The sequence below is a fragment of the Populus trichocarpa genome, chromosome 16 (genome assembly GCF_000002775.5).
Source record: "Populus trichocarpa isolate Nisqually-1 chromosome 16, P.trichocarpa_v4.1, whole genome shotgun sequence".
Classification (NCBI taxonomy): Eukaryota; Viridiplantae; Streptophyta; class Magnoliopsida; order Malpighiales; family Salicaceae; genus Populus; species Populus trichocarpa.
This window is the reverse complement of record NC_037300.2, coordinates 6,151,139-6,289,104: the sequence shown is the minus strand read 5'-3', so window position 1 is coordinate 6,289,104 and position 137,966 is coordinate 6,151,139. Positions and strand designations below refer to the sequence as shown.

General features: G+C 32.7%; 9 protein-coding genes across 20 annotated transcripts in view; 6 read left to right on the top strand and 3 right to left on the bottom strand.

Moving 5' to 3' along the window:
- Positions 1 to 10,586: 10,586 nt before the first annotated feature.
- On the bottom strand, positions 10,587 to 12,371 carry LOC7465277 (protein CANDIDATE G-PROTEIN COUPLED RECEPTOR 7). The gene has a single exon (XM_002322800.4). The coding sequence runs from the start codon at positions 12,192 to 12,194 to the stop codon at positions 10,869 to 10,871; it is 1,326 nt and encodes a 441-aa protein (XP_002322836.2). The 5' UTR covers positions 12,195 to 12,371; the 3' UTR covers positions 10,587 to 10,868.
- Positions 12,372 to 31,736: 19,365 nt separating this feature from the next.
- LOC7467588 (phosphatidate phosphatase PAH1) lies at positions 31,737 to 39,794 on the top strand. 4 transcript variants are annotated; one of them, XM_052448007.1, is made up of 12 exons: positions 31,760 to 31,960; positions 32,415 to 33,911; positions 33,942 to 34,046; positions 34,162 to 34,748; positions 34,853 to 34,926; positions 37,136 to 37,220; positions 37,883 to 37,969; positions 38,155 to 38,227; positions 38,835 to 38,878; positions 38,982 to 39,110; positions 39,210 to 39,308; positions 39,481 to 39,794. In XM_052448007.1, exons 2-12 carry the CDS (start codon positions 32,585 to 32,587, stop codon positions 39,535 to 39,537), a joined length of 2,667 nt encoding a protein of 888 aa, XP_052303967.1. In that variant the 5' UTR covers positions 31,760 to 31,960; positions 32,415 to 32,584; the 3' UTR covers positions 39,538 to 39,794. The 4 variants fall into 4 exon arrangements, 3 of the variants coding, with proteins under 3 accessions (XP_052303967.1, XP_024443564.1, XP_002323437.2); XM_024587796.2 differs by having other exon boundaries at positions 31,762 to 31,960; positions 32,415 to 34,046; XM_002323401.4 differs by having other exon boundaries at positions 31,763 to 31,960; positions 32,458 to 34,046.
- A 1,366-nt stretch (positions 39,795 to 41,160) lies between these two features.
- LOC7467586 (uncharacterized) lies at positions 41,161 to 50,617 on the top strand. 3 transcript variants are annotated; one of them, XM_024587413.2, is made up of 19 exons: positions 41,161 to 41,479; positions 41,561 to 41,776; positions 42,023 to 42,112; positions 42,377 to 42,429; positions 42,660 to 42,756; positions 43,723 to 43,796; positions 44,801 to 44,918; positions 45,274 to 45,384; positions 46,623 to 46,699; positions 47,302 to 47,368; positions 48,156 to 48,221; positions 48,538 to 48,645; positions 48,789 to 48,919; positions 49,115 to 49,181; positions 49,314 to 49,378; positions 49,451 to 49,547; positions 49,796 to 49,866; positions 49,953 to 50,328; positions 50,426 to 50,617. In XM_024587413.2, the coding sequence occupies exons 1-18, from the start codon at positions 41,330 to 41,332 to the stop codon at positions 50,320 to 50,322; spliced, it is 2,028 nt and encodes a 675-aa protein (XP_024443181.1). In that variant the 5' UTR covers positions 41,161 to 41,329; the 3' UTR covers positions 50,323 to 50,328; positions 50,426 to 50,617. The 3 variants fall into 3 exon arrangements, with proteins under 3 accessions (XP_024443181.1, XP_024443182.1, XP_002323435.1); XM_024587414.2 differs by having other exon boundaries at positions 49,454 to 49,547; positions 49,953 to 50,617; XM_002323399.3 differs by having other exon boundaries at positions 49,953 to 50,617.
- Positions 50,618 to 52,228: 1,611 nt separating this feature from the next.
- LOC7465275 (probable membrane-associated kinase regulator 4) lies at positions 52,229 to 53,895 on the top strand. Its single transcript, XM_002323398.3, has one exon. It carries the CDS (start codon positions 52,464 to 52,466, stop codon positions 53,586 to 53,588), a length of 1,125 nt encoding a protein of 374 aa, XP_002323434.2. The 5' UTR covers positions 52,229 to 52,463; the 3' UTR covers positions 53,589 to 53,895.
- Positions 53,896 to 56,454: 2,559 nt separating this feature from the next.
- Positions 56,455 to 59,576, bottom strand: LOC7467585 (ankyrin repeat-containing protein At5g02620). 2 transcript variants are annotated; one of them, XM_024588018.2, is made up of 4 exons: positions 59,203 to 59,576; positions 58,481 to 59,069; positions 57,973 to 58,382; positions 56,455 to 57,556 (listed from the first exon to the last, which is right to left on the bottom strand). In XM_024588018.2, exons 2-4 carry the CDS (start codon positions 58,818 to 58,820, stop codon positions 56,678 to 56,680), a joined length of 1,629 nt encoding a protein of 542 aa, XP_024443786.1. In that variant the 5' UTR covers positions 58,821 to 59,069; positions 59,203 to 59,576; the 3' UTR covers positions 56,455 to 56,677. The 2 variants fall into 2 exon arrangements, with proteins under 2 accessions (XP_024443786.1, XP_024443785.1); XM_024588017.2 differs by having other exon boundaries at positions 59,370 to 59,576.
- Positions 59,577 to 78,676: 19,100 nt separating this feature from the next.
- Positions 78,677 to 82,960, top strand: LOC7467584 (probable pectate lyase 4). The gene is made up of 5 exons (XM_002323397.4): positions 78,677 to 79,129; positions 80,410 to 80,761; positions 80,844 to 81,054; positions 81,148 to 81,216; positions 82,543 to 82,960. Exons 1-5 carry the CDS (start codon positions 78,841 to 78,843, stop codon positions 82,780 to 82,782), a joined length of 1,161 nt encoding a protein of 386 aa, XP_002323433.2. The 5' UTR covers positions 78,677 to 78,840; the 3' UTR covers positions 82,783 to 82,960.
- Positions 82,961 to 91,914: 8,954 nt separating this feature from the next.
- LOC7467583 (UDP-glucuronic acid decarboxylase 1) lies at positions 91,915 to 96,444 on the top strand. Of its 2 annotated transcripts, none has more exons than XM_052448049.1 (7): positions 91,915 to 92,773; positions 92,894 to 93,040; positions 93,129 to 93,208; positions 94,878 to 94,961; positions 95,082 to 95,156; positions 95,483 to 95,575; positions 95,795 to 96,444. In XM_052448049.1, exons 1-7 carry the CDS (start codon positions 92,152 to 92,154, stop codon positions 95,999 to 96,001), a joined length of 1,308 nt encoding a protein of 435 aa, XP_052304009.1. In that variant the 5' UTR covers positions 91,915 to 92,151; the 3' UTR covers positions 96,002 to 96,444. The 2 variants fall into 2 exon arrangements, with proteins under 2 accessions (XP_052304009.1, XP_052304010.1); XM_052448050.1 differs by having other exon boundaries at positions 91,915 to 92,777; positions 92,898 to 93,040.
- Positions 96,445 to 101,686: 5,242 nt separating this feature from the next.
- On the top strand, positions 101,687 to 103,921 carry LOC7465274 (protein SODIUM POTASSIUM ROOT DEFECTIVE 2). The gene is made up of 3 exons (XM_002323395.4): positions 101,687 to 102,779; positions 102,908 to 102,983; positions 103,446 to 103,921. Exons 1-3 carry the CDS (start codon positions 102,156 to 102,158, stop codon positions 103,589 to 103,591), a joined length of 846 nt encoding a protein of 281 aa, XP_002323431.4. The 5' UTR covers positions 101,687 to 102,155; the 3' UTR covers positions 103,592 to 103,921.
- Positions 103,922 to 133,163: 29,242 nt separating this feature from the next.
- Positions 133,164 to 137,966, bottom strand: part of LOC7465272 (uncharacterized) — a 5,538-nt gene continuing 735 nt past the window's right edge. Inside the window, exons 1-4 of one of the 5 annotated variants that reach the window (XM_002322795.4) lie at positions 137,541 to 137,966; positions 135,397 to 137,385; positions 134,406 to 134,592; positions 133,164 to 133,920 (exon numbers count right to left, since the gene is read on the bottom strand). The exon at positions 137,541 to 137,966 is cut by the window's right edge and continues 735 nt beyond it. In XM_002322795.4, the coding sequence (XP_002322831.2) occupies positions 133,310 to 133,920; positions 134,406 to 134,592; positions 135,397 to 137,310 (2,712 nt within the window). In that variant the 5' untranslated portion in view covers positions 137,311 to 137,385; positions 137,541 to 137,966 and the 3' untranslated portion in view covers positions 133,164 to 133,309. The remainder of the gene's footprint in view (positions 133,921 to 134,405; positions 134,593 to 135,396; positions 137,386 to 137,540) is intronic. The other 4 variants (XM_024587122.2, XM_024587119.2, XM_024587120.2 and 1 more) reach the window with 4 other exon arrangements.

Sequence of the window (137,966 nt, the reverse complement as noted above, 5' to 3'; positions counted from 1 at the left end):
CTTATTGGAAGACCAATCTTCTCCGCCATAACCTTGACGTCATGCACATTGAAAAGAACGTGTTTGAGAACATTTTCAACACCGTCATGGATGTGAAGGGGAAGACAAAGGACAACATCAAGGCTAGATTGGATGTAGCGCTGTTCTGTAACCGTAAAAATATGGAGTTGGTTTGTGATGGGTCACGGGTCGCAAAACCAAGAGCAAGCTTCGTGCTAGAGAAAAACGCACAACTACTAGTCTACAAATGGCTTAAGAGTCTGCGTTTCCCCGATGGACATGCCTCGAACATATCAAGGCTGGTTAACACGGAGGAATGCAGATTATATGGAATGAAGAGTCATGACTGCCATGTGTTTATGCAAACACTCATCCCATTAGCTTTTCGTGATTTGTTGCCAAAGGGGATATGGGATGCACTAACGGAGATTAGTCATTTCTTCAGAGATATATGCTCCAGCAAGTTGAATGTTGATCACATTGAGAGGCTTGAAAAGAATATCGTCGAGACAATATGCAAACTTGAGATGATATTCCCTCCATCATTTTTTGACTCAATGGAGCATCTACCCGTACATTTACCGTTTGAGGTAAAAGTTGGAGGACCGGTCCAGTACAGATGGATGTATCCATTCGAGAGGTTAGATATTACAGTTGCTATGACATTTATAATTAAATGTTTTTATTTTAATGTTTTTAATTGATAATATATATATATATATATATATATATATATATATATGCAGGTACTTGTTCAATCTTAAAAAAAAGGTTAAGAACAAGGCGCATGTTGAGGCGTCAATATGTGAGGCGTATATTGTTGAGGAGATCTCAACATTTATCTCATACTATTTCGAACCTCATTTGAGAACGAGGATAAACCGTGTTCCACGGCATGATGATGGTGGTGAAGTGCATTCAAGTGGGAACTTGTCAATATTCTCCAATCCTGGACGACCCACACCTAAAAATGCCGTGAGGGGAAGATATTTGTCTGAAATAGAGTTCAGACAAGCACACAATTATGTCCTATTTAACTGTGATGAGCTGAGACCTTTTATTAAGTAAGTAGATGTTCGACTTAAACTTTGTCAAGAGTGTACTATTTATGTTTTGTGATACCATACACTCATATACTTTGGAACAACCTTGCAGGCAACATCGACGATACTTACTGTCCAATAACTCAAAGCTGACCGAATCCCAGATCTTTCAATTACAAGATGAACAATTTGCCACATGGTTTAGAACACATGTAAGTCCTAGCACAAACTCATTATCTCTTGCAATGTAATTAATTGTAGTCAATGTTACATAATATCCGTTTATTGATTATTGTTGTATTTAATTTACGAGCTAGGTTTATCAAATGGGAGGTAGTGCTGCTATTTCACTGTCTTTACTATGTCTAGGCCCTGAAAGAAAAGTCAAGTGCTATAATGGATATTTTGTCAATGGATATGTCTTTCATACTGAAGAATACGGGCATGGAAGAAAGACATACAACAGCGGTGTTTGTATTAAGGGATCGACTTCTAGTGAGTTTGAAGTTGACTACTACGGTAGATTGGAAGAGGTCATCGAACTGCAATATCATAGCGAGCAAAATAGAGTGTTTTTATTCAAATGTTATTGGTATGACACAACTGACAGAGGAATCAGAGTAGATCCTCACTATGGTCTCGTTGAAATCAATTCAAAAGCTAGACACCGCAACGTAAACGACGTCTTTGTTTTCGCAAAGCAATGCCAACAAGTTTATTACACATACACCCCTTCCTTTAGAAAGGACCGATCAAGAGTTGATTGGTTATCCGTTTTAAAAACAAAACCCAAGGGTCGTGTCGAGGTTGTTCAGGATGAGAACGAAGACACAAGTGTGATAGATGAAGTCTTTCAAGCTAGTGAGTTGGTTGAACCATACCGAGTTGCTCCGTCGATTGACTTAGAAGAAAATTCGAATTTTCGCGTTTTCAACGATAGTCTTGTTGATGTTGACGCAGAGGAGTTGAATGTTGTTCTGAGCTCCACTAGTGGAAAAAAGAATGTTGTTGAAAAAGATGATAATGAAATTGAAGAGTGCGATGAAGCTGATGATAACAATTCAATGGAGGACGAAGATGAAAATTCCGACTAACTAAACATGTTATAAAGTTTTATTTTTATAATGTAATAATTTGAAACATGAAATATTTATTCTTCTTTAAGGGTCAGCCGTTGTTATTATGTTGTGTGTGTTTTTTAGTTAGCAATTCAAGATTTTTTGAGAGGGTTACATATAAAAAATAAGAAAAATTTACCTTTTCACCGACTTATATACCGACGGACTATAACCCGTCGGTATTTCACAGAGAGTTGCAAAAAAATTACGGGATTTTGCCACATTCACCGACGGATATACCGACGGAATATAACCCGTCGGTATTTCACAGAGAGTTGGAAAAAAATTACGGGATTTTGCCACATTCACCGACGGATTTCCGACAGCTTTTCCAACGCCAATACCGACGGATTTGTCCGCACGCATGTCTGACACGTGTCCGTCTGCACCATCACCGACGGCATTTCCGACGGATTACCGACGGATCGAAAAGTTTGGCGGGATTTTCGAACTTTTTTGGTGCGCATTTCAATTAATTTCCGACGGAATTACCGACGGAAATTAATTGCACCGACAGCAATTAAGGGCCGTCGGTAATTCCGTCGGAATTTCCCTATATATACCGTCAGCAATTAAGGGACGACGGCCATACCGACGGCTAATATCCGTCGGTATTAGACAGAGAGTTGCAACAAAATTACAAGCCATGCCATAAATACCGACGGAAACCCCGCCCGTCGGTAATGTTCCCGCGAGGAATTTTTTTTTGGCGCGCGTATTCGTCTGTATTACCGTCGGTGTGTCCGTCGGTGAATGGTTTTTTTTATTTGCGACAGAATTAGCGACAGAAATGGGATTTACCGACGACTGTTTTACCGACGGACGTGATCCGTCGGTGAATCCGTCGGTATTGTTTTCACCGACGGAGTTCATTGCTATCACCGACGGAATTAATCCGTTGGTAAAACTGGATAATGTTGTAGTGAGAGAGAGGAGAGCCACGTAATTTCAGAAGTTTTGGCCGCTAATGCACGATACTCTCTGCCTCGTGACAGGAACGAGCGTTGCTTTCTTGTACTCCAGAATATTGGGTTGGACCCTAAAAATACCATATAAGCACTACCGGAGATTCCGTCTTCCATATTTCCAGTTCAATCCACGTCAAATATGCGGTGACTATTGAGTTTTCTGAAAGCATGTAATCACAGTGAAATCAGTAATTTAATATTTTTTCTTGGGAGTCTAAATAATATCGTTACATAATTTAAAGGTAGGAAGAGTTTAAATAAAGATTATCTAAATATTATATTTTATTTCTTAGGTTATTACAAATTATAAATCATTTAATTATTTAATTTTTAATATTAATTTATATAAATCACTAATGTGAAATCTTCTAAAATTCTTTTTAGAAGAGAGTGATTGTTATGTTTTCAAGTGCTAGATCTCTATAAAATACAACATTATATTTATAGGAAATTCGTAATAATTTTATAAATGGAAAAATACTAATTTTCTCCTTGAATAATATTATATATATTATATCAGGATAATTTTATAAATTTATTCAATCAAATTTCTATTTGATTTTTTTAGGTCTAGGATTGTAATCATTGTACTAATTATATTGTAGCCTTTAATTTCTAAAATTTATTTCCAATCAAGTCACAATTGATTAATCATCCTAATTTAATTTCTGATCAATTGTTCTTATTATGTGTGACCCATTATATTTCTAATATGTTAATCCAAATATAAATTATAATACTAATAAACATAGAATTAAATAATTTAATTTATTATCATCTCAATAATTGATTGATTTATATTTGATAATCAAGTATACTATCTAGCAACGTGTCATGATCCCGCAAATATTATAAAAGTCATACGCGAATTGACTTAAACTTTCAGTGTAATTATTATCCCTTCATCAATAATGTTTCGATTTTGATGTTATAGCATGAAGTGTGTCTGATCTGTCAAATCATGTTTGTTTTCAACACTTGTAGTAACTGATTTTTTATGTAAACAGACCAATCATTACAAACCATGTTATCAACTCCAGTATCATGACCAAATTCCAAAATAGGACGTCATCATCATCTGATTTTTCAATTAAACCTACGACACCTTCGTCTTCATTATCACTAGGATCGGAGGAGTCATACCTACGTTGATTACAATATGCAGTTTTAATTCTATTTTCATCACAAATTCTCATCACCCAATCTTCCAATGTCCTAGATGTACCAGCATTAGCTAAATGTGATAAATGTCTAAGTGGCCGAGCAGATATGGGTATAGATATACTGGTATCTCAGTGATCCATATTATATGAGCTACTAAGTTTAGGTCGGTTTCTCACATACAACTTCATCAAGTTCGTTTCACTTTGGACAAACATTTCCATTGTATTTCTAAAATACACATTATATGAAATCGGTATTGGAAAATACTAATATTTCCCAACAAGACACCTCTAAGAGATATCTATTTCAGCATCATTATAATTCAACTCAAGTCTTCCACATATAACGTTTTTGGTATCTTCAAATGACATGCATCTAGTACCATTTAAGCACATAGTATTCCTGCCAATATAAGTGATAAGTGATATTATTATTTGTATCTTGAACAATAGTACCACCACAATGACACAATATAAATAAGTTTGAACATATATTCTATAAAATAAAAATACTCATTTCATCATAAATAAATTATCTCACAAGTCAACACAAACAATAATTGATTTTACTTTGACCATGATAATAGCAATAAAAAATAATTAATTGCAAAAATTCAATTACAACAATTTTTACAAAATATCAAATGAACAATTTTTACAATTAAAAATACCAATTACAACAATTGAATATCAATTAAAAAGTAAATTATCTTAATTGAACAAAATCTTTAACATAATTGTTTTTACAAAAATTCAACGCAAACTCTAGTTGCTATGATTTCGACCATAACTTTATAAATAACATCAATTGATTAAAATCCTATCTAATTGCATTACTTAAAATAAAATTTATATCAATTCAAACAATATAATTAAATATGACAAGTAATCCAATAATCAATTTAAATCCTAATTTCTCTAATTCAAACCTAATTGATTCTATAAATAACACTAATTATATTAAAAACACATAATTGAAACATTCAAATCTAAAACTATCTAATCATCAAACACAACATAAATACATAATTAAATCAAAACACATAATTTATCAATTTAATAATAAAACTCATCAAACTAAGAGACAATGCAAATGTTTTACCTTGATTTTTTGATGTCTAGGTGGTAGTTCCACCATTTGTGCCAGTGAAGAGGCTATTAATGAAAGCTTGGGCCAACGTTTTGCAACAAAACAAATGGTAGAAAGACTCATGGAGACAAGGGGAAGATGATTCTGATGTTTTAGTAGAGGATTGGACAGTGTTTTGGGAGATTAAAAGTTGGTTTTTCTTGGGTTTATTTGTTTGTAGGGTTTTTTTGTTTTGCAGGAGTGGTGGCCATAAAGAAAAAAGAGAGGGGGTTATATATGCATCATAACCGCAATTCAGAATCACAACTTTATTATGTAACTGCTATTTTGAATTGCAGCTGTTAAATAACCAGTATTATAAATAACAATTTCACTTAAACTGTGATTCATAATCGTGATTTTTGTAATAACGGTTCTTTAACAAATACGATTCAGAACATCGGTGTTTTAGAAACTATACTATTTCCCAAAAACTTTTCAAAATTATGTCATTCCATAATAACTTTTTTTCTAACTATGTCATTTTTCAAAAAAAATCTAATTTAGGAGAGAAGAACATTTATGTTGATTTTCATACAAAACGAGGTGCTAATTAGTCTAGTGCATTTATGCATTTACATCATACTCTTACTGGTTTGTTGTCGTATCTCCTTGGTAATGGTGCTGGATTTTCTTTTACAGAACCTTAGCTTTTTTCTTCTTCCTACTTTGTACGAAAAGGTAAGGATAGAAACCTTTTTTACACAAGGAGAATCAATCCAAGTAGCTTTCACCAACAAGGCAACTATTAAAAACAAACTAAAGGGCTTGTGGTTTTATTTTATGGCCAAACTAAAGCCAATAGTTTCCAATGTCTTGATGAATGGTAGGAAAGAGAGAAAAAGAAATAACAGAGAAACTAGGTGACTTTTTAAAATCAGCGTAAAAAGTTAACTTAATCCTTTTATTTTTTTTATTTATAGATTTCCAGTCTCTATATTTTTTTAAACTTCAATCTTGTTCTAAAAACCCATTTTCTTTACTTTTTATATTCTAGTTTGAGAAGAGATAGAGTCCTCAAATTCTGGTGGTAAAAGATAAAATCTCAAATGACACCAAAATCAACCATTTTGGTGTTACCATGTTCTATTAGATGAGATAAGTTTCATTTGGCTATTATTTCACCTTGAAATTGCCTTAAAAGGTAGATCTAACATCAAGAAATTTTTTAGTTTCGGATTAATTTTTGAGTTATTTGATAGCACAAACGGGTTCACTTAGGTCTTTAGGTCATTTTTAGGTTTTTCTAGGTCACCAAATGGTTAAAAATGTGTTTTTGGGTGTAAACACCTTTGACTTGATTTTTTGGTGACCCTCTGGTTGTTAGAATCTGAGTTACAAATGATGCGTCGTCTGCAAAAAAAATATAAAAAATAATGGGCGGATAATGCATCGCCCACCCCATTACTAAAACAAATTAAGCCCAGGCGCATAGACCTGGGCTAGATGGCCTACACGTCTAGGCTTTTTTTTGTTGAGACCCAAGCACTTGGTATGTTGGTTTTCTTTATTTTCTTATTTAATGCATTTTTTTACCTTGAACTTTAAAAAAATCAATCAGTTTGTCATTTAAGTTAAAAAAAAAAAAATTGAGCATGCTTTTGGTATATCACTATCACGTGCCTAGCATGTCTGTTTGTTTTTTTATGTTATTTTAGTCCTTTAAACTTAAAAAAAAATCCATCCTCTGTTATTCAATTAAATGTTATTCTTATTTAACATTTAAAAATTAAATCTTTTTGTTATTTAATTTAAAAAAATTAAGTTTGCTTCTTTTATTTTAATCCAATGTGGATATCCTGTTTTTTTTTAAGAAAAAAAATTATTTGATACAAAAAAAGCTCCCATGCAGATGATTGTCGTATAATTAAATAAAAAATGATCTTATTGATAAAAACTTATTGAATTCGATGTGGTGTCTAACCTATATTGCAGGTTAACCCGAGTTTACTTGAATTTTTTTTTTGGTCTTATTTTTAATTTTTTTTATTAATTTCATCTTTTAACATTTGATTGGTTGAAAATTAAAATTCATAATCCATTTTGATTTGTTTTTATAGGGTTATCGCACTTTCATGACCTGAGTCGTTAGTTTAATTGGTTAACTAAAGTCGATAAATTATTTTGTCATCTCAATATCTCAAAATGATATATTTTTTTAATTTTTTAACGTTTTAATATTTAAAAAAAATCACCTTCCAATATGCTTTGGATTTTGAATTTATGATTAAATTCTTTGTTTAGAAATCATATTAACAATGTTTGGATTTTTTTTTGTTTGATAATAAATTCATCTACGGCATAGCGCGGGCCAAATTCCAAATTGGATTGGCAGCCAATGTAATCGGGTTGGGCTTTGCTGGAGCAAGGGCTGTTTGGGGTAGTCCAATAAGGTAAATGGTGCCAGGCAGACACAGTCAGGGGCTAAACTGGAATACTGTACTCTTAAATTACAAGGAATTTCAGCGTAGAAAGAAATTAATTCGGGCTGCAATTAAAATACAAAAGTTGGAGACAATGTCTTGAACCATTGCATGAATGCGTCATCGCTTTTTTAAAAAATAAAAAACAATTATGGATAAAATTTTAAGAAAAAAAAAAGAAAAGGATTTTCAGGTGTGCGAGCTTTAGCTTTACAGGTCTACATTTATAGTTTTTTTTTTTAATGGACAATGCATATTTGTCTTCTGAATCTAGGTGTCTACTTTATTTTAGCCTTATGTTTTATATATATATATATATATATATTCTTCAAATTTGATCAAAATCCATTAAAATAAATTTATTAAAAATATATTTGAGGAATTATTTTATTAAATATCATTTAATTTTTACTTTATTTTCCAATAAAATTATAGCATTCTTTTTATAATATTAGCAATAACTCTTGTTATATAACCCTTCATGATGGGTTTTTTCCCTTAAATTTTATTCGGTAGCTTCCCTACACATCTATGTTTTTATTATTGTATAGTTAAATAAAAAATAAATTTTAAAAATAAAGTTATTAAACTCAATCGGGTTTATGATATGAGTTGTGAGTTTGACTAGTTGATCACATCGATTCAAAATATTATTGTTTTAATATTTAAAAATTAAAACATCGTTGTTTTAAAAAAATAATTATAACTAAATCAAATTATAACTAAATTATATTTAACATGTGAAATCAATCAAGTTATACCGAATCAACTGCTATCAAGTTTAATTTAAATTTCAAATAAAACAAGAGGTTGGATTGGTAAATCTACAGGCTAACTTGTCGGAAATGACCATAAGTTTATGGCAGCGACGCACAAGCAATGTATTATTTTTATATTTTTTAATAGGTTCGCTCAAAATATTATTTTTTAATTAAAAGCTTATTTTATGATTATTATAAGATATTATCTAAAAACAATATTCTAGTAAAAAATGGCAACAGATAATGGAGCTTATTAATAAGATAAATGAGTTTTAATTTGAGAAACACATTTTCTATTCATATTTTAAATCATCCGGTTTTTTTATATTTGCTCTTATTGTTTTTTATTTTTATTAAATAAAGAACATAAAACAAAGAAGTTATATTTTTTATAGAAAAGAATTATTAACAAAAAAATAGGAATCATAATAAAAAATTATTTTATTTCAATAAAATTTAAATTATTACTGTTTTTACAAAAAAAAAATATTCCATACAATTAAAAAAAACTTAAGGGCTTCTTGTCACATGAGATAAGATATGTTAATCTATATCTATCCGTTCCGTTTTGAATAAATACAGCTATGAAAATTACAGTTATGGTTGCTTTCCATTAATCTACAACATGAACAGAAAGATCTCAGATAATCCCTTTGGAACTTTAAGAGTGCAGAAATTGTCTTCACATGAACAGCTTGTATGCAAATCTATTGGACATTAGACAAAAGACAAGCTAAGCCATGCACAATGCATTTCACTGTCTACCTCTGTATAGCACTCTCTTTTTTTAACGCACAGCTTATAACCAACACTACACCATCTACTCTGGACATTTCTTGGTGACAGCAAATCATCAATCCAATGGCTATCTGTGTGTCACAGCCTGCTAGACAACCAGGCATGAAAGCCACATCCCATAGCAAGTCAAGAGTTGATGCATGCTTGCCGGGCGCCAGAGCCATTATGCATCACTCGCAATGACTGCTTTCAAACCCCCTTGCTAGGGAATTGACACTGGGAAAGCTTAAAATTCAAGGCATCCTAACAATCAAGAACTAAGGATGATGCAAGCTCGGTAAAGTTAAGCATACAAGCCTAATTGCCCCAGGCAGCTAATAACAGCTGGGAAAGCAAATTCGTAATGAAATTGCTTTTCAAGTATAAAAACTGAAACTAGGAGAGTTGTGATGAAGCATTCTTTTTTCTTTCTTTTTTTGCTTCTTCAGCGCCATAAGTAACTACAGAGGCAGGAACAGGACTTCTCCTAAAGTAAAGACTTCTAATAATGTACTTTGGCTTGGCTCTATACATCAATAAACAACTCTTCAAAACACCAGATAAATAACTTTTTGGAATCCATTAAAGATAATGCTATGATTTGCTTCTTTCAGATAGACAGGGAACAGATTACCAGATGCGACCCATAAAGCTTCTGGTTCCTAGGACACATGTGTGCGAACACAGATACATGTAAATAATAATCTTATTTCAAGAAAACTCATATCATACACATTTCTTTTGTGAGCAGGGAAACCCTGATTCAATCAAACCTAAGTGCTTCAGGGTTTTATAGAACATTGGTGATAGTTTCCAGTTTCAAAGACATGCCAACTTCTTTTCCATTTTTTGAAGGATAATGTTATATGAACCTGATTCACCTACTAGTAAATTTTCATTCAGAACTAGTAACAAAATCCACAATGCTAACAATATCCCCTCCAACTTGGGGGGGGGGGGGGGGGGGGGCATTATCTTCATAATAAAATTCATACCATTGGAAAAGATATGCCAGAAACGTGCAACTACTATGGGAAAACAAAAAAACTGTAAAAACTAAACATGTGGTTTCAGTGCAATCATCCTTATGATGTGAAAAGCAAACATCAAAGTGTGCAGTTTAGGGGCCACAAGAACTCAATAATATGAAATACTAAACAGGAATGGTATCAATTAACAGATCATTTAGAACAAAGCCATTAGCTAGTTCCATAATAACAGAATGCATGACATTTCATTTTGACACAACATATAAAGTGCACAGGTAATTATCAACTTACAACAAGGAAAATCCATTAACCAAAAATACAGCCACTACTCAGTAAATATCAAAGTTTCTATAGCAGGAAAACGAAATTGAAAAAAACTAAAGGTAATATACGAGTAGCAGCTGCAGTGTCAGACCTGTCCCAATCAGCACATCCAGTAAACCACCAACAAAACATTGCATTTGCGGCAGTCAAATCACCATCACTTCCGATCCATTTCAAAGCTCAAATTCTTCATCCCTCAAAGCCAACTCTGCAGCTTCCTCCTCCTCCTCGTCAAGAACAAAGTACTCATTCTTCTCCACGGGCCTGAACATATAAAATATCACCACATAAAACAACAAACTAGCAGTCTCCTCAGCAGCATTACTCACCCACTGATACTTGTAAGCTGCAATCGTCTTCAATGCAAACACCACAATCCTTGTGAAATACAAGTACCCAATAACCACAATATAAAACTGTCTAAATAACTGCAATTTCGCCAGATTCCTAGCAGCCTTCCCATCCGTCTTCGAATTCTCTCTCAACGACCTAATCGACCACACGATTGGGAAAATAATAGCGCAACAACAAATAATATCAACCAATAAAAACACCTGATTCCAAGTTACCCAATCCTTAATAAAGGGACCAGTTTCACCAATCACAACGGAAGCTATATTAGCCAAGACCTGAAGTGGAATCACAACCATCAGCACCTTCTTCTCCTTCTCTTGCAAAAACGGCTTCAAAAATGACCAACCAGTCCCAATCAAAACTATAACAGTGAACAACAAAACCACACGAATAAACTGGAAAATGTAAAACAACACATCCCAACCGTGTGGAGTCCCGGTAACCTTCACATAATGCTTATCCTCAGCGGCACAAATCAAATTAAGAGCCTTCATAAGTAACAACCCACCCATTAATAAATGGATCCGGTGAACAGATCTTTTATTGTTATAACAAACATAAATCCATAACCCTAAAAATGCAGCATAAGCAAGGAAATAAAGAAAGAATAACGAAGGCAATTGCGTTAACCCTGCAGAAAGATAATCCTTAGACCCGTCGCGGTCTAAATTATACACCTGAGTCTTTACGGACATGGACACGCGCGTTTCCGGCGCGCAATTGGCGAAGAAGAGTAAGTACTCATTTGGAGCAGTGACTGGATAAGATTGGTTAAAAGACGAGAGCGGAGGCGGTGAGAGATCACGGAAAGTGAAGAGAGATAGAATGTAGTGAGAATCGAGAACGCAGAAGTTAGGGTTTTCTTGGATCTCGAGGATGACTTGAAGGCGAGATTCTTCGGAAAGGAGAAAAAAACCGAGGCGTGAAGAGACGGGATTTGGAGCGTTGACAGAAGAGGCAACGGAGACGGAGTGTACAGAGATGTTCACGTGTCCAGTTGGCGTGAAGCCGAATTTTTCGAAGAGGATCATGGCGCGTGCGTCGTTGGTGATTGATAGAGTTTTGATCTCGGCGGTGGAGAGGGAGAGGAGGGAGAGGAGGGAGAGGAGGACGAGAGGGAGGAGGAGATGCGGTGGTTTATTCATTTTGAGAGGAGGCTGTTGGTTTGGTGGTGGTGGTGGTGGTGGTGGTGGTGGTCGAGGACGAGGAGGAGGAGGAAAGACTTGAGAGTTTTCTTGAGGATGTGGATTCGATGCTAAACGGTGACAGTTGGTTGAGACAGATCTTGCCGGTTAAGAGGATTCGTGTATTCGACGTCGTAGTGGTGACCTACTTGATGCTGAAAGCCTGAAAGTCGTTTTGATAGTCAGGCCCAATTGTCAACAGTAGTTCCTGGAAAGGCCCTTCCAGGGAAATTATAAATTGTTTTTAGTTTTCAATTAGATTGTTGGCGCGCGGGCAATTATGAAAAAAAAGTATATAACCATGGTGGATGTATTTTTCAATAAAAAATTAATTATGATTTTAAATATCATGGATAATAGATATTTTTTTTGAAAATATTAATATAATGATATATTAAATATATTTTTTTCAAATACGGAGACAATAATATATTGAATCTACTCAAGTTAAATTGTCAAATATATGTCTTAGATTATAAAATTATAATAATCTTATAAAAAAACAAATCCAAAATAAATTATGAAGATCAACTCAATTCATAATCAACTCAATGTTAAAAGATAAAATTGAAAAAAATAAATATTAAATAAAAAAATAAGACAAAAAGAAATAATGCTAGAGTCAACACAAATTAACCCGTCAAACTTGCAATATGGATCATGATATCAGGATAATTCTATAGAAAAAAAAATCATGAAGCTTAATTTCCTACTAATTCAATGTTGAAGGATTAAATAAAAAAACAATTAAAAAGGAAAAAAAAAACCAAATCAACTCAGGCTAATTTGTTAAACTCGCGACTTGGATTATAAAATCAGAAAAAGTTTATAAGAGAAAAAAAAAAATAAAAGCTTTATTTCCAACATATCAAATTTCAAAGGTTGAAATAAAAAAATATCCATGAGATTAGGATAACTCCACATAAAGTAAATTAAAAATAAATCATGAAGTTCAATTCCCAAACAACCTAATATTGAATAATAAAATTGAAAAAATAAATTATATAAAAAAAGTAAAAAGATTAAATTGTTGGAAAAGATTAAATTGTTGGAGGGAGAAACTAGAAAACAATATTCAATTAAAAAATAATCAAAAAAATAAATTGAATCAACCTAAGTCAACATATCAAACTCGTGACTCTCGTCATGAGATTGTGATAACCCAATATAAAATAAATTAAAAAGGAATACAAAACACAATTAAAAAATGACCAAAAAATAAATAGAGGTAACCCTAAATCATCATGTCAAACCCGCAACTTGAGTCATAAAATCAAGATAAAATCATATAAAAAAATTTAAAAAAATGATGAGTTTTATTATTGTTACGTTTAAGGTTTTTTTTGTTTTTTGTTAAATCAAGTATTTCAATACACTTTGGATTCCCACGTATAACCACTACACATAAAATGTTTAAAAATATGAATAATATTTAGGAATTAAAATTATATATCAATTTAATGTGTAATGCATTTTATTACTTACAACAAAATTGATAATTTTTTATTTTTATTTTAATTCATTTATGATTTAATATATATTTTAAAATGGATGCGCAATGATGCACGAACACATTAGGTAGTTATTATGAAGCCAAGCTTCAAACATATACATTAATCATGTGATGACACTATGAATTACTGTTAGTGGATGCATACTACACGATGCTAATGAGATATGTTACCAACTCTTTCACCCGTGATTCATGCGTTGAATAAATTTTTTTTAATAAAAATATATGCAAGTTTTTTTTAATTTATTTTTAACTAAGAAAATCATAAATTTAAATGAAAAAGGTTATTCATGCATTTAATTAAATGAACTAAAAACTATTTGGTGCTAATAAATGAAAAACAAATATTAACTCATCAATTAACTCGCCTCATTACGAGTTAAATAATGTTTTTTCAAACGTAAAAAAGATAAATATGTAGGTGTTGTTAATATATATTTTTTACTTTGAGTAAAAAACATAACTATAAATTCAAAAGTCAATACTTACATAATAAAATAAAACGATGATCATATATGTTAATAAAGATGTATATAATTTCCAGTTAATTTTTAACATAGTAGAAAAAAATGACAAAATTATGAGTGCATTTACTGTATCATGATTCTCTTAATAGAGAAATCTAAAGATGTTATTTATACAAAACAAAATAAAACAATTGCTATTTAAAAAAATGCCAAATAAACAATATAAAAATCAGAGAGAATAAATATTAATTTAAATATAAATTAAAAAATTATTTTAAAAAATACATATTATAAAAGGTATTAATTAAGAAAATGTATTTAAAAAAAAATCAGGGATTATTAGGCTTAGAAAGCCAGGTTCGCACACTTGATTTATTTTCAAAAATGATGAATGACATGTCGTCTATCTCATTAATAAAGAAAAAAACAAGTGCCCAAACACATGGGCTTGCAAGTGTAGATTGTCATTCATCCCATTAACAAAGGAAAAACAACAAGATCCACATATGTGGACTTACAAGTATAAAGCGGTAAATATTTCAAGTATCAAGAATAAGAAATAATAATTTTTTTACAAAAAAAATTAAGGAGAAAATTACAAAAGAATGAAGATAAAAATAAAAAGAAAGACAATGAATAGACTATGTGTAAAATAATAAATATATCAAGTTTCAATAAAAAAAAAGGCCAATTGTTTTTGGTTTTTAATAATATATGTGTGTTTTATATTTAAAGTTAAACTTACCTTTTCAATGTGAATAGTGAAAAAACAAACATATAATTAAATATTTATTTAATAAAAAATAACTAAGGAGTCAATAATGGTTGTTTGAGTGCTATAGAAGACATAAATCTACATGATAGTTCAAACTTTTTTTTTTTTGTGCGCACATTGACAAATTTTAAATGATGAGTTTTATTATTTTAAATTTTATTCTAAATTTATGTAAAACAAAGAATAAAATTAAGTAATGAATTAAAAAATATGGAATCAAACTTTTAAAATATATCAAAGAATTTGGTTAGCATCAAAAGTTGAAAATTATCATAAGCTAAAAAAGGAAAGATTATTAACAATTAAATATTCAATATTAGTACTTTATTAACAAAAAAAGACTAAGTATTAAGTAGGTTTTATTGTACACTTGTGTATTGAGTAGCCTCTCATAAATGACCATAAATTTAAATAGTGCGTTTTATTTTATTTTAGTACTCAAACGTTTTTTCTCTTCAATTGGATCCTTTTATGGCTAAGTTTGTTGCCAATTGCTACAAATTTATTGATAAAGGGAAAGATTAACAGTAAGGGAACTAAAGTGAAAAAAGAAAGAGAAACTAGGTGGTTTTTTAAAAAAATATTAGAGCGAAAAGTTAACTTTCACCCTCCTGCTTTCTAATTGATAGATTTTCAATCTCTATAGTTTTTTAAAATTCAATTTTACTTCAACATTTTATTTTTCTTATTTTTTAATCTTTAGTTTGAGAGAGGAGAGAGAGTCGCTGGATTACGATGATAGAAAAAGAAAATATAAACCCTTGTGTAAGGGTCAAAGATAATAAAGACTTTGACGACAAATGGAAACTCGGGATAAAATAAAATGGATAAATAATGAGAATAATAATAATTTTATGTGTGTTGAAGGAGATAATATCCATAAATGAATTTAAAGGTGTTTTTGAAGTTAAAATGAGGATTAAGAATTTTAGTTAAAAAATCATAAAGTTGGCGAAATCGGTAACGAGTTTTATTGGATGGAAGAATAAATCCAAGAATTATAATAGAAATGAGGAATAAAAAGTTAAGAAAGAAATGCATGAAAAAGTGTTGGTGTAAACAATAGAAATGAGAAATAAAAAGTTAAGAAAGAACTACATGAAAATTGGTGTAAAACCCAATTAAAAATTAGTAACGTTATTATGAAACAATAATAAGTCCATGAATGAAATAATTAGTATATAAATAAATAAATATATATTTAGGGATAAAAAAATGTTCCCAGGGATTCAATAAAAGAATTGATACGATTTATGAAAGAGCTGAATAAGAAAATTCAGATTTCTAATGCAAAATAACAAACTAACTAGTTTTACAATATCAAGTATACTCTCAATCCGACAGTTGGATCGGGTTAGAATTTTATGTGGAGTCTCTTGACTTGATGTCCTACTTAGGGTTGAATTTGCAGGTCAATCGAAGTTTAGAATAAAGACTCATGATTTAGGTAGCAACCAGACAATTTATGCAAAAATACAAGGGACATTAAATGAAGGGCACAACTATAATCAAACATAAAATTAGACTACAAGAGGTTGTTTCCAGCATCCATGGATGTTTTTGGAGAGAGAGGGAGCTTCTCTCTTTTATTTTTGCAAAATTCCTTAGGAAATTCACAAAAAAATAAAGAGATTAAGTGAAATGATGGAAGAAAAAAGTGAAAGGAAGGATCTATCGGCAAGGATTTATAAGAAATAAGAGAGAGAAAATGGCAACTAGAGAGAGAATCAAGAGTTTGAAGAGGGAGAAGAAGAAAAAAGTTGGAAACCTTGGAATCTCTCTTTGTTTGATATAGGTAAGTGATAATAAACCCTTGTTTTTAGCTTTAATAAGTTCTTGCATGATTTTTATGAATGTTAGTTTATGGATTTGTGATTAAACTTAGTTTTTTATTGGATGATGAGTTATTGATGCCAAACTTGTTATAAGTAGTGTTATTTAGCATTGAAAATTAATGGGTAATGTGGAATAAAGAAATTTTTTGAAAATAAAAGCATGTTTCCTTTTGAACACATATTTGATCAACTATAAAATGAAAAGAGTTTGAATTTTGCTTAAATTCTTGATTAAAATGAAGTATTTATGAGTTGGTTTATATAAATTATATATATGATATTTTAATTATATGAAATCCTAAAATAGAACCCTTGACTCTTTAAAGGATAAGCTTTTGCCTTGATTAAGAAAAATAGAGGTTGATTTGGTTAATGTAATTGTTGTAATAATTGTATTGAATTGTGTTAGGTGAAATGTTAATGATTGAGTTTGATAGGATTGTTAACAAATTTAAAAGAAAACTCATGCTTCTCTTTTTGGATAGATTCGACTAAAGTTATAGTTGGAGATTTAAATTGAATTTATGAACTATAAATTGTTAAATTATGATTGAAAGTATATTAACCATAGATTGCATCATGAGTGTTTCAGCCTATTGGTAAAGGTTGTTTTTGTGGTTTACGTGTTTAAATATTGATTATGTGTTATGTAGAAATGGATGGATATGGTTTGAATATGTGAAAGGTTTGGATTTTTCAAGATATGCATTTCTCACATGAATTTCTTTATTATGGTCTTAAAAATATAAATTCAATGGGAAATTGGAATAAAGTTCCTATGATAGTTGATATTTTCATGATAAGTTGTGTCCTTGATGGAATAGAAAAGGTTGTTTGATCAGAACAACAGTTGGGAGTGGCAGGACACACTCAGGACCAAGGTAGGTGTTTGACACCTCAAATTTTAAAATTTTTAACTATTGCTTAGATAGTTATTATTTTTATTATAGAATGAAATAATTGTGTTGTGCAAAAATAATATAATGGATAAAAGAGAAACGCAAAGTTTGTATTGGAGGTTATATGTTTATTTGAAATTCAATATTCATACGAGGGGTCCATCTAAATAGTTGGAATATGATATTGGAGTTGTAATGGAAATTATATGCATACATGAAAAAGTGAGATGTTATATGTTTATTTGAACTACATGCTAGAATGATGAATATAATGGATTAGTGTACGCGGTTATTTTCCATGAAAGGTTGGGATTATAGAATTGGATTAAAAAATCTTGAAGTTCGATTAAGACATAGGATAATAATAATGAACTAGATAAATGATTTCAAATCATGTTTAAAAAATTATCTTAAAGGACATTATTAATAACTTAAAGTCAAAGTTAAAGGTATTGAGTTCGACTAATAAGTATAGTTAAAAGCCATGTTCACTAATTTGGGATAATACATGTATGCAAGAGGTTAATAACTCTTAGTTAGAATTAGTAGGAGTTAAATATATCAAAAAAAAAGGGGGGGGGGGGGTAGCAAACAACATGAACTTTTATTCCTAAAAAGGAGGAACCTAAATAAAATACGAAGTAGACAAATGATTACTCTTGTCTAAACTGCGGAGATTCTGTAATAAATACACACAAGCATAAATATTTAAACTTAAATATATTTTCTTAGCATATTAATAATTTTGTTTTATATTACTTATTACTCATATTCTTTGAAGAAAGTTCATGCAACACATTAGTTATCATAACAGAATAATTTCCCCTTTTGATTTGTATCACCATTTTAGCCTTCATACAATCACACAACTAGATCATTAATATCCTTTCTAGATTTTGCCCTCAAAATCTTTCCACCTATGATTGGTTTACCCTTTTTAATGGTAACACCAACATTTTAGTTCTTACACAATTATATAATTTACTCTACTTTGACAACTTACTACATTCATTTCACACCATTAATGACTACCTTGAAGAATAGACCATGATGTCGATGACTATATGTTCATTATCCATTGAGCATTAACCACCACCCTTATTTTAAGTTAAGTACATTCATTAAATCATTTCAATGCCTCACTCGTGGTTTATGACATTTATATAGGACATGCAACATCACTGATAAATACCATAAATTCTGAATCTGAATACTGACGATTTCTAAAAAGATAAATTCAAAATCAAGCATTTCCACATACATCTGCATACAAGGTATAATGAAAGACTTCAATTTCGATTCATGCTCTAATTAGATGCTACAAAACCAAAGCCATAAATATAAGCACGGGTGGCCTATAATTTGTGGGAGCAAGCCACCCCCCACACACATCAATTTTTTGGAGAAGTGAAACTTCATACCTATATTTAAGGTTTTCATTCAATTAGGCACTTATAGAAAGTTTCATTGTTATTACACTTTGTCCCTAACAAAAATGCAATGTCTCTTCACCTATTTAACTAGCATATCCAGTACCATTCCACTAGTAACTACAAAAATTCAGGGACAGGCAGTCATGCACTGTAACTCCCTCTGACTACCAAGGTATTTAGCTAAACCGAACTACAAACACACAAAAAATATAAATAAATAAACACAGAAATTTCAACCTTGATGTTACCCATAACCTCAATTCATTCAGCAATTATTCTAAATTACAGGGGCCAATTATTCTAAACTACAGTTGCAAGCAAGTTATCAATCAAATATTCCCTATACGGACCAGGAAATAAAATCACTTGAGGAAATCAAAACTTCAATTAAAATTCTACAACATCCATGCAAAGGAAAGGGCAATAAGAAGTGAATCTGTTTTGTAGAAAAAATTATGTACCTAATAAATAGCATCTACCATGAGAATGCACTGCTACAGGAAAATTGAGATACTGATGAATCATTTTACATGAATTAAATAGTTGTTAACAACACAAGCTTGCAGACTACCAATTCAACCATCCCAAAGGCCAGTGGCACATGGAACTGAAATGAATCGCAGGCTCTAAAACTTGAATTCTTTATGGTCATATATTCTCTATAATCATTGGATTAACATGACATTTTAGCTTGACTTTAACCAAATAAAAGATTCTTTCACTAAATGATACTTGTACAATCTGAAATTTCAGTGAGAAAATATATGTAGTTCCTAACAGATACGCTAAGTGGAAAGCACAAGTACAAACCGCCTTGGCAAAGCCTGATCACCCCAAGTTTGCCAAGAATAGTAAAGACACTATAATGCAAACTCCAGCATTTGCCTACCCTATATGTTACAGAGTTCAAATTCACTCGGCCTCATTATTTTTCTTTACAGGGCATTTACAGAGACGGTAGATCCCTTCAACAGCTTAGTACAAGCCTGACATGCATGTTCAGCAATCAAAGAAAAAGCTCATGGCACAAAGCCATTTAAAAGTTCCTCCTTCTGCCAATTTTGTACTTAAGAAATGGCTTTTTCAGTCCTATTTAACAAGTTGATAATACACAGTGCACATAAAGCACCACGGAGTAAAACTAAAACACCACATATCTGTGTGAACAATAATTTAAAGACAATAAATAGCCTGCAGGCAAAATATAGCCTCTAATCCAGGATATTCACCACATCTTCAAAAAGGCACTTTTGATGCCCATTTCCAAGTACCACAAAGGCTAATAGTTTTTGAATTAGCACATAAGAATTGTTAGGTGGATCTAACAACCACTAAGAGGTTTTGGAATTCACTCTGTGTTCTCACCTATGAGGAATTTATTCTTCACTGACAATAGCATGACCTAGAATTTACTGCAGGGGAGAAAAAGAGAAGCAACAAGGAGAGTGTGGTTTTATCTTGGAACATTTATTATGAAGAACTGCTCTTGCTTTTACTTGGCAAGTTGAGAAGAGAATGTCATGTCATGATAATGAAGGTTTTATTTATTTATTTATCTATTTTTTGTTGAATTTGGCTGAGGAATAATTAGGAATTAACAGGTCACATGGAGTAATTTAGCACTTCACAAGCATACAGAAAAGCAAGCAAAGGAAAATGAGAAGCTGGTTTCTGATGATTAACATGGCCATTGTTCTGAATGTTGGCAACACTCAGGTTCAGATAAAATAAGAACTAGCATAAAAAAAAAAGCCTAATTGGCTCAACCAATACAAGGGAAAATGGGTACCTTTTTCTTGCTAATGCAGCTAATGAAGTTCAAAATACACACAACATGAAAGTATTTCATCCTCCTCAACCAAGTAGCAAAGAACTAAATGATTTTGCAATGGTATAATCTTGGCAGAACATACATCAGCAATCAATACCTTGATGCTCGTACAAAATAGTAAAGACTCAACAAGTTAGAAGATAAATTTTCAACTGCACAATGTTCATTTCTACAAAGCCACAAATTCACTATCATGCATTCCCTAAAAAATTTGCATATTAGCTACAGACTTTCATGTCCCCGTCATAAACATTTGAGCTCTAAGTAGATGCTACTTTACCAAAGACATAAATATATGCAATACCATAACAAATAAATAAAAAGCTTCTTCCCCAAATAACTAGCATATGCATTATCATCTTCATTTTTAAAGTAGAAACATTTTGAGACTGATAGTCATTCATGGACACTTCCTCCTATCAGCATGGCAATTAAAATCTTAACTAACCACTATCCAATTCATTTAACAAAATTCAAACCAAAATCAAACTAAAAGCAATAAGAAATAAGTTGCAACCTTGTCATTATCCTCATCCTCATCGCATATAGCCACACCCCTCAACTCCTCTCCCTCTCTACCTTGTCCGAAAAGAACTTAGTAGCAAACATATTATCAACCAAATACTCCCTATAAGGATGATTCTTCGGAACAAGCTTTTTAAACTGCTCAAACTTTTTCTCCGCTTCATCTTTCTTCCTCAACAAAGTATAAATGATCCCTTGACACAAATACAGCCTAAAATCCCTCGGTTCCTCTTTCACCAACTCCTCATAAACCTTCAATGCATCAAGATACTTCTCCTCCATTACTCTAACTTGCGCAACCAACAAGTAATAATTATGAAAATATGTATATAATCCAATAATTTTTCTATTGATTAATTTATGTATAACATTAATTAAACATTCATGTGATTTTGGATATTTATATTTACTAGATAATTAGACTTAACTTATTAAAGGTTTAACAATTAAGTTCTAAGATTGAATTCTATGATTGAACGTTTTACTTATTGGCCATAATATTTAATTCTATTGTTAATGTGATTGTTATAGATTAATGCAAGGTTGTCAAAAATATTTTTTTGACACGACGGGGAATATACAATATAAACTCGAATCGTAAAATAATAAAATCGCAATTAAAATATTTTAACTAATTATATATTAACAATTCCAGTCAAGTAGTAAATAATAATATAACACAATTAAAATAAAAGTAAAATAAACAATACAAATTTTCAAACACCTTAAAATACATAGTTCAAATAACAATTCATACATGGTTTAAATAACTTAAAAATACAATACAATTATGTCCATAGAATTTCATTAACTAAAAATTAACAAACCTAAAATAAATAATCTATCGGTGTGTCATGTAAACTAAAAACAGCCTCATTGCATATATCTTCCTCATTATTCCTAAAACATTCATCAAAATTATTACCATCTAAAGGATTATTACTGCTACTAATAGTACCAGCACCAATATTATGAACATTAGTGCTTCTACTAGTACCAACACCAATAATGTCAACAATATTTGGGAATTTCTTCAAAGTAGAATGGGTGTTCATTGGCTGGCTCTTGTGAGGCTGTCAGGTGGCATTTGGCGGGTTGCTTAGACGTGCATGGCTCATGCATGGTCTCTCGTCCCTGCATTGATGAACCTCTGCGCCTTGGATATTTAGTTTCTTTCGGGTGGGCACCTGGTCGAGTGCTATTGGCTCTTGGCAAGCATTCGGCTTCCCTTTGGCTGGGCATTCTTTGTGAGCTGATGGGCTGTTTTTGTCTCCATCTCTGTATTTGATGCTCTGCATGGTTGCTCTGGATCTGTTCTTGGCTGCTTGTGCAATGTCTTTCTTCGGCTGATCTATGAATGATATGTCCAACATGGTTTGGCTGAGGTGGTGTGTTCCCCTGTTCCTGTGCTGCTGTGCGGCTGTGATAGGCTGAAGCTGCTCCAATGTTTGGGATCAGTTAGCTTGTGTTTTGCTTGGTTCAATGGGCGGCTGCTTTGGCTTTGATAGGCTGAAGCTGCTTTATATGTTTTGGTGGGAGTCAGCTTGTAAATCTGCATGGCTCGGCTCTTCTTGCTGGAAGTGAGTTCCTTTTTTCTTCTTGTCTGCTCGCAATGAAGATCTTGTTTGTCTTGCTGGCTTGTATAATTTTGGTTTTTTTTTCTAGGGAGCCTGTTCCCGGGTTTATTTTGATTTGGGTCCCTGCTGCCCTTTATCTGTATATTTTTTAATTTGTAGTTAGCTATTTTTGTAGCTCGTTACTTTTGATCTTAATCTATTCTTACATTTGATAAAAAAAAAAAAACAATATTTAACTCCAAACTCCTTGAATTATCTGGATTGACATTATTATGAATCTCTAAATCATCTTCTTTTCCATGACACTCTATTTCAACATCATTAAAATTTTCTTCATCATAACTTTCATCTTCTTTACTATTTTTTATTCGTGTTGCACTATCAATAACACCAAACAAATCAAAGTTTGATGAATCATCATGTTTTTCTCCTCTGGTTATCCTATCATCATCAAATGAGAGATCATTTAAAACTTCACCAAAATCATTAGCTTACTTTTGACTTGGTTATCATTTAATTTCAGATTGCACATTACAAATACCAAGTTATTCATTTTTTTCTGGTGCAAATGATTTTTTTGTTTCGTATAAACCTATGTAAGCAATTCAAATTGATAACATATAATATTCTTATCAAATATAAAAACATTAAAATTAAAAAAAAAATCTTACCATCTTAAATGCACTCCAATTTCGCTTACATCCAGATAAACTACAAGCCAAGCTTAGAACTTGAATCGCAAACTTTTATAGCTTTGAACACTCATCCCTATAAGAATCCTGCCATTTAGTTGGAGTTTTTTTTATCCCTTGCTATCTTGGCAGCCTCAATACCAAACAACTCCTTTGCATCCTTGAATGAATTAAGTTGTAAGTCAATTTTAAACCTTTCACTTGCATCAGACACCATCATTTTTAAGCATTGATATAATCCAATTTTAATGTTGGCATTAACTTTAAAATTAGAATTATAATGATAATAAGGATTCAAATAATAAGCTGCTGCATGTAAAGGTCTGTGAAGTTGAAGTTCTCATCTTGCATCAATAATATTCCATACAGGTATATAACTACAAAATAAAAATAAGAATATTATCATTAACATTAAATTAAATAATATAAAAGTGAAATAAATTATGTATCAACTGATAGTAGTAAATAAATAATTAACAAGATAGATAATCGATACCTTTTTTTCCATAGAACTAAAATTCACTTGTATCTCCTCTTTTGTTTGATCCATTGTTTTATATATAAAACCTATAATTGGTTTCTTATATGAATCAATTAATCGAAGAACTTTAATTAAAGGATATGTTGTCTAATATATATAGTGATACAATGCTAAAACTTGTTGTCCAAAACACAACTTTAAATTCACTTCCTTTATTATGTTTTTGAAAACCTACATGACCTCCATTGGATGGAGGTAAACATTGTCATCAACTGTATTTTACAATCACTCAAACATCCAAGAGTAAAAAATGTAGTAGCAGACCTAATCAAATCCTTTTCTTTTGTAAAGTGTCTCAGCATGGAAATAATAATAGTTCTTAAATATATGTACGAGGTGATTCTCCTCCTATTAGCAATAGTTACTTGATGGACCTCTAGTTTTTTCTGAAAATCTTCCAATATCAAGTCAAAATAATGAGCAGCACATGGTGTCCAAAACAATTTTTTTCTCTTTCCCATCAATAATTGTCTTGCTACCTTATAATTTGCAGTATTATCAGTGATTACTTGCACTGTATTTTCTTCTTCAAACCTCTCCACAATAGCATCCAACATCTCAAATACCTTATCAGCAGTCTTGGATATATTAGAGGTATCTACCGATGATAAAAAAAAAATTGTCCCTTTAGGACTATTAACTAAAAGTTTGCAAATAAAATGCATTTTCTTATCAGTCCATCCATCAGACATTATTGAGCAACCTGAATTTTTTTTTTTCATTCTAGCTTGTATTCCTCAAGCAAGTTCATCGTGTGATTTACTTCTTACTTCAAATATTTTTTTTAAATATCATGGTAAGATGGAGGCTTAAAACCTGGCCCATGCTTTGCAACCAATTCAAGTGCCTTAACAAACTCAGAGTTTTTTACAGAGTTAAATAGAATCGCTTTAATGTAGAAAAACCGTGTAATTTATCGACATGCTTATTCTCCAAGATCCTTTTTTAGTAGCTGATTTATGATAGTTTGTGTACTTTCACTCCCACTTGTTGCTCTCTTTTCTTTGTCCACTAAGCTAATTTTATTCCTTTCATCATTATCTTCATCTTTTCCAATATATTAGAAAGCCTTTCTTTTCTTCTTAATTGCTTCTTGATTTTTCACCAAAACATTACTTGCTGGCATGACTCAACATCCTTTCAAGTGCAAGCCAAATGATGCTTGAAACGGTAAATGCCTCCACTAAAATTTTTTTAACAATATTTGCACTGAATTTTTCTTAAATTCTTATCAACATCTATACCATATTGCCATCCTATGTCATATTTATTGCTATTGGTAGTTTTTTTAGATGCCATGTATCTATAGTTCAAGAATCAATATATGCACCAATAAGGATGTAAAGTGCAGAGAATTGGACAAAATACAAAAAAAGAAGAAAAAAAGCATACATGTCTATGGTTAAATTCTATAAAATATTTGCATTATTATTAAATCAAAAATGAAACATATATCTAACAACCAAAGTAAAAGGTATGAAAGCAAAACCTAAAACATGTCAACTTTCAGAATTTTATATCAAATTGTTTGACATTGTAATTAACTTGATTTTTAATATTGTATTATTCCATATGCTTATAGATTATTTATACAGTGACTAGTCATGATCTTCTAGCTCATACGTTGAAGCAACATAGCATCCACCATTACCAAATAGATTTAACTCATCTCATTAATATGCTTTGTTTTGGTCCAAACTCCAAACAAGGTCCCCTATGTCAAGAAAGAAGGAATAAGGTTTACAATCAATGGGAACTCTTACTTTAATTTGGTGTTGATCACAAATGTTGCTGGAGTAAGAGATGTTCATTTATAGTCCCTTTTATTAACACTAGGAAAATTACAATTGAATTCCACAAATGATGGACAATCAAGTTTATATTGTAATAAACTTGTGATTTGTGCCCAACCTTGCCTACCTTTCCTTTTTCTTTCTCATTTCTTTTTTTCTTTCTTTTTATTCTTTTGGTATCCTAGTCCTTTTCATATTTAGGCTGATGCATCTAGAAGAGTTATCAGTGTTTATTCTTTTTGGGTTAAATAAATAGATGCAAGTCACAACCGAAAGATATCACACATAATACATTAATAACAAGCTAATTCTTTGATCCAATTCCATCTTTTAGGTCACCTAACTCCTTAAAAAACTTGCAAACGTTCTTTTTTATTTATAGTTTTTTCTAGCTTGTTATCTCTCTCTCTCTCTTGAAAGTATATAGGCTCTGTATTTATTTATTTTTGTACACTGAAATGCAAGAATATGTGGGTATCAATATCTTTACACGTAGATATTAAAGGATATATGTACAAGAAATAATTGCAATCTCAAAATCTTAGTTTAATGCATGGTATATAGTCGCTATCCTATATTAGCTAGCAAAATATTCTATAATCTATTAATAATTTGCTCACAAAGACTTTTATCCTTTTTTGGTATGCAACTACAAGTTATGAAACTCATATCAGAATTGTGATGAATAATCCAACAAAAACACTAAGATTGATGGCCCTCTTCCATATAATAAAACATGACAGAAAATGAGAGAATCCAGCAAGCAAACTTGGCCACTAAAGAAAGGCACAATTGTTGCTTCATTTACAGTGGCAAGCAAAACTTGTCCTCTTCTATTGACTGCATAGAAGCCACCTAAAAAAGAAGCATCAATTGTAAAAACATATCGGGTCTAAACTGATTTGGTTTCTACAAACAACTGGGTCAGAAGATGGAGGGTGGAGACAATCCATTAAGAAAAAAATATGTGTTTTGAGAGAGAGAGAGAGAGAGAGAGAGAGAGAGAGAGAGAGAGAGAGAGAGAGAGAGAGAGAAACTTGTGGAACTAGCTGCGCTGCTAGTGTTAGCTTGTTAGGGTTGAGAATTTAAGATTTGATAAAGGGCAAAGGGGAAAGGGGAGATTGGGGACTGAGGAGTATCGAGACTCAGAGTCAGGGAGTCAATAATTTTTTTACCTTTCGTCAAAATAAAATTGGTATGATTTTACCGATTTGACCGAGTTTGCTGGTTTTCGAGTTTTTAACTTGATTTTACATGTTATATACATGTTGACTCATAAAATCATATGATTTTACAAGTCAACTTGTGATTTTGACAATAATGGATTGATGGGGATTATGTGGTGATAAGTTGTTACTAGTAACATTAAAATGAGGTTAAGATTCAAAAAGGTTGAATCAAGTGTTCATGATGTGTGTATAATTAACAGGAATATATATGTTATCAGGATAATTTGATGATGAGGCGAATATATCGTCTGAGGCCCAACTTATAAGAATAATGGTAGTCTATGAGAATTCAGAACTCTATCTTTTGCTTTGTAGATATCCTAAGAAAAGAAAAACTGTTTAGTGACCTGGACAGAGAAGGCTGCTGAAATTTTAGTAGGAACTAGAAACATAAATCATAATTGTATGATTTTATGTAATGAATATGAATGTGTTAAATAATGAATTAAATTTAACCATGAGATCAAAATGATAACATAGATTACTGATATTAAATGTAAAAAAAAAATCACTCTCTTTTCCTAAATTAAAGGCTCAAGGTATTTTTATAACGTTTAGATTTTACGTGGTGTTACAAAAAATCTTGGTTGACACTGATTCTAACAAATAAAATTATCAATATTAGTGTTAGTATATCCCATTCAATGAAGGGAGTTCCATTGGATGTTCTTTTACCTTCAAATTGCATGAGAAAGTAGATTTGACCTTAAGCAGTTTTGGGTTTCAAGTTAATTTTTTTTGTTTTTTAGATTGGATTTTGGGTTATTTAAAGTCATAAATAGGTTTTTTTAGGTCTCTAGGTTGTTTTTAAGTATTTTAGAGTAAAAAAAATGATTGTAAATAGATTTTTTTGTTGTAAAATATCCTTTTCCCTAATTTTTTGGTGACCCTTCAATCGTTGGACTCTAAGGCTGCAGACAATAAGTCATTTGTAACATTTAAAAAAAGACATTTAGAGAGTGGAGGAATTTTTTTTAAAAAAAAGGCATACGATGTGTCATTTGCCTTCCACTATTGGAAAAATATAAAAAAGGCCTAGCGTGCTGGCTAGACTTTTTTTATAGGCTAGACACGTGGGCCAGCCTAAGCACCTAGCTTGTTTGTTCTTTTTTTTTGTTATTTAATGTATTTTTCAGTTCTTAAAATAACATGTTATCCTTTTTTTTTATTTAAACGCCTCATTTTGTTATTTTTTTTTAAAATAAACTTTTTTTTGTTATTTCAGTCTCACATACATGTCCTATTTATTCTTTAAAAAAAAAAACAATTGTTATATGATACAAAAGAGTTTCATGCGTCTGACTGTCACATAACTAAATGAAAAGGTCTTAGAAAAAAATTAAATCCAATCGGGAACATAACTTAGATTGTAGGTTTGATAGGTTAACTCGAATTTTTTTATCCTTTTTTTAATTGAATATTTCTTTTTATCAATCTCATCATTCACCATTTGGTTGATTGAAAATTGATCTTCATAGTTTATTTCAATTTATTTTTTTATGGGGATATCATAGTTTCCATAGCCTAAATTTCTAGCTTGGATGGTTGGCTTAGTATGACTCAAGTCAATCCTGTAGTTGTTGTCCCAATTTTTTTAATATCGTTCAATACACCACCGTTTCAATATTTAAAAAGATGGTGTGTTGATCAAATTTTGAATTCATGATTAGTTTGTTTTTTCTTCTTAGAAAACCCGTTAGTGATGTCTAAATTTTTTTTACATTCAGAAAAAAATTCACCCGACTCGTGGTGTAGCGCAGGCCAATGATCTAGTTGCTTTTAAATAATAACAAAAAAATCTATAATGTTAAAATTATTTTTAAGTATTTATTTTTGTAAATAGTTTTAAAACTATCTAAGAATAATAAATCATTAATTACCAAATCTTTGTTATTGTGAAAAAAATTTACATTCCATTTACAACTTTTTTTTATGTTTTTTACTTCTCTAGCAAAAATGTGCTAGATTTTATTCTTCTAAAATTCAAAATTATATTTAGATTTAGAAAACATTATAATTTAAAAATGCCACTCAAAATCATATTTGTATAAAAATATTCTAAAATAGGAATTAATAAATAAAAAACTATCCTAAAACAAAACTTAGAAATCAAAAATATATAAACCAAATATATATATATATATATATATATATATATATATATATATATATATATATAGAGAGAGAGACACACACCTAAGCATACACTCTCTTGGACTCAACAAACCTAGCCTATTAGGTTGAAAGTAGAGACAATTTCACTTGGTGCATTTTGACAACATTGAACTTAATTGAGTTATTTTTTTTAACTGGTTTGATCAAAGTCAAAGCAAGTTTGGTAAAACCTTGTTGCATTTTATTTATTTTTCTGAATATATATATATTGGTTAAAAAATTTTATTTTTTAAATATTGAGTTGGTTAAGTATTGCAATTACAAGTAAATACAAGTTTTTTCTCATAAAATACTATGGATTGATACAGTTTTTCCTCACATGGTTTTTTTTTCAGTTTCTTTGGTGTTTTCTTTTTATGTAATGTTTCTTTTTCAAAATTATCTTTATCGATTTTATTTTTTTAATATTGAGTTGGTTAGAATTAACTTCACTATGAATTATAATAGTAATCCACAATGCATTCCTTTTTTTGTTTTCACTTTCCTCTTTTTTCTTTTTTTCTTTTTATTTTTTCTGTTTTTTCCAAAATTACTTTCCTTTTTTTTCCAACTTGCCTCTACGTTTTTTTTTTCAAAATTATCTTTGTTGATTTTACTTTTTAAATATTAAGCTGGTTAAAAATTTTGCTTTGTAAGTTTTTTCCTTTAAAATACTGTGGATTGCTACGGTGTTTTCTCACATAGTTTTTTTATTTTTTAAAATTATATTTGTCAATTTTTTTTATATTGAGCTGATTGAGAATTTAGTTTTGTAATTTTTCTTTAAAACATTGTTTATTGCTACAGTGTTTCTTCGCATGGTTTTTTTTTGTTTTTTTTTCATGATTTTCTCTGAAATTATCTTTTTTAATTTTATTTTTTAATATTGAGCTGGTTAAAAATTACAGTTACAATATGTGAGGAAAACACTGTAACTTTCCTCGCAAATTATTGTGGATTGCTACAGTGTTTTTTCCCACATGGTTTTTTTCTGTTTTTTTATGTTTTTCTCTAAAATTATTTGTCAATTTTATTTTTTAAATTTTAAGTTTGTTAAGAATTGCAATTACAAGTAAATACAAGTTTTTCCTCACAAAACACTATGAATTGATACAATTTTTTCTCATATAGTTTTTTTTCAGTTTCTTTGTTGATTTTTTTTTAATATTGAGTTGGTTAGAATTTAACTTTGTAATAAAATTTAATCATGTGGGGAAAGCACTGTAACTTTGTAATAAAATTTAATCATGTGGGGAAAGCTACATTAGTTGATATCAAAAATTAATTTAACTTTTAAAAATTAAATTTAATTCCAATAATTCCAAATAACCTTTTAATATTTTTGTATACGGTGTTTTATTATAAGTCATATCATTTAAATTTTTAATATATATATATATATATATATATATATATATATTTTATTATTAGGAATTATTAGATTTTGATATCAACTAATGTAGCTTTAATATCAATTAAAACAAGAAAAAATAAATAATAAAAGGGATTTGTTGTAAGTCAAAGTTTTTAAAGATAAAGAACACCATAAAGAGATACCAAAATATTCAATTTTTATTTATTAAAATTTTATTTATAAAAAACTATTACAATTTTTTATATAGAAAAAAATTAAAAAAACCTTATTAATATCAAACAAGAAAGAAAAATTATTCTCTTTCAAATAATTAATAGAAAAATAAAATAAAAAATCTCTAAACAAAATAATTAATATAAATATTTATCTTTTCAAAAACTACATTAAAAAATATATACTTTTTCACAAAAAAAAAAAGAATAGATTTTGAGAATTTTAAACTTAAATTCTAGATTGAAGTTTTCTATAGAAGTCATTAGATACATTGAGAGTTATAATTTTCTTTCTCATATTAATAAAAAAACTTATTATAAAAATTATTCATAATTCCTAAAATTCTTTTTTAAAAGAGAGAGAAAAGATGTCAAATCCACGATTATTTAATATTATAATTTCTCTTATCTAATAAATACTGTTGACTTCGACAGCAACGAGGCGGTGGTCCGGCGATAGCCTCATTCAAGTCCAGAGACGTCTATCTACCTGCGTACCATAATAACTCACTCGAAAAACAAAACTAAATATTAAATTAAACACAAATTCCTGAAAATACCCCGACTCTCATCGTTTTATAAGTCATCATCGGAGGGACCATCCTCGTAATTTAAATGAAAATACAGACCCACTGCACAATTTCAAGTCAGGATTACCTATTTATTGACTGGACATGTCGGTTTTTCTGATTTTTTTTTCAACTTACTATTCTTTGCTTTCCTAAAAAACAAAATAAAAAAAATTATATAAATCCTCCAAAAACAAGTCTAGACTGCGAAGCCTCCAAGAATGTTATCTGTAAAAGGACATTGAACACAAGAGAAAAGAAGAAGAAGAAGAAAGATTCGAAAATTAAATAAACTTCTGCGATACAGGTAATAATTTTTAACTTCTCAAATTGGCTCCATTTTTTCTCGAGCTGTGAGATTGATTGATTCTAGGGAGACCTTTTTTTTTTTTTCCAAATTTTGAATCTGTAAGTTCATTTCAAGAATTTTTCTGTAGCTTTATTTTCTTTCTTTCTTTTTTTAACTTGATTGCCTGCTGTAGTTTTAGTTTTTAATTATATTTGATTTGTTTAATTGGAGGGAGAATCAACTTTTATGTTTCGTTTGGCTGCGGAGAAATCGATGAAATTTAGAATCTTTTTAGTTATTCAAGATTCTTTCTTTGTGACATTTGTTAACGGGGAGTTGTTTTCATGCCATTTTTATTTCTCAATAGCCAAAATCCAAATGCAAAATTGGATTTTATTCTCCTTCAAGGAATTTTTTTTTGGTTTTGTTAGTTGATGCTTTATTTACTTGGAATTTATTAAATTGAATGCAGATTCTGCATAATAAAAGAAAATTTATCATTCCATTCCTTGCAGGGAATTATGTATATTCGATTTTATCGGAATCTTGAATTGAAAAGAGAATAAAGAAGATTAGGGAGTGATCTTAAGGAGGATTTATTGGCACATTGTGATTCTTGAGGTTATCAGTGGATTTGACCAGATGAATGTTGTTGGGAAAGTAGGTAGTTTAATTTCTCAGGGTATGTACTCAGTTGTGACCCCTTTTCATCCTTTTGGCGGGGCTGTGGATGTGATTGTGGTACAACAGCAGGATGGGACATTTCGAAGTACCCCATGGTATGTTCGATTTGGTAAATTTCAGGGTGTTCTTAAGGGAGCAGAGAAGATTGTCCGCATAAATGTCAATGGTGTTGAAGCGAATTTTCACATGTATCTTGATAATTCCGGTGAAGCTTATTTCATAAAGGAGGTTCAGCCTGGTAAAGGAAGTGAGGCAAATGGGGTGATAAAGGATTCTAATAGCATGACAATGTCAAATGAAGGTGTCAGTGTTGGTTTTAGTGATGTCGGTGATAATAATGTTGTTGGAATATCTAGGCTTGAGCATAGTGTTTCCGATTCTAGGGTGATTCAGTTGCGAGAGGAAGAGAATTCATCAGGTGCAGCCCAACTTCGAAGGGCAGAATCTGATGGTGACCGGAGGTATTATGATTTTCAAGATGAGCAAGCCTCTATGGATGATTCAGTTGAGTTATCAGAGTATGCTTCTGATATATATAATGGTTTAGATGGTGAGCATCCTGCTGTTTCACAAGGTTCAGATTCAGAAGTGATCTTGGTGAGTGTGGATGGTCATGTCCTGACAGCCCCTGTATTGGAATCAGAACAGAATACCGAGAGTGTGCAATTATGCATCCCTCAGTTCCATCTGGGCCCAGGTGATGACACCGAGGAGTTTAATTTAGGTGATGATGCATGGGCTGCTGATTACATCACTAAGCTGAATGCATCCGTGTCTAATTTTTCATCTGATAATGCTTACAGTGTAAATAATGGTGGTAATGCTCGCCAACCGGAAGTTTCTGAAGGTGACAGGGAGCTTTTATGTCAAAGTCAAGAAATTCAGGACATTCCTAGGTCAGAAGGAGATCTTCTGGTGCAAAGTGATTCAGATGCATCTGTTAGGATAAATAGGGAAGAGGTTTTCAAAAGCTGCTTGGCGTTACCGGAATTGGCCAAACCGGGTGGAATTGCTGATCCTGAGGAAACAGATACTTCACCTGAGGTGCAAAAAGATTCACATGCGGAGTCTCCTTGTAGTCCTCCAGCAGTTGATCAAACTACTAATAGAGATCTTGTTGAATTCACAGATAATGGCTGTAATTCTGATTCTAGCGGCCTCCATGGATCACCTACTGTGCAGGTTGAACTCAAAGCAGCAGAGAAAAATGCTTCAAGGACAGAACATATAGGTGCTGACAGCACATGTACTTCTGTTAGAATTGGTAACAGTTCAGATGAGATGGGTGAAGAGTCTTATCACATGTCCACAGTAGGTGAAGAGTTGGATAATAGCCTGCAAGGACCTGTTCCTGAAGATGAGTCCAGTAAAAGCGAGACTGTGAAACCACAAATAGAGTGCGAAGCTTGTTCAAGCAAAGGTAAGAGTTAATTGTTGTTTTCTGAATCTTGAAGTCTGTAACTGTAGTTTGAGCTTGGTCTATGTAGAGTGTGAAGCTTCTGTTTTACCTTTTTCTTTCATCCTAACTTTTGTAGGGTTTGAGATCTCCCTCTGTGGAAAGGAACTCCATTCAGGTATGGGCTTGGAGTCTGCTGCTGAAGTGTTTGTATCACATCGCATATCTGCTGAGGAATTTAAAAACTCTGAAACATCAATTATCAGGAATGAAAATTTAATAATCAGATACAGAGAGAAGTACTTCACGTGGGAAAAGGCTGCTCCTATTGTGCTTGGAATGGCTGCATTTGGTTTGGATTTACCTGCTGAGCCCAAAGATGCGATTCCTGTGGAGCTGGATGACATACTTGAGCAAAGGGATGATGATGCTGGGATTACTTCCGCACCATCTAGCCGCAGATGGAGGCTTTGGCCTATTCCATTTAGAAGGGTTAAGACAAGCAGTAACTCATCAAGTGAAGAGTTATTTGTTGATTCTGAATCTGGAGTGCAAAACTCAAATGTTGAATCAACTTCAGCATCCTGTGGTGGTTCTGAGTCTCCTCACAAGCAGTTTTTAAGGACAAATGTTCCAACTAGTGAGCAGATAGCATCATTGAATCTGAAAGATGGTCAAAATTTGATAACATTCAGTTTCTCTACTAGGGTTCTAGGTACACAACAGGTTGGTTCATATGTAGCATATAAAATCTTACAATATAAAAATGATAGCAATTAGCAATTCATGCTACCCAATTTCAGCTGCTAAGTAACATTCAGTTGTAACAGGTTGATTGTCATATCTACTTATGGAAGTGGAATGCAAGGATAGTGATTTCAGATGTGGATGGAACAATTACCAGGTAAGGCTCCTAACATCCCAGCATGAATTACATTACTTGAATTTTGGATGCTGCAGCTTGCTGAAGCTCGAAACATCTGGGGGGGGGGGGGGGGGGGGGGTTTGAATTAGGGTTTTTGGGGAGTTGAATTAGGTGTTCTAAAACTAATCCCAACAATTCGGTTTATGTCAAACAACCACAAAAAACCCAATCACGCCACACAACAACCTTTTCTTGTTTATCCATACAATCCACACTGCAACAAGAAGTTAATACTAGTGCAAAAAAGTACAGAGATAGGGAAGAGAGATTGCACATGGATTTTATAGTAGTTTGACACTACCCACCCACTCCACTCCCCAAGAGGTAAACTTGGGCTTCTGCTATCACTCACGTCTTATTTCACGGGTTAGGCCAACGAATCCTTTTGCAGGTTCAAGATTCAAACCTTTACAACTGATTCTTTTTACACTGGGTTTAAGATCAAATCCAACCAATCTTTTTAATTTACAAAGATTGAAACCAACCGCTTTCCACAACTCAAGGACAAACCATAGGTGGTTTTTTTCCAGATATATAGACCGGAACCTAAACAAGCTCACACAAAAGCTCACAACCAAGTTATAGGACCGTTTACACTTTAACAACAAGTTTCACTATAAAAGAATGAAAACAACACTCATAAGAATAGATTACAAAGAAATTCTCAAGTCTTAGTAGGTGTAATCTAATTCTTTTTACATGAGGAAGGAGGTGCAATCAATGTGTAAGAGAATAATAAAGAGTAAGCTCAAAGTAGAAAGAATATGATTATGTAAGAATAGGAATTATAGCCCAATGATTTCAACAATCTTATAAAAGTGTAAGGAGAGGTCTATTTATAGGAAAAAGTGGCTAGTTATCTGTTTACAGTGAGAGAGAATTGGCCAAGAATTTTGAATTTTGGAAGTCTGGTAAACCACATGGTTCAAGCAAGATGATATAAAAAATATGTCATCCATGAAGTGAGGGTGGCTGCATAGTAAGAGATTTGAAATGCATATCTTGTTTGTCCTAGTTGGCAAAAAAGAGAGAAGGTTATTTCCAATTCAAATATTGGTGTAAGAACAAGGTAATTCAAATTTTGGTATACAGACAAGCTAGGTACAACTCTCACACACTTGAGCACAAGAGACAGAACAATTTCAAATCACTCAAACGATAAGGAGGTCGGTCACAATGCAAGGAATAACATTTGGTATACCACAGGTCTTAAGGAAAACTTTATTTGGCATGGTTGTTTATTTTACTGGTTGTCTTTGGAATACTGTACCATGTATGGTTGACTTGTATATGACATGCCATTTGGTTTATATGAGGCCTTTGGAATTTGTTTGTTATAGCCATTTGGTGTACCAGAGGTCTTAGGCTTTTTAGGTGTGGACACGAGATGTTTTAGTGAATTTTGGTGCCAACTCTTCTAGGTTGTCTTTTGGGTATAGGAAGTTGATTTCAAGAGTTAAATGAGTCCATAAAAAGACTTGAGCCACATTTAACAACCACCTAAGACTAATCTTGAAGCATGATATTCCATCAATGTAGTTATATGTTATGCACAACTTCAAGACGTATCAATCATCATTCTTGAGAAGTTATAAATAATAATGTACCTATAGCAACACAACCTCAAGGGAATGATCAATAGCCAATTATTAGTTTAATTCATCAAAACTATGAGCAATGGATACCCTTGGACTACCAACAACTTTATCATATCTTGGCTTGTGTACTTTATCCTAATCTTAAGTTCACCAGTCATGTGTCAACCTGTAACCATCAGCTGAGCAATTCTTGAGGGCATCATGTTTTTGAATGTATAATTAAAATTGACTGAATTGTGGAGACTTAATGCAATGAGTTTGGGCATGGTCTTTGCCAATTTTGAATGTGTTTCTCTCTGTGCTAGATCTTAATGAAATTACATTACGAATCCTTTTATCACTTTCTGAATGAAGTCTAGTCTTACTGTCTCAAGCTAACATGGCACGGTTAAGGTGACAAAACAGAAAATTTTATTTCTCATGGGAATAAAAAGCTCATCCTCCATTATTAATTTTATAATAAAGCATCCACAAGCATTCTTAGCCATGGTTTTACAGTACGAACTGATTAACTGTAAAATATTTTCCTCTATGTTTTTCAATTAATCATAGATTTGATTTTGGGGTATTAATTTGATAATTCTTGCCAGGTCTGATGTTTTGGGTCAATTCATGCCCCTGGTTGGAAAGGATTGGACACAATCTGGAGTTGCTAAACTTTTTTGTGCCATTAAGGTATTATTTTCCCTTCAATCTTGCTAACCAGTGGTTGCTAAATTTATTTGCAAAATGATTCTTCAATGCTCTGCCAATGTGTAACTATAGTAGCTGTAAGCCTCTGAAAGTGAAGAAGACTGCCTTTCCTTTTGTTCTGTATGGATTAAAGTATTTTGGCTAAATGAATTTCTAATTGTGGTATAAGAACATTGATGCTACGTGTCATCATCTAATGTCAAGAACAAAACTGGGCATCAATCTCAAACTACTATGGGTCTGCTACATGGATCAATTATTTGGGCCAAACCTTTTTAAGAGCAAAAAGGAGGCATAACATCTGCTTACCCCTTTATAACCCTCTTCCTTTAGTCGATCCTCCTTATGTTAGATTGAATTTCTTTTTTGTTTGTTTATTTTGTAGGCAGACATTCTAAATATCAATTTTTAAAGGGACATATTCCATGCATATGGCTTGCTACTTCAATCAGTAATAGTGAACAGTGAAAAGTAATTCATGCAGACAACACATACTTGCCAATTAAGCTTTAGTAATTTAATCGGAATGGTGGTTGGACTTGTTGCATGTTTTATTTCATTGAATTGCAGCTGGCATGTTTATGAACAAATAAGTTTTTTTCCAGTAAATGGACATCAAATATTGAATTCCGCATTTCCTGCAGGAGAATGGATATCAGCTATTGTTTCTGAGTGCACGTGCAATTGTTCAGGCGTATCTAACCAGAAGTTTCCTTTTCAACCTAAAGCAGGTATAAATGTTATTTGGGTTTATTGTTTCCTTGTTTACTTATTGTTTCATGGATGATATCACATCATTGGCTCCTGGTCACTGTCTTTACCCTGTTGTGCAGTCTGTCTCTTCTGTTGCTTTAGACTGGGTTTTGCAGAGATTATAGTTATGATGCTGCTCTATTGCATTTTATTCTGCTTGCAGGATGGAAAAACCCTACCAAATGGACCTGTTGTTATTTCACCTGATGGATTGTTTCCCTCATTGTACCGGGAAGGTAAGGTCTTTTTAAAAATTATCCGTTCTATGGAATTGCTTGGTCTTCAAATTAATTTCTTGATACAGGCACTGATGATTCCAGCTTCATAAAGAGGAAATCATGGAATTTACTAAGGCTAAATGTTGAAATATGTATATGTTTGTGCGGTGTACTTAAATGGGTTTTAAAGTGCACGAATCCACTACAAATGGACATCAAGGACAACTGCATATCTTGTTTTTCCAAAGTGAAAGAGAAGAATAGCTAAGATAAAAGAAAAGTAAAAATAAAATGAATTTTTCCATTTTTGCGACTAATAAAGTATCTGCACTTTCAGATGTGGCTATACTGTACATTTTAGTTATGTTACTTCTAGAATATGCATCTTATGAACCTTGCCCCGGTGAGCCTCCAGCATTTGAGAGCATGCAGCAGTTGGTCCATTCACAATTGCATCATTGACCCTCTGGTGGAAAATTCTTATTTCTTTGTGATTTTAATTTGTATGCTGCCAGCTTGACTTAGTCTGCATCTCCTATGTACTTGATATTCCACATCTTTTTTCCCATTTAAATGATACTCTGACTCCTCTCTGAAATTTGTTCTTGCATTGCATGGTTATCAGTCATAAGAAGAGCTCCTCATGAGTTCAAGATTGCGTGCTTAGAGGTAATCCTAAAGGGAAAAACCACCATGGACATAGAATCACTTTTAGTAAGCATTTGCATTTCATCCCAAACTTACAGTATGCCCTGAATTTGATGTTCTGTAGGACATTAAAAGACTCTTTCCTTCTGATTACAACCCGTTCTATGCGGGATTCGGAAATAGAGACACCGATGAGCTTAGTTACAGGAAAATTGGGATTCCGAAGGGCAAAATATTTATTATAAACCCAAAGGTTTGGATTTTTATTACTGACATTCCTTTTTGGTGGTCTTCCATCTGGGATTTACTTCTTTTTCTTTTTGATTGCTAATAAGTTCTCATAAACTGACAGGGTGAGGTGGCCATTAGTCATCGCATCGATGTGAAGTCCTACACATCATTACACACGCTGGTCAATGATATGTTCCCCCCTACATCGTCAGCTGAGCAGGTAAGCATACTCAAGTGAACTTAAGAACACATTGTGCTGTTTGAAAAGGGTGAAATAAAAGAAATAAAAAAGTGTCAAGACAGGAGGATACAGGTTGAGTGTTTGTTTAAATGCCCAAAATACTGTTTTACTCCACAAAAATCTTGAATGACCTCGACTCATATATCTGCAGGAAGATTATAACTCATGGAATTTTTGGAAGGTGCCATTGCCCGAGATTGAGTTCTAGTCTATGCCTTACAGAGAGATGGTTCCCTCGGCACTAACAGGATGAAAAGTGGATTGAAATGTCCACAAAAGTACAGATACGATCAGCACTCTTCCATTTGTTCCAATTTTCTTAGCCAGAAGTGATGCCGTGTTAACCCTTTGCATTTCGCAGCACTGGTGTATGATTCGTAAGCAATTCATCTTGTATTGGAAGTCAAGAGGTGCTCGAAAAAAGCCCCTTATTAATAAAAAAAAGCTTCTGAAATTTTGATGATAGTGTTTTTCCATGGTCGCTTTTTGAGTTGCAATCGGAAATGGCTCTTGCATTATCTGTGGTCTGCTCTTTGCACATTCCATGTTTAGGAGGGAGGCTCATGAGATGTCCTTAGGGCAGGAGAAGGGATTGGGTTTCGTTGAATTGAGTTATCACGGAGTAAAAGTGTTTTTTTTTAATTATTATTTTTTTTCAATAAATTATTTGTTTTTAGTATTTTTAAATTGTTTTGATTTGTTGAAATAAAAAATAAATTTTAAAAAATAAAAAATATTATTTTAATATATTTTTAAATAAAAATATATTTTAGAAACAAGTATTAATTAAGCTGCATGTTCATTTTTTCCGGCCGACCGCGGATATCAATTCCATCTATTTATTTGAAAAGAAAGGGTACTTGGTGGTAAAATTCTCTCTTTATCTTTTCATGCTAGATATTTTAATAAATCAGGTCGAAACAAAAGAGATTCTTATGGGAATAACTAGCACGAACAAGTCAAATCGTATCCCATAAAGAGACTAATTATTGACCAAGAATATATGGAGGGTGTGCTTTTATTAAAGTCATTGTAGTAATAAATTGCTTGTTCATGCAAAAGAAGAAGAAAAGCTACCAACTTATTTTCAAATACACCCGTATTCAATTTAGCATGTTTTAGACGTTAATTGGAATTATAGTATTTCATGAATTTTTTTTTATATATTTTTGGATTGTTTTGATGTGCTTGTTAGAGAATAATATAAATCATATCCTGGGATTTCGCCTAACAGCTAAAGCTTTTGGGTTGAATTGGTTCTTTGTCGTGGTATCAGAGTCTTAATGACCAAGTGGTCACGAATTCGAATCTCACCATCAACTTCACCTAACAGCTTAAGTTTTTGAGTTAAATTGATTCTTTGACGGTATTGACATCAAGAATTATTATTTTAATATATTTTCAAGTAAAAAACACTAAAATAAATAAACACTATTATAGTCTAAATACTCTTTTACTCTCGTAAACATATCTCATAACACATTATATATTCTTCATGAGGAGAGATTTCTTTATCATATCAATAAGAAGTTTAATTTTTTTTTAATCACAATAAAAAAAAAAGTCTACCATCGTGTCTTAATCATTTAATTAAAGATTATCACGTGTGCTCGTACTCCGTCACAGTCACAGCACATGAGGGACGAGAAAGGTGCGGCCAAGCAGCCACCAATAAGCGGAGCCATAACTTTGCACAGCTACATGCATTCTTCAGGAATATAAAAATAAATAAATAAATAAATAAATAAATAGTTTTTCATTAACAGAAATAGAAAATGAAAGTCAAAGTCTGTGGGAAAGGACAATATAGTAAATTAAAACCAAGCAAACCGAAAGGAGAGGCAAAAGACTCGAACCAAAGACGCGCAAAACTCCCTTGACTCCTTCCCTTCTCCTTCATTTTCCTTGCTGCTAACCCCAAATTACAAATCCAATTGTAATAACACTATCATCATCACCAATCCGAACGCAGCAAAAACACCATCACGTTGTAAATAGTAATGTCGTGGATAAGAACCGCCGTTAACAGAGCGGTAGAAGTCGGTGGAAAGACTAACATTACACGCACCGTCCGTAGTTATGCAGACTCCGTCGTCCTTCACGCCGGTAATGCCGTTTCTGAAGGAGCCAAAATAATCCAAGACCGCATTGTAATATATAATTATTCATGTTTGTTTAATTTTTTTTTAATTGGATGTGTATTAATTAATATTTGATTTTGGATGGTGTAGGGGGCGTCATCAAGGAGTTTGCAGAGTTTGAGGCTAACAGCAAAAAGATTAGAGGATGTATCTGTGTCATGTAGAGGTGAAGAGAGAGTGCAGTTATTGAGAAGATGGCTTGTTGCTCTTAAAGAAACTGATAGAGAAAGAATGTTTTCTTCATCTCCTACTTATGAACATCATGCTGATGACTCCTTCAAGGATTCTCCTAAAAAACCTACCATTGTGAGCATCTTCCTATATAGTTAGCATTCATCTCATTTCTTTTGAAATTTAAAATTTAATTGTTGCATGGAGAAATCCTGTCTGTCCATTGGCATGCTGTGAATGTATAAAACTTGTGTCCATAGAAGTTTGATGGTTATTTTTATTTTTACTTTTACTTTTTTCCCAAAATATTTAGTATTTATTTTTTCTATTGAAGTTGTGATTGGTTTCTTATTTTCAAGATTGTTACATAACTTTGCACAGGTTTATTATGTGGATCCTGATCTTGGGACGATGGATTTTCGAGAGGTTTTTCTTTATAGTCAAGCTCTTGAAGGGATTACATTGTCCATGGTAAGCACTCGGTTTGTTTGTTCGTAATCCTATTGTTGTTTCTGCTGTATAAACATGACATATAGTTGTTGGTTGGCACAAAAGGTGATCAGGGTATATTGTGCTATTAATTTGCTATGTAAAAGGACAAATTTAATGCCTTTGGAACTTGTCAATCTTTTGCTTTAAATCTTAGTGTCATTTTGGTTTACATTTATTAAGCCGGGCTTTGTATTTGCTGATCCATTGAGTTTAACCGCAGGTTAACTGTTTTGTATGACTCAGATTCTTGAAGCGCCGAATGAGGAAGAAGTTTCATTGCTTTTGGAGATATTTGGGTGATTCCTCCCACTCTCGTAATTTTCTATTTATGTCTTGTTTAAGTAGTTGCTTGAAATTTCATTTTGTTAATGTGGAGAAAAGCTGAATGCAGCTAGCTTAGGGCTATGGCTTGTTGAGTCAGTCAAGTTGTCACAATGAAGAGAAAATGCGCTTTAAATGCCCTTTCATTTTCAGTGTTATGCATAGAACTTCATGTAAACATCCTTTTGGTTTGGTTTATATACAGGCTGTGTCTTGCAGGAGGGAAGGAAGTACACAAGGCAGTGATGAGCAGCATACAAGATTTGGCAACAGCATTCACCACCTATGAGGATGAAGTACTGGTATAAGTCCATATACACACAAGACTTTATTATACTCTTGTAAATGTTCGTTTGTTTTATGTTAAGAGTTGCATACTCATTTCATCATTATCTTGAATTGGGTTCATGAAGGACTTTTTTATCAAGTTCCGCGCCACAATCATGAAAATATGGAAAATTTGCTGATAAGTAATAAATAGAGCACGTATGTTTTACATCCCATTGCTCCCATTGTTACAAGTTAACGGATGTATTGTTTGCTTCTTCTATCTTTTTCCTTGCAAGTATCTGCTCCATTGATTATAATGACGGGTTTAAATTGTATCCATCAATATGAAGTTCCTTTGGTTCACTTTTTAATCATCTAAAGTTGGCTTCATTCAAGGGAGATCAGTATTTTAGGCATTACCTTGGTAAGGGAGGATGTTTAGTTTGAAACTCAATTCCTCTGTCTCTCCAGCATTATTTTCGGAGAGAGGATACAGAGTGACAGACAGCTAAACTTTCTAAGAAAGTGAGCTTCCTTGCGTAGGCTTAATCCCGCCTGGTGGCTTTGTCGATGATTTATTTTAACTTTCTTCTCATAATTTTGAAAGTTTTAGAGATCTTTAACTACTTATTCTACCTTTTTTTTTGGTCTATGTATTCTTTACAACTTATCATCCTTTTGTAGCAAGGTTGTTCCTTTTACTTTAATTCTCGGGTTTTACTCATCAGGAAATAGCAGCTTATTCCTTGGATTTCTTTTCTGAAGTGATTATGATAAGGGTACAATTATCTCCTGTTTAATTCTGCAGACACCCTCATCGTTTTTTATTTGTTAGTATAAGATGATCCAGCATAACCTTTGGCTTTTCTATATAATATATGCTTGGATAAAGTTAGGGATACCTTTTGTTCTATAAAGAAGTTCAATTAATAGGTTGCAGATTTCCAAGTGAAATTTTATGATCAACATGACTCCCTCCCCCTTTTCTCTCTGTCTAGGTAAAGCGAGAGGAGTTGCTCCAATATGCTCAAAGTGCAATTTCAGGGCTGAAAATAAATGCTGATATTGCAAGGTAATTCAGGATGTTGTATCTTAGATTTGAATGTGAATCTTCAAAAATAAAAACTTTCTAGATTCGTTCATTGTCTATTGCAGAAGCTGATATTGTGAATTGGGTTGGGTGTCATACCCTTGGCTTCCTCGCCCTTCCACACACACCTTTATTCACATGTTAGGCAGAAAGTGATTATGAATAATGTCTCATCTTTCAGACAGTTATGATCGAAACCTGCTATCTCAACTTTGGAAAGATCCCAACTCTCCTCTTCCCCACTCTTCTTACCCTTCAGATTTATGCATCCATCCATATTTAATTTCTTATATGTTTACTAATATACTTTGGAGTTGGCAAAGCACAAAGAAATATCGGCGGTGCTCTTCTTTTTTTTTTGTTGGTATTGTTAGCACCGAGCATAAGTTTACTGTGCTTTTTAAGTTTTATTTTGTTGATTTAATTATTTTTTTCAAATTTATTGTAAGAGAAGTTTTGAATGAGTCATTTGCATTGTGGATTAAAATTTCCTCTTTTTATTTATTTATTATTATCCTTATTAAAACTCACAAATCATTTGCATCGTGGAGCTTGAAATCTGTTCATCTGTCTTCACTTATGAAATTTGAGGCTATAAACAATCATTACTTTCGAGTAGACTCAGCTTCAACTAGGAAAGCGAACTTTTGAAGTAACTTTTTTGACTTGATAACATTTTTGACCAAGTTTGAACTTATATGTCCTATTTCCAAGAAAGAGTTGTATGTTAATGTGGATCACTGTTCATTTATCCGTGTGCTTGGTCTTTCATTTTCTGATCAGTATTCATTTAAAGTTATTTTCTATATACAATATCTATACAAATATATGGGCATAGAGTATGGGTCCCTGGTCATTTTTCTGCATGTTTAATCTGTTGGAAGTTAAGCTTCATTTACAAATCATAATTGCATTGGTTCCTTGCATTGATTTCATTTAGAAATGATTTTTTTATTAATGTTTTATATTATGTTCTCTGCACTCAGAATAGATGCTGAAGCCCACAACATAATGGAGAAACTTGAGAAATCAAAGGCACTCAATCAGCTTTCCAATGAAGCGAGTGGAAACTCTTCTGAAGAAACAACTGCTTTGACAATGGAGGTAGGCTGATCCTACATTCACAATTTTCCATGTACAAACAGATTCCGCATGTCATTTGTTGTACACTAGTCTGATACAAGTAGTTGTGTGAAGAAAGCTTAAAGATTTTTGTAATTTTAAGGTTCTGGGTTTTCACTAAAAAACGTAACTGTAACTTCAGGACTGACTTTAATTGATTTTTTTTCTTCTCCAAAATCTTTTCATGCTTTCTTATCCCAAGTTTAGATCTTCACAAACGTGCAAGATTCTAAAAGAGTGGGTATCTTAATGCTTATTACATCTTCAGACAGTTTCTGAATTTGATTTTAGAATTTACGTCCTTGATCACAGAAACTGACGTTCAATTTTTGCTCAGGCTGTAGAAGAAAAACTTGGACAAATTCAACTATGTTCCACATTGGAGGCACTATTACTAAAGAAGAAATCTTTGAGAAATGGGGATTCTCCAGAAATGCATGTGGAGAAGGTATGGATTCTTAGTGATAGATCTAACCTGACTGGGCCTTTTATTTCCTTTCAGAATAACATTTAGTTTTCAGAGAGGTTTTTCTAGGAACAAACTGTCAAATGGTTCCTGGTATGCACCAGAGACTGAACCAAGCTGTTCTTTAAGTGCTTTTATGGAGGCATATTCTGCAAACAGATCTCATAACTTCTAATGCTTGCTAGCAATAATTTTAGGTGCTTATCCCCAAGATATCTTTCATTAGAGGAGTTGAAAGTACAGCCATTGATAGAGAGCAAAGAGTTCGCATTGGTTGTTGAGTGTTTGGCCCTTCTCTTACCCCTAGAGTAAAAAAAAAATAGGAGTTGAAAGTACTTACACCTACGCATCTGAAGGACACAAGAAATGCTTGAGGACACTATTTTCTAGGCTAAGCAATGTTCCTTGGTAACCTCTTACCAAGTGATAATTCAGCATGTTTCATTCATTTAAGTTGCTTCTGCATGGTCTTCTGTTACTTAATAGCTGCTGCAGTGTTAGAACTTACTGCTACCTTTCTGCAACCTGTGAAGTTTGAAGCTGAAATCATAGCTTTACAAACCTGTCTGTCTAAACACCCAGAGGCAAGCCTATTATATGTCGAGCATGTTTGGCATAGATGAGGCAGGAATGTCATGCAAATCCTAACTGAGATTTTTATTTCTTACCTAGTGTTAATATTCTGTTACTGTTGATAGTTTTAGGACCAATCTAATATCTCAAATGGCCTATTATGCATATGAATAATCTTAACTATAGAAAAATTTACTAGAAACAGAAGATAGCGAATCAGAAATGTTACCTAATCCCTCGTGGCACTTCCTCTGGTCATGGAACTTTCACTGGATTTCATATTGTTTCTTGAAGCAGTTTTTTCAACACAAATCAACAAGGTGAAAAATACCACAATTTTCCAAAAATCCTTTAGACAAACACAATTTCTATTGGTAATTGTAATGATATTAAAGGATGAGTTTAAACATTTTTATTTCATCCTCAATGCCTATTGTTTCTCAAAGAGATTGTAAAATGCTTTGTTTTGAAAGAATTTTAAATCACATTAGCAGTCTCGTCTATTTTTAGTTTATGAATAGAAGAGATAATACAAATTGGCACAGTTCAATTCTATTTTTATTTTCTGGGTTTTGTTTCAGTTTATTTCTAGCCTGTCAACTCCTGCTGCTGTATTCTTAATAATCCACTATACACTTATTTTGCAGGTTGATAAATTGAAAATTTTATCAGAATCTCTTCTTAACTCGACCTCAAAAGCTGAAAAGCGCATTTTAGAACAAAGGTTCATTTAGCATCTCAGAATTTTTTTTTAGTATGTTCATGCATGTGCTTGTGCATGTGTCGGCAAATGGGATATAATCTATGTTTCTGCATTTTGTGTATTTGCATCCACTTTTACTGCTTCTTTTGTGGGGAGGGGGAGGATGGACAAGAAATGTCACTCTGCAAAGTTGGGTGCATTGGGTTCTAAATTTATAGAAAGTGTTCCCCACAACTGTGACCGTGAGTGGAAGTTTGCTTATTGCTGAAAAAATGAATTCTTCATGGATTTTAACATGCTGTTAAGTCAATATGCAATGTATAAGTAGAGTGCTGTCCTGTATTGCATTTTCATCATGTTTATTTTCCTATAGTTTTCTTTTTAATGGTTAGTGATGGAACATTAGAATGATTTATTTTTCGGGGTATTGGTCAGTGCATTACTAATATGCTTATTGACAATTGAAAGGAACATGGATAGTTTGAAAATATATAATAATTGGCTTTTCTCTGATGCTTTGGTTCTAACCTTCCCGGAATTTCCTATTGCTATTGTTTATTACTTTTTATTAATGCCAGTCTTTCATTTTTTCATTTTTTATTTCTTTCTCAATGTTTATGCAGGACACAGAAAGAAGACGCACTCAACTTTCGTGTGGCTAAAGGTGATGAGATTAGTCAGCTTGAGAAGGTACCTTTCCTCCAAGGAAATAATGTCACTTTTTATTAAAATGAAGAAAATTGATTGAAAATTTTTAAAACTTTTCAACTTAAGTAGCTGTCATCCTAGAGAAAAAAAAATTAGATTACTATTACGCATCATGGCACTGGAATTTGAAACATGAATCCTTGCCTCCGTTTTGTTCAGGACTATGCAGGAGTGATTCTAGATCCGTTCTTTTACTTCTTTGGCTCTCACTGTTTATGGTTTCCCTTGTCCCCTCAATCCAATTAGTCTTCATCTTAGATGTAACGATTCCTCTATTTACCTCCATGGTTGCCTTCTCCAATTCCTCCACTTTTCTATGGAATCCTTCATTCTTTATTTTGATATGGATCTTATTAGTTTCAACAGAGCTAGACTGATTTTTTGGGCATCCTTCACTGTCCAACACTTACTACCATGAGCTTAAGCAGCCTAATTTCAATTTTTAAAAGTTTAATTTCAGAAGGACTTTATGATTGTATAGCACTCACAGTTGTGCATCTCCATTTCAAAAATCCTGCTTCAGTTTTAAGAGTTCTATTCTTAGCAAGAAAATATAGTAAAACAAGATATCCAATTATTCCATATCTGAGAAAAGTTCGGATATACAATATTCTGATTTTCTTTTTTCCTTTTCTTTTCATATTGTTGAGGAATTTTATGATCTCCCATGAAGTTTTGCATGACCTATGTCTTGGGACAAAGTTTGTCATTGTTTGATTTATTTTGTTGCCAGGAATATTATTAAACATGTCACATTGCATTTTTCTAGGAATTGTCAGTGGAGATTAGAGAAATGGAAAAGCAAAAAGATGAACTTGAAGCTGAATTAAAGAAGGTATCCTTCATCTGAATATTTTTGCTAGTCTATTAATAAAAATGTCATGCAGTTCTGGATGATATCATCATTCTTGGAATTATTCAGTGGAGTCTCATTTATTCCCTTTGTTGCAGTTTACCTTTCATATTCATGATTATCTGATGTGCTTTCTTCAGCATGGATACGTAACTTGTATTCTTGCTTATGTGTGTTTAAACTGTGGAGTTGAATTGGTAATGTCAATGGGAGAATTGGTTCACTCTGTGACGTCAACTCTGTAGGATCTCTATCCTATTTTTTCTGGGATTCTAACCATTTCTGGCATTTATTGTAGGTCAATACCTCCTTGAATTCAGCACGGGCACGTATTCACAATGCCAGGGAAGAGAGAGAGAAATTTGATGAAGCCAGCAATCAGATTCTGATGCACCTGAAAGCCAAGGTATTGCTGATCTTCCCTTGTCAGAAGAACCATATTTTGTACATGATAGAACTTTTAAACTACTTGAATTTCCCAGAAGAAAATTACAGAGCCAATGAGGAATCTTCTTATTATATCATATTGAGCATGTTTTGTAATCGTAGGAAGATGAGCTAGCAAAGTCGATTACATCCTGTCGGGCAGAGGCAGATGTTGTTAATTCTTGGATTAATTTTCTAGATGCTACCTGGGTTCTCCAGACTACAGACACAGAGCTGAAGGAGAATCAGGTCAAGTATGTATAAATTCTCTCTACTGATTTGCTATTGAGATTGATACTTATGCTTTTGTAGGATAGACGCACTCCAAAACAAAATGATCTGATTAATTTTTCCTAATTTTTTCCCATACGACTAAAGTTCCCATACTGTTGTGTCAAATCTTTGTCATTTGTTTCTTGTTGATTATTTTCTGCACATGCATGTTCAAGTGGCGACTTGGAGAGATATGGTGATCATTTTGTGAATTTGAGTGTTCATCTCCTCTCTGCTTACAAGGTATTGTTAATGTATTCATTGCTCCTGTATGACTTCTTCAACTATAGTTTTATAATTTCCATTAAATCTATTTAGCTGTGAAATTGGTTTTAAACATTGTTGTTGACATGCAAAAATTGAACCACTCATCAGGAACAGTTGGGGCCTTCAGTCATCCGTATGAAAGGGCTCGTGGCAGACTTGCATTCTTGTCAAGGGTATTATGCTATGATGATTCTTTGGAATTTTTATCACTTAGTTCAGAGAAGTCTCAAACTGTTATTCTGCAGCAGGTCAGAAATAGCACCTATCATAAAGGATGAAGGGTCAAAAGCAATAAACCATAGAAAAAATCTTGAAGAGGGATTTCTGGAGCTTGAAGCAAAGGTATGGATGTTTTATTGGGTTTGCTTTGATAATATCTGACAAACTCCTTCTATGTTTCAATATCAAATGCTCAGTTTTATTTCCCTATTTTCTAGTTCATATAAATACTGTTTTCCCACATTTATTGTCCTCAAAATCCTCTCTCCATTCTAGCATTTCTTCTTGTTAGATCGATCTCCTTCCCTGCGTTGTTCCCGATCTACTGAAGTTTCATCTAATTAAAGCCATGTCATTCTTTGTCCTGCCAGATTTTAACCATCACAAATGCAGTGGATGCGATGAAAAAGCAGTTTTATACCAACTATGAAGGCGTATACAGGTGCAGTAACCTTTCTCTTTACACATGCTCTATCATTCGATGCATTGATCAACCACTTAAAATGGGAAATGGTACGTACACTTCAGGAAAAACGACGACAGGGTCAAAGAGCTATTTAGTGCTGTGGAAAAAATTAAAGAGGAAATTAAATCCATCCAGAGACCAGTCCTGGAAGTTGAGAATCAACAATCACACTCACAGTCCAGTAATAGCCCCCGTGTAGATCCATCCTCTTCTTCCAAACAGACATTTGAGGCTCCAGGAAAGAAAGAAGCAAATGAAAGCGGATCACCCCCTGTTAACAGAGGAAATGTAGTCACACAGGCAGACCTGGAAAAGTTAGGATCCGATCTCGGGAAGGACGAGGAAGGATACGCAACAGAGGATATTGGTGAGTGGGAATTCGATGAGCTTGAAAAGGAAGTAAATCCCAAGCAGCTGACCAGCAAGGAATAGACCGAGGTTACTTTCAAGTGGATTTCGTCAGTATCATAATTTTATAACAAGGTGTCATTTGATATACTTCGGATAATGAAATCTTGTTTTTCCCTTTTAATAGGAAGTGAGTGCTATATGACTTCTGAATGTCTAACGACACTCTCTACTGATTCGAGTTAATTGAGAGTAGGCACTGAAATATCACACTGGAAGAATGTAAATCCTCCCCCTTGATGCCGAAATGTAGATAGTAGACCCTAAACAAATGTAATCATGACAGTGAAATATCCGTACGATTCTTTCCTTCTTTTTACAGTGGAGGTCTATCTGCTATGGCTATGTATTATTTAGCGACCCTGTTAAAGAAAAACATCAGTTCTTGATTGAAAAAGATGTTGGGAAAATTGGGTCCTTGGAAGTTGCAACTTCCTGTTCCTGCTGATATACGGGGAGACGCAAGGGTCCTCAAAAAGAGGCGGATGGCCAGCCATTGCAGCCTAGTCCGGCGAGTAATGGGGCTGTTGATGTTGGCTGGACGTGGACCTTGAGATTCACTGCACTTTTTTCACGGTACAATCATTGGCAGGAGGAACGCCTGAATCATGATGGATTGAAATTTTAACGGTACAATAAGAGGGTCTGTTGCCCAAAAGAGGAGGAGTTGAGCGGCACCTGAAAATCCACTTGGGAAGGCAGTGTCCAAAAGTGACATGCCACTGGGCTTTATCTTTGATTTCCAGCTAACCAATCATGACATTTGCACCTCACAGCTTAGTCTCATCACTGTGAAAGAGCCACGTTCAGAAAAGGTGAGCGAACATGTGCCCAGGACATAAACACAACTTTGAATGTGGAGGTCAGAGGAGCATCACGTGATTGAGGAAATATAGTATCTGAAAGGTTTAATTAAAAAGTGATCGAGGAAAAGCTTGGATATAACTTAAAAAATAAAAGAAAAAAAGAGGGTTGACATGGAAGTCTGCTGCTATATTTTAGAATTAAAGGAGAGAGTTGCTTTTCTCGTACAAGCAAGCTCGCTCAAGAAACCTAACCTACCACCTTGCCCATGTCAAGAAAGGATTTTTATTTCTTTAGGAACATCCATGTCTCATATTTTCTGACAAGAGATCTCAAATTTATATGCAGACCATAATAATAATAATAATAATAATAATAATAGTATAGGGTTTCTGTGAATGAAGGAGTGCGTTCATGATCCATTGAGGATTCCCAAGTAGATACACCATCCTGACCAAAACGGAAAACATAATGCGAGAGTTGTACTTTAAAGATTCCATCTGGGTCTTGATCTATTTGCTGTTTCTAGCCAGCACAGTACCATTTTCTCAGACAAAAACAAGACCACTGTCAACATCTTCTCCTGTAGCGGTAGATTCTCACCCTCTGTAGCAGTAACAGCAGTCGATGATTCATGCATGAATGGCTAAAAAGAACATACATGGGGTGCGGTGCTCCAGCAAGGCCATCCACTCAGCTACCGTCCACGCATTATTGCAAATTTGATAAGATTGTACGAGCGTTACATGAGCTCACTAAATGTCAAAATAAATTGGTCACTTCCATCAAAGAATATTAACTTAAGCTATTGTTCTACTTCTATCAGGCCGAAAGAAGAAAAAAGTCGGCAAGCTAAGGGATAAGATACAGAAACATTGCCCTACCGTCTGTGCTCCATTAACACCATAGTATAAACATTACGAAGATGAAACACTGTGATTTTAATGTAGAATTCGAGTATGAAGGACCAACAATGTGTAATTTATACAAGGTAACCTTCACTTTTCCCAGTAAAGAGCTACCATCTTTGACCGACCACCCCCCCCCCCCCCCCCCCCCCCCAAAGAGGAAGAATAACCGCATCCGATCCACATAAATTTTGATGCCGAAAGAGATGCAATAAAGTAAAAATCCAAAATCTTTTCTGCATTTTATTATTTGGAACCATTCAAGATACTCAAAGAGGAAAAAAAAAAAAGAGAGAAGAAAACCTGACAATTCCTTGCTATAAAATTTTATTTTCTAACTTGGCACCATCCGCACTTTAAAGGATGCTCTGCCCCCTTTCTCCCCCCACCAAGCTCACCTCCCCATAAGCATCTTTCACTAAAAAAAACAGACACAAAGAGTTCTTAGACGGTATGCTACATGAAATGGCCACAAACCAATCTTTGTGTATTCATGCAGATGATGACTGCATTGAAATGGAATTGAGCTCCACTTCGAACTTCATTTGTTACTCCATTAGCTCTCCTCCACCACAGAACAGAGAGTTTGAGTTCCAAATGTCTTCAGTTTCTCATGGTAGAGAAGCCACAACATCCCCAGCTGATGAACTCTTCTACAAGGGAAAACTCCTCCCTCTTCATCTCCCTCCTCGCTTGCTAATGGTTCAAAAGCTCCTCCAAAACCCCACAACCACTACCTTAAACAGTAAAAAAGAATCAGCCTTTGAAGAAAACTATGTCATTCCCTTCACCACTAGCTCCACTGCACCTTCCACTGACATCAATACCCCATTGGAATCTTGCAATATCTCACCATCAGAATCTTGCAGGGTTAGTAGTGAACTAAACCCAGATGAATATTTCTTTGAATGGCCAACTGAAGCTAACTGTTTCCTCGGAGATCATCAAAAGAAGTCTTGGACTAAGAAGCTAAAGCAATCCTCGCTTGGTCTGAAACTCAAGGCTTCAAGAGCATATCTAAAGTCTTTGTTTAAAAAGTCTGGTTGCACAGACGAGTCCTGTGCTAAAGCGGCATGCAATGCAGAAGATGAAACTGTTTCAAACGGCCAGGACTGTTTGAATAAGTACATGAAAGTACCGAAGAAGAGTCCTTTTGGGAATATTGATAATGACAGATGCAGGATATCAAACACTCTCAAGAGAAGCTTTGAGAAAGAGATGGCTGAAGATGGTTTTCGTTGCCAAAGGAGGTCTTTCTCTGGGGCAATTCAATGGCATTCTGCAACCAAGTCTTCATCCTTTTCATCTTCATCCACATCTTCATCTGGTTTGTCTTCTTCATCTTCATCCTTTTCATTTAGTTCAAATGGGTTCTGTGACTTACAGTTGCTCAAGAGAAGTGGCAGTTCAAATTCAGAGTTTGAGAGTTCAATTGCGGAAGCAATTGCTCATTGTAAAAGGTCACATCAGTTGTTTAGTTCAAGAAAGAGTTCAAGTGAAGTTGGAGTCTGTTCATTGTCTGCTTCAGTAATTGCAGCTCGTGGGGATCAAGAGACGCCTAGGCTACGCCGCATATAATTAGTTTAGAAGTCCTTAAAATTCACAATAAGAGGGGGTCATTGAGATGCCATATCTCATGTCAAGTTGAACTTTTCAAAGTGGGTCTCAGTTATAGCAGTGTGATTTTCAGGTTTTTCAATTGTTGTTTTTTATGTAGATCATCCACTGTAGTTCCTGTTGGAAAGAACAATAGGACATCCCCCCTCTTTAATAGAGGATTTACTTTTAAAATCAATATTCTAGGCCTGATCTCTAGTTTCATTGTACTTGCATGAATTATGAAATTATTCAGAGTGAGATGAATCCAAGATTTGCAATCTAATTAGGCTTGAGGATTTTCTTTTTCTTCTTCACTCTTTCCTTTTGATTGAGCTGGCCTTGCGTGGGCTTGAGCTAAAAGTGAGATACTTCTCTCAAGACATTCTTCCTAATGATGAATTGCTGTGGACTATTTGGAATTATGCACTAAGGCTTGCAATGAGCCAAACCACCTTGAATTCTACTCCAATGGAGCCAATTTATGGGTCATGATCTCTAGGTGATATTGATAAAGTTGATCACCTAATCGAGGGACAAAGGGAGAGGGAAAGGGTATTTTGAAACGCTCATTTTACCAAATATTCTTCCCGGAAAATGACAAGCATTCTGTGAATACATCCTACATGAGTTTCATAAACCTAATGGTTAAAGTTGTCACAACAATATAGTTTCAATAATATAACTTGTAATCACAGAAGGCTTGAATCTGCTTTAAGAAAGTGAGATGTGTGCTCTACCTTGACTACGTCGTGTGCAAGAAGATATTCATTCTGCGAGGATTTATCATACTAGCATCAACAATTTTAAAGGAGATTCAATGGAGCATTTTGAGAAGCTCGTTGTGGTAGCAGAGCAAAGGCTCTTATTTCTGGTTTAACTACTTAAGAGTTAATATCATGACACTTAAAGCACCTTTTTTCTATGAGATATATTATGCATATTGAAAGGTTAGGATGAGTACTTTTCTTGAGTCTTGAAGACATTGCAGAGAACAGTTATGCTAGACCTACCAAGACCAGTTTAGAAGGAAACATTGCCCTAAACCAATTAGCGATTGGAATGATTGGCAAAAAGGGGAAGTATAATTGTAATGCAAAGGAAATGAATGCCTTCTTTTATGCTTTGCCAAGTATGGAGTTTACGCGGGTACAAAATTGCAAGATGACTCGAGGTTACACATGAAGGAACTAGTCAAGTTAAGGGTTCTAGATTGACTTATCTCACTAGAGAGTATGGATTGCTTGAGATGAAATCAAGTGAAGGCATAAGGGAGATGCATACACAATTCACTCATAGGTCATGAAGGGAGGGTCATGGAACTTGAAGTGTGTGATGATCTACCAAGAAAAATACCACTGCTTTAAAATCCTCTTTAAGTATTAAAAAGAATAATGATAGTATTAGTGATGATGATGAAGATATTTTGCATTGATAACCTGGCAATTTACCGAGTTCTTGAAGAAGAAGAAGAAAAAGAATAAGTACGGGAATAGAAAAGACTTCAAAGAAGAAAGAAGCGAGAAGGGCGACGGAAGCAAAATGGATGCTATGATTTGCTTAAAGATTAAGAAATCGAGTCTTGTTAAGTGTCATCGACACATTACCAAGAAGAAGTGGAAGAATGACAAGAAGAAGAGATTTGAAAAAAAGGCAATAAAAGCTACCACTTTGGATGATAAAGATTACAGCTCTATCACTTCTAATGATGATGATAGTTCAGACTTGGAGAAGTTGGAAAATCGTGGCTTGATGGATGAATTTGAGGAGGAAAGCTCGCATAAGGAGTTGATGACTGCGATGGGGGAGTACCTCCACTAACGACAACAAGGCAATAGATTTAGATGGGAGCTATGCACCGATTGCTAGATTAGAGTCCATTTATATGGTATTTGCATTTGCTTGTTTTGAAAGTGCTAAGCTCATTCAGATAGAGGTTAAAATTGTATTCTAAACGATTTTATCATGGAGGAAGTTCATGTCAAGCAACCTTCCAGTTTTGAAATCCTTTATTTTCCAAATCATGCTTTCATATTTAATAAGGCTTTATACAAATCTTAAACTAGTTCTTTGAGTTTGGTATGAATTTCCCGGCATCCTTTAGGCCACTGCATTTAGATGATTTGAGCAAAAGAAGGATTTCGGTAACTATTCACCGCAAAGCGTAGCATAGGCTTGGAAAAGTACGAGGATTATACAGATGCAGCAAAATCTGAGGAAAGAATAAGAATGGGAGCATCACTTGACAACTCTGCTGCTTATGTAAGGTGTCTGATCTGATCTCAACAGCAGGATGCCCTTGTGACAGACCAGGAAGTGAGGATGGGCTGAAGCTGTTTAGTAATCAAAAGAAAAATGAGGGCTCGCAGTCAGCAACTGTTTAGCATTGACTAGAATCCCTTCCAGTCCTGGTACATAAAAATGAAGAAAAATATTTGACCACACAAACAAATTCACTTATCACATCCAGGCTTAAGATAGGACAACCTGTGGTTTGTTTTCCTCGTAGTTTTCTAAGAGTGAAATGGGGGCAATGAGCCTCCTATAGTTTTCTCGTGGCATTGAATTGGGTGGTGATGCTTGAAGAGAGCAACTGATAACATCACAGCGAAAGTTTAGAGCTAGAGCTAAGGGATGGTGCTGTGGCTAGTGAATAAAAAACATCACACAGAAAGTTTAGAGCTAGAACAGATGGTAAATGTCCCAAAGAGCAAACCGTTGTTGGCGATATCATACGAGGTTGTATTAGTTCATCCGTAGGTACCAAAGCTTCTTTGCAACCTCTGAGTCAGAGTTAGTTTTTGAATGCAAGAAAGATAAAATGACACAGGAAAATGTACAGAGGTCATTTACGAAAACAGAGCCGAGTCACCAACTAACTGGTTTCTTATTAACTAAACTTCAAAACGAAAAAGTTACCACCCTCTTCTTCTTTCAAAATCTCCAGAAGATCTGTCAGCTCCCTGATTCAGTGGACAGCGAGAAAGGCTGAAATCAAGTAAAAAAAGTATATATACAAGGAGGAAAATACAGTATCTATTTGGAAGACCTAAAAAAGAGAGGACAAAGTCTCAGATTGCATAGAGTTTCTTATAGTCATTTTCCAAAATCTCTGATTCTTCCATGAATGACAATGTCTCTGACCGCGATCTGCTTGTTGATGACCTCCGTATGCTCCGTAATCTGGAAGTCTCAATTCTCTGTGCAATTACCCAATAACTCATCGTCCCAATTGTTGTTACCATGATCACTGTCCCTATGGCTGTTACACTAAGTGCCAGCCACCTCTGATGATCTCCCACAACAACATATGACAGTGCAAGAAATGCAACGGAAATCAGCACACAGGCCAGCCACATTAGCTTGTTGATCACTGACATTAGTTGTTTTTTTGCCTTTCTCTCTATAACTACAATAGAGGTTTGAACAACCACTACAGCCAATGATATAAAGAGAGCAATTGAGTCAAATATGATGAAAATCATGAACTCAGGTTTGGTAGCGATTTTTGCTTCTCCAGCAGATTGTCCAGGAGCGAGATTACCTGGGTCATCAGCAAACTGGCCAGGGAGTTGGAAGATGGCAGCAAACGCAACAGTGGCAATAAGGACTGCTACAACTGTGGTTGAGTTAATTGCATTGTTGAGACCTTCCGTGTGCACTTTGTTGAGCCTCTTGGCTATACCTTGAACACGTTTTCGTGTTAGCCGCGTGGTCTCGAGCTGGTTGTGAACCTCATGCTTTATGTCGCTCACAGTTTGCTTTAGTTCTCGGTTGGCAGTGTTAGTTGTACTTGGCTTCATGGATTTGGCAGATAAGACTCCATGCTCTTGTAATACGGAGGCGATTCCTGAGTGCCCAGTTTTCTCAGCAGTATCAAAAGCAGTTTCTCTGGATCTGTTAACAATTGTTTTGTCAATTCCCTTTTGGTCAAGCAGCTTCCTAACAATCTGCAAATAGCAGCAACGCCAACGTCATAAACTTCCCAACTCTGTAAAGAGGATAGGATCCTTTGGCAACTTTGGTAGATGACGATGACTTCTACTCTAAATATAGATTCAATAACATCACAAAAAGGCTGATTCATTTGTATTGCAGAAGATACTGACTATATTAGGTCTGGAACATAGATACTGGTACTAAATAAAGTAAGACATTGGTCTCAAGTTGAGACGTAGCTAAAAGCCAAAGAACCAGAAGAAACTATTCCCTCGGAAAGATAGAAGAGCCTTTTTCTATGTCGCTATAAATCAATCTCAATTTCTCCTCGAACAGACCAGGAGCTTCAGTTCACATTTGGTAACCAAAGCAACAGGAAAAGAAAAGCTTCATACTATTAAAAGGAATGGAAAGTAAATTAGAATACCTGATCTCTACCCTTACGGCTAGCAATATGCAAAGCACTGTTGCCTTTATTGTCAACCATGTTCATCAAACTAGGATCTGACATGATCAGCTCCTCCACAAGCTCCACGTTCTGCCCTTTAACTGCCATATGGAGAGCCGTCTGGCCTTTCTTATCAATCTTATTCGCAAGTCCAGGTTCTTTACTCAAAAGGGCTTTCAAAATCTCTAAATGCCCATTCCTTGCCACTGAATGCAAGGCAGTTTTACCATTACTTTTAGCTATCAAAGCAAGGCCACTACACTTCTCTAACAGGAAATTCACTACTTCAACATGCCCTTGTGATGCAGCCGAGTGCAGAGCTGTAGTATTTGACGAATCAAAGGTCAATGAAAGATCAGGATTGACCTCCATAAGAACTTCCACAATTTCTGCATTACAGTAATAGAGCACACAATTAACCCAACGTTAATCCCACTCCAAATATCAATTCCAGCAAGGAATTTCAAGAATTGAAAACGGTACTTACCCAGATCACCTTGCTTGGCAGCTATGTGAAAAGCATCATAACCATTTCTTGCTTTAAGACCAGCTAAACCGGTGTCATAGTACTTAATCAGCTCCTTCACTATGTAAACATGACCACACTCTGAAGCAACATACAAAGGAGTTTCTCCTGATTGGTTCTGTTTCGACAACAACAGAGTCAACTCTGCAGCTTCCCCAAGATTATCAGCTATCATTTCCATAACTAACTCCAAATTTCCATCTCTCACCACCGCATGTAACGGCGTGTCATCCCGTTTTCCTGTCAATTGTTTAGTCATCTTCTTCTGCCGGAAGATTTGCTGCCTCGCCGGAGGTTCCATTTCATAAAAAGATTTATTCGAAAATAAAAGGGAAACAAAAACAAGAAACCCCTTTGTTCCTTCTTCTAGACTCTAAATCTGAGGATCAAAGCCCCGAATTTTCAAGAATGAAGAAGATCAATAATCATGGCAAGTACCAGTATGTGTGATCGAGAATGATGATCAGAAAGGGCTTGCACGTGGGAAGGCTCGGCTACAAGCTTCATTGCTTGATATCCATTCGTATGCATATCATGTTCTTGAAATATTCTGCACCAAAATTTTAGCAATATTAAACTAAGTCCACTTGAAATATATGTTCATATATTCAAAATCTTGTCTACTTCAATAGTTTATCATCATGAGCAATCATGAAAATTAAAAATGAACTAGAGACAAGGACCTTGGATTTTGAAAACTTGTTGCCAGTTTGAAACTTGCTAAAACTAAAGAAAAATGGGAAAGTTTCAGTTCAACTCAGAAGGTCTAAAAACAACTTATCAGAGCTTTGAAAAACAAAGTGTTTCTCTGACTCTTGTGTTCTAGAAAAAAAAAACTGAAAAACCCCACCTTAAAATGGATTCAGAAAACACAAAGCGATCTTCTTTGAGATGATGAGGTTAAAGATTTAGAAACTTGGAGAATGACAATTCTTAAATACAAAAGCACAGAGGTTTATAGTTACTGGTAGCGACGTGCTACTTGCTCGTGGACTGTAGTTATTGACAAGATGGTGTTGGTGGGGGTGGTGCAGGCTGTGCAAGCAACCATTTTTTTATAACCTGTTAGCTTCTATGATATAGAGTAATTATATCTATATATTATTAACGCAGCTACACTTGAAAAAACAAAATGCTCTTATTTTTGCTACACAAGACCGGACTGAATAAAATGGAAAAACTATGAAAAGTATTGATATTGTTCGTGTTCAAATCTGCTTTTGAATTATTATTATTATTTTTGTTTCAAATTAATTTTTTTAGTTGTTTTTCCTATCATTTTGATATATTTTGATGTGCTCGTGTAAAAAATAAATTAAAAAAATTATTTTAATGTATTTTTAAGTAAAAAACAACTACTGCTATAACATCAAATATCATTTTTAAAATTTCTGTACTACTTTTATTTGGGCATTCATATCCATGTTTGTTTCTTATTTTGTAGTTAAATTTTAGCCAGTTCTAAAAATATGATCACGTTCATGCTCTTTAAAATAGAGTATAATTAATATATATATATATATATATATATATATATATATTAAAAAAACAATGAAAATTTAGACAATGAAACCAGGAAAAAGAATAATTGAAACAAGACACTTCACGCGACATTTGCCCAAACGATTCTAAAAGAAAGCACACAGAGGCAAATGTTTGTAGAGTGCTAAAGACCACAAATCCTGATGGAAACCAAGATCACAAGACAAAATCCAGATGCCATGCATCTCTCTTTTTTCCCCGCTGACTTTCCCCTCTCTAAAAGTCATTTGAGGAGTGCTGGAGTCGTTATATAGCGATTATTTTTTTATTTTTCTAAAAAACTGATGCCAACCGTTAAAAACGTGGGCCATGCTCCTAAATCCAACACCACACGTGGGAATGTACGGCCTATGCATGATAAAAATTTATCATCCGTGGCACATGAAGTTCCCAGCACCAATCACAACCATCAGATTCTTTTTTTTTTTTTTTTTTTAAACTGAGAGATCCACAAGAAAAGCAATCACGCAAACCCAAATGAAAGAAGAGTGGCTTTTCTGGGTCGTTGATGACGAAGACGGGGCCCGATTGAAAGTAGTTTTCTTTCGCCACTCAAAAGCTCGGAAAAAGTCGAGAGCAATTACATTTGCACTGTATAATTACTGCGGTGACCACTAGAAAGCAGGACGATAAGATTAGTCGTTGACTGAGCGAGCCTAAAGTTGGGTCAATGGCTCAAGGCGGCCGCACTATAGAGGAGGTGGGTTCCATGGCCGGTTCTTTGGCGATTTCTATTTACCACGGTGTTGACAAAAAGCTGCTACGCAGCTCCTCCAGTTAGTTCATTGAAGCCGTGTTTTTTTTTAATTTATTTTTTTAAAAAAAATTAATTATTTTTTTATATTTTTAAATAGTTTTGATAGACTCAAAAAAATAAAAATTATTTTTTTAAATAAAAATTATTTTTTTTAAAAGCAACCATCGTTGTCGTGGACGAAAATCACAGCTGATAATTAAGAGTTTGTTTCACATTACCAATTTCGAGAAACCGCGTGTGTGCATGCACGCGTTTGGGCTTCAGCGAATGATGCAAATTTGAAATCAGAAGAAATCTTCATTAGACGTGTCTGGATGGGAAAAGATGCTGCGCCGCGTGGATGTACGCACTTGTCTTCAATTGTGTGATTCACATGCCATTTTACTGAACTTTCTCATCGCCTTCCTATTCATCCAAAAACATGGTGGCATCATGTTCTCACCCAAAAGGAGAAAAAATAAAAAATAAAAAACGTTGCTGATATTCTTTCTATTTTTTATTTTTATTAATAAAAATATTTATAACAGTTTACATATATTTCAATTAATTATATAAAATTTAAAGTTAATGATTATATAAATCTTCAGTAACTCGACCATGTAAATCTTCAATGACTTGAAAAGAACTCAAACTTATAATCATTAAAAAATAAATTTAAAACCTAATTAATTGAACTCTCCGGGGTTATTCTTCCTAAGTTTCTTATATATATGCTCATAGTTGCTGTTCGGACGTTTTCTTTCTTGTTTCTTTGTCTCTGCTTATAACCGATAAAGGCCTTAGTTTTCTTTTTCAAACAACTAATTATGTTTCCTGAATCTCTAGTTCTTGTGGTTGACCGACCATGGGGCTTCTATCTAAAAACAATAATAATAAAATAAAGAAAGAAAACAATACAGAACATCAATATCAATTTAAGAATTGGGGGTAACCTGGTGTGTGTTTGCATATATATTAGAATAATCACAATGTTGTTAATTTCTTTTAGATCAAACATGTAAATCTTAATTATGTTCAATGGTTCGAGTAGAGTTAATCAAGTATTTCCAATTAAATTATGCTACCTTCTCTTGTGTATCTCGATGATGAGAAGTTGATTTTAACCAACAAACTTTAAATTTGAATTTAAAACAAAAAAAATCATTCCAAAATAATATTATATTTAATAAATAAAAATATTTCAAAAGTTGTCAAAATTCCGGATCAATGACTGGAAACGCGGGACAGACACATTCAATATATATATAAATTCACACATCAATTTATAATCTTTCAAATATTCCTCAAAACCAATAAAATAATTCATAACTTAAAATATTTATTACATTAAATAAAGTTCAATATTTAAAATAAAAATCTAAACTTGAATGAAAATAGTACAATAATGAAGCGTCTAAAACATTGAATCACAAAGAATAAGAAAAGCCTTACGGAAGCAAGCAAGACATACCAATAAATAAAATAGTAGGAACTCTCAAGTCATCCCAGATATATATCTAATTTCTTTTTATATATATAAAACAAAATGATATCGTTTTTGTTAAAAAAAAATAAATAATTAACAGGTGGCAACCAATTCTTGTCAGGTCAAACTAAATTTTTTTTTTAATTTTTTAAATCCAGCATGATTCCGCCCTCAAGTTAATCTGCCGGGCCAAACCAGGCTTTAAATCTATTCATAAAATACAAAAAAGGGAGCATACCGACGGTGTAGTTATGAGCAATAAATTATTAAAAACCAGCAGGTACTAGGTTTTGGATTCTGCGAAGGAGTGCTATCAAGATAATGCAGGCCTCCCTTCGTGTTTCGAATGGCACACTCGAGAACGAAGTAATCAAACGGTCCCTCCTTTTCAAGATGTGGCCAGCTTAATTAACCACTACGTCCCGTTATTGCTTTTTTGTTGGTTCTTTTTTTCCATGACCATTGACTTGGATACCAATGCCATTAGTTTAAAGACTCCATCGACCCTGTCGTGCATGATTGACGCTAGCTGCCTTCTTGTTGATGGCCCTCAGCTTTAGTCAATAATCTACGGATTTGAACTTTTCTCAAGGAATCGCAGCTTTCATATGGAAGACTCCCCTGTCAAATATCTTTCCGAAGCTAAGAAAAATCCACCTTGTTAGTTTTAGCTTTTAGGAAGCAAAACCTAACACAGTTGTTGAGGATTAAAATGACAGAGGTAACACTTTGTATACAAACTTGCTTCACTTGGCAACACATAGAGAGGTGCCACAGCACAAGAGACCAGAGAAAGAAACGTGAACCAGGCTGCAGGAGCAGTGTTCCAAGCTCCAGCATGCACTAGCATTCTGTTCATAATACCATCTGGTATATATATATATATATATATATATATATATATCATCCCTTGTATAGCGTACTGGTGATGACGAACGTATGAAATTTGGGTTCTTCTTTATTAAATCCATGGATTCGGGATGTTTAATTATGAAATCTACATCCTTTATGTGGCAAGCACATTAACTATCATGTCTTTGTACAGACACACTCTTGTAGATTTTAAGTTGCATAAACTGCTTTGAACTTCCAGGGTAAACGGACTCGCCCTTGGGTGATCTTCTCAGTTGTAAAAAAACTTCATCTTCTTTAAGCTTTGCTATGCAAACACACACAGGAAAGCCTCCTCGGGTTCCTTATCTACACCATCAGTTTTAAAGTTTTAACTTAAACATCGGAGGGTTTTTTTGAACCACAAGAAAAAATATCTTAATTTTAATTTTTTTCATTTATTTTTTGTGTTAAAAATAAATCATGAAAATCATAAAAAAAAATATAAAACATAACACAAAAACACACACGTGGGGTTGAAATTGGATCAATAATTGAGAAGTATAGGCTACAATAAAGTTTAAAGATTTTTGGGTCATAATTGAGGGTTGAATTGAAGAAATGGCTTACATTGATTTAATTTGGCTAAGATTGAAAGGAATTGGAAGTTCAATGATGGTTTTGAAATAAATAGTCAAGTTAGAAAATTAATTAAAGGTCTAATTACAAAAGTAATTTGAAATTGAGAGTCTATTTGGTTTAAAAATGAAGATCAGAAGAACCTAGAACTAAAATGAAAGAAATGAAGAAATCAGAGGACATATATAATTCGGTCAAGGGTGAAATTAATAAAAAAAAAAAAAACTTGACCTTTTACAACAATTTTGGACATAACTGAAGTTACAAAATAATTTTGATGCAATTCTAGTTTCATTAGAAAGTAGACATCTAAACATTTCCAGTGCCATATGGTAGACCTTCTAATTCACTAATACGAGAAAGAACAATTCATTTGAAGTTGTGCTTCAATTCTGCCAGTAAATTATGAAATTTGATTTTGGACTTGTTTTAATTAGTTGAGCTATTATTTATTTCTTAGTTTATTATAGGTCCTATGGCATTTAAGGGTTATTTGTGTTAGGTTTTATTTTATTATTTTAGTTATTTTGGGCTTTTAATGTGTTAAGGTCCATTTATCAAGTTTGGGTCCATTAAGTCAAATTACGGTGAACTTTTTATTATATAAACCAAATGTTAACATTATTTTGAGGTTGATGAATTTTATTTACAAGTTGTTGTATATTGTGTGCTTATTTCTGTTTGAGTGATTCTCATACTAAGTTCTTGATTAAATTTGCAAACTCTTCAAATGATTAAACAACTTCGTTGTGATTTATACTTCTCATTTATGTCTCATTATAGGCGTAGGGTGGGGTGATCAACTGCATATAACTTTGGTTCTCTAAAGTAAGGTTCTTGTTGGGTGAAATTGCAAACTATTCTTCAAACCTCAAATTAACAGTTTAAGGGGCAATATTGCATCAGGTTTTGATTAACCAAGCTAATATTCTCATTTCCTTGAACAAATTTTAACTAGAGATAAGATTGTTGCAGAAAAAAAAAAAAAACCAAGTTTGTGGGCTTCAAAAACCATGCACTACCACGTCTAGGGTGGAAATACCCAGTTTTATGCAATTAGGATGAGGGGGAATATTTAGAACTTGGCAGAAGATCAGGCAGTAACAAAAGATGAGTTTTTTTTATATTTTTGGACAGCTTCGAGACTGCATCAATATAACTTGAATATCCAGGTTTGAAAACATAGAATGATGTAGTTTAACGGTGGAAAATGATGTAATAAATTAAATCATTATTGAGCAATAAAGTATTAGACCTTCTAATTCACTAATACGAGAAAGAACAATTCATTTGAAGTTGTGCTTCAATTCTGCCAGTAAATTATGAAATTTGATTTTGAACTTGTTTTAATTAGTTGAGCTATTATTTATTTCTTAGTTTATCATAGGTCCTATGGCATTTAAGGGTTATTTGTGTTAGGTTTTATTTTATTATTTTAGTTATTTTAGGGTTTTAATGTATTAAGGTCTATTTATCAAGTTTGGGTCCATTAAGTTAAATTACGGTTAGCTTTCTATTATATAAATCAAATGTTAACACTATTTTGAGGTTGATGAATTTTATTCACAAGTTGTCGTATATTGTGTACTTATTTCTCTTTAAGTGGTTGAGTGATTCTCATACTAAGTTCTTGATTAAACTTGCAAACTCTTCAAATGATCAAACAACTTCATTGTGATTTATACTTCTCGTTTATGTCTCATTATAGGCGTAGGGTGGGGTGATCAACTGCATATAACTTTGATTCTCTAAAGTAAGATTCTTGTTGGGTGAAATTACAAACTATTTTTCAAACCTCAAATTAACAGTTTAAGGGACAATACTGCATCAGGTTTTGATTAACTAGGCTAATAATCTCATTTCTATTGAACAAATTTTAACTATATATATATAAAGCAAGTTTGTGGGCTTCAAAAACCATGCACTACCATGTCTAGGGTGGAAATACCTAGTTCTGTGCAATTAGGATGAGGGGGAATATTTAGAACTTGGCAGAAGATTAGGTAGTAACAAGAGATGAGTTTTTGATATTTTTGGACAGCTTCGAGACTGCATCAATATAACAGTTGAATATCTAGGTTTGAAAACATAGAATGATGTAGTTTAATGGTGGAAAATGATGTAACAAATTAAATCATTATTGAGCAATAAAGTATTTAGGAATTATTTTCCTTATTAATGGTAACATTTCTTAATTTTCTCCATATTGGTCGAAGTTCTTATGAGTTTGGAGTCCTCAATGAGAACTTCCTAAGAAAATCTTGACCTGGTTTATCTTTATGGCATTAAAATGAACAAACAATCCATTTGCATAATCATTCCAACATTTTATATTCATGAACACATTGTATGTCTTTTGATTGCATGGTAAGAATAAAACAAAATAAAATTAGGTCAAAATATAAGTCCCTTACAACACCTAACCTACAATACTAGCATTTAAAAAAGATTGATGGAAAACAAAAAATGAGCCTAGTTAGAAGCTCAGTACTAAATGGAGATAAAAAGCATGAAGGGTGATATTGCAAGGATCGCTAGCCTACTCAAACAAGCCTTGAGGTCCAACTTTAGAGAAGGACCCTCAGCTCAACCCAAAGTTGCTGCACAATCCATAGCTCTATACAGTATTGGTGCATCTAAACCCTAATTTGCGACCCACTTTCTCTTTACCCAACCTATACCTCCTGTGAGAGTACCACCTGTTATAAACCTGACTGCTGAGGAAACTTATAGAGGAAAAAGTAGGGGAGGAGGATAATTATGATAAGCTCACTGCCCTGGAGGAAAAGATGAGAGCAATTGAAGGGGCTGATCTATACAACCCTATAAGAGTTGCTAGGATGTGTTTAGTCCCTAATATGATGGTGCTGAAAGAATTTAGAGTGCTAAAATTTATAAAATACACCGATAATCAATGCCCAACAACCTACCTGAAGGTCTATTACAATAAGATGGTGGAAGTGGTAAGTGATGAAAAGTTGTTGATCCATTTCTTTCAGGGCAATTTGAGTGGCACTGCATTGGCTTGGTACATGAGGCTAGATAGCACTAAGATTTGAAGGTGGAAAGACTTGGTAGAGGCTTTTATGAAACAATACAATCTCAATATAGATATCACTTTAAATAGATCTACCTTTTTTATTTTGGAGAAAGGATGTAAGGAATCTATCCACGAATATGCTTAGAGATGGCATAAGAAGGCCGATTAAGTGAACCTGCCATTATTAGAAAAAGAGATGATTAATTTGTTCTCTAACACTTTTAAAGCCCTTTATTTCGAGCACCTTATGGGAACCATGATTCAACACTTCACTCACATTGTAATTGTAGCTAAGAGAATAGAACAAGCTATGTGAGCTAGTAGAATTACTGACCTATCAGATAAAATAGGTTTCACTAGGGGAAAAAAGATACCAAAGTAAATGATGTTGAAGGAAGAGGATACAAAGGGAAGGGGTATCAAAACACATACAATTATCAAACACCTACCCCCACCTATAGTCAACATAAATTTCTCTACACCTTTTCCCCTAAACCAACCAAATCATTAAAATAACCAGCCAACCAGCAACTAAAATAACAACTGCTCATAAAAAAAACTTCTAAAAGATCAAGAACAATTGTCACCTCTAGCCATACAACTCAAAGAAATGTTCCAAAGACTTTTAAACATTGGTCAAATTACCCCTATTCTATTAACCCCATTGAAACCACCATTTCTAAATTGGTATAAGTCAGGCAAAACTTATAATACCATGCTAGTATCGCACAATATTTCATTGAAATTTGTATTGCATTTAAAAGGAAAGTCCTTCAACTTATTAAGATGAGTGGATCACTTTTGAGGAAACTCTCAATAACTCTAATCCACTTCTAAATCATGCCTAGGGAAATAAAGGGGTCAATGCTTTGGAGGAAGAGAATAGAGGAGAAACAATCTTAAAGGTTATAATAAGCCATTACATATCATTGCGAGGTTCAAAGAATGTATAATTTCCAAGGTTCTTATATACAATGGTTTCGCTTTGAATGTGCTACCAACACATGTATTAGATAAGACACCAATAGATGTTTCTCTTATAAGACACCAAGTACCATGACTTCTAGAGCTTATGATGGATTGCCTAAACAGGTTATTGGGAACATTAAAATTATGCTAGTTGTCATAACTCATTTTTAGGTTATTTCCTAAATTTACTTTTTCTCTTCCATAAATCAAAAAAATATATTTGGACTAAAAAATAAATAAATAACAATAACAGTAAGAAGAGGATGCCGGAGTGCCGAGAAAATGACTAGAAATTAGTTGATAAAAATACAAAGATTGAAATGTGACAGTATATCATTGACTGATGAGAGTTCTATTGACAAAGAAAAATTCAATTTGAGGAAGAAATGTTCAAAATCAAATGTTTATGGACTTGATTAAATTTTATTAAAGGTTTAATTGAGTTTATAGAGGGTTTGATTGCAAGAAAATTTGTTTTTTAAGTCAATTTAGGCTTTAATTGGAAGAAATTAAAGTTCTAGGGTCAAATTAGAAGTTTTTAGAGTTGATTTGATCAAATCAAGGGTTTAATTGCATAAATATTGAAGTTTGATGGCCAATTAGAGAGTTAATTGAATAAATTCAAAATCAGGGACCAAAAGGAAAAGGGTGCTGAAATCTAGGCTTTGAATTGAAGTTCATCAGGAGTGAAATTGAATAAAATTGAAAGTTTGAGGCCAATCAGGGGTGTAATTAAAGATAAATCACAAATTAAAGGACTAAAATGTAATTGGCAGAAAAATACTGTTCATCTTTGTAAAACCCCGGTCAAAAACTTTAAAAAAAAGAAGGAAGAGAGAGCTAGGTAAATATAGTAAAAATAAAGAGTAAGGAATTAACCAAGGGCTAAATTGAAAAAAAAAATGATGAATGAAAAGGGATTTTATAACATGAATTAAAGGAATTAAAGGACCTAAAAAAAAAGAGTGAGAAGCCTCCCTTTCTTAAGGGAGGCTAACGGTTGGAAGGGAAGAACATTTCCCCATCTTTTTCCCTCCTCTTAGAAAACCAACTAGCCTTGCATGCCACCATTTACCCTCCCTAAAGTGTGAAAAACAAAAAAAGATGATAGTGGAAACATGCAAGGAGTAATTAAGGTGTTATTAAGAGAAGAAAAAGGGAAGAAAAGGAAAGAAAAGAAGAAGAAAAGGACGTGAAGAAGGATTTTGGAGGCCAAAGAGCATAAAATAAAGTATTCTAAACACTTCCTAACTGAAATTGTAAGTAAAACCCTTAATTTTTAGATTTTATTTTTTAGGGTTCTTAAGCAAAAATTAGGGGGAAAGAGGAAAAACTCATAAATTATGCACTTAGAAGATTAGTTTTTTAATAAACTGACATTATTATTCAAGATTGAAGAAGATATTGGGATGGGAGAGAGGCCCTTGGGTTCAGCCAATGGAAGAAAAGAGTGGAGGAAGACTTTCTTTGCTTAATTAATTATTGATGAAGGGAGATATTGAACTGCAGCTGGACAGCTCTGACGTCTAAGTTGCAGCTGAGTTTGAGAATAGAAACAAAAAGAATTTGAGATATTTTTCTTCACATGATTAAGTATAGGTATGTTAACTTTTCCATTGCAACAAGATTTAGGTCATTTGGAGTTATGGAACTCTAAATGTGGGTGAAATACTAATGAGGGGTCAAGTTGTGCATTCCAAAACTGAAATTATTACCTGACTTGTGAGTGAATTTTGGACTAGTGGAGCACGAAATTTTGGATAAGTTTCTTCTTTAAAGTTGTGCATATGGGTAGAAATTGGCCTTACCTGATTCAAGTTCCTAAAACTCTAGTTACAAATAAAAAACACAAGATATGTCCTGCTGTATTTTGTGTGACAGCTTTTAATGACTAAATTGAAGCTGAAATTAGAAATAGATGGGAATGGAATTTTGAGTATACCTCTTCATGGCATTAGTACTAAGGACGTTAACTCTCATTTGAAGCAAACTTTGCATAAGTTGAACCTTTAAAACTCTAATTATGTATAAAAATTCATAGAAGGGTCAGATTGCTACCTAAAAGACAGATTTGTGAGAGTGTAGAGAATGAGCAAAATTAGATGTGCTAATGAGTAATCTAACCTCTCTTTCCTTAATAATCAAAAAGAGATATGTTAATGTGTGAGAAAATAGAATTTGCACCACATTCCCAATTAAACAAGTTAAGTTTTATTTGGAACGCAAAACAATGTTTAATCGTAAAAGCATCTTGATGAATGAATGACAGCCATTTGGGAGGAATCTTTAACCATGAATATTTTAAAAGAAATGGTCATGGGATTTTGAATGAGAAACACAAGAATGAACTAGTATATTTTAAATTTTTGGATGAAAGAATATGTCAATTAAGATTTGCAGTCCGATCTAGAGTTTCTGATTAACAAACTTTAATCTTGTTATGGTGCAGGAGAGGGCCCCGAGGCAGTCCAGCATACCCACACCGGAACATCACATCATACTCCAGGTGGGTGACAACATTCCTTAGATGTCTCTTATTAAGCCATGTAAATCCGATAATGAATTTATTTGAGTTGTTGTATTAATTGTCACAAAGATAAAACTTTTGATATGGATTTAATATTAGAATGAAGTGATTTTTGAATCACACAATGAGACTGGCTTCCAAGAATGGAATGCCAAATTTATAGCAACCAATAAAGTCGTTGATGGTGATTGTTAAAATCATGAAATGAAATTAGCTTCCGAGAATGGAACGCCGGATGTATAGCAATTGATTAAATTGCTAGAGGTGATTGTTAAAATCACAAAATGAGATTGGCTTCCGAGAATGGAACTCCGGATGTATAGCAGTCGATTAAATTGTGGGAAATGATTATTGAATCATAAATAAAATTAGCTTTCGAAGATGAAATACCGGAATTATGGAATTTGATTTGGTTGCTAAAGATGACTAAGGAATCTTGATAAGAGATAGGCGTCTAAGAATGGAACGCCATATTGAAAAATGAAAGTATTAAAGCACCTGTGTTACCTAACTAATCATGAAAATCTAACAAAAATAAATAAAAAGAGAGATTGATAAACTACGCTAAATTTATTATCATAGAAAAAATCTTTTTATTGAAATATTCATGTCTATTCTAATATAATAGATTTTATTGCATTATTTTCTCATTAACTGCAGGAACTTCACATATCCGGTAGGTTCATTTCTCTGTTCGTGTGACCTGTAAATGTTAGGGAGATTTTTGTGCATGTATAGGCTTCCTCTTTTGGCATGTAATTATAATGTAAACTTTTGTAGTATTGCATAATGTTACTATTTGTAATTAGTATAACTTAAACTCTTGTTTGAAGGATTATAATATAAGCAGCAGTAAATATCATGTTTATTATTACATGTGAAGTCTTCCTCATTTTGGTTACTGTTATAATTCCACTTCATGATTAAGCAATTATATTTGTTTATGATGCAGACAAAATGATATTTGTTGTTTCAATGTATGATATAAATATTGTGGTTGTGATGATGATGATGTTTGTGGGATGGAGACCTAGGATGATTGGGTCGTGAGTGGGTTATGAGATATGAGATTTTTGAAGTATAAACAGGTTATACGTCGATAACTTGGGACCTCCCGGTATAGGGGAGACTCTGCCGAAATTTCGATAAACTATTATATGAGAATTGTATATAAAAAAAATAAATTACCGGTATATTTCTTTATTACCAAATCGTAGGAAAGTAACTTTAAATGTATATGAAAGCGTGAGGTGTTACAATCTTCTTCTTAAAAGGGCATGCCCGAGGGGCCTCCTTCCCAAGGTGTTTGACGCATCGTTTCTTCACCAAATTAGATAAAACTTGCATGCAAACGATCCCTTGATACTTGACTACACGACAGTGTAAGCTGTTCGGGTTGATCGAGGCTGCAAAGGCAGTGGCACCATCCCAAAGTGGCCAACCTGACCAGCCATTTTCCTGCAGAAAACTTACAGTTCATCATTGTTATTTTGAACCAATGATCGGGATGCCTTCGGGTTGATCCAAGGGCTGATATTTGGCAGCAGAAGAGATAAAGTGTCCATCTTCCATCACCTATAAATAGATTTTATTTTCATGGTCGAGGAGGAGATTTTCAGGTCCAAAATCGATAAAAAAACAGCCTCCCCCTTCTTTTCTATTGCTAGCTGAGCCTCTCTCTCCTCTCTATTGCAGCCAGAAGAACTGCCCAGAAGCACCGCTAACAACAGCAGCACCACCGTAAAAAACAGAAGATGAAACAGAGAAGCGTGGGAACAAAAACTGAAAGAAGAAGCAATGCAGAAATAGGGAAAAAGAGGAGTAACAGCCGCCTGGAACCACTGCCTACCGCCATAACACCGCCAACATGAACGGCAGCACCTCATCGCAGGTCCACTTCTCTTCCTCCTTCTTTTCTTCTTCGCCAGCCTCGTCCTCCACTGTTTTGCGTGAACAATGGAGAGTTCTCTACTGTTCACGACGCTGGCCCAGACCAAAATTGCCAAGCCGGGTCCGGCCCAGTCCAAGAATTTCCAAAAGAAAATCCTTTTGAAAAATTTTGTGATTTTCCCGCATGTTTTCTTTTATCAATTTCGCTTAATATTGGTTTGCATTTTTATACTGTAAAGATACAAGTTTGATATTAAAATACCCATTTTTCGTTGAAATATTGCAAAAATTTATAAAACAAAAACAAATGTCTTGTTTTCATGCATATGGTCAAGTCTCTCAAAGATTAAAAAAAAATCATATTGTATTTTCATACAAAAAAAAATTAAAATATGTTCTAGCATGCATTTTTACTTTAATAACCAGTTTATTAAAGCCATGAGAACTAGGCCAATATTTCAAAAAATACCCAAAAAATATTTTCTTTTTTTTTAGTATCTGGGATTACAAATTTATACGTAAAACATGTTCCTGATATTAAAAAGATAGTTTCTTTTATATAGAAATTAGAACGGATAGGCTTTTACCCTATAAGATAAGAGTCTTCTTATAGAGAAGGACTTTTCTTAAACCTTAGATACACCAATAATTAGAAAACACAACAAGACCTTAGTTTTTTATCAGACAATTAAACAATGCAGCTTACCTTAGGTAGGGCGTATTTGAGGAGTTCATACCTTTCATATACGCAATCAGTCCCCGTACCCGATCTTTGAGACTAGTTAGGGTTCCTAATGACCAAAATACTAGGTGGCAACTCCCTTTCCCACTTTCCACTGATAAAAAACAAGAATTTCTTATCTGCCCTATTTTTCCGATTACCTCAAGCCTACATGATGAAGTGAAATATCATTGTGACGCCGCACACATGCGACACTAGTCATCAACCCATAACCATTTCAAGTAACTTTCTAAGTGATGGATATTCAACCATCCTACAACATGTTGTTTGAAAGGCCATGGATTCACACTACTGGAGTTGCAGCATCATATTTGCTTCAAAGAGTAAAATTTATTATCAATGAAGGTCTAGTCATTGTGCAGTCTGAAGAGACATTATCAATGATAAAGAATATGGAAGTTCCTTACATTGAAACTAAAGACAACACCGATGGAAATCTACATGATTTTGAGGTAGTGAATGCTGAATAGGTGCCTAAAAATACAATGTTGAGAAAACCTTGGATTTCAAAAGCTCCCAAAATAGCCGTAAAATACCTTTTGATGCATGAGTTACCATTCTAATATGACCTAACCATTTGGATGTCTGATAGAGTTAATATGATAAAAATAAAGTGTGCTAACCAACGATTTGGCTTAGGGTTTAAGCCTGAGAGGAAAGTCTATAAAAGGGCATATAAGAACAAAAGAGAAAAAAATGATGGTTGAAATTAGGGGCATGAGCCGAATGAAGAAATAATGGAAATTCCTCCCATACATGTAACCTTTTGATGACCATCTCATGTGATAAGGCCTGAGATGAGCTAGAAAGTCTGAGGAAGAAACTCAATGATGGTGCTATCAATTATCTAGAGAAATATGAATAGGAAGATTGTGATTGAGACTTTAAGATTACGGAAGACACTCACGAAATGCTACCCCAATTAACCATCAACACTTTTAAAAGATGTTCGAGTACAATTTATGAGAAAGCTAGCTGAAGGGGAAAAGTTAAACAATTAAGAGATCCAAGAAATCCCAATTATTTTCAAAAAGTAATAGTGTGCTCATTTATATATTTTGTTGAGTTTGAATGCTTCATTTTTACCTTACCGATAATCATAACTCAAGATATTAACATATGGTTTTTATTATTGTTGAGCTTGTTTCTTTTAAAATTTTAATGAGATCATGTTTATTTCCTTCAAGTATGCCTTTGTCTTGCTTATTATCCATTCACACCTAAATACTTTTTGCTTTTAGGAAATCTAAAAATGGATATTCAATAAATACATAAACACATTGCACTGAGAATAATTGTCTAAAACTTGATAAGTATATAATTACAATGGGTGAGAGAGGGTGGTAAAGAGAAGATGTGGAAGAGTTGATGAGGCTAGTTGAATAGTCTAAGCATTCCTGGTAGCCCACTATAGAATATCTTGAATTAATAAATATAGGCACTTAGCAAGATAAGAGAGAATTAAAAATTAGGGTGTTGATCACAACTAATGAAAAAAATGGTTTGGTTGTACTGTTATGAGAGTTTTTTTTTTTTTATGTTTTTGCCTGGTCATATGTTGACATGCCTAATCTAGACACCAAGATTATGGTACAAAGGTTGTTTTTGAGAAAAGATTGTAAGTTGGTCAAAAAGAAACTAAAAAGGACAAGGCCTGATATACTGATCAAGATTAAGGAAGAGGTGAGGAAGCATTGGGATGTTGGGTTCACAGAAGTGGTTAAATACCCTCAACAGGTCTCCAACATCGTAGCAGTCTTGAAAAAGAATAACAAGATTAGGGTATGTGTGGACTTTAGGGATTTAAATAAAGCGAGCCTAAAATATGATTTCCTTATGCTCCACATAGATGTCTTAGTAGATAATGTTGCAAAGAACTCTACTTACTCCTTCATAGATGATTTTTTGAGGTACAATCAAATAAAAATGGTTGAAGAAGATAATGAAAAGGCTATATATGTCACCCCATGGGGAACTTTTTATTATAAAGTTATTCCATTCAGATAGAAGAATGTTAGAGCGATGTACCAACGTGTTATATTGACTATTTTCATGACATGATACATAAGGAGATCGAGGTTTATGTGGATGGTATGATCGCCAAGTCTAGATAAAAGGATGACCATATCCAAACCCTGAAGAAACTGTTTGAAAGGTTGAAGAGATATAAGTTGAAGTTGAACCCTGCAAAGTACACATTTAAGATGAAGTCTATGAAATTACTCGGGTTTGTGGTGAGAAATAAAGGTATAGAAATAAACCTTGATAAAGTGAAGGCTACATAAGAGATGCCATCCCCTAAGACTAAAAGGGAAATTTAGAGCTTTCTAGGGCGTTTACATTATATTGCCCGATTTATTTCACAATTAATGGCCACATGATAGCTAATCTTTCGACTACTCTGAAAAAAATCCTAGGATATGAGATGAAGGTTGCTAGGAAACCTTTGATAATATTAAACAGTATTTGCAAAGGTTACCTCTTCTAGTACCACATGTGTTTGAGAGGCTATTCATCCTGTATTTAACAGTGATTGAAAAGCTATGGGTTGTGTGTCTAGGCAGCATGATGAGTTTGGAAGTAAAGAACATGTTAGCTACTATCTTAGTAAGAAATTCACTGATTGTGAGTCTCACTATAATATAATAGAGAAGTTGTGTTGTAGCCTAGTTTGGAGTGCAAGAAGGCTTTGACAGTATATACACCACATGGTTGATCTTAAATATGGATCCTCTCAAGTATATATTTGAGAAGCCTTATATGTGAACCATGTATTTTGATGATGTCATAAATGTATCTAGTACCGAGGTTGGAGCTGCTATAATTTTACCAAGTAAAAAGCAATTTACCCTCTCAATCATGTTGAAATTTGAGTATACCAACAATTTGAGCAGAGGTGGTGCCACTACTGATTGAGGGATTTTCCAGGTATCTACTTTCAAACAAAGAAGTCTTTTCTCTCTCTCTCTCTCTCTTCAATACAAGGTATAATATATTTACTTGCTTTAGTTTTTGTTCCTGTGATGTATTGCTCCAATAAAAGGAAAGTATCAACTTCTGTCTTTCATGTCAACAGATTTCAATGATTTGAAACCACAAGTTATTCCTTATAATTCTTGTACAATGAGAAACCTTGAAAGCTGCAAAGTTGAGTCTTATTACAGTGGGAACATTAAAATAAAATAACAAGATCGATCACTAGATTTCTCTTTTGTTAGTTCACGTGTAAAAGAAAAGAAGACAAGTACTTTGTAGATAGCTAGCTAAATTCTTCAAAAGGAAACCATGCCTTTCAAGTGTCTGAATCTATGGATGCAGAATGCATATGCATGTAATGATGAAGAAGGAACAGTAGGGCGTTGTGATTCATGAACGTGGGGTGTCTTGAACCTAAAATAACTTCTCTGTGTGAAGCAAGGCTTTGAATTTCTTCTTCTTCTTCTTCTTCTTCTCTGCGATGATTAGACTTGTAGTCTGCTTTTGCTTGGAAAAAATAAGAGAGAATAAAAGCAAGAAAGAAAATGATGTTTCTCTAGGTTAGCCTACCGTTTTTTTTTTTTTTGTAATTCATGAATACAAGATGAACATATCACCATATATATACGTGACTAGAGTTTCTTGCAATTTTTCCATGTCTGCAAAATATATATAGTTAATTATAGAAAAAAAAGAAAAAAGAAAAAAAACACCTTTAAGTGATTACTGTTTGTATATATTTCCACTATGGTAAAAATAAAATAAAAGTCTCCTCAATTCAACTTTGCACGGCAAAGTCTTTTCAGATTTTTTTTTTTTTTTTTTTTGCATATTCTATCAACCATTTTTTTTCATCTTTCTAGTTTTTTTTTTAAATGTTTTTTTATATTTTAACATTTGATAAAAATAAAAAATATATATATTTTTCAAGACACCATTTTAATTTTTAAAAAAGAAGAGGACGAAAAATCATAAGGCAATGTGGCTTAATAATTTTTTAAAAAAACATTAAGATAAATATATATTAAGTCAAAACGGTCTGGCCTAACTAACCCAGAGTCATGCACTTGCTCGGTTTTATATATATATATATATATATATATAACAAATCTCTCATTTAATCATACAACACTAAAAATAGAAATTCACAAAAAAAAAAAACCAAAGATAATAAAAAAGAATTAATTGCAGTGAATTTAAACTTGAATCTAAAAGAAAAAAAAAATCAAGAGGGGAAAATCAACTTTTTTTCTTGCCAAAATGGTGGGAGACATGTTGGTGTGTTATCGCACCCCGAGTACCCCACAACCAGTTAAAATAATTTCTGAACCTCAAATGTGCAACAATGAAATGTCCAAAGAAAAAAAAAGGTCTAAGAAGTGGAATGAAAAGAAATCGACATATTAGATTGATTCTTGTCAACCTAGATTCATTAATTAAATTTACCATATTGGGTAATCTATCTCTCCTTTTTCCCTCTCTTTTTTCTTCCTAGTTGGGCCTTTTCTAGGCTCGAGTGAGATGAAATTTGAGATTAAATTTAAGAGTTATCAAAAATTTAACGATCAAATTAAAAAAAAAACTTTCATGTGGAATGAAATTTAAAACTAAATTCATTAATCATTAAATTTAGATTGACATATTAGATTGACTTTTGTCAACCTAGATTCATTAATCAAATTTACCATATTGGGTAATCTATCTCTCCTTTTTCCCTCTCTTTTTTCTCCCTAGTCGGGCCTTTTCTAGGCTCGAGTGAGATGAAATTTGAGATGAAATTTAAGAGTTATAAAAAATTTAACGATCAAATTAAAAAAAAAAACTTTCATGTGGAATGAAATTTAAAACTAAATTAAAGAGTTATCAAAGAATTAAGGCCAAAAAAATTAAATGGTGCATGGCGCACACACACCAAAGCATGAGGAAGCTCGCCGCATTCAGATGGCGTATGCAGCATCTTCTGAAGTTCAATGAAGTCCTTCCTCAAGGTCTGCAGAATCTTCTAAACGAGCTTTCTTCTTTCTTTTATACCCCTTTCATTTTTCTCTCTCATCCTCTTGGTTTTAATGTGTGATTTCTCCTTCTCTTACATTTATGGACAAAAAAACTTTCTCTTTTCCCCTATTATTGAATTAGGTCCCTGCATAATTGTTTTTTTCAAGCAATAATAAAACCTTTTTTTCTATGCAAAATTGAGCATACATACAAAATGTTGGGCCTATGTTATCATCATCCTAAATGCCCTATAATAAACAAATCAAAATATATTTTTAGTCTAAAATGAAAAAAAATTGAATAGTTCAATGACAAAATTGAAAAAAAAACCTTAGAAACTAAAATGGATAAAAATGAAAAACAAAAGTTACTGTGTGAGCATGTCCACTAATTTAGTTTTGTTTTTTTTTTAGAGCTATGAATTGTTAATTTTTAGGAGCTGAAGTGGCCACCTTGATTTATTTTATAGCAATAGTTGAAAACATAGTTTTCTGATTTGGTTTGACATTTGACTTCGAAAAAGAAATTATATTTATTAAATTATCAGGGGAATTCATGAGTTACCGAGTTCACTCAAGTATGTTATTTTTATTTAAAATAGCATGCTTTTAATTCTTATTTTTTCCTGAATTTTATTGAGTTACTCCGAACCAGGTAAATATCAAAATTGGATCAAATTAAAACATGATATGAGCCATGTTTCGGATCGAGTTAAATTAATATGATTGAAAGGGCCTCTCCCTGTACTTCTGGCCCACCGACAACAAAACGTTCCACTTCGACTCGTAAGCTTTTTGTCTGGCATTGATAAACAACAGCACTAAGGATAACTATCTCTCTCCATCTCTCTGTCGGTTTGCTTCAGCTGCAAGGATTAATGGATCAAACAATCCGAAGCCAGAGTAACAGTAAGTAGCTGCCTGCCTGTCTATCATTTAAAACAAAAAAATGGGAAACTCTCATGATCATGGACATCGCCGCAAGTTCCGTGACAACGGAAACGTTCCTTTCCCCGATAAAACTGCTGCAGCTCCTTCGGCATCACAGCCTGTCCCACCCTTTATTTATCAACCCCAGATTCCCACCTCATCAACCCGCACACCTAAGATGGCTACCGCTTTGCCTTACCCTCATGTCGACTCTTCCTTACGTGCTCTTGCTGCCCAAGCCGAGGGCTTTGGTCGCTCTGCCAATGGTGGCCTCCATGGCCCCATTTATTACGTCACTACCTTAGCAGGTAAATTGATTTGTGCTTTCATAATTTTTTTTTAGTTGGGATTTTTGCTTGATTTTATTTCTTTTCTTGTGGCTATGGGTTTGAATTATGGGTTTCTGTGTGAAAGTATGCATTAAACAATGTGAATAGTTTTGAATTGGGAAATGTTTCTATGGTTAGTTAGAGCAGGTGGTTTAATATATATGTAGGATAACCGCTTTACTTCGCGGGACTTTTGAAGCGTTATTTATTTGCTTTGCAGCAATTATTGGAGTTTCACCGGATTATGATTTCTGAGTACAACATTTTGGACATCTTTTAGTATTTAGCAAAACCCTGTCTTATTGGCTAAATTTTGAGTTTTGACAATGGACACCTAAGGTTTTGGTGTCAACTGTGGTTGTGGTCATGAAATCGGGAAAAAAACAAAGCTTTTTGAAACGTTTTGTATCCATTTTCTGTTCCTGCTGTTTTCTGGTTGCCGATACTGCTTCAGTGATTTTGTTGGCATGCCTTGCCATCAATTTCAAAAAAAAAAATGGTTATAATTTGTAGCTAATCAATGGCCTTTTTTATTCATATAATTTGTTGTGGATGGTGCAACAGCATTTTGACAATATTTGATACTCGCCATAAGTTTATTGTTGTTGTTCATTTAATTGTAGATAATGGGCTGAGTCACTTTGGAATGCATTTTGGAAAAAAGAGGATTACTTTCTCCAACATTGCGCACCATGTGATGTGAATTGTTTTAAGGTTTTCTGTAGAAATGCTGTTTCTGATTACTTTGAGTGGATGATTCAAGATACAGAGGATAAAATTGTTGCATTAGGTTGTGTTACTAAAACACAATCTAGTAGTTGTGTTACTAAAACATAATTTACTAGATTGTGCAGTGTTTTGTCACTGGTAATTTTAGAGATTTGTTGGTTCTCCTTTAATGGGAAATGTTTGGAATGAATGGTTAGAATTTAAAAATTTTGATTTTGATTTTTACTTTTTCAACATTTTCGAGTTTTTAGAAAAACCTAGTGTTATTGATTGAATTTTGATAAGGAGGCATCATGATTTGGGCGTGAAACTGTGATTATGGTTGTGAACTGCTGTTCTTCGGGTTGCTGACAACCTGACACTGGTTTTATAATTTTATTGGCATGCCGCACCTTCAATTTCTAAAACTAATACATTGCATTTTGTTGCAAATCAATGGCCTTCTTCTGATCATTTTCTTTGGCATTGATGGTAGAACTGCCCTTCGAGACTATTTTTGGTGCACATCTTAAGCTCGTTATTGATTGCAGATGATGGGCCTGGATCACTTAGAGATGGATGTCGTAAAAAGGAGCCACTTTGGATTGTCTTTGAAGTATCAGGCACTATTCAACTTAGATCTTACTTGAATGTTTCGTCTTATAAAACCATTGATGGCCGGGGCCAAAGAATAAAACTTACAGGCAAGGGTTTGAGGCTGAAGGAATGTGAACATGTTATTATATGCAATTTAGAGTTTGAAGGTGGTAGAGGACCTGATGTTGATGGCATTCAGATAAAGCCCAAGTCAAAGCACATATGGATAGATCGTTGCAGCCTTCGTGATTATGATGATGGGTTGATAGATATCACACGAGAAAGCACAGATATTACTATTTCTAGGTGAGATGAATCCCTGGCGTGTGGGAAGCACTATTTGTTTTTGCGCACTAATTTATTTGATGGGTTTAACTATTATCTACAGGTGTTACTTTGGGCAACATGACAAAACAATGCTAATTGGAGCAGATCCTACTCATGTTGGTGACAGATGTATTCGAGTAACCATCCATCATTGCTTTTTTGATGGAACAAGACAGCGCCATCCTCGTGTTAGATTTGGAAAAGTACATTTATACAATAACTATACCAGAAACTGGGGCATTTATGCTGTTTGTGCCAGTGTAGAGTCACAGGTGATACCACTACTACTATTTGCGATTCTTTGTGTGTGACCATATTCTGGTTTTATTTGCTTATATATATTGCTTCTTATCTTTTGATGTCAGATCTACTCCCAAAGCAACATATATGAAGCAGGGCAGAAGAAGATTGCATTTAAATATCTTTCTGAGAAGGTGAGTACATATTGTATTTCTTGTTGCTAAATTCATGTCCTTTCTTGTGCTTTTCTCAGACTTGCACCTTAATATTTTATTGTATAATGGTTTTTCCTATGGGCTTGAAGGGCTGGGTTGGATGATCCTGCTTTCAATATGATTGAACCTGGTTCCTGTTCATATTTGCAATTGAATTTTGTACACCAGCTCATTTTATTCATAATGTGTGCCAAACTGATTGGCAGACTGCTGACCACCCTGCCTCTGTTTTGACCTGGCTTTTCCACTGAATCCACCTTGACTTGCTAACAAATAATTCACACTTGTGTTTGAATTTGTTTGGCTAACATTTCACTCTCAAATGGCAGTTTGTCCTACTGGTAAACTACACATTATTAAAGCAATAACCGTATGCTGAGCAAATCCAGTAACTTAAATGTATAGTATATTGAATTTTGCGGTGATGAAATTCAAACTTCAAATTTGCCTCCCTTACACTGAAATATGCTTTTGGCCCTTGATTTTAGCAATCAAATGCTTTGCTAGTTGGAAGGTAGACGTGTTAGGTGGCCATGTTTTCATAGTGGTTAGTTTGTAGTTTTTATGCTTTGTAATCTTATATCTATTGAGGCATATAAATTCCCATTCTTCCTTCATCGTCAAACAAGAGCTTGGCTGTCCACTTTGTATTGATGTTGTAGAGTAAGGCATCTACTATCACTCAACAGTTTATGCATTCCTCTTTTCTCTATTAGTCATTCTAGGTGCTAAAATCAAGCAATATCCCTAACCCTTAACCCAGGAAGTGGACCCAAATGGTGAACTTCCTTTGTGGCTGTAAAAAACTTTTATACAAATAAACAGTGATAAAAACTGAGAGAGACAGATAGAGAGCTGAAACCCCACAGAAGGCGACCTCAGTGGAAAGAAAGAACAGAATTATCATTGGAATAACTAACAGAACTAATTTATCAATGATTTGGATGGGAGAGAAAAAAAATGCTTATGGGTGTTGTAAATTATTCTATGATTCGGGAATGCCATTATGATTTTTTCAGAAGTCATTTTTCATACACCAGTGAAGCTCCTCTGGTCAACTTTTAATCCTCAAAGCATGTAAACACCTTGCAACTTAACAACTTTGAGTTTGATTTTCAACTAGTGAGAAATATATGCGCTTTTTATGGCCTACATTTGTTATGAGAGATTTAGTGTTACCTTGAATTTTGTGCACTTGGATGTAGATTATGGATGAATTTCCTGTGATGAGTCGTGTTGTTTAAATGACCATAATTATCATTTTGATTCCGAGGTTAAATCAGTGGCTATTGTGATGATGTTTAGGCAGCTGACAAGGAGAAAGCAAGGAGTGGCAGCATAAGGTCTGAAGGAGACTTATTTGTTACTGGGACTCAAGCAGGGTTAATGACTGAGGATGGTGAGTGCTGTATGTTTCATCCCAGTGAATATTACCCTACATGGACAGTAGAACCTCCTACAGATAGCCTTAAACAGGTTCTCCAGCATTGTACTGGATGGCAGTGTGTTCCACGGCCAGCCGATCAGCCACTAGCTGCACAGTGATATCAGGGTGGAGAATATCTAATACACTAAACTACTATGGTAGTGTCTTAATTTATTTTCTGCTTCAATACCTTTTGCTTGTGTTGCTATATGGTAAATGTGTAAATTTCAATCAATGTGTTTCTGAGCAATAATAAGAAGAATGAAACATATAATAATGTATTATTATTATTTATCATGTCATTGTAGCCAATGTTTTTCTCTCCCGTTTTGAACTTGTTAGGGTTCTTATGCTTCTTGTTTGTCACCTTCTGGCTATCATGGTCGTCAGCGATCAACTGGTGAGGATTTATCAGTCTGTATGTGAACAGTAAGTACTATTGAGCGTGAATGAACCGTTCATTAATTTCAATATAGGACCATACTCCATCTCTTGGTTCCTGGGATTGAATTGTGCATTAATATTTCAAATTTAAAAAACCATCTCTTGGTCCAGTTTAGCACTTGATTTTGCTGAAACTTGGTGCAGGAGCACTTGATTTTGTTAAAAACTTGGTGCAGGGATCATTCATTGACTCTTGTGAAGTGTGAACTAGTTAGATTCTATCTGGGGAAAGAAATATAGCCGAAGGTAGATAGCATGAGTTGAAATGTCAACGCTGCCAAAAAGCTGAATTAAATCTGTTTTGGATGCAACTTGCTAGGGTTTTGTTTGTCTATGCCGTACAATATAATAATAGTTGTTTTTTAAAATATATATATTTTTTAATATATTAAAATAATATTTTTTTATTTTTAAAAATAATTTTTGAAATATATCAAATTATAAAGGATTTTTTTAATTAACATTTATGTTGTCCCGCCTTTATAATAAATTATGAAAATAAAAGAAAGATTTTTTTTTTTCACTGGATTGTTTATTTGACTTCCGAAGTGTTTCCAGTTTGCAACATGCAGCCTGCCAATTGCCTACATGGCAAAGAATCTCGCTCGACTTGGTAAAACGATGTTTAATGCCACGAAGCCGCCAGTTAGGACCAGAAATCCAATGTAGGGGCACACACGACCGCACGAGTGTAGCGACCTTGCCGACTTGTCCAATTGGCTGGGCTCGACTGACTTTGATCAAAAAAATAAAATAAGCAAATATTTCACATTTTTAATTTTATCGAAAAAATAAAAAAACAGGGCTCCTTTTTTGTTTTAATAAAAGCTTTATACGTATTATTTTCTTCATTATAACAAAATAAATAGAGATATATACAATACGAGATTGAGCATTTATGGGTTATCGTACAAATATTAAAAAAGACTAACAAAATGTCTTTTCACGGGAGCTGGGGAGTGGGGATAATACTCTGAGTTTCAACCTATTTTTAAATAAAATAAAAGTTAAAAAACATGAAAATGATACTTTTCAACTCGTTTTTCATCCAAAGAGTAGATTGAAACTCAATATTACACAGGGTATTAGTCACTCTCATTTGAAGGGTCCCTGTGGATCAAAGTTTGTAAAAAAAATTAATTTAAATATAAACTAAATAATTCTATTTATAATAGAAAAACAATATACTAACCAATGCTAGAAAAATAAATCAATTAGGAAACTAATGCAATTCTGATATAATAACTTTTAGACTTTATTGTAAGGCTTTTCTAATGTTCGATTGTCTGAATTTTAACCCAATATAGAATAATATATTTGAAAATTTCTAGTAAAATTTCAACCTAATTTAACGGTCAGATAAAAAATTATACTTGTTAGAGTAAATCAACGTATTAGAAAAAATAAGATTTTAACTGCCGAAATTAATTAGTTCATGAAATAGAAGAATCAAACCCTTTTTGTATATAGATTAAATGGACTAAGATCTTATTATCATTTGTTAAAGATGTAACCGCTTTGAAATTCACATTGACCCAAAAACTTTGAATAAGCTTATTTCATGTATTTTTAAGCTTTTTTGTTTTTAATCTTGTAATTGGTCAAATTGGAACTTAAAGTGAATCTTTTAGTGTAATCTTTTTTTTTTTAGTTTAACGTGGGTGTCCGGGTGAGTTTGTGTGCACCTCGACTAATTCCACGGGCCCTGAAGTTAACGACCATGTAAGCCTCCAGTGGTCATCATATGAGTAACCACAAGGCTCGAACCTAAGACCACAAAGGGAGCAAACCTCTTAGTCTCAAGATTTTACCGCTGGGCCACCACCTAGAATCTTAATTGTATAACTCATGCATGTTTTTTTAATTATATATTTTTGGGTTAGATATCATTATTGTTTTCTTGTTTTTAAGATTCTTAAATGCAAAAAAGCTAAAATTGAAGTAATGAAAATTATGAAAATATATATATTTTTTAATTTTTTTAAAATTTATTCCTCTCCTGCTTAGATTTCCACACTAGAGAATCCAACTTATTAAGAGTATTTTGTTTTATTCAAAAATTGTTTTTGAAAATTTTATATAATTTTTATGATTTTAGCTTATATTAAAAATAAATTTTAAAAAATAAAAAAAAATACATTTTAATATATATATATATATATATATATATATATATATATATATATATATATATATATATATATATATATATCAAACATTGCTATCACTCAAGGGAATTTGCTTATGTAACCACACACCTCACTCTACGTATACGTTTGAAACACATAAATGCGTCAATTCGTACAGAATTTGGCATTTTGTATACAGTATGATAAAAATTTATATTTTGCTAATTATCGTAAAGAAATGATTAAGTATATAAACCAATTACGTCATCATCACAAATCTATTTAAACTAGTTTCCTTATCAAAAATTTTAAATTTTTTTAAAAAAATATTCAGGATGCAATAAATTATTTGAAATTATTACTAAATCATGCTCATGATCAACCTTAAATTCTTTTGATCTAATTTCTAATTTGGCCCGAGTTTAAAAATTAACTTATGTGAGAGTTATTCTGCGTGATACAATTAACTTGACGGATTCAAATACAACATAAAAAATTAGTAAAAAATATGGTTTTACTTTAATTTTTTTTTAATATTGAAACAAAGATATATTAGATTGATTTGTGTTAACCAAGCAAACATGTTACTCAGATCATGGAATTTATTGTGTTTAAGAACTTTTTTAAAAAAATTATTTTTTTACTTAATGATATGATAATAAAAATAGATTCTTATAAAATTGAGTACTAATCAAATATTGGGACGCTTCTTTGAGACTGTGGTAACTTCATAGAAAATAAATTAAAATAAATTATGATGTTCAATTCAAAATCAATTAAATGTTGAAGAATAAATTAAAAAAAAAAGCCTAAAAGGAATCAATCAAAAGAGAGAGAAAGAAAAGAAAAGAGGAAGATGGAATTTTGTTTTTAAAAAAGAAATTATTTGGAATTATTGTTAAACCTAACTGAATGAGTTAACCTTGAAACCTCATGACCCAACTATTTGTCTAGCTCGAGTTTAAAACTAACCCATTTGATCGGCATGATCCATTTGACTTGGGAGTTGTCTTCATATGACCCATTTGACTTGATAGATCCGAAGACAACCCAAACAATAGGTAAAAATATGGTTTGGCTTTTAAAAACATCCAAGATGATATTTGTTTTTCAATATTGAGATGACAAAATATTAAATCGACTCGAGCTTCATGACTAAACTCGTCACTCACAACCCGAATATGGACTCCACAACTGCGCTTAAAAACTTTGTTTTTAAAAAACTGTTTTTTATTTAATTATATGATAAAAAAAACAAATAAATACTTGCAAAAGTAAGCACTAATTAAAAGTCGAGATATTTATTTGAGACTACGATAACCTCATAAAAAGTATATCAAAACAAGTTATGATGACTAACTTAAAATCAATAAAATATTAAAGAATAAAATTGAGAGGGAAAACCAGAAGCATTCAATTGAAATAAGAAAAGAATGGAAGATAACTTTCTTAAAAGAAAAAAAAAAAAGAAGGAAAAGAAAGGGGTCACCTTCTTTATTGTTCATATGTACAATAAAGAAAGTGAGGGAAAACCCCAACTTAGGCAATTGCCGGTTAGAAGTTTCCGATATGTTCTACTGCTTATCATGTGCTGATTCTAGTTTGTTAGTTTTTGTAAGTTATAACTATTGACTGCATCAAAGGTTAACTGAGATAGGTTAACTGCTTAAAATTAATATTTGATCTCGCAACACGGTCTATACATTTAATTATATATAGTAATTTAATTTTTTAAAATAATTTTTTTGTTCAATCAAATAATTATATATCCCAGTAAAAGGTAAAAAAATTCACCAAGAAAAGTAAATTGAATATGAAGCTTAAATGTCAAATAACTCAATATTAAATATCGAAATTAAAAAAATAATAATTAAAAAAACAGTGAAAAGAAAAAGATATAGGTCAAATTAGTAACCCCGCAATTATGGACGCAAGATTAGGATAAACCATAAAGAGGAGAGATCAAATTTGACATAAAATAAATTAGAATCAAATGCTTAAGGATGAAATGAAAAACAAATTTTAATTAGTAAAAGGGGTAAAAGGATCAAATAAATAAGGATCAAATTTGACATGAAAATAAAATAAAATAAAATGACATGGATGAAATTGAATAAACAAATCAATAAAAATATAATAAAAAAGGTATAATATAGTAATTAAAAAGAATAATAATTAAATTGAATTAAAAAAAAATTATTGGGTCCAACTGAAGCTCACCGCACACACTTGCTTCACCACTGTGTAAAGGACGCAAGCATGCTTCCATTGCCACCTTTGAAGGTGATATTTGACACATGCGCCGTTCAATAGGTGCTGGTAGCGTCCACTCTCTAACATGTACCATATATATACCAACAATTATTTTTTATTAATATTTTATATTTATTAAAAGACTAAAGTTTCTCTTGTCCCATAACAAAAAAAAGCCAAGATCAAAAGATAAAAGAACCTGCAAGGAAACTTTAATTTTTTTTGATCCGGAGACAGTTGAGTAACTATATTGTACATCAACAATTAAAATTTTAATAAAGGCCCTCCTCCAAACTGTTCTATGTTCATGGATTTTTACTTTATAATGGAGATTGACACCTGCGTTTTTCTTTTCTATCTTAATGAATTTTTTTTCCGTAATAAAAAGAATAGTATGAAAAGATTATGTTTATCTAAATTGCAATGGTGCTTTCATGAATTGCGACTGTTGCACAAACTAATATTTTCTAATATTTTAACCATCGATTATACGAGACAAGTTTTTTTAATAAATTATTGTTTGACAATCTAGTTTTTTTTTTTTAATATTGATTAAAAGTCTAGCACTGGCGTATAAAATACAGACAACCTCCTGCTAATTTGGACAAACTTATATCATGTTGTGCTTAATTTTTATCAAATAAATGAGGATATTGAGATTCGAACTCGTAACCGCTTGGTCATCAAGACTATGATACCATATTAAAGATCCAATTCAACCCAAAAATTTAAATTATTAAATAAAATCTCAAGATATGATTTATATTATTCTCTAACATTCTATACTTTACGTACTTGACATTGTTGAATTTTGTACCATGACTATTTTGGATATGCGATGATAAGGTAAGTATTGTGTTATTAATCATATGAGATGAGAGTAGTAAGATTTAAATTTGTGATTTCCTGGTCAATAAAACTTTAATATCATGTTAAAATTTTTTCTCAATCTAACAACTTAAATAATTAAATAAGATTTCATGGTATATTTTATATTATTCTTTAATAACAATGCCCTACTCATTTCCATGAAAAAACAAAAATCAAGTTTCTGGATCGATACTATATGTTTAATCAAGTAATTACTTTGTACCATTTCTAACATTAAGCTATGAAATAAATACTAAGAACCATGTTGGATAAAATTACGAATAAAAGTTGATGTTAAATCATGGGTCAAATTCATCTACATGCGTTTAAAATACAAACATACAAGCTAGTCGAGGGAGAGGGAGATATTGTACTGATTGTACAGTGAGATTATTGGATAAAAAAGGAGCAACAAACACAGTGATTAAACTTTAATGGATGCTATTTGATTTCAGGTTCGAGTCTTGTGGTTGCTCATATGATGGTCACTGCAGGCTTACATGGTCGTTAATTTCAGGACCCGTGGGATTAGTTGAGATGCACGCAAACTGACCCAGACATTCATATTAAACTAAAAAAAACTTTAATGGATGCACGTTATAGCCATAGTAGCGAAGGATTGATGGGTTTTAGGGCAAAGGACTCCTTTAAAATATTAATGTTGCTATTTTTGTCTGACCAGCTAAATCTCAAATTGCGATTAGAAAACTACGTCCTTCGTTAATTCTGTGTCCCTCGATTCAAACAACCAGCTAGCTAGCACCCTGGAAGTTTTCGAAAGACTCGAACTCAAGTCGCTTCATTTTGCTGCCGTCTATCGAGCTAGGGTGCATCAGAAGTCAAACCCTGGTATTGTCCATATGCAAGGTTTTTTTCCGACATGCTATGTGACGGTAACTTTTCTATTCTTGTAAGTCAAGGAACAATTTGCTCACACTTTGTAAATGTCAATCAATGATGAAATAAATATAAGTGTGGACAACTTATCTTAACAAGTTATTCGGATACGAAGGATTTAAAAGATAAAAAAAAATCTCCGGAATAACTAAACTTAAAATAGATAACTTTTACTAGTTTAGAAAATTATAAAAGAAGTATTTTTAATTACAAATCCTTAGTATTTATATTATCTTACTTGTCAAGACAAACACTTTGTTTTGTCTTTTACCGCACTAATTTATCAGAACACCTAACGATCTTCAAACAATTGTCATCCTAACTGCAATATTTAGTTGCTAATAATTAACATAAGAACTCCCTCTAAGAGTGTATAAGTTTTTCAACTCTTCAACAAACAATTTTTTTTATTTGAGTTTATTTTTGCCAGTCTATTTTGAACTTCTATTTGAGTTTATTATAAAATAATTCTTTATCCCATAAATAATTATTTTCTTGCAACCCATTTATATTACTAGCCCATGAATAAAGATTATGGACAAACTTCTTCTTCCTGAAAAATTTATTTTCATTGGAAAAATATGTGGGTTTTTAAGAAAAAAAACAGTAAGGTTTTTATTCTTTTTATTGTGAGTAATTAAGGTAAACTGGAAAAAATTAATTATGCATCAATTTTAATTTAAAAAATCAGTAAAAATAAGGGATGAAAGGAAGATGTTCTGCACACTTTGCAGTAGCCACCTAACTTTTTCTCTACAGTTTTTAAGAGTGGTTTGCCTTCTATTCTACTTTTTTTTTCCTTGCCTTTTGATCTATAACTTTGGTTCCAGTTTTTCATAGAGATTTTTTGGAGTTCCCTTCTTCTTTTTGTTCATAGGCTTTCAAAGGAAATTTATCCTTTAAAAAATGTATTGTTTAAATCCTGGGAGGCTAAACCCCCACTCCTTTTGCTACCCCACCTTTTGAGTCAACCATTAAACCATTAAAAAAGCTTGATTTCCTCCTTATCCTACTCATCTCATGTGTTTTTAATTTAGTTTTCACAAGTTATTTGACTTGTGATTTGTCGCGGGTTAGATATTTTTTTGCTAAAAATAAATAAACAGGTCTTTTCAATGTGTTTTTTTACATAAAAAATCCTAATTACAAATAAAAAAACCTATACATACACTTAATTAAATAAATCAAGAATCATATGTGTTAATAAATGAAAAAACAATGCTGACACTTACTCGTCTCTGTAGGTTATACAATTATTTTTATAACACAAAAGAATGAATGTGTAAGTATTATTAACGTGTTTTGTTATATTGAGTAAAAAATATAATTGTAAATAAAAAAGTCAATGTTTACATATAATAAAATAAAATGAATATCATATGCGTTAATAAAAACATGTAAGATCTCAATTTACTTTTTAATATAGTAAAAAAATAGAACAATGTTACAATTGTTACAATAAAACATCATTTACTTTTAGTTTTGTATAATAATTTTTTTAAAAAAAGAAGTGTAAAGAAAAAAAAGAAAAAAATTACAAAATAATAAAGATAAGAACAAAAAAAATGATATAAATCTGCCAAATGTAGATAGATAAATATTTCAAGTGTAAATAATTAAAAATAATATTTTTTTACCAAAAAAATATTAAGAAAAAAAAGAAAAACTAAAAAAAATATTATAAAAGAACGAAGAAAAGAAAAGAAAATGGTGATATATAAACCAAGTGTAAAGTGATAAATATGCTAAGTTAAAAAAAGAAAAAGAAATCTAAGAAAATATTTGTTTCTAAAAAAACAAAAAAAAATTACAGATTTGCCACCGCTACAGTTCCTGTCGTTGTAAAAAAATGAAAAAAAAATCTCAACTGTTTTCTACAGTGAAATAGGGTTTCCTTTTAATATATATACTAGCTATTTGACTTGCCCTCCAGTGTTGGTTAAATAATTTTTTTTGACAAAAAAATCAACATGTAAGCTTTTTTAACGACTTTTTTTATACATGCTTTGTATTAAATAAATCAAGAATCATTTGTGGCAATAAATAAATTTTTTTATTAATGCTTTTATTTAAATCACCTGGCTGCAGGTTGAATAATGTTTTTTCTTACATAAAAGAATGAACATGTAGATGTTATTAACGTGTTTTTTGACATCGAGAAAAAAATATAACTGTAAATCAAAACGTGTAAGATGTCAAATTAATTTTTAAAGTACTAGAAAAATAAGACAATATTATAATTGCTACAATGAAACACCTTTTGCTTTTAGTCTTGTATAATATTTTTTTTTAAAAAAGGGTATAAAGAAAAAAAATTACAAAAAAAAGAAGATAAGAACAAAAAAAAATAGTATAAATAAGTTAGATGTAGAGTAATAAATATTCCAAGTGTAAAAAATAAAAAAATAATATATATATTTTAAAAAAATATAAAGAAAAAATTGAAAAATATTACAACAGAATAAAAATAAAAAATTATAATAAATATACCAAGTATAAAACAAAAACTCAAAAATTACATATTTGTTACCGCTACAGTAAAAAAACTAAAAAATTTCAACCATGTTATTTTCACGGTGAAAGAGGTTTCCTTATAATAATAATAATAATAATAATAATAATGATAAAAATGAGATTATGCTCTTTAAACTGCGCCATTTTATGTAGAATTTGAACCCTTGGCAGTTGGCATGTTCTTTTAGCTCACAACAGTTAAAACTTTTTATCAACGGAAAAACAAACATTTCATCCGGCATGATAAAAAACATGGCGGTCCTCCTCTTGGCTTCCCCAAAAATAGAAGAAACCACTGATGCTTAAACCCAACACAACTAGTCCTCACTTCTTCTTCTTCCGTCTCCAAAACTTTGAAAAAAAGAAATCCCAATTCCCACGATGATGAAACAATTACACAAACAAACAAGCGTAAATCACAGGAGAGACGAAGAAATCCCAACTGCCCAATCTTACTCTCCTAAAATGCTAAAACACCCCAGATCTCTCCCTAGATCCATTAATTATCTCTTCAGAGAACAGCGCCTTCTTTTCATTCTTGTTGGCATTTTAATTGGTTCTACTTTCTTCATTTTTCAGCCTACTCTCTCCCGCCTTAATCCATCTGATCCAACCACCCATTCTTCTCTCTCCTCTTCAATTTACCCTCGCAACCAAGATTCCTCCTCTGGGTCCTCCGGATTTTTCTCTAAGAGGACGTTTCCAGGCCGCGTCCCAGCTGGGATCGGCCGGAAGAGTTTGCGTATCGTGGTTACTGGTGGGGCTGGATTTGTTGGGAGTCATTTGGTGGATAAATTGATTTCGCGGGGTGATGAGGTTATTGTGATTGATAATTTTTTTACAGGAAGGAAAGAGAATTTGGTTCATTTGTTTGGGAATCCGAGGTTTGAATTAATTAGACATGATGTCGTTGAGCCTATTTTGTTAGAAGTTGATCAGATCTATCACTTGGCTTGTCCTGCTTCGCCAGTTCATTATAAATATAACCCAGTCAAGACTATTATATCCTTTTTATGAAGTTGTTACGCTTTCTTAATTGTCATTAATGTTAATTATGTGTGTGTGATTCGTGTGTTTTTGTTTTGGAATTCTTGGATCCTTGACTGTGAATTGTTTGCTTACAAGACTAATGTGATGGGCACGCTTAATATGTTGGGTTTGGCGAAGAGGGTAGGGGCGAGGTTTTTGCTAACCAGTACGAGTGAGGTTTATGGAGATCCGCTTGAGCATCCGCAGAAGGAGACATATTGGGGAAATGTGAATCCAATAGGTCAGATGCTAGTTAGAAACATCTGTTTGTTTCATTAATGCAACAATGTACTGTTTTTATTGATAGGGTGTGCTTTGGAATTCGTTAGGTGAGAGGAGTTGCTATGATGAAGGAAAACGGACGGCAGAAACACTAGCCATGGATTATCACCGAGGTGCAGATGTCGAGGTAATTGTTTTTGATATATTACTAGACTGCAAGGTGCAAGCTATAATGACACGCTTATTTTGTTATTAGGATCTTTGGGTGTATAAAATTTGCATGATGTTGTTTGTATATCAGTGGTTTTACTCGGTGCTTCTCAATAGATCTGCTCCTTTCAGATGATGAATGCAATTCTACAGGATCATGCACTGTCAAAAATTACTGGTTGTTGTTGAAATGGCAGTCATAAAATGTTAAGCTTTTATTTGTATATTCAATAAGTTGATGCATGTGTGTTCTAGACAATCAATTCTGTAGACAATAAAGTGTGAACTGAGTTGGAGCTACCTTGTATATCTGGTAAAATAGAGTTTATTATTGATTAGTCTCTCCTTTTGAGCGTACAGTATTTGAGAATGGCCTGCAATCAACAAGCCAATTCCTTGATTTGTTGCATGGCTTTGACTTCTTTGAGGGCCTAAATAATTCGATTTGGCTCATTATGTTTCACGGAAGTGTTTTCATTTGAAAGAAATCATGTAATGTACTTGTGTAGAAAGCAATATAATGGTCTGCTATTTTAATGTTGGAAAGAACATGGTTTTCAGGCATGATTTTATTCATTGTTCTTCTGGAAATAACTGCAAAGGTTCAACATGAATCTAATGTCTTTACAAAAGTATCTGCTATGGTTACTTCAAAAATGCACTCAACACTGCTTAGATTGGTCACTTGTCTTCGGAAAAATATTGGAATACAATGTGAATGAATAAAAGTAATTAATTTTTCATGGAGTTGTCAGGCATAATGGTATCCTTTCTTCTGACAGTTTCAGCATTCTACCAGTCCATCTGTGTTACTTCCTTTATAATTGTTGATTTGTTTGGGTAGGTTGAAGGGATGGGGCGGGGCAGGGGGGATTTTCTTCTTATCCATTTGAATTTGCCTATTCAAAATGTTATCAATTTAATTTGACGTGGTGTGCCTGATGTCCACATCCTACAATGTTTAAATGGTTGCATGAAACTGGAAACTGACAACACCACCCTTCCTTTTGGCACTGTTAAACTATTGGTCCAAGTTTCACCCATTTCTATTTTATGCAAAGTCCTCAAAGCTTGACATTTATCTTCACTTCTTCAAAGATTAGTTGGCTTGATCAGCTGCTCCTGGGCTTTGCCACATGTAGAAAAGGGATGGGTGATATAAGCCTGGTTTTAAGTTAATATCATTACCGATTGAAATAAATGAAATTTGCTTATAGAAATATGTTGTTTAACTTGAAGACTAGTAAACTTGATGAACTACCGTAGCCTTTGTGTGGGCAGTAAAGGGTGGGTTGGATTGGCCCAGGTCTTTGGTGAAAATAGCTACTATTGAAATAAATGAATTTAGTTTATAGAAAATGATGAATAGTTGCAGCGAGATATAGCATTCATTGTCTCCTCTGTTGCAGCAGCTTGGGTTCAAAAGAAGCTTGTAGCCATTAATTTCTCATAACTGGTGAATATCTCCAATTATTTGATGCTGAGAATGCAACACTTTAAGCCTTATGTCATCTGTGTTGATATGATATCAGCCGTTTTGTGTTGTCTGTGTTTCCTATTTTTCTATCCTGCAATGGCTGCTCTTGCATATATGTGCTTAGTTAACTGGCGGGAAATGGGCTAATGATGGCTCTTTCCATTTGCAGGTGCGTATTGCTCGCATATTTAATACATATGGGCCTCGCATGTGTTTGGATGATGGACGTGTTGTCAGTAATTTCGTTGCTCAGGTATTATTCTCCTTTTTCAGGCAGTGATGTTGGCAATAGACTGCCATTTGAATTTTGGGATATCTAAATAAAGTTCTGCTTTCTATAATTTTTTTTTAACTAGTTGAACAATGTTTGCAGGTCATTCGCAAACAGCCAATGACTGTATATGGGGATGGGAAACAAACTAGGAGCTTCCAATATGTTTCTGACCTGGTATGTCGCTATTATCCACATTTCCATTTTACTGCCAGCATTTAAAATTTCATGAAAGCTGTATGGCCTTTGAGATCCTTTATCTCAATGCAAACTACTCAAAACACATTTGTAGTTGCTATTCATGGCCACTAATCAGGGAAGTGGTTGCATAAGGCTTTGGAAAAGAAGGTGCTAGAATTGATGAATTCTATTTTTTCAAGAACCAAATAGAGAATAATTGCAAATGCAGAGAATATCTTGAACATTAAATATGTTTTGGGATTCCTGTTTAGGTTTTAAAAGTTAACATGATAAAGTATGTTAAAAGCCTTTTCCATTGACAGGTTGATGGGCTGGTGGCTCTAATGGAAGGCGAGCACGTGGGACCTTTCAACCTTGGCAACCCAGGAGAGTTCACTATGCTCGAGCTTGCAGAGGTTTGTCTTCCTTCAAATTTTTTAGTTTTCTTATTTTTAAAGAGACACGGATTCCTTTTCCGAGTGCCTCAATCACCTTATCTTTGTGAGATTCAAAACAAGGCTATTAGTTTAGAATTGCTTGCTCCCAAGTGTGTGTGTGCATGGGGAGATAGAGATAGTGAAAGATGGAAACTACTAGTTGATGTTGGCACTTAATTTTTCCTCCGTATTATGAAGGTTGTCAAGGAGACTATTGATTCAAGTGCAACAATAGAATTCAAACCCAACACTGCTGATGATCCGCATAAGAGGAAACCTGATATAAGTAAAGCGAAGGAGCTGCTGAATTGGGAGCCAAGAATTTCTTTGAGAGAAGGATTGCCTCTCATGGTGAATGATTTCCGGAATCGCATTTTGAATGGAGATGAAGGGAAAGGGCTTTGAATAAAATGATCGGCAGAACTACGATGTATAGTGTCAAGACCTTGTCAATATCTTGATTCATTTAGTGGCTGTCTTCCGTAATCCATGTTTGCATGGAATTTATAGCAAGGTGCCACTTCAGCTGGAAGATATACGTGTTCGTCGTTCCTGGTACTTGTTAGCACAAAATCAAAATAGTAGTGTAGTTTTTCCCTTGCAATGTTTTAAATACCGTGTCTTAGCTTGTATTAAAAAAAATTTCTGAAGTTTTGGTGTGGAAAACATAGCGATGAAGGAATACATATCGTGTCATAACTGGGCCTTCTCTGCTCATGTGAAACTGCTGCTCTCTTTCTGAGCCAGTCTAGATATGGTGCAGGCCCTGAATATTGCTACACAAGCCCTCTATTTTTGTAAAATTTATATCAAATAAAGTTTAATTTATTTTTCCAAAGTTAAACAAAGTTGAATTTATTTAATTGAAGTCGATGCATTTATAAATATAAATAAATTAATTAAATCTTGAATTAATTATTTAATAAGGTGATAGTCTTTAAATTGATTGAAAGGTGTTTTATTTAAGCTACGTAAATTAGGCATGCTTATAAAGCAACATAAGAGATTAAACTAGCATGTCAATGAAAAAATATTAATGAATTAAATAAATTAAATCATACTGTACAAATTAAATAATATAACAAAATGAGATGAATTTAACTAATGCATTTCAATATTAAGTCTAGATGATTTTCAATAAACAAACTGACTTTCTTTCTACATGAAGAAAATTGAATAACCACATAAAATGAAATAAAAGGAAAATAATTTTAAAAATACTTTCTTTTTATTTTTTAATAAATCAACAAAAACCTTTATATATAAAGGCTTTTAAAGTGAAGAAGAGTCTATATATATATATATATATATATTGAGAGAAGAAACAATTTTTTTATCAATATGATTTAAAATTTTATTATTGGATTTTTTTTCAAGTTTAACTGAGATTAATTTCTCATTAACCTACAAATAATTTTAGATTTATTAATATTCCATGTGATGTATCATGATTTATAAGTAGTTTCAAAAATAGTTTTTTGTTGACCCAAACCAAATTTAACAAGCTCAAAAATTCTTGAAGGAAAAAAAAAAAAAGAGAGAACATATGCCCAGGAAATGTGTCTGGGCCCAATCACCCAACATGTCACTGAAGCCTAGAACCTATTGGCCTAAGCAGTGTGTGTAGGCCTATTTTGGACGCCAATCAGGCCCAACTGCATGACCCGAGCCTAACACTTTGAGCTTGATTTTTTTTTGGAACCCACGTAGGTTCCTTAAGATTTTTTACCTACCTAATACATTTTATTATGAATCCTACGCCCTTTACACCTTTAAGTGTACAACAATCTCTTATGGTTTACATCTCTCCATCTTATTAATACATTTGAGTGAAATACAACTCTTAACTAACAATATTAATTTATAAGGATAAAATTACTCTTCAGTTTCTCTACTCAAGCAAAAAAAAAAAAGATTTATAAGCTATAAATACTCCATGAATCACCAAGGTAAAAAGAAGACAATATGTCTATTATCTACGTATTTGTATACATATTTTCAGAGTCTCTATCTAAAATATTGTTGCACACTCTTTCTATAAAAATACTTACTTAAACATCTGAGAGTCCCTACATCTACCAAAGGGGGTCTTTTGCAAGTACTTGGCTTCCCACATTAAGCTACCACCAATCTTGGCAAATGATAATAGATCATATTGCAAAAATTAAGCGATTAACCTATTATCTAACCACATAAGCTTTATTCCAATGCACTTTGGATTTTGGAACATCATCAATTAGCGTCGTTTGTGGAAAATTGATAAAAAAAAAGTCACAAGTTTCTTTCTAAAACTTGTTTTTGACATTTCCAAACTATTTCATGACAGATAACCAAGACACACCTAGGTCGGGATGCATGGCGGATTTACTTGTTAAAGCGAGCATTTCTGCTTAGCCAGACATCCAATAACTTATTAATCAGGTACAACCCCTCACCTAAGCCGTGTTGGCAACCTAAGGGAAACAAGTAAGCCTTGCCACCCAATAAAGTCTTGGCATCTTCAACAACATAACGCCCTAACTCCATTTCCACTGGCCGCTTCAAGCACCTGTAGACAATAACACTACAAGAATGACCTCTAGGAGAGTATTTTACCTCAATGCTTATTAAGTCCCTCCAGGAGTTGCTCAAGCCATCATAATACCCTCGGGTAGAATGGGAACTCTAGATGTGTTTCCCCTAACAACCATAGGATGGACACCATTTACCGATCTCGTCATTCCACACCAAAACTCCTCGGGCTCCCTAAAGCCTAACATATAAAGGATCAAGAGACAACTAGTATTTGAGCATATTTAGGAGAATTTCTACAGCCACCATCAAGTGAGGGGTTCTCCATTGTCCAAATAAGTATTGAACACTTAAATCCCTCGGGACTACATTTCTATAAAAACGAGCCTGGTCAGCTATGATGGTCTTGCCAACTCAAGGGAGCATGTGCAAATCATGCGTAATAGCTTGGAACTGGTCATCCAGAATAATAGTGTAATGTGTAAGATCCTTCCTGCAACCTTCATAGGGTCTACGCGCACCTAGTATGATAATTTAGTCATTCTCTATTAAAGGCTTTAATGACCTCTACACCAAACTAGTGGCATGTTTCAGCACCAATATACATGTTAAGAGAAGATCAATGAAGCTATTTAATGTTACCTAGCTAGAGGGCGAGTCCATGTGGGCATATTTAAAGAGGTTTAATAAGAAGATATTCATGGTGGAAGAGTTGCTTGAGTTAATAGCTTTAGATGCCTAGGTAAGTAGGGTAAAAGACCATATTTTGTGGAAAAAGCTTTACGTCTTGCCAAACAAAAGCTTGCTAAATGTGAAACAAATATTGGAAAATTATATATGAGTGGCGACATGAACTTTCTCATTTTTATAAGGACAACCAATATAAAGGACATTCCAAGCAGAATTATTCTCATAGTGGAAATAAAAGCTTGAGGAAGAATTAGGAGGAACGAGCCCATGTGTGCTTGGTGTATCCTAAAGATTTACTACACCCTTAAATTAAAATGGGATGACTCATTAATTCAAAGTTATTAGGATAGTCAAGACAAACGCCTACCACCTTTAGGATATGGAAGGAGAAAGTCTCCCTTGTACTGGACACTCAGATCACCTTATGATACACTATCCTTGATAAAAATGTAAGTTTATTTCTCAAATAAAAATATTGTATCTTTGACATACATTTTCTATCTATAGCTCTCCAATGTAGTCTCGAACTAGCATGACTCTACAGTAAGACTCTAAGACCTCATGCAATCTCTAGGGATTGATCTCGGATCTCCCGCTCTTTAGTGTAATCTTGGACTAACATGACTATCTAGTGAGGCTCTCAAACATCATGTTTTAGAATGGATAGGCTCGACCTATAAAGCCATGGTCCACTCTACTGGGATGGACCTATTTTGATCAATAGACAAATCAATAATTAGAAAAACACAATAGTGCCTTAGTAAATAGATAAATAAATAAATAATACAGCTTACTTTAGATAGGGTATACTAGGAGTAATATTATCCTTTCTATACACAACTAGTCTTTTTATCTAGACTCTAAAGACTAGTTAGGGTTTCTAGTGACCAAAATACTAGGTGGCGACTCTAAACCTTTTTACTTGATAAAGGTCAAGAATTTATTGTTCTTTCCACCCTCACTCGAATATCTCAATCTGAAAAGATAATCACTGCGACGCTGCATATGTGCCATAAGGATCATTAAATTCCAATTAAATAGAGTTCAAGTTTATAGTAACCCTCCACTTCTTAGTTGACACAACCCTATACAGTACCTTCTTCAAAGGTATATATGATTTACAATGTTGATCTTCTATCTTTTAAAGTAATATTAGTAGGATTCATCAAGATACCACCAAGCTCACTGTCAGGATTCATCTCCTCTTTCATATTCAAGCCATCATAATCAGCCACAAGAACACCTCTATCATCCTTAAAGTCACTGATATGCTCCATGTTTTCATCGATTTGAATTGGAGAGACACAACTTTCATCCTAAATAATAATCATTGTGTACTTCTCTTTTATTAAACATGTTTGCGTTGCATTATTATTGGGGAGACCGTGTGAGTATTGTTGACTAGTGAATAAGGAGCCTACTTTAGGTCAAGTTTTATGAATAGTTTCAAAAGTTGATCTAGTCTAATTGAGTTGACGCAGTCATACTTGAGGTGATTAATAAGTCAATCCATAATTTATTTGACCTGGCTAAACCCGAGTGAAGTCCAACCATGATAACTTCAAGGGTTTTTTTTTTAAATGAAAAAGACATCATTTCAATCTTTTAAGATACATCCAGGGTGATTCACCAACCCATAGTTGATTTGTAAATCCATGAACCAAGTCTTGTTCCGGGTCATGTTCTAGACCGAGTTTAATAATTATGTAGAATTAACATGTGAAACACCAGCCCTATACAAATTTCAGCTGTTTTTGTGCTTGCATATCTTCTCTGGATTTATTTTGCTTTTTGGACCAATGAGGCTTCGAAATTCTATCAACTTGGGACTTTGATTATGGAAATTGAGCTGGACTTAAGGATCTTGTAGGCTTGCTTGTAGTAGAGGGAGGGAGGGGTAAATAAATGCGATCCCAAGGTTAACACTAACACGTCCTTGGGATGCACGAAACCTATAATCCCAAGGTCTCGTGCTCAAACAATGACCTAAAATTGTCCATGGACCATCAACATCAAGTTCTTGTAGATACAACCTCCCTTTTTTTTTTTCAAGAAAATATTCCTTCGATAAAATTATAGGCCAGTGCAAGTTATTAGCTGTTGCTGTCTACCGTTGCCCTGTCCCATTCGACCCTTGTGCTGTTCCTTCTCGAATATTGAATTCACAGACAACTTCTTGCCCAACTATTTCTTAATTAACCATTAAAACTGGAGGCCATGCCCAACAGGCTAACAGACCATACATTAATTTACACTACTAAAATTGTCTTGTTTAAGCCATAATGTTATATTCAAGACAATGCATTTTATGGAAATTTCCTCTGAGATCTCTGCTAATCTAAGCTTAGAGATTTCAGTGGGCTCCATATGATTTTACAGACAAGATTCTTCTGAAATTAAAGAATAATGGATTGGAAATCATCTGCCCTTGTTAATCCTCTTATTAACTTTCAAATCTTGTTAAAATTACTCTGCTCTAATACTGGTCTAACACAGTAACCAAGAAGGATGATTTTGTGAGAGGAAATTGTACTAACAATGTCGAACTTGATATGTTTTACTAAAAAGAGAAAATCGCCCAGTTCATATCATTTTCACCCATTAAAATCTGGGAAAAGAGGTGGTTGCATCTCATTTTCATCCATTAAAGATCACTGTTTTCCGGTTGTCCTCCAAGTAAAAGAAATGCAGCAGCAGCAGCCCATGTGCAAATCTTTTCTTTTCTTCGTGCCTTTTACAGTTTACAATTACAATGGGGTTAATTATCTAGCAAATTAATGCAGTCCTATAATGCCGTTAGGCTTGGACTCTAGCTCGTATGGCTGTGCCGTGGGTCCTTTATGTCAATGTCAAAACTACTGGAGGCACAAGCATGTCTGTCATGGACCAATCCCAAACTTACTAGTAGTGGCTGTGATCTGTATCTGCTGCATGAATCATTTTTCTCCACTCAAGATGTTATGGGATGAACTTTCAACTTTCTGTAAGCATTTCCTGCTTGATTAAGAGATCTCATCTTCATCAACCAAAAAAAAAAAACTCATCACATACCAATCATTAGACACTTCGTGCTTTGGCAACTGGTTAAGATCGAGTTGCAAGTGTAGAAACTTCTCCACTTGATCCGTACTTCTTTATTAGATAATAAATCCCGTAGTGAAATTGTGATAATCTTCATTCAATACTCTCCCTCTCTATCCAAATTGTTCAAGTTGTTCAAGCATAATTGAAGGCATAACGAACAACCTTCTTTAAGAAGTTCTTCTCACTCTCTCACTCTTTCTATCGCTCTCTCTGAAATGCAGATCCTCTAAATTTCTAGCTAGCTAGGCCACATTGATCTTGTCAACTTCCGAAGATGAAGAAAATAGATATGTTTTGTGCATCTCAAGCTTCAACAGCCATATGCATGAGCATGGATCGGCCTTCTTCTTCCTCCTCCACCATTCAGCCCGGTGGCCCAACCATTGATCGCTGCAACCCCGTCATCAGAGACCAAAAAAGAATCCCAAGAACTCTCCCTTTAGTTCCTTGTACTTCTCAACCACCACCCATCAACCCCGTCCCTTATCAGCTACTTCACAAGAGCCAAAAAAGCACTTCAAAGAATAAAGCCAGTGATCAAAACAGCAACAAGAAGTCGAACTCTACAAAACCAAAACCCAAACCAAATGATCAAAAGAACAAGAAAATCTCTTTTAAGCCAGCTGATATTGATGATGATGATAAGAAGAGTGCTGCTTCTCTTAATGTTCCCAAAGATATTGTTAGAAAGAGCTGGGCTAAGCCTGGGGGTTCTATTATTGCCCCTCCTGGCTCGTCTAGAAATCTTTTGGGTGACGCAGCTTTCGTTGATGGGATACCAGACTATGATCCAGTTTCAGCACAGCTAGTTCCTGTTGAACCCAACATGAGTACTCAAGCTTTAAGTAAAGAGGAATCTACCGCTTCGAGACCATCTTCATCTTCAAGTCCGAATCAGGTTTGCACTTAACTTTGGTTGAGATGTTTTAGTTACTAAGATCAGTAAGTAGTGCAATTCTTCATATTTATGGTTCCAAGGATTTACAGTCAAATTCGTCGGTGTAATTACTTATATTCTGATTTCAGGTAGTGGTTTTGAGAGTATCATTACACTGCAAAGGTTGCGAGGGAAAAGTGAGGAAACATCTGTCCAGAATGGAAGGTATGAACATGTAACACGACTTTATGCCATCCAACTTTATCTCACCCTTGTCTCTCTCGCTCTCTCTTTCAAACGTTATTATTACCCAGGAAGTGTTGCAAGTCTCTATATCCTGTCTTCTTCCAAATAAACCTTCGTTTTCATTTACGTATTTGGCAAAACTAATTAAAGAAATGGAGAGAGAGAGAGAGAGAGAGAGAGGCGTCATTAATTTGACATAACTTATCAAAAGTAATCTGTTTCAAACAAATTCTATATGAGGTCATCTACTGATGAATCAAAAACCAGCCAAGGATTGTGTCTTTCATTCAGTCAATTCAACTTTCATGCTTTTAGCTGGATTCCAAGATTAATTATGGCTGTTAGAATGCCAACATCGGCCAATAATGATGCTAATAGTGAATCTTTTGTCCTAAGTTACTCAAATTAATTGATCTAAAGCATCGGTCTGTGTACCCGCAGGTGTGACATCTTTCAACATAGACTTTGCAGCGAAGAAGGTGACTGTTGTAGGGGATGTGACCCCATTACGCGTCCTGGCGAGTGTGTCAAAGATCAAAAGTGCTCAATTCTGGACGTCTACGACCCCTCCTGCTGGCTCAAATTAACACAGAGAAGTGAACAAGAAATAATATACTTACAAGGGTGTGTTAATGAAAATATTTGGCGATTATTCTAAGCTAATTAAGTGTGATTAGGTGCTTAATTTAGTGTAAATGCAGGCTTAGCATGGGTGGCTGGACCCGAATCTTTGTCTCTTTGAAGTTAGAAAGGATCAGATTAGGAGTGGTCATCTGGTTCACTTCTCGACTAACAATCTGGGACCTAATTTGTTCCTGTGTGGTCGAAAGAAGGAGTGGAGTTTTTAAATTAGGCAATGTTGGAATAAATTAAAAGACTTTTTAGCTACGCTCATTAAGCAGTGGCCCATTTTTAAATCCAGTTTCCCATGATTTTGTTTCTATTGCAAGGACGTTACGCTTCCCAGTGATATTCACTGAAAGTTGTCTCAGAATACACACACTATATAGGTGACGCGCCACGCCATGGCCGATTTATTTTTGTTTCAATATAAAACAAATATTAAGATGATGTAAATGTTGTTTAAAATATAAAAAAAAAACTAAAATTTTAGTTATTAACTCATATAAGGTTAACAAACTCAATTAATTTATTAATATAATTAAAAAACAAGAAACCGCCAACAAAAAAAATCAACAATGATTCAATATAAAAAATGAATGCTTGCCAATATTATAAAAATATATTAACTGGAGTTTATTCGAGCCATCATATCAAATCTATAACCTAGTCGTGAGACCAAAATAATTTTATGAAAAGCAAATTAAATAAAATTATAAAACTCAATTCTCAAACTAACCTAATATTGAGGGGCGAAATTGAAAAACAAATCACAAAAAAGTTAGAGTCAACCTCTTGAGCCTACTGAATCCATGACCTGGAACATGACTTCATAATAACTCCATATAAAGAAAAGTTAAAACAAAATAAAAAATATCAATTTCCAACGAACTTAATATTGAGCGATAAAATTAAAATTTTAAAAGGATCTTAAAAAGAACGAAACCAACCTATCTAATCTTCCAAACTCATGATACAATCATTTGGCCGAATAATAGCATACAAGGTAAGCTTGAAAAAATAAAAATGTCAAATTCCCAACCAAACAAAATAATTAGGAATAAAATTGAAAAATCAAATTCAACAAACAAAAAGAAAAAAAAATATAGATTTGAAAAGAGAAAGGATTAAATTTGACACAAAAATAAAATAAAATCAAACCATAAGAGATGAAATTAAAAACAATTTCAATCAAGAAAATAATAAGAAAAAATACAAATAACAATTAAAAAAATAAAAACCAAACTTGATATAAAAATAAAAATTCAATGAATAAAATTAAAAACAAATTCTAAAAAAAAAAATTTCAAAACCCAATACATTACAATAATAAAAATAATAATAACCTGTTTTAATTCAATAAGCAAATAACTAGATTTATGTGTTGTTTTGAAATGCTCAGTGTGTTTATCGAGCAGAGGAAAGAAAAAAAAGAAAAATCATGTTCCTGATGCTAAATCGTCGCTTATCTGGTGGCACGCGTCCAACCAGCTGACGAGAGTGGCCAGACGCATTGAACAACTCCTTCGAATTTTGTACGGCGGTGTTAAAATTTTTTACGGTGGTGCATGCGCCAGCAAAGGGCATGGGGCGATGCCCACTTGCGCACACACCAACCAGTATATATATATATATATGCTACTAGAGATCTTCATTTACACAAATGAATTCATGCATCCAACAATGATTGAGCTATATTGTGGAATTTGCTTTGAGAACAAAACTGAGGATTAAGTGACTGTGTGATATTTATGAGTAGCGCTGCCAAGCTACAAAGGACATTTGTCTGCTACAGTAAGAAAAACCACTTGTCAAGGCCAGAATGCCTACTTTTGACGCAGCACACCTCTAATGGAGTAACTTCCATGTGACCATTAATGATCCAACAAAAAGCTGTAATAAATCTTAAAAAAAAAACCTCATTTTCTCTCTCAATGAGCTAATCACTTAAGCTTCTGCTAGAAGCGGGCCAGTGACATGATGGACCTTTTTCCGGCAAAACCAGCCATAAACTCTTCGGTCTCCGATCACTCCTCCACCACTTACATAGCCCCTCTCCTTTTCTTTGAAAACCCTCCACTCCTAGTCCCTCCCTCCCTTGGAGCATCGTGTCCACGATTTGCGTGCCATAATTGACGGGCTTCATTTATGGGCCCACCAACCTCTTGACTCTCAGTGGTTCCTAGTAAATAAGGCTGAATCTATGGGGTTGCTGAAAGTAGAGCCCAAGGATGTCAAATTTCTGTTGTCCCTTGACAATTGACAATGGCAGGGGTGTGCGCTGGGGTAATTCAGAGGAAAAATTAACAGTTTGGGTTTTTTTTTTCATGTTCTCCGACACAAAATTATATTTTAAAAAATTCAAAAATTCGCGAATTTTCCAGAATAATTGGAATATCTTTTTGGCCCGACGAACTTTCTCACAATCCGGGTTTAGACAATAATGGGATTTGAGTATTAATGAATTAAAAAAGAAATATATATAAAGAATTTCAGCTAATTTAGGGTACCCAAAACATTTTCCCCTTACCCAATTTTTATTTCGGAGAATTACTCGAATCTCTATTCTCCGAAGATTTTCAAAACTTTTTACGTGAATTAGTTCAAGAAATTCGAGTAAATAATAATAATAAAAGAACTTGAATAGTATCCACCCTTACCTTCAGGCTGTGGGCAGGTCTTTGTTGATGATGCTCGAAGTTTAACCTCATGAATCCAAACATCTTGCCAGGTTGCTAGAGCATTAGTTCAATAAGAAATTGCATGCATTCCAGGGTTTTATCATGTTTGTTTGTTTTTATATTTTAAAAAAACTTTTAAAAAAATTTGAATTTTATTTTATTTTTTTATTAACTTTAAATTAATATATTTTTAGTGTTTTCAAATCATTTTAACGTGTTGATGTCAAAAATAATTTTTAAAAAATAAAAAAATATCATTGACATGTATTTTAGCACGAAACATTATTTAAAAAGTAACCACAACCACACTGCTCCAAATAAATTACTCTCGAACACATATTTACCATATCGTTTTTAAATAATAAATCAACACCCAATTCAACTTGAAAGTTTTGGGATTTGGGAATTCAAATATTACTCTTTTTTTTTTTTTAACTTATCATTTTTAAAAATATTACCTTTTTTTATTATTAGATTCATAGCAATGCGAGCTTTCATTCGATAACGATACATGCCAAAAATAATGATCCATACATAGTCAAAAAGAATTCTCTCTTCTTTCTACAATATCGGTGCATCTCAACCTTCCATTCCCGATCGAGTTCCTTTATATATATATATATATATAAACCACTTTTTTTAAAAATAAATTTAAAAAATAATTTTTAAAAAACCACTTTTGACATGAGATAACATTTGGTTATCATGCTCAATCATCTCTACTCCCTTTCAGCCTTCACAACAACATAAATAAGGGTGATAATTTAAAAAAGAAAAAACATTTATGTAGTAATAACTCAATAAAAAAGGGTCACTAATTTGGTAGCTTGGAAACTAACAAATCAACGAATCCAAGCTCAATACTTTCAAAAACAACATAAATCACCTTAAACTAATTCGAATTACGATCCATCAAAGGCATAAAAACATGAACTTTCACACTATATAGACAGAGTACGTAGAGCTAAACTAATAATAAAAAAACAATCTCCATGTCCAAAAAAAGAGAGAAGCTAAATGAAACTAACCGTATGTTGAACAAAGCAAAGGCAAAAAAGAGAGGCCAAAACCCATATAGGTTTTTTCTTATATAGAAACAAAAGGAAAGAGTTTTAATACTAAACTACGATCTCAAGAAGAAATACTTGATACCTAGTTGAGATTCCAAGATTTGCAAAACAAGAGTACAAGCACAACTATAAATGATGTTTCTCAAAGATAAACATGGCCAAAATGAATGACGGAGAAGGGGTGATGGAGAAGGAGAGAGGCAAAGAGAAGAGTTGATATATATATTTGTTGATAATCGGACGTGAAGGGTATTGTTGTGAGATGGGGAGAGACAAAAAAAAAAAAAAAAAAAACGAAGGAAAGAAGTGAAGAAAAACCACGAGATAAATTTTCATGTCTTATGGTAAATTTAGCAAGAATCCAGATAAAGTCTATAAGCAGATATTAGTTAAAAAAACGAAAACACAATAATTAAAATAAAATATTTTGTTAAAAAAACGAAAACACAATAATTATTTATTTAAATAGATATTTTAGACATAAAATAATAATATATTACAACACTAGATAGATATATCTTTCATGTTCTTTTTAAAATAGAGATCCACTGCAAAACTGTTTTTAGAATATATTTATTTTAATTTCTTCAATGAAATATGTTTCTGTCTCTTCTAACCTAAAACACTAATCAAACATAATTTAATAAAATTTTATATTTATTGATAATGATAAATAAGTTAAAAAATACTTTACTTATTTACCATCAAATGTCACGTGACATGAAAAAAATGACCTAATATTTATTATTTGTAGTTTTGTAAAATGTTTTTTTATTAATAAACACATATGAAGAAAAAAATCATTCTTATATGAACTTAATTTAATTTTAAAAATATGATATTATATTATTAGTTAAAATATAAAAAATAATAATGTCACATAATTTATTTGCAGTGCTGAAACAAATGATATAGTAGCAATTACGTGGCAATGATCGATGATAGCAGTAATGATAATGTAGCAGTATTGACATGAATGTAATAGCTATAATGGTGTATAGTAATATTAATTAGTAGTGATTGTGTTTTTATTAATAAATAGTGATAATTTCAGTAGCTGATAGTGATTTGATAAACACTACTAGAAAATTGTCAAATACAAACAGAAATACTATTGAAAACAATACTATAAGTAAATTATAGTGATATTTATCGACAGATCATGACATTGCTATTTCCTGTCGTTATTCACTGACAAAAATTTTATGTTGATGAATACCGAGGGAATTAGAGTTGGAAATTAAAGAATAAAAAAAAGAAGAATAGCATGTCATTATTACAAATAGAATTACCAATGAAATATGTATGTCTCTAATATCTAACAGTAATACTTAAGTTATAACCTAACATACGACTCCTCATTTCCCTCTCCCCCATTTCTTGTTCTCGTTCTTCCTTTTTATTATGTAGAAAACAACACATAACACCCTTGCCCTTTTTATTTTGTCTCAAATCAAGATCTCATTATCACAAATTCGGCCACCCCAACACCTAGTCTGTGAGTATCACTGTTCTAGTTCAATTTGTTTTTGAAGATTTGCCACATCAAGTAAGCAAAACTATCCATTTTTAATTTGATTTATAGGTACTATTTTGGAAGAAAATCGATAATGATTTATAGGTACTATTAAAATAAATTAAATAAATTTGAGTTAAATCAATGATAGCTAATTAGTTAGGTATCAATAATTTGTTTAGTTCACATTATTAATTAATACATGTTGTCATCATTGCTCTACATAGGTTTCATATAAGTAATGAATGATTATTCTTGGATGTATAGAGTTTTATCTGAAAGGTTGCGCATGATGAATTATTGTAATGGGGTTGAGAATTTTATTAATTATACACTATCTAATCCAAAAAATATTGGTTGAAACGGTATTAGATATCCATGTAAAAGGTGTAAAAATAAAACTTTTCTTCATCTAGATGTTGTTACGATGCATCTTCTACAAAAATGATTTACAGAAAAATACTTTTGTTGGTTTACATACGGAGAACCATATGTTCCTTACGAGACTATGATAGAAAGGATGGTTGGGTCAACTTCTAGTTCTAGCAATGTGCATGGAGTTGTAAATGATAATAATAATTGTTATAGTAGTATGGTTATGGATGCAATGAGAATGAATCAGAGTGATGCAAATAAATGTTCAATCATAGATGAAGAACAAAATAAAGACGCACTAGGTTTTTTTTATTCTTTGAAAGATTCTGATGAACCATTATGGGATGAGTGAATAAATCACAGTAGATCAAGGGTGATTGAGGTCTGTTATGACATAATCATTGAATAGACGAGAAGCATTTTACCTGAAGAGAATAGGCTGGAAGAGAACTTTTATATACTAAATCCATAATGAAACTCTTTGGCCTAGGATACCAAAAATTTGACATGTGTCCAAACTTTTACATGTTATACTACATAAAAAATATTGATTTGACTGAGTGTAGAACTTGTAGGCATGTTCGTATAAACCCAGAACTGGTAGGGGAATGATTTTTATCTCACATAGAAAACTAAGATACTTCACAATCACTCCTAAACTATAAAAGTTATTCATGTCTCCAAAGAATATCGAGCACATGACATCACATCATTCACAAGATGTGGTAGATGGAGTTAGGGTGCATATTTTTTATGGTGAAGCCTGTAAGCAGTTTAATAAGGTGTATCCTCAGTTTTTAATGGAACCACGAAACATATATGTTTGTTTATATACATACAGATTCAATCTATTCGGGTCATTTGCTGCACCATATTCTTGTTGACTAGTGATACACTTAGTTTATAACTTGCCACCAGGGATGTGTATAAGGTCGGAGTTTATATTTTTATATATGGTCGTACCTGGTTCTAATAGTCCGAGTAGGAATATAGATGTTTCTTTTCGATCATTGTTTGATGAGTTGAATCAATTGTGGTCATCTAGGATTTTTTACGTATGATGTCTCAAGGAAATAAGATTTGCAGATGAAGGTAGCTTTAATGTGGACTATCAATGATTTTACTATGTATGAGAAGGTTTCTGGTTAAAGCACATGGAAAATTAACATTTTTATATTGTATAGAAAACAATAATGCATTTATTTTAACAAATAGTGGTAAATCATTTTTTTTTATTGTCACCGGAAGTTCTTAACAACCGATCACAAGTACTGAAAGAATGGAAATGACTTCTTTATAGGTAGATTTGAAAGAGATCTTGCACTGTTGGTACCATTGGGTGAAGAATTGTATGATGTAGTCCTGCAGTATGAGAGCATTGTGTTTAGTTTCAATCCGATAAACATGAGTTTCTTGGTTTTGGTGTGACCCATAATTGGGTAACACATAATATTTTTTTAGAGCTTTTTTATTAGAAGACTAATCTCCTCCGTCTTAATCTGGATGTTAGACATATCGAAAAGAACATGTTTGAGAATATTTTTAACATAATGATGGACGTGAAAGGGAAGACAAAGAACAACTTGAAGGCTATAATAGATATACCTTTGTTTTTTCACCATAAAAATATAGAGTTGGTTTATGATGGATCACGGGTCACAAAACCCCAAGCCAATTTCATCTTAGATTAGAATGCACAGTTACTTGTATACCAATAGCTTAAGAGTCTGTGTTTTCCTGATGGATATGCTTCGAACATATTTAGATTGATGAATTTAGAGGATGACATATTGTATGGAATAAAGATTCATATGACTGCCACATGTTTATGTAAACACTAATTCCACTTGCTTTCCAGGATTTATCGATAAATGGGATATGGAATGCACTCATAGAGATTAGACATTTTTTTAGAGGTATATTCTCTAACAAATTGCATATCTAATACATAAAGAAGCTTGACACAAATATCATCTAGACAATCTACAAACTTGAGATGATATTCCATCTATCCTTCTTCAACTCAATGGAGTATCTACTTATACATTTACTATTTGAGGCAAAAGTTAAAGGCCCTCTCAGTATAGATGGATGTATCCATTTAAAAGGTTAAGGATTACACATATATCATAATTAAATTTCTATTTTTTTTAATAAAAAATTAAGGCATTCATTTAATTTTATGAAGATATTTGTTCAACCTTAAGAAAATAGTTAAAAACAAGGTGCATGTTGAGACTTTGATATGCGAGACTTATATTGTTGAAGAAATTTTAACATTTTTCTCATACTATTTTAAGTTGAACTTGAGAACAAGAATTAACCACGTTCCAAAACATGATAACGATGTGGAAGTGATTTCAAATGAGAATTTGTCAATATTTCCAATAATTTATGACATTTACTAAAAAAATATAGTGAGTGAAAGATATTTGACATAAATTGAATTTAGACATGCATATAATTATGTACTATTTAACTGCGATGAATTGAGACCTTTTATTTAATAAGTATAATATTAACACATATTTTTAAACAATTCTTCTTTTATACTCTCATAAACTAATAGATTGAATAATTTATTGTAGGCAATATCTTCACTTTTTACTATCTCAAAATGCACATCTGACTGAATCTTAAATTTTTCAATTACAAGATAAACAATTTACCACGTGGTTTAGAACATATATAAGCACTACTTAATAATTTTTATATCTCGTTATACTTAATTTCATTACACATTTCTCTTTAATTAATAATGGTTGTAATCCTATACTAGGTTTATCAATTGGAAAGGAATATTAGTGTTAGTTTGAATTTACTATGTTTAGGTCCCGAAAGAAAGGTCAAGTGTTATAACAAATATTTTATCAATAGATATGTCTTTCAAACTGAAGAGTATGGTCAGGGTAGAAAGACCTATAATAATGGATTTTGTGTTAAGGGATCAACTTCTAATGAGTTTGAAGTTGATTATTATGAGAAGTTAGAAGAGGTGATAGAAATGCAATATCATAAAGTCCTTTTGTTTCAGTGTGTTCCTTTTATTTTCAGTGTGTTCCTCTTGTTTTTATAGATTGTTACTTTTTTACTGTGTTTAGTTTGCTGGTTTAAGAAAAAATTATTGGGTTAAAAATGGTAACTTTGTAGTCAACCACAAGTCCACAACTATTTTAAGACTCCTTCTTGTCTTTAGGATAACCAAAGTTTAGGCCTAACAAATGTTTGGCCTATGAATTACAATAATAGCTTTGGAGTATATTTTTTCTCTTTTTTGTTTTTAGCTATTACAGTTTAAAAACAAGTTAAGACTTTTAGGTCGGGGAAATGAATCTAAGTTTCTTTTTGTTGTTTTTGTAACAATTCATAATAAATGATGGCTAGATTTCTAAATCTAGATCTTTAATTCAAACAAGTGTTCAATTGTTATATCAATTATTGGTGTTGTTTCTTTAAGTTTGTTCTTCAATTTCGTGCAATTTAGTAATGGATAATTTGAGAGTTATCCTTCCATGACATTATATTTGTTTTGAGTTACTTTTAAATTTAGGCAATTAAGGTTTGTGTATGAATATGTTTGAAAAAGTAAAAATGGGTGAATATTGATTAGTTTTAGGTTACATAACATGGTTTGAAAAAAATATGGTTAGTTTCAAAATGCAGGTCACTTACTTCGTTGGGTTGCATATAGAGCATAAAATGAGAAAATTGAGAGCGACAATAAAATTTTGTGGTTTTCTTTTTAAAATATTAGTCATAAATAAAATCAATTGGTTTGTGACTTTATTTATTGATACGTATTTGCAGGTAATACAATTTTAGGTAATCTCATATACAGGGGAGGTGCTGTCAATTTTTTTTTAAATAGGATATAATGATAATATTATTACCTTTTTCATGCTTTAATTTGTTTAGATGACGAAGAGAAGGTCATTAGTGAGTAATACGAATAGGAGCGCTACCGGTTTTTTCTAGCAATATGTCTAATGATCATGAGTCGTTAGGAGCAAACCATGAACATGAACCCTCTCTTAACACAGGCTTTTTGAGTGCAAGACTGCCTTATAGAGAGGGTGTCCCTTCTGAGCATGATGTATACACTATGAAGTTTTTTTACTCAGTGGAAGCCTGACCACATCATATAAGTTTGTTTTCCTTTCATTCACAATTAAAAAATAAATAACAATGAATAGTTTTTGAATAATTAATTTCAATGAACAAATGGAATTTCAGGTTTAAAAATGTGGAAGGTACTCGCACGATAACATCTATGATAAAAGTGTAGATGAAAGTGCCTTTGTTTCAATGAAGTGAGGTTTCTGAAAATCCTAAATGAAAGCCTATGATTAATGCTTGGTTCAGAAAGTTCAAAGTTAGTATATATATAATTTTTTTATTATTTAATTCCATCAATCTATTAATTATAATAAACTAATTATTTTATAAAATTGATGTGCAATGAAAACTTTTACTGGGAGGAGGATGTGGGAAAATCACAGCGTTATTAGGTAAGATTGAATTAAAAATGTGATTTTCTTTTAATGTTCAAATTTTATTTTTCATTATCTTAACTGATAATTTATTTATGTACCAGGTTGTATGATTTATGGTATAAGGCACAAAAAAAATCAAAGAAATATACAAAAAAAAAAAAGATGTCGTCCAGGGTGGGAAGACGTGGCCATGTGGAGGGATTTTAGACCTCCACACGTCTTAGAGGCTATATGGGATGCTTATTCCAACATGTGATGTTTGAGCATTTCTAGCGACGGTCACAATTTGGTGTGGAGAACCGAAACAAGGAGATTCATGGCTCAATTACCATGCACACCAGCGAATTCATTTCATTCATTTCATATGCGAAATGGATGATAAGAGTATGTTTTATTACATATATTTTTTTAAATGTTGTATTATATGAAAATGTTTAAATAATAGTAGTTTCCTTTTACAAGTTATGGTTTTAGACGCGATCCAAGATCAATTGATCTTTTTGTTGAAATTCACATACAAATTGAGGATTGTTGGAAAAGTGTGCAATAGCTCGTGGATAACTAAGCTCAAAAGTTCATGGTAATTTAGATTTCAACAAATTTGTTTCTTAAGTTATTATTTTTTAAAAAATTTGTTGAGTTGTTTTTTTTTCAGGAAACATATAACACCGAATTCTAGAAGAGATACGGGGATGATCTTTCCATCCATCTGGAACTTGGTCTTGATCTATAGTTGGAGACTGGATTGTCTGGTGGACTCGATAGAAATAAGATTTACAATATCTTAAACACTACGGTCAAGGATATGCAGACATGTCGTAGTGTAGCGATAATTGGTTCCTTGTAATCGGGTTCAAGGTAACAATATTCGATTGTCCAGACGATTATACGAGGACAAGTTAATGCTCAAACGATTTGACTTAGTGTTGAGATAACCCAACTTAGATCCGAGACGACGACTTAAGGGATAAAGTAAATATTCTTGAGCAGTTGTTGTCAACCTTCACTAGTATATGTGGTCTATCTCATCGCCCATTTGATCTTGAGAAAGATCCACCTCTACCTCCTCCTTCTCCTTCAGCTTTTGTCCGCTAGATAAATTGTATTCAATAATATTTTTAAATTAATAATAATATTTTAGTTTTATATTTTAATTTTTTTCCTTGTTTTGTTTAGTTTATTTTAAAAAAAAATATTAAATACAATACTGATAGAATTATCGATGAAATTTCAATCACAAACATAATGATCGACAAACTAATCCCTCAAAAAGTTTAAGAGAGTTAGAAAAAATTACAGGATTTTGCCACTAATAATTACATATGAATTTAGTGGCGGAATAAGTTCATTGGAAAGTTCCATAGAGCTCAAAAAATTACAAGACTTGCCATTTTTAGATGTAAATCTACGATGGTTTAATTTCATTGGTCATATGCATTTGATTACCGATGAAGTTACCAATAGTTTATTTTGTCAGTAATATGTCATAATCTCTGATGAAATTACCGAATGAATGATGCCGATAAATTTTTTTGTTTGGTGTGCTTTTTTGTTTGTAAATCCATCAGTGATTATATTACTGATAAAATGACTAACAGAATATAAATCATTGATGCTATGTTTTCCAATGACCAGTTACCATTCGTGATTCTATCAGTAATTTGTTTTTCAACATAATCAATTTTAAGTATCGACAAAATATTTAGTTAGTATTATGCAATACTCTGCTAGTAAAAAGTGTATGTAATGAATTAATGACAAAGAAATATTTTCATTATATATTTGAGAGGTTATAGAGATAATGGTTGGTGAAAGAGGTGGATTTAATGATAATGATGATAATATTAAAGGATTTGATGATAAAGAAGAAACGATGAAATTGATGGTTAATTTTTGTATAATGATAAATAATGGTTGTTTTTATTGCAGTGGAGGATGATACTAGTGGTGTGATGGTTGTTAATGTGGCGACATGAGGATGAAAATATAAAAAAAAACAACTTTTAAGGAAAAAAAACTTGTTCACCTCGTTATACTACTAAATAGTGAAATTATCCCTTCCCTTCCTTCAACAATGACCAAGAATTTTCGATTGATGAAAACACTTTCAAGTAATTAAGGTGCTAATCAATGCAACTCGTAAACAAACAACAAGCTAGTCGCTTTCGCATCATCGAACTGTATAGATAGAAAGAAAATTGCTAGCCATCTTAGTAGCTATAACAATGTTGCAAGCAAGGATTCATTAAATAAAGCTAAAACGCAAATCTAAAGAAAAAACTAACAAGGCTTCTCCATCCAGTGGTTGTGGAGAAGGTCCAATGGTAATTCCCTACGTAGAAAACTTAATATCAAACGATCTATCTAACTGGTTACAAAGATCTATGTAAGTAAGATAAAGAACTCGATCTTTAGCACCTGTTCTATGATTCATGGTGTGTTTGCAAAAATATTTCAACGCCTTTAGTTGGCAGCACCCAAGCATTTGCCCCAACAGCAAAAATAACCAATTAATGGACCTCTTCTTGGAGATAATTGGCTTCAAGCAGTTTCTTTTATTACAGAAACTGCAATCAGGAAGGGTTGGGTTCAGCCAAACTGATGGCGCTCGATCATGCATGGTGTCCTTGTTTGCAGAAATAAAAGATGCGACTTCCATGAATTTTTGCTGCAAATCATATTCAATTTCATACTGTCTATCGCATTTTTTGCACTGCATTTGACCGGAAATAATGGTTAGTCCGTTGGCTAGCAGATATTCAAGGCTATGTACTGCGGCACGTCTAGTAGTAGCCCATGGATACGGTGCCGGTATGGTGTCACTTTTTCCTTCCCTTAAAATCTTAGAGGGAGACCTGCGGATGTGAGGATGCAGTTGCCCAATGACAGCTTCTTGATGAGATGGGTTAGCAGGGGGCTGCATATGGAGAATGTGTGGCGGTGGTGGAGGCGGTTTCACTGGTGGAAACAACTGCGATGGAAGCGTTGGTGGTTGACCTAACATTAGTTGTGATGATGATTGCGATAATGGCAGTGACCTAGATCCAGTAGAGAGCGAGAGCGAGAGCAACTCTTCATCATCTGCTATGATTTTTTGTTCTCTTAGAAGTGAAAAATTATTCTCCATCTATTACGCAAAATATAGAGCAAAAGATCTTAGACACAAGAGATGCAAGAATTTGTCAAGTAAAACTTGAGGGAAGACAAGAAACTGTTGAGGATAATTTATAGAAATTACAGGAGAAGACAAGTTGAACAACGGAAGACAAAAGGTAGCGTTTTGAAATACAATTCTATTGCGAGTAGGATCCTATTTCGAATATTTTTTGGTACATCTTACTTGAAATTTGAAGAAACTGCTAATTAATATAATAATTATCTGATTAGGGGATTTTATTTATCTTTTAAACTAAATGAGTTTCCTAACGATTTTTGTATTTATCACGTTATCTACAGCTGTAAATCTTCCATGAAAAAACCTTCAACAAATGAAATACATGTTTTAAAAATATTAGTAGCACCGATGCTGGTCTAGCTCGGAGTCCACGCGAAAGGAACAGTACTGCCTGTAACCTGTCTTGGAATTTATAATTTGGGCGAGGCAGCAGCTATACATGGATGATCTCCTGTGAAGATTAATATTCTTATATCAAATAAATCACGCATGAAAATTTTATGGGATGATTGACGAGCTAGCTGCATGCTTCCCACTCATTAAAAGCTTCCATAACTCGTCGAGGGACCCTGCCACTTCCAAATCTTATTCCATATTTGATTTCCGTGACGCTTAATCTTACCATCCAGCGAAGAATAAGAGGCTGAACGCATAGAAAAGTGGCTTCAATTTTATGAATAATCTCCATTGGAAGCAGCAGATGATAAGAAAGGATGCATTGCCACTGATTTAAAGCAAAAACAAACGAGGATACTGGCCAATCCAAACACATTGTTCTACACAGCACGCTAAAGCAAAAATATTTGGTAATTCGTTGGTAATAAAAAAAAATATTATTATTGATAGATTTACTGATAGAAAATGTGTGTAAAAAAAATATCCGTTTCATTCCAACGGTATTTTTCTCAAAAAAATACCGTATGTAATTATATCGGTAATTAATTAAAAATATTTAAAAAATCCATTTAAAAAAAATATAAAATAATTAAAATAATATAAATTAACGGTCTATAATTCTCAAAACGGTCGGAAAAAAGAAAAAAAAATCATATGAAAAAAAAATCCTACAACAATATTCATACAATTATTAAGAACAAAAACAATTAAAAATAAAATAAAATAACAAATATAGTGAAAAAAACATGAAAAAAGAAGGAAAAAAAAATCCTACCTTAATATGGTTGCAAGTGAAGTTAAGAAGAGAAAAAAAAATCGTAAAAGTATATTAATTAAAAAAAACTAATAAGAAAAAAGAAAGGAGAAGAATACATACCTGAGCATGGAGGAGAAGAGAAGGAGTTGAGGAGAGAAGAGAAGAGAAATAAATGGATATTGATGTTTTTTACATATAGGGAAGAAGAAGAAGAAGAAAGGAGCCCCGTCTGTTGTGAAATTAGGGATTATTAAATATTAATATTTTTAATCATTTCATCGGTGATATATTTCGTCTGTAATATTTAATTTAAAATTTTAATTTATTCAAAAATTTTCAGAAACCGTCAAATACTACCGACGACTTTTAAGTCCGTCGTTGATTTCGTCTGTAATATTTAATTTAAAATTTTAATTTAATTGAAATTTTTTAGAAAACTGCTAAATAACACCGATGATTTTTCAATCCGTCGGTGATTTTGTTTATAAAGAACAGTAATTAATAGTGCAATTAGAAAGTGAACAATTTCAGAGCTTGCTGGAAAATACCGATGGAATTTTCCGTTGGTGATTCTCTTTATAATTGACATGATGAACAATGTTCACAGTATACTAATGGATTTACCAACGGATTTTACCGACATAATTTATTCTATCGGTAATTCCGTTGGTAAAAATGGCACGTGATCATTTTTTTGCTTTATTTTAATTTTTTTTCCCACTGTAATTCCCTCGGTAAATACCGAGGGAATAATTTTGTTGGTAACATTCGTCGGCAATTTGCCAATGAAATTATTTTCTTGGTATTTCCGTTTGTATTTATCGATTTTCTGATAGTGTTATGCAAGGGTGCATTACACACAAGTTTTAATCACATAAGATCTAGATCATTGATTCAAAGTCAGGCCAGGCTATACAATTTCTAGCCAGTACACCTAGATATGCATTCCCTACAATGTTATTTTATTTTTCTCTTCTTATATATTATTTTATCATCTTATATTTAGTGACTTAAACTTCAAAGTTTCCTATGTTTTTAAAGGGAACTGGTTTTCCGAAAACAACATACGCTAGACTAAACAAAGGTTTACATTTAATCCATCACTCCCCAACCTTACAAACGGTCATGGAAAGCCTATATTTTGTGTGAAGAATTTTCTTAACTTCATTAATGGCGCCGTTTATGAAAAACTTAACAAAAACTAGTTCATTCTCTTTGACTCATCATACTTTTCCATGGCTAACGAAACTCTAAAATATAGAAGAGTAACTGATCTCTCTATCATAAAAACTCTAGCTCTCCAATAACTTTCCCATCAAATATAAATGGTCAATAATATTGCACTAGTCATACAAGAACAACTCTCATTTCGTCAATAAAAAATACAACATGCTCCACTACGTGCATTAGAGTCATAGAGAGAACTTTGATTTCATGAAGGAACATGACAAAATAACATACAAAGTATGCATGATGCTCCCACTTTACAAAAAAGTCTCTCTCACTCTGAAAAGTACTCCTCCATAAATCCTAGCTATATGTGTGGCTATCTCCATCAATCCTCATCTAACTCTCGCTCACATGTTCCCTAACAAAAAAGACCCAAATACGAGACGAGATCAATGGTTGTACAACCTTATAAGAAAGAACATCATTCCCACTAGGTGGAAGACTCTCTAATTTATTAGAGTGTTACACACTCATCTCTCAAAAGATTATGTCTCCTTGAAGGTCAATTTGGAGAACTACAACAACCTTATAAATCCCATATAACATATATAAAATGTTAGAAACATTATAAATCTTATAATATAAAAGAGTGATGCTATGCACAAGATTTCCCAACAACTTTTCATGGATCTGCTAGGGTGCGGTATCACACCTTTAAACCTGTCTCCATCCTTGGCCTTTATGATCTCTATATTAAGCTTATTTTTCATTTCAGCACTAATAATTTAGCTAAAAAAAAACAACTAAGCTTTTTTCCATCACCTGATGAGAATATAAAAACCCCAAATCTTATCTCTAAAGATTCAATTAAGAGATGCTAAAAAAGAAAAATATACTCGAACCTATTATCATTAAGGCCCTAATTAGTGGAGTGTATAACTACTCATTATAGGAATTCTCTGATAGGACTTCCTCAATATAAAATAGGTATTAGAGAACCATACTCTAGTAGAAGAGACAAGTGTCACTAGATAGGGACACTTTCGATTCCAAAACGCAAAGTCTTCATAAAGTCATTAGTTTTCTACTAAAGTATCCAAGAAGAGCACCAAAGAATCTATTCATTATAATCTTACATCCCCTAAGCTTCTTACTCACCTACTAAAATATCCTCGAGCTAGTGATAATAAGGAGTGATACTTTATACAAGATTTTCCCTACAACTTTTTAGGAATATGTTAAGGTCCATTACAACCTTGATTATGGCTTTATCCTAAGTCTTCATGATCTTTGTGTCAAACTCATTTCTCATTTCAACACCTATATAAGAGGATGAAAATGCTAAGGCATATATCTAAATATTCAATAAGGAAATGCTAAGCATGAAGAATCTACCCGAACCCATTATCACTAAAGCCTTAATTAGTAGAGTTTATAACTACTATTTATAGGAAAACTTGTATACCCTCCATGACAAAACACTTATCAATGTTAAACAAGTGATAGAGAACCATATTTAAGTAGTGGAAGGAAGTGTGACTATGTTGAGTCACCATTGTTTCCAGAGAATAAAATCTCGACAACATCACCAGTCTCTTACTTGAGCATTAAAAAATAATACCTATAGACATATTTGTGATCGCCTGACATTCTCTGAAGTATTAACCAAGCTTTATAGCGTCTTCTATACTCTCTTTTTTAAGTTTGATTATAGGTGGTATGTGGGGGTTGATTACATATAGTCTTGGTTCCTCAAGACAGGTTATCATTGCGTCAAGTTCAATCACAAGCCTAAATTCAGCTTTCTTGGAAAAAGTTAATTTGACTATGAGTTTCTGGATCTTTATATTCACGGAGTTCATATCAGTAGGTATTACAGTAAGGCTTTAAAATCGGTTTATATCTCTTTATTTTTTTAATTTTTATGTTATTTCATCTTTGTCGTCATCTAGAATAAAGTTACACACACACACACACACACACCAAAGCAAACGCAACACTATGCTATACTAGAGAACGAATTGAAATTCAAGACATAAGAACTAGGGTAAAAATTGTAAAATGAAGTTTATATATCTTCCAAAAACGAGTCAAAATCCAAACAATATGAGGATTTGGTGATTCAAGATCGAATCCTTTTAAAAAGAGAGGGGGTGGTAAATTCAAACTATACGAAAGGATCCATTACATGTGTCAATAGGGCTCATTGAAAGGTCAACAACTAAGAAGGGTAAAGGCATTTAATAGGTTAATTCAAGATATATGAACTTTATTTTATACAAGACTTGTGGATTCAACTTATTTTCCCACTTACACACGGATTTGACTTATTTTTTCTAATGTATAGTTTTATGCAAACAAACATAATTTTCAATCCGACTATTGAATCAAGCTAAAATTCTATTAGAAGTTTCCAGAGGTATTTTTTATATTAGTTTAAGATTGCAAGGCAATCAGACATCAGAAAGACTTTGGGAAAAGGTCTAGAAGTTACTATACAAGAATTTTATTAGTTTCCTAGTTGATTTAAGATTCTTTTTTTTTTCTATTTTGTTTAGAATTTTTTTATTATTTTTCCAAAATTATTTTGGAAGATTTACCTAGTATAAATATGTTTATTTAACTTGTATTTATTTTGTTATACAAACTTTGATTTTAGTAATTATTATTATGTATATGAGGTTTTGCTCATACTTTTTAGTTCTTCATAGAACTACTCTAACTTATTAAAAAATTAATCAAGTTTCATGGCATCTTCTATAATTCTCATTTGCGTCTCAATTATAGGTAATAGGTGGGGGTTGGTAACTTATAGTATTGGTGTCTCGGTAAATGTTATCATTATGTCAAGTTCAATTATAAACTTAAATATAGCTCTATAAGAAAGAGTCAATTTGATTATAGGTTTCTGGATCTTTATATCCACAGGATTCACGTCATGCTAGAATTTAAGGATCTATTAATTTAATTAAGGGCTTAATTGAAGATAACAAATGAGATTTTAGGTCCATTTGACCAAAAATAAACCAATTAGAAATCCAAAGACTGAAGAGTAAAAGGTACCAACATTAAAGGATTGTTTTGAATATTATCAGGGGCTTAATTGAAAGAAATTTGAAAAATCAATCCAAACTAACTAAATACAAAGGAACTAAAATTACAAAGACTGATTTGAAAAAAAAAAGAATAAAAATAGAAACAGGAAAAAGGTTTAATAAAATTTTGAGTTTCATATAAAAAAAATAAGGAAGAAAGCCAAAAACAATGTTGTTTTGGCAATGAGAGACAACCATTCTTCTACCTTATAGCATATTTCTCCCTTATGTCGTTTTGACAATGGATTTTTGTTCTTTAGCTTCCTTTTTTATTGTGTTTAAGCTCAACTTTGAGTACAAGTTTCTCTCTCACACACACACATTAAAAGCCAAGAGACATATCATTTTCTTCTTGTGCATTTGTACTTTATTCCTAGTTAAAAACCTATTTTATTGCCTTTTTATGGTGACCAAAAATACGTGCCATGCAAGGGTGCATGCCAAATAAATTTTCATATAAAATATACATGTGGAAAGTGTGAGAAAATACATATATATGCATAGTGAAAATACATATAAAAGTCATGAAATTCTAACTAGAAAAAAGTGAATTCATAACAAATAGAAATTCAAGTAAACAATGAAAAGTTGCTTTTGGTATAAAAACTAGCTTGAGTTTTTATAAATAGGATTTAACCCTTATAACCAGATAGAAGCACAAATTAAAATATATATATATATATATATATATAATTTAAAAATTGAAACAAGAATATATGGTACTATTAAGAATCGATAACCATCATGAATAAAAAAAAATTAAAAGTCATGTTTTTTATACTATAATGGATTTGGAACTATTAAACTCACAATCACATGATTTGAGAACAAATATTTAGAAATGGTATTTTTAAAGTTAAGCATGGTTAAACACATTCCAAGCAAACTTGTATCCATGAAAATCAACAAAACTTTTTTAAAAAACTTTTAAAGCAAACACCAACTCGAAATGTTTTGAAAACAAACTGATAGGTTAAAAATTTAAAAACATGATTAGAAACACGAACAAAACTAAATGTCATTTCAAAAGATACAAGCATATCAATGTTTTTCCTAGACGGACTCAAGAATGCATTACAAACATACAAATTAATATGTAAAGTCTTATATGGCAACTTAGAATGCAACAATCATACAAAAAAAACAAGGAAACAAGCAGGACCAAACAACCATAACTCAGTTAAATTTAAATTACAACACATATTGTCATCTTAATTTCACCATGAAACATTGATACCATCTTATTTTACCTTAAATTTTTCAAGCAATCTCTAAACTCGGGATGTTGTAAACAAATATGAAAAAATACACTTCAATACACCATAATATATATAAAAATAAAAAAAATAAAATAAAGCACGAGAAGGATGAATATACCTTCTAGAACATGCTAGAATTTAGATGTTAAGTGACCGACATGTGGGACCCCACATATCATCGCAAATGCTAACATATGGGGTCACATGTTGATGGTGCTGCAAATTGGTTGCATCTCCTCATCCCCTTCCTTCTATTATCAACAGTGTAACTCACCATCACTTAATGGATGAGATCAAGATGGGATAAGATTTGTCTTTCACATCTTCCTCTTGTTGATGTTGTTTGTTCACTAGCTTTAATTATTGGCTATAGAAAAGATGATGTCCAACATTTTTTGTTATTCATTTTAAGTGGGATAGGAGATTAAAAGGAAGGGAGGTGCTGGAGTGCATGGCTGATTGGTTTTGGTTGACCGAAAAAATGATAAAAAGAAAAAAGAAAATGAGAAGATAGAGAATAGAGAAGGACAACGAGCTAAAAATGGTTGTTGTGGTTATTGTGGTTATTGGTTGGGTGGTTGTTATGGTTGGCCAAGTAAAAAGGAGAGAGGGATAATGCTAAAGTCATTGATGCATTAGTATTTGGTTTAGAGGTGCTAGTTCAATGGTACCTCAGGTTTGGTGCTAATATGTGATGTTCAGAGAGAAGGAAAGGAAACATAAGGAAAAATAGAAGAAGAAAAACAAAAAAATTGAAAAGGGAGAGAAAAAGAATGAGCTAAAGGTTACAACACCATAATGAAGGAAAATTGTTCCCCCTCCCCACCTTTTTTAGGGTTGAGAGAAAATAGATAATTTACCAGGTTATTGCCTCTTGTTATGCTGCAGATAAGATCATTTTTTAAGACAAAAAAAACTAGATGATTAGAAAAAATCAAAGAATTTAGATTAAGAAAACAATTTTACATAATGACTTATTGAATCAATAGAGGCCAACTGTGATTAACTTGTCAAACTTGTGACCGTGATAACCCTTTAAAAACAAATTAGAATCAATTAATCCTACAAAAATAAAAATGAAACATATAACGAAGACTAATTCAAAATATTAAAAAAAAATATTGAGACAATAATATATTCTAACTTTATTTCATGGGTTAATTCGTTAACTTGCGACGTGAGTCATGAATTTCAATGCGTTAAATAATTTTTGTTTTAAATTTTCTCCCCTCTAAATATATGATAACAAAAATAGAGAAATTTTTTTTAAAATAAAATAAAAGAAAAAACTTGAAGAAAAAATTAAATGAAAAAAAGAGAGTAACAATACATTGGATTCACCCATGTTTCACGACATAATCTAACAAACCCATGCCCGAGGTCATAGAATTCATTGAGTTTAATAATTTTATTTTTTAAATTGATTTTTTAGCTAAATATATGATAACAAAAATAAAAAAAAATTTCTTAAAAGTTAAAGGATCTAATTGGAATGAAAAAAAATTTAAGAACGAAAAAAATAAAAATGAGGTCAAGCACGTGGGCCTGGCCTAGGTAGCCTAGCGCACTTGAGCCTTAAAAAAAAACCAAGACTTGTAGTTGGGCTTGAGCCCTTTTATTATTTTTTCTTTTTATAAAGGGTGGTTGCCTTCTCTTTTTTTTGAAGAAATAGAATAGATGATACGCCGTCTACAAATATTTAGATCATGGGTTAGAATTTTTGGATCAAAACCCATTTCGACCTATTTTTGCTTAGAAACACCTAAATAACATCAAAAAAAGAGTTACTTATAAAACTAAATAAACTCAAAAAACATTTCAAGAACACAAAATCAGACTCATTGACACCAAAATCAATTGTTATAATATCAGAATCGATGAGAACAAATGACTTTCTCTCTTGTCTTTCAAATCAAAAGACTAATAAATAAAAAGAATAAACTTTTGGATAAAAATTAAATATTTTATAAATTATAGGGACTTTTAAGATTGATAAGATAAAGTAGGAGGATAAAATGGATTTTAGAATCAAAATTTAGACTAGTATTGAAATTTCTATGTGTTTTACACTTTGATACCTATGTTTTAATCTTCCTTGAACCTGAAATTTTTAATAAATTATACCTTGATTTCGGCACAAAAGGACAAAAAATAAGGATAAAAAAAAAAGGTTCTATAGTAAATATCCTAGACGTTTATATGTTATAACATGCAAAATTAGAGCAACCCTGATCTTGAAGTGTTTAGCTAGGAATTTTTAGAAATCCTAGGATAGATTTAAAATATGATTGTGGTAATTAATAGGATATGGAAAAGGGGTTGGGTATTTCGTTCTCACTATCTATTTATCTCTCTTTTTCTTGTCTTTTTTGTTTTTCCTATTTTCAATTAAATATTCTTTTCTTTTGATTTTTCTTTCTTATTTCTTTTATTCTCCCTTATTTTTTATACTCTTATTTTTACCATGTTTTTTCTTGATTCCTACCTCAAAATAATAATATGCAAGAATGCTAAAAATCACAAAACAAATCGAAAAATAACAAATCCTTTAAAAAAATGGAGATTTTCAATAAAAATACAATTCTTTCAATATTTTTGTATTATTTTAGAATTTTTGAAAAAAATTGTGGGGGTTAAGAACTGGTTATGACAACTTTATATTATTTATTGATGACTTTAGAAAACACACCTGAATATTTCCTTTAATTGGTTTTTCTCTATGTTTAAGGACCTCCCCAAATGTTTCAAGTAATGGACATCTTTATTTTGTATTATTCCTTGATGACTTTAAAGTATTGCTATGCTCAAATTATAGGCTATTTAGTGTAATTTGTCTTTTTCTTAAGGCAAACATTTAGAATTACTTAAAGAAAATAGTTAAATTCTCTAAAAAATGATATATTTTTTTAAAAAATAAAAATAAAATTTGGATGGGAAAATAGAAAAAATTCTTAAAATTGATGAAAATCTTTATTTGAGGATTTTTGAAAATTTAAGGATAAAATTGTTATAAAAATTGTTTGATAGTAAAATTAAGATGGCCTATATAGTTGGAGGGTATTTTTGAAATTCGCCCCCTTTTTATTATGATGGAGGAATATTTGATGGATTTTTTTTCTTTTCTTTTTGTGGCAATTGAAAGAAAGTATTTGTTACGATAGGAATAAACGAGAGAGTGCTTAATAACTAATTCTATTAATTACTTTTCAGGTCACATATTTTTTAAAAAAAGATAGTTATAAATAGAAAAGAAAAATCTAGAATTGAATTTTATTCTATGTAATTACTTTTGAAAAACAATTAGTCAAGAGAATAATTCATAGGATATTACTAATTATTTCTTGAATATTATAAAATTTATGGAAAGGGTATTGAGAAAGAAGAATTTTGTCGAGATTATTTCATTGCATGAGAAATTATTGAAGGAAATTAGCTGGCTAATCTGATTCCATTTTTTACTAAATATAAATAAAATTGGATAAAATAATAAATACATTATTCAGATTTTGCTTCATAAGTGTCTAAGAAAACCCATGAATGACCGCTTGGCTTGGTTTCCATACCTTCTATATTAAGTGAGCCCATACGAAAGGAAAGGTGAGAGAGAATAGTTCAAAACCATTCCAGAGAATAGTAAAAGATTTCCCAAATAATTTCAGCTCCCCGTCAATTTCTACGTTAAATATTGACCACCGAACCAGTTTCCTTCTTTAGTTAAGAAGGTGGTTCTTGTTCAAGAGTGCAATCAAGGTCTAAAAGAGACGATAAAATTGAAAATTATGACAATGGAAGGTGCCATGAAGCCATTAGTCGTAGCCTTCATGGTTTTGCTGGCCATGATGGCCTTTGCCTTCTCTTCCACAAATACCAGGACGCTACCGAGTCCGCCGCCACCTCCCAAGAGTAATATTGATCTTTCGAGCCAGCAAGAATCCTCCGCCTTCAAATTCATGCCCAATTCCCGTCACCCTCCATCTCCCAAGAGTGGTGTTGATCTTCTGAGCCAGCAAGAATCCTCGGCCCTCAACAAGATTCCTGCTTAAATCTGGGGTGTTTCATTTTCAGGGCTCAGATATGGTATACTGTTGAGCAACAATGCAGCATGCATCTTGTTATGTACGGGTACCATGTTAATAATCCAATAAAAAAGTTCTTGATTTATAATAATTATATAGTTCTTATTAATTGAAAAATATATTCAAATGTGTCTTCCAATGTGTTCTTTTATTGCAAAATAGATCATACTTATTATTTAAGTTGGAGATCGTTTATAAGATATGTACTGTGAGGGTTGTAAAAAACAGATATATCAACGATTTATATAAAATTAATAAAATAACTTAAAACATATCAAATGATTTATATAAGAATATATTTAAACGGTTTTGTTAAGTGATTTTATAAAAATTATAATTCAGAAATCACAATAATTTCAGAATAAAATTAAATCAAAAAATAGTTAATTTGAATGTATATCTGTTATTTGCCAAAAACTAAAAATCTTATTTTATGATTCTCTTTTGCAAAAAAAAAAAAAAAAAGTTAGTTTCTGTTAAATTATGATACATCCAGAAATTGTTTAAGCAAATGTGAAGTGATCTATTAAGAAATAGAATTTTAGCAATTTATTACTCAACAACACAAAATAGAGTATTAAAGAATTAATTTAAAGTAATGTTATTAAAAAGAAATGTTTTTTTATGTACTATTGGTGCAAAAATAATTACAAAATATGCCTACAAGATGAAGTTCTACCGATGATTTTAACATTCAAATTCAAAGTTTGTTTGAAATTATAATAATAATAATGATGGTTTAAAATATTTTTTATTTAAAAATATATTAAAATAAAAAAATTATTTTTTATATCAGTATATCAAAACAATATAAAAATATAAAAAATATCATTTTAAATAAAAATAAATTTAAAATATGAGGGAATTCCCAAAAGAATTGAACTAAATCAGCAATATTTACATTTATTTTACTTTCTATGTTCATAAATAAACGAGTAGGAGATTTAACAGACCAAAGAATATAAAACTTGAGATAAATTTAATTTAGATAAACAAGATTTTGAAGATCATGAATGATAATTTACTTCATTTGATAGGATGACAGCTTGCATAAAAGAACACTATGAGTATATACAGGCAATACATAGCATAATAACATGGAATATCCATTTACACCTATATAATTCTCGTATTTTATTCGTTATAGTTTAATCATACACACAAATCATATATATATATATATATATATGCTAAATTTTAAATTGATATTATATAGTTCTATATTAATTTTATTCTACATGCTACACTTGAAAAGTTGATACTAGTCTTTAAAAAGATAAATTAAGAATGATATGTTTTAATAAATAATAAAATATTTGTTGATTCTAGTAAAAAATTGAGTTGAGAAGCTGAAATAAATATGCATATTAATTATGATATCAAATTTTATGTGACGGGGAGCTTTTTAATTTTTTTATTTAATTATACAATAATAAAATTATTTTTTATAAGAAAGAAATAATTTAAACTCCATTGAAAAGAAATTATAGTTAATTCTTCCTTTCCATATCAATATTTTATTCAATTAAAAAACATATTTTTTTTTGTCATGGGTTCTTAATTTGATTAAAAAACAAAAAGAATTAAAATAAATAAGATATTTTATTCTCATTCAATATTAATAAATAAATTATTTTCAAAATTCTGCATATATCATTCTTATACATAATTATCCATAAAATAATTTATCATATCATGATAAAAGTTTTTTAATCTTCTTAAAAACAATGATATTTTTTTTTATTAGAAGCACACTTTTCTAATAAAAAAAACCGATAATTCAAATAAAGACATGTTAAAGCCTTTGAAAATTTAAGCTCTTTGAAATAAGTAGGAAATATATATTTCTCAAATCTAAATTCAATTTCCTTACTAACATATCTCTTTATTATTTTAGTGAAAGCATTTTTTAACTAGAATTAATATTAAAAAAAATCATGATTGTAAAAGAAAGTTAAAAAAAAATTATATATCAAAATAATGTGTCCATATTTTGTATGTCATTGAATGATAAAAAAATAATAAATATGATAAAATTATGTGAAAATTTTATTTAAAATTTTTTATTTTAAGCGAATATATATGATCAATTTATTATTACTATTATTTTGTGCATATTAAGTACATAATAATTGAAAACAATTGTCAACATTGTAAAGAAAACCTATAATATTATTTAAGAACCAAGTCAAAATTGAAGGATAATTGAATTATCATGTTAGCATATTTTTTGGACCGAAAAAAAAAAGAGAACAAATGAGAAAAAGAGAAAGAAAGAAACAAGCTAGACCTAGCGCCTAACCCAAGCAAAAAGGCAGACATGTTTGGGCCCATAGGTCAGACCCACACACCTAGTCTTTTTTCTCTATTTTTTAGGGAGTGGACAACATGTTGTCTTCTTATTTTTTTTAAAAAAAAAAAAAAGAAAAGCAAATGACTTATCTTCCAACTGCTCAATTTCCGACCACTTTAGGTTACCAAAAACTCGTTGAAAAGTCGGGTTTTGACTTTTAAACCTAAAAAACCTATATTTAACTATTTTTTCAATTGAAAACACATAAGAAACACTATATAAACCTCAATAAATCAATTTATAGACTTAAAATAACAAAAACTCGATTAAAAAAAAACACTCAAAAATCATAAAATTCCTTAAGCCTTGATCTATTTTTTCTAGCTAGATGAAGGTCAAAAATACCACCATCAAACTCCTCTCATTGACAAAAAGATTGTAGTTTTTTTTTTGTCACCAAAACCTTGACATCCGACAACTTGCTGCTCTTTTTTTTATTTTTAGCAACTTTCTCTCTTCTCTTTTAACCTAGGTGTCATGGCTCAATTTTGGTCCCCCAAAAAAATTTTTCTGTAAATTTTTTTTTTTCTAGAATATACAAAAATTCAAAAAAATAAAAAATCTAAAAATATTTTAGGGTCACATAGATAGCAGGTTAATTTGTACTTTTCTAATACATATGATTAAGGAATTCATGATACAATGAAAATTGAATTTAAGAATTAGATTGTACTACTAAAAGAGTTAAGAATTAAAGTGGAAAAAAAAGAGGATCAAAGTGTGAAGAGTGAAAGGTTGAAAAGTTTTCTCTTCAAACCAAGGTTTCAGAACATCCAATTGAGGCTTCAATCAAATTTGTTAAAGGAAACAAAATGAACGAACATCTAGTTGAAGATTTAACCTGACGTTTGATTCTAGAGCTGGTTTTGCCTATTTATTTGTTTAAAAAACATAATTTTTGAAGAATTGATTGCACTTTTGGATAAATAAGGGCAAGATGTAAGTTATTGGTTCCCCAATACTATATATACAAAAGTTTTTTATTGTTTAAAAATAACTTTGTTTTTCTTCATCTCTTTTACACTAAATTCAACAAGTTTTTTAAAAAAGTATCATTAAACTCGGTTTGGTTGGGGAATCAATTGGATAATATGTGAATCTCAAACTTGATCTAGACTGAGTTTCATTTTAAATTGGGTGGTTGGGTCAACGCATAACTTGGGTGATGAGGTCAAAACTTTGGCAAGACTTAATTTCACTTTTTTAAAAAAATCAAAAGAACATTAGTTTTTTTTTAAAAAAAATGCAAAACCAAAAACATGTAGAAAAACCACCATAAATATGCCTTAATTTACTATGGATTATAATAGTAAAATTATGATTTTTCTCTCAGCAACAAAATTAGATGAACTAGCCTTGAGGGGTAAAGAGGTTTCTTCACGAGATTAATTTGTCATTCTTTATTTGTTTAGGTGCAACACTGTCTTTTCAATTTTTTTTATAAAAAATAAATTATTTTATTACCCTTAAAAGTTAAAAAAAAATTGACCTTAGGTTTAGAAACTTTATAGGGATTTCATTTTACTATAAATGGTGTAATGACTCAATTGCCCTTACAATCAAAATGTTTTAACCTTGACTTTAGGGGCCTAGTAGTAGTTTTATAATAGTTTTTTTTGTTATTATCATTTAGTCCTAAGAGCATTTTAATCTTTGTCAAAATAGCATAGATCGAAATAAAGGAAAAAGTTGTTAACACGTGTAAGGTCGCTCTGTTGCCTTCAGGCGGCACATATGGATAACTCAGTTGGTTGTAGTTGTGCTTTTGCCGCTTCATTTGATTCGTCTCGACATCCTCTTACTTTTTGGGTGGCGCATGCATGGTGATTCTGTCTGATTTGGTGCAGGTTTGCTTTTTTTCATTCTTTTCTATCCCTTTAAAAAATCACATCAACCTTTCAATTTCTTTTCCCGTCATATCTAGTTCTTGTTCTCTTAATTGCAATTTTTTTATTTGAAAAAAATATTCAATTTGAAAATTATTTTTAATTTCATTATTCTTTAATTTTTTTTTCATCTCTCAAATTTAGTCTTCATTCTTTTGATTGTTATTTTTTTTATTTCAAGTGATTTATAAAATTGATTTCCTTATGCGATTTCATCCTTCAAATTTTTTTTTCTATCAGGTTTGATTCTCATTTTTTAAATTGTTGATTTTATGCTTTGACAAGTTTTTAGATTGATTTTTGTTTTTAATTTTATCCATCAATATTAAATTAGTTGGGAATTAACATTCTTGATTAAGTTCTGATCTCAGATTTCACGGGTTATGAACTTAGAATATTAACTCACATTTAGAAAATTCATCCGGGTTTGCTTTTTTTCTTCATATTATTAAATTAGGGTTGTCTTTTCTATATTATTAAATTAACCAAACTTATCTTTTGTTTCTTTCATGTTATTAAATTAACCGGGTTATGAGTTTTGCAGGTTAATCATAGTTGATCTGGGTCAATCTGATATGTTGATATCTTAATTTTTTTAAAAAAAAAAGTCGTCCAACATATCACCATTTAAATATTTCAAGTGTTTCGGCCAGCATGTATCGAGTTTTTTACTTTATATCATCTTTATAATTTTTTTAAGGTTGAAAAAATAATATATAATCCATTGCGTAGAGCAAGTTAAAAAATAATCTTAAAACTATATCATTTTAGATTAATCTAAGTATATGTTCAACTTGCGACCTATTCAAAGAGTATTTATCTAAGATTCTTGAGACCTTTGTACTAGTCCTGGAAGTATATTGACTTAATCACGTCTACCTGTATAATGATGGAAAATAGCACTTTAAAAATAAAAATAGTGCTATTTACAAGTTATAATAAGAGCACAAACAATCATCAATTCCCAAACCTGCGATTATTATGGCGACCTTTACTCTCTCTCTTTTTTTTTTTTTGGGAGACGATTCTGGTTCTGTGTGCGATATAGCGTTTGTAAATGGAGATTTTAGATTGCAACTACTCAAAATTTGGGAGTTCAGTAACGGTCAGTCTAAAATTCCAGATAAGCAAAACAACAGTAATGTCTATCTAGAAGGGCGAGCACTGGATACATTAGGTTGTTTTACCTCGCATGCCTGATCCTCGAGCTGCGATAAGCCCCACAAAAAAAAAAAAAAAAAAAAAACATTTTGAACTATTTTTTATTATGGATTTTGTTTTTCTATGAAATGAGAAATTCATCAATTTCATTCCTACATTTCTGTAGTATATATATATTAACTCCTAAATTATCTCAAGGAACTCGTGTGCAAAATCCATCCCTACACTGCTACTAGCTCTCTTACCAACTCTTCTGTCAGTAGCCTCTCAATTTCCCTACCTATAATATCAACGTCCTCCCTCAAATCCAACCACTGCGATTCCCTTTCCAGTATTTTTTCTGCTGCAATGTCCTCGTTAGCTCTCTTATCATGGCTAGCAACCAATTTGCACAGACTATCCTTGAGTCCGTTTTTTATCCACTTGGGACCAATCACAGTTGCAGACCTCACCCAAGGGTGTGAATTTGCATATTGCTGGTAAATCACCAGAAGAGCAAAATTTAGACGGTCAAACAGCAGCCTCCTTTCAGACCTTGGCCAACTTGCATGATTACAGTACTTCTTCTCGACTTCTTCAAATATCAATGGTTTGACTGGCCATTCTGGGGAGTGCAATGTTCTCAGGAATGTATCAGGGTCGCCATCATTAATACCGGAGTCCACCAGTACATCTGCTATGTAGGAAAATTCACAGCTCTCCTCAGCTACTTGTGCTGCTTCTGTAAATCCAACAGATCCCCCCTCGACATCTTCATCACTAGAGATGAGCATGGGTCCTTCCTCGTATGCTTCCGACTCCAACCTAAGAAGTTGAAGCTGCATCCGAAGTCCTACAGGCAGGGAAAAACATTAAAATAAGGTAGCAATAATAAGAATTCAATGTAAAATCCCATCAATGGGAGATTTGTTGCAGCAGCAGATCCTTTTTCTCTGAAAAATCATTTTTTGTCTTGTGTATGAGAATGATATCTGGTAAATCCAAAGTGGCCAAACCACAAAACAATGAAGACAGAGAATGACTGCTCTCTGCATATTATGTAACTTGAATCAACCAAAGTCTCATTATTTAATATTTTAAAACATTTTTACTCAGTGTAACAGAATAATTCCATTCCCAAGGACTCGTTATCATTCTTCCACTGAAAAAACAAACTAAAAAAAAGTTATGCTCACAAATTCCAAGTGGAGTACTGACAATGCAAACAGATACAAATTCCAATGAAAACGCAAACTAAACAATAAAATGCAATGACTCAAATCCCAAGTGGAGTTCAAACACTGAAGAATTAATAAACTAAACAGTTTTTCAGATTACCATTCAGGTCGGCGTTGAGACCCTCAAAGCACTCAGAACCAGATGACAGGTCATCTGGAAAAGGAGTTTCAAGAACTGAGACAGGACTGGGCTGATCAGCCTCCTTCGAGCTTGCTGGAGTTTCTACTTCGGCTACAGAGTGCTGCATGGGAATTGAACCTTTCTTAGATGGCCCATTTGATGGTTCCTAAAACATCAAGAAGTGCTGAGATTAAACCGTTCACTATATATTGAAGTATCCATTTCATGATATATATATATATATATATATATAGAGAGAGAGAGAGAGAGACACTAGAGTATTTAAATTAATTCAGCACCGTGTTTTTTTGGATTATTGAACTAAAGACAACCACTTCTAAGAAATTGTTCTTCAAGCATTTCACGGAAGAGGCAAATATTAAACATGTATATCCTAGGAAGTAGGAAACAAATATATATGTATGGGTGTTTGTGTCTCTACAAAATTTACTGAAAAATGACAAAAAAGAAAAGCCAGGCATGTTCAATATTGAGATTGCAGCAAAATTAGAATTATGGCCAGAGCAAATTGTTGGTATTGCTTAAGAAAACAGATAGCAACAAAAAAAAATGTACTTATTTTCTTAAACAAAAAAAAAAATACTGCAATCTTGCAAAATCATTTATTAAAAGAAAAGAAACACATAGTTGCTCGTATATTTAAGAATCTACTTTTAAAACTAATGCTGTTGCACATATGTATTCCATGAATTGAAACTCCAATCTAAGGGAAAAGCATAGAGTTTAAATCAGATGTTGTGAATCAAAAACTGTATGCATCTGACTGACAGTTTTTTCTGAAATACAGTAGATGATTATTAGGAAAGGGGAGAAGATAAACAAGACATTTCTCCATTCCTTGACATTGAGATTTAAAAGGAAGAACACTCTGCAGCTCAAAGTTTCTATCTATGGTGCTCATAATATGTCAGCATGCACATGGGTCATCCACAAAAGATATAAACCATACCTTTGAGCTTGAAACTTCTAGATCACTAGTAGAGGAATTGCCTTTTACCAACATATAAGTCGATGATTCTTGGTCCATAGGCTTAGATTGCATGGCTTTGTTCTCAATTACCACATCCACCATATTTTCAAAAACTAAACCTGTATCTGTGACAAGAGAAGCTGGTGTCTCAGAAACTGTACAAATTTGTTCCAGTGAATCATATTCTGCAATGTCACTCTGCACTTGATCCCGGCCAAAATTAATATCCAAGGAAGTCTCACTGTGATATCTATACGAGCAGCTAGACATGTGAGATTTCTTAGAACGTGATCTGGAATTTCTAGAAGAAGAACATTCTCTCTTATTGAAATTTCCTTTTACTGTTCTGTTTCTTTCCTGCCAGATCACTTGTCTAGGGATCATATAACTGTCATGGGAAACATTTTCACGGCACTTGTCTATTCTAGGACTACTGATAATAGTAGATGAAGCAAGCACAGACCTTGATCTCAAAAGATTCCCAGTACCAACATCCTTCCAGCCTTCCCTGCTGCTAATACCCAAAGGTTCATCCCACCTAACTGTTCCATGATTGCAATCAACGTCATCACTGAATACTTTTTTACAGATCATGGCATCTGAATTTCCTAGCCTTGTTCCCGAGTTGGGGGTAGCAAGCATTTCACCTAGTGTGCTGCTCTGACTAACAATTCCCATGTTCACAGACTTATGAGTCAGTTTCCACCTCTCTGAGAGTCTCTTCCTGGCCTCTCTGCTCACCGATGATTCGTTAGAGCATGATGATGAAGGTATGCTTCGGTTACTCCAATCAATGGAATTTCTGGAATTCACTGCTGTCTCCTCTGATTCATTTGCAGACTCATTTTCAGTTGAACTCTCATCCCCGACATAGCCTCTAAAACCAGAAGTTGAAAAATTCATGGAGCTGTTTATGAAATTTTTTCTCATTTTCCTGGTGATTTCCCTTGCAATTTCCCTAGATTCTCTAGACTTATACCTTGAGGGCCCTGCATCATCAGGAAAACTTTTCTTTCCCCATGACACCACCTCCTTTTTCTTGATACTAGGAGTTTCAGTGTGTTTCCTACAATCTGAAGGTGATGCATGAGAAGATTGAGATGATGAGGTATTTTTCTTAGAATTCTGCATTTTTCCGATATTTGGTTTCAGAACAACAATCCTTGTAGGGAGAATGGCGGATTCATCTTTCTGATCCAGTTGAACTTTTGACAACTTGACTGGATTTTGAGCTTCAAGCTTACTATAAGAGTAGCTAGAAGGATCAACATGAGGTTTTCTTCGATTCTTCAATGGGTTTTCTCTCTCTATATTACAGCCTAGGCCAATGCTCCCACAGTGTGCAGGATATGATGACTTCTTAGCTGGTATGTGAGTCCGACCGCAATGGGATTGTGGAGGGATACCTTGTAAATCATGTAGATGCTTTGTGAACAAAGAATCTGGCTGCTGAAGATATTTCAGCAAAAGATCCTTGTTGGAGTCCAGATCCTCAATAGCATCATGAAATTCCTTTGAATTCTGAAGTTTTTCATCGGTAGAAAGCCATTTAACATCCGTGAATTTCTGCTGAATGAATGCCATCTCAGCTGCTGTGAGCTCTGAGTGTCCATTTCCACATGATGAGTAACTACTACTACCCATCTTTGAAGTGTCTAAAACTTCAAATACATCTTTAAATTCTTGCTCATCCTTGGAGCTTTTTCTGGATGACCACCGACCATATGAGCCTCTGTTTCTTTGAGCTATCTCTGCCAATACCATTCTTTGGGTGTAGTTCTCCAAGGATTTCTTTGGATGCTTATGAGAAGATTGCTGCAGTGGTAGCCCATCAAGGCCCATCAATCTGGCAATAACACTCGGAGACCTTCTGGATTCAGATTCTCTTGACATCTCTTCTGCTAATAACTTCTTTGTTGGTGTTCCAACCGCCTTTTTTGGAGATCTCCACCCCAACTCACAAGTGAACTACAAGAGCCAAGAAATTCAAATCACAACAATGAATACAAGTAATCAATAAAATACACACAAGAAAAAGGCTGGCATAGAAGAAATTCACAATTCATACAGCTGAGCAGGATTGCTTTTAATAAGTTTTGCAAGAAGCAGATAAATCAACACACCAGTTCTTTAAAATATGGGAATCACCACTCTGAGAACTAGAATCAGAGGCCAAATATGGGAAGTTTCTCGGTTCCCGAACCGGCCAGTTTCCTGGAAATGAATTTCTTGTACACCATTAGGATTGCTGTCACAAGTAAAAGGGAAGGGGGTAGCAAATTTAAAATCTTCAAAAAATTGTTTGCAAAAATTAAATAATCCAATCCAGAAATCATCAATTAACTGTCATTTCGAGCATGCGAAGCTTAAAAAAAAAAAAACATAATAAAAATATCGAATATGGTTAATGAGTACAGTTTAAAGAAATGCAAGCATATGTTTTTATAGCCAGAGAATTAGTAAAAGAAGAAGCAAGCAAAATCATGGGCATGCCACTACAGAGAAAAGATAATTAAAAGGTCATAAAGCATCTCAATCAAAAACCTACT

What these genes read in the sequence shown, in the direction of transcription:
- LOC7465277 (XM_002322800.4), bottom strand. Translation starts at nt 12,194, where the DNA reads ATGAATAAACCACCGCATCTCCTCCTCCCTCTCGTCCTCCTCTCCCTC.
- LOC7467585 (XM_024588018.2), bottom strand. Translation starts at nt 58,820, where the DNA reads ATGGAACCTCCGGCGAGGCAGCAAATCTTCCGGCAGAAGAAGATGACT. An exon ending in TGCCAAGCAAGGTGATCTGG is followed by an intron (nt 58,383 to 58,480) that starts GTAAGTACCGTT and finishes ACTGTAATGCAG; the next exon opens with AAATTGTGGAAGTTCTTATG. An exon ending in GCCGTAAGGGTAGAGATCAG is followed by an intron (nt 57,557 to 57,972) that starts GTATTCTAATTT and finishes TGCTATTTGCAG; the next exon opens with ATTGTTAGGAAGCTGCTTGA.
- LOC7465274 (XM_002323395.4), top strand. Translation starts at nt 102,156, where the DNA reads ATGAAGAAAATAGATATGTTTTGTGCATCTCAAGCTTCAACAGCCATA. An exon ending in CATCTTCAAGTCCGAATCAG is followed by an intron (nt 102,780 to 102,907) that starts GTTTGCACTTAA and finishes TTCTGATTTCAG; the next exon opens with GTAGTGGTTTTGAGAGTATC. An exon ending in ACATCTGTCCAGAATGGAAG is followed by an intron (nt 102,984 to 103,445) that starts GTATGAACATGT and finishes GTGTACCCGCAG; the next exon opens with GTGTGACATCTTTCAACATA.
- LOC7465275 (XM_002323398.3), top strand. Translation starts at nt 52,464, where the DNA reads ATGCTACATGAAATGGCCACAAACCAATCTTTGTGTATTCATGCAGAT.
- LOC7467583 (XM_052448049.1), top strand. Translation starts at nt 92,152, where the DNA reads ATGATGAAACAATTACACAAACAAACAAGCGTAAATCACAGGAGAGAC. An exon ending in TAACCCAGTCAAGACTATTA is followed by an intron (nt 92,774 to 92,893) that starts TATCCTTTTTAT and finishes TGTTTGCTTACA; the next exon opens with AGACTAATGTGATGGGCACG. An exon ending in CTATGCTCGAGCTTGCAGAG is followed by an intron (nt 95,576 to 95,794) that starts GTTTGTCTTCCT and finishes CGTATTATGAAG; the next exon opens with GTTGTCAAGGAGACTATTGA.
- LOC7467584 (XM_002323397.4), top strand. Translation starts at nt 78,841, where the DNA reads ATGGGAAACTCTCATGATCATGGACATCGCCGCAAGTTCCGTGACAAC. An exon ending in ACAGATATTACTATTTCTAG is followed by an intron (nt 80,762 to 80,843) that starts GTGAGATGAATC and finishes TATTATCTACAG; the next exon opens with GTGTTACTTTGGGCAACATG. An exon ending in TTAAATATCTTTCTGAGAAG is followed by an intron (nt 81,217 to 82,542) that starts GTGAGTACATAT and finishes GATGATGTTTAG; the next exon opens with GCAGCTGACAAGGAGAAAGC.
- LOC7467586 (XM_024587413.2), top strand. Translation starts at nt 41,330, where the DNA reads ATGTCGTGGATAAGAACCGCCGTTAACAGAGCGGTAGAAGTCGGTGGA. An exon ending in CTCCTAAAAAACCTACCATT is followed by an intron (nt 41,777 to 42,022) that starts GTGAGCATCTTC and finishes AACTTTGCACAG; the next exon opens with GTTTATTATGTGGATCCTGA. An exon ending in TTGAAGCTGAATTAAAGAAG is followed by an intron (nt 48,222 to 48,537) that starts GTATCCTTCATC and finishes CATTTATTGTAG; the next exon opens with GTCAATACCTCCTTGAATTC.
- LOC7467588 (XM_024587796.2), top strand. Translation starts at nt 32,585, where the DNA reads ATGAATGTTGTTGGGAAAGTAGGTAGTTTAATTTCTCAGGGTATGTAC. An exon ending in TCCTTTTCAACCTAAAGCAG is followed by an intron (nt 37,970 to 38,154) that starts GTATAAATGTTA and finishes TTCTGCTTGCAG; the next exon opens with GATGGAAAAACCCTACCAAA. An exon ending in CTACATCGTCAGCTGAGCAG is followed by an intron (nt 39,309 to 39,480) that starts GTAAGCATACTC and finishes ATATATCTGCAG; the next exon opens with GAAGATTATAACTCATGGAA.